Raw genomic sequence first — 139,449 nt, 5'->3', positions numbered from 1 at the left:
GTAAATGGGATAGTTTTCTTAATTGCTCTTTCTGCTGCTTTTCCTTATTAGTGCATAGAAATGCAACAGATTTCTGTATATTGATTTTTTATCCTGTGACTTGACTGAATTCTTTTATCTGTTTGTTATCAGTTTCAGCAGTTTTGGGGTGGCATCTTTGCAGTTTTGAGTTTTCTATATGTAGCATCATGCCATCTACGAATAGTGAATGTTTCGCTTTTTCCTTACCAATTCATATGGCTTTTCTTTTCTTTACTGTTATTGTTGTCTGATTGCTGTGGCTAAGACTTCCAGTACAAGAAAGTAGACATCCTTGTCTTGTTTCTGACCTTAGGGGAAAAGCTCTTAGTTTGTTGCCATTGACTATGATGTTTGCTGTGGGTTTCTTATATATGGCCTTTATTACGTTGAGGTACGTTATCTCTAAATCTACTTTGTCGAGTGTTTGGTTTTTTTTTTTTTTTTTTTTTTTTTTTTTTTTTACATTTTTAAAAATTTATTTATTTATTTTTTCAGCATAACAGTATTCATTGTTTTTGCACAACACCCAGTGCTCCATGCAACACGTGCCCTCCTTATTACCCACCACGTGGTTCCCCCAATCTCCCACCCCTGCCCCTTCAAAACCCCCAAGTTGTTTCTCAGAGTCCATAGTCTCTCATGGTTCCCTTTTGTCCATTTTTTTTTTTTTTTTTTTTTTACATTTTTTTTTTCTCATTTTATTTATTTTTTCAGCGTAACAGTATTCATTCTTTTTGCACAACACCCAGTGCTCCATGCAAAACGTGCCCTCCCCATTACCCACCACCTGTTCCCCCAACCTCCCACCCCTGACCCTTCAAAACCCTCAGGTTGCCCCAACCTCCCACCCCTGACCCTTCAAAACCCTCAGGTTGTTTTTCAGAGTCCATAGTCTCTTATGGTTCGCTTCCCCTCCCCAATGTCCATAGCCCGCTCCCCCTCCCCCAATCCCACCTCCCCGCAGCAACCCCCAGTTTGTTTTGTGAGATTAAGAGTCATTTATGGTTTGTCTCCCTCCCAATCCCATCTTGTTTCATTTATTCTTCTCCTATCTCCTACCCCCCCATGTTGCTTCTCCATGTCCTCATATCAGGGAGATCATATGATAGTTGTCTTTCTCCAATTGACTTATTTCACTAAGCATGATACGCTCTAGTTCCATCCACGTCGTCGCAAATGGCAAGATTTCATTTCTTTTGATGGCTGCATAGTATTCCATTGTGTATATATACCACATCTTCTTTATCCATTCATCTGTTGATGGACATCTAGGTTCTTTCCATAGTCTGGCTATTGTAGACATTGCTGCTATAAACATTCGGGTACACGTGCCCCTTCGGATCACTATGTTTGTATCTTTAGGGTAAATACCCAGTAGTGCAATTGCTGGGTCATAGGGTAGTTCTATTTTCAACATTTTGAGGAACCTCCATGCTGTTTTCCAGAGTGGTTGCACCAGCTTGCATTCCCACCAACAGTGGAGGAGGGTTCCCCTTTCTCCACATCCTCTCCAGCATCTGTCATTTCCTGACTTGTTAATTTTAGCCATTCTGACTGGTGTGAGGTGATATCTCATTGTGGTTTTGATTTGTATTTCCCTGATGCCGAGTGACGTGGAGCACTTTTTCATGTGTCTGTTGGCCATCTGGATGTCTTCTTTGCAGAAATGTCTGTTCAGGGCCAGACGGCTTCCCAGGGGAATTCTACCAAACATTTAAAGAAGAACTCATTCCTATTCTCCTGAAACTGTTCCAAAAAATAGAAATGGAAGGAAAACTTCCAAACTCATTTTATGAGGCCAGCATCACCTTGATCCCAAAACCAGACAAGGATCCCACCAAAAAAGAGAACTACAGACCAATATCCTTGATGAACACAGACGCAAAAATTCTCGCCAAAATACTAGCCAATAGGATTCAACAGTACATTAAAAGGATTATTCACCACGATCAAGTGGGATTTATTCCAGGGCTGCAGGGTTGGTTCAACATCCGCAAATCAATCAATGTGATAGAACACATTAATAAAAGAAAGAACAAGAACCATATGATACTCTCAATAGATGCTGAGTGTTTGTTTTTTTAATATTATTTATTTATTTCAGAGAAAGCTCCTGCATGCAAAAAGCAGGGGGAGTAGCAGAGGGAGAGAGAGAAGCATGATCCCTGCTGCTGACACTGATGCTGATGCAGGACTCGATCCCAGGACCCTGGAATCATGACCTGAGCTAAAGGCAGGTGCTTAACCAACTGAGCCACCCATGCACCCCTTGAGGGTTTTTGTAATGAATGGATTTTGTACTTTGTCAAATGTTTTTTCTGAGGCTATTGAAATGACCATAGAGTTCTTATCCTTTCCCTTATTGATGTGATGCATCATGTTGATTGATTTGCCCTATTGAGCCACCCTTGCAACCCAGGAATAAATCCCACTTGATTACGGTGAATATTGGTTTGCTAGTATTTTGCTGAGGATTTTTGAATCTGTGTTCATCAGGGATATTGACCTGTAGTTCTCTCTCTCTCTCTCTCTCATGTGTGTGCGTGTGTGTGTGTGTGTGTGTGTGTGTGTGTTATCTATACTGGTTTTGGTATCAGGGTATTATTGGCCTCATAGAATGAATTTGCAGTTTTCCTTCCTTTTCTATTTTTGGAATAGTTTGAGAAAAATGAGTATTAATTCTTCTTTAAACGTTTGGTAGAATCCACCTATGAAGCCATCTAGTCCTGGATTTTGTTTGTTAGAAGTTTTTTGATTATTGATTCAGTTTCTTTTTTGGATATTGGTCTGTTCAAATTTTCTCTCTATTCCTGCTTCTGTTTTGGTGGTTTGTATGTTTCTTGGAATTTATCCATTTCTTCTAGGTTGTCCACCTTGTTCGCATATAGTTATCATAATCTTCTTGTATAATTGCTTGTATTTCTGTGGTATTGGTTGTTGTTGCCCTTCTCTCATTTGTGATTTTATTTATTTGAAACTTTCCTCCTTTTTTCTTGATAATTCTGGCTAGAAGTTTATCAATTTTATTGATTTTTTTCAAAGAAGCAGCCCCTGGTTTCATTGACCCATTTTTTTTTTTCCTGGTTTCTCTATCTTTTTTTTTTCTTTCCCTCTAATCTTTATTCTTCCTTTCTCCTGCTGGTTTTAGGTTTTGTTTGTTTTTTTTTTTTCCTACCTCCTTTAGGTGTAAGATTAGGTTGTTTTTGAGATATTTCTTACTTCTTGTATAGGCCTGTGTTGCTATAAACTTTGCTTTTAGAACCACTTTTACAGTATTCCAAAGGTTTTGGACTGCTGTGTGTTCCTTGTCATTTGTTTCCCTGTACTTTTTAATTTCTTCTTTGATTTCCTGGTTGACCCATTCATTGTTCAGCAGTGTGTTATTTAACCTCCAGGCATCTGTGGTTTTTCTAGACTTTCTCTTGTGGTTGCTTTCTAGTTTCATAGCTTCATGGTCTGCAAAGATGCATAGTATGACTTCACTTTTTTTTTTTTAATTTGTTGAACCTTGCTTTGTGGTCTAACACGTGATCTATTCTGGAGAATATTGCACGTGCACTTGAGAAGAACGCCATTTTAGGATGGAATGTTCTGACTATATCTGTCAAGTCCATCTGGTTCAGTGTGGCATTCAAAACCATTGTTTCCTTGTTGATTTTCTGTTTAGACGATCTGTCCATTGATATAAGTTAGGTGTTATAGTCCCCACTATTATTGTATTATTATTGATTAGCTCTTTTATGTTTTTTATTAACCATTTTTCATATTTGGCTAATGACTTAAATATCTTACCCAATCTAAGTTTCTGCTGTTAGTACTGCCATAATGGAGAGAAAAGTTAGGAGCATTTATTGTGGTAAGTAGTATCATTTAGGCCAATGTTTGCTATTTTGCTATTGGCAAAAAAACTCTGCTATTGGCAGAGTTTTCTTTCTGTTCAAATTTTTAAACTTAGCTTTATTCAGGTGTAATTTGTAACCAATGACATTCACTCACCAGAACTGTCTAGTTCTATAGATTTCATTATACATGCACCATCCTTAAACCTGCACCATGATTGAGATATAGAACATTTCTCTCACCACAAAAGTGCCTCCTTCTTCCTTTGCAGTCAAGCTCTGATCCTATCCCAGGCCCAGCCCACCACTGACATGCCCTACATCATGATTTTGCCTTTTGTACGATTTCATATAAATGGCTCAAATGAGCAAGGGAAAGAGGCTGGCTCCGGGCTTTTATAGTGGTTGTTGGGTGGGGGGCTGTTGTGAGAATTCTTGCTGGAGGGCAGGGGTTTGTGTGGTTTAAATCTCATGCTGGATCCAAAGGAGGGAGCATCTGCTGTTACTGACCAGCTTGCCAGGATATGGCTCACAAAGGAAGGAAAGGTGAGGCCTAAAAGCTGTGGGCAAACATCAAAACTGGAGCCCATTATTAGAGTTACAAATTCAGTTTTAGAGGAGTAGGGCCTTTTAAGGGTTTGGAAGCTTTCCTATAAAAGGCAGTATCAGAGATAATATGATTATTAAGAAAGGAGAATTTCTTTTTCATTTAGTATTTATTGTTTGTGTCTGCTCACTGTAATTGTAAAAAATGGAAAAAATATAGGAAAGTATAAAACAGAAATTAAAGTTCACTTACAACTTCATCATCCTAAAATAGTCTCAGTTAATAGGTTAATGCTTTGGCTGTCTCTTCCTCTATGGATTACTTTGATAACTAGAAAAAAATAAATTATCAAATAAATGAAAACTTGAATTTTTTTCTGGTGTACCTTTCAGTACACTTACCTTTTCTCATCAAAGTCTTGGTATAGTCATTATTTTCAAACATTTTTTTTTAAGATTTTTAAAAAATTTATTTGACAGACAGATCACAAGTAGGCAGAGAGGCAGGTAGAGAGAGAGGAGGAAGCAGGCTTCCCAGGGAGCCCAATATGGGGCTCGATCCCATGACCCTGGGATCATGACCTGAGCCAAAGGCAGAGGCTTAACCCACTGAGCCACCCAGGTGTTTCTCAAACTTTTTAAGGAAAAGTTAACATTGTTTTCTTAAAGATTTATTTATTTATTTTAGAGGGAGAGAGTCTGCATCTGCATGTGAGCAGGGGGAGGGGCAGAGAGAGAAGAAGAGAGAGAGTGGGAGAGAAGCAGACTCCCCACTGAGCACAGAGCCTGGCACAGGACTCCATCTCATGACCCTGAGATCATGACCTGAGCTGAAGTCAAGAGTTGGTTTTTGAGCCACCCAGGTGCCTCAAAAAGTTAGCATTTCTATTCAATTTTGCTTACTGTCTCTGGTGATGCTTTTATCCTATTTTCTTGTTTTTATAAACATGGCAGATCTGAACCTACTATATTTTTTATAAGTTTACAAATTCAGAAGTTTGTTTCTTTGTTAGAAAAATGTTCATTTTACCACATCTCTTTTCATTTTGCTGTCAAGAAAATGCTGGGATTCCAATTTGACCTTTCCCATTTGGTACTCAGAATCAGCAAAGGACTGAAAAGTTCTACACAGTGCCCCAAGGAATACACTGTGCATTTGGATATCCACAGTCTCTCACCACTTTCATCTTTCAGGTGCATCAAGAACTTGTCAGATTTGAAGGGAAAACCACAAACTTTCATGTTTCAAAGATTTCAAACAGGCTTAGTGATGATGCTTCTAACGGCTGACAGAGTAGCCTCTATTTATCCCTGTTAATTCTATCCTTTTCAAATTCCTTCCCGGTGTACCTCAAAGTATTTTCATTGCCATCACTCAGGGGCAAATAGGAAAAAAGAATTCTATCACATCTTGTCTGTCACCTATCCTTCCTTCATACTATTTTGCTGTATTCTACTTAGTGAATATCAAGCCACACAGTTCAACTATAAAATGAAGGAAGTTAATTCTATCATAAGACAAAAGCAGGCATGGTTTTGGGTATAGCAAAGAGAAATGTCAAATATGCAAGGACTCTGGTTCTCAGGGTGATTCCCTGTAAATCCCCATGTGGCTTTTCAGATGCAGACTGATGGTGGTCATGGAAACTCTGTGACGTGTTGCCCCTTCATACACATTAGACACATCTGTCCCAAGTACACAGAATAAATGTATGCAGACTGATGGGTTTTTTTTAAAGGGGGAAATTATGGACTCTGTGGAATCATTGAGCTGAGTATTTTTGGATATTTATGTAGCACACAAAGCCTAAAACTTTTATTATTGGCCCTATACAGAAAAATTTGTTAATTCCTGCCCTAGTCATCCATGTTCACATAAAGAGAACTGTTGATGTCAATATTTGCTAAAAATTGGTGGTTAATATGACATTACAAGTAAATTTTTGATTTTTATGGACTCATAAAATAATAAGATTATACCTACTGCAAAAATGTCTAAGAACAGGGAATATCATTCCAGGACAGCATTGAAATTACATGGTACAAAAAAATGAAGCGGGTGACTTTGGAAGAAGGCATGTTAGCTTGATGTTTAACTTATTCTTAAGGCCTCCTGTACCTAGACTGTATTGTGAGAAAAATAAGCATAAATTCTATATACCATTGGGGTAATACACAAATAAGTTTAAAGTCATCACTAGATATTGAGTGACCTTGACTTTGTGCTCTGTATACAGAGATATGTATGAAATAATATTCACCAACATTTATGGAACTCTTATTATGTGCCGAATGTTATTCTAAGTACTTTATCTGATTTATCTAATTTAATTCCAGAGTAACCCTATGAAATAGGTACTATAAGCATTATCTCATTTTAAAAAGGAAACCCCATGTCTTCAAGAGGTTCAATAACTTGCCCAAGGCCATGCAACCATAGAGATATATGGAAACCAGGCAGTGTAACTAAAAGCTCAGAGCCTTAACCGAACTGTATACGACTTCCCCAGAGATTCCAGTCCTGTGGGATAAGGGCTCTGATCCAGGCCCCATAGTAAAACACCGTGGTATGGGCAAGGGTTTGCCAGAGAGCTGAGTCTGGAAAGACAAGATTTGATGGTAACGGAAAGATGCATTTCAACCTTCTCAAGTAATCCCCAGCTTCAGCCCTGAAGATTTTGGGGCCACAGACTTATCTTTACCAAGTCTCTGAACAAATCCTGTTCAAATTGGAAGGTACCTTGGGCTATAGTAGGCTCCCTCTCTCCACTCTCTCTGTCCTGAGCCTGTGTTAAAGATGCCTCTTCTCCCTCCCACTTCTCCAGTGCGCCTTCCATTCTGGAGAGCACTGCATCCCTACTTCCTCGCTTTGTGTCTCCATTATATGCTGTTGGACCCCACAACTTCTTATCTTCCTCCCCTCCCAATACGAATAACAGGTTGCTCCCAATGCCCTATCATCACAAATAACATTGCAAGGGACATCCTTACAGACCTCTGTGAAAGTTTTTTGAGGATACACACACTGGAGTAGAAATGCCGAATGTTTAAACCAATCTGTGCCCTGTCCCCCAGCAAGACATGAAGGCTTCTATATACTAATTAATAGCAATATATAGTATAGGTATCATACTTGACATTTTATTTACTTGGTGAGGTAATACTTGGCATTTTCCAGCTGATTCCTCGCTTTGTCTTCAATGTACCCAAGCCTCAAACCACGAGTCAGAGAGCTCATCCTCACCTATGGCTGCAGGCCCAGCTGCTCAGCTTGGAACCGGCTACGCCCCTGTAGCTCTTCATTCTTATAATCAGCTGAGCACTTATTTATTATATTCATGTCAGCATTTAAGCCTCTGTGCTCACCATAGTGCAACAAGGCCTCCAAGGTAGTGAGTGTCTTTCATGCCCCTAGGGCTTTTCATCACCCTTGGCACAGGGATACTTAGTACAAGGTTGTTGACTCAAATAACAGAAGAGAGGACAAAGAACTAACTTGCAGGGGTGCCTGGGTGGCTCCGTGTGTTAAGTCTCTGCCTTCGGCTCAGGTCATGATCTCAGGGTCCTGGGATTGAGCCCTGCATCAGGCTTTCTGCTCAGCAGGAGCCTGCTTCCCCCCATCCCCCTCTGCCTGCCTGTCTGCCTACTTGTGATCTCTCTCTGTGTCAAATAAATAAATAAAACCTTAAAAAAAAAGAAAAGAACTAACTTTCAAAGATGATTCTGTTTGTAGCAGATGGAATTCAAGATCAGTTTAATTGGTAGTGAGAGGTAGGTACTCTTGTCCTTCAGCGAATCTAGAACTTTGGATTTGAAGCAAAAGAGATAGGGACACTTGGGTGGCTCAGTCGGTTAAGTGTCTATCTTCAGCTCAGGTCATGATCTCAGGGTCCTGGGATTGAGCCCCGTGTGGTCCTCCCTCCCACTTGTGCTCTCTCTTGCTATCTCTAGCTCTCAAATAAGAAAATAAGATCTTAAGAAAAAAAATAAAACAAAAGAGATAGTTTGGGGATGGAGGTGAGGATCAGTGAATTGCATGGGATAGAAGTATATTGAGTGGGCGATGGAGCACCGGTTTATTTGGGAATCAGGGAAGGATGGTGGCTGCCAAACAGGGGCCAGAGGGGAGGCTCAGTGAGACAGGGCCACCAGTGGAAGGGAATCAGTGCAGTGTTATCAAAGCCACAGGAGGGATGGGCGAGAGGAGGGAGCAGTGTCCTATAGGGCAGGCAGTGGGCTCAAAATGAGACTAAGCAGGGGCTCCTGGGTCTAAAAATTCATATTTCACCAATATCTTTGATAAAGCCCATTAATTTGTACTAATATTAAGAAACACATGACATGTTCCCCTACTTATCTACAGAGAATATTCTGAACTTCCTTTTGTCTTAACTATAGTACAACACTTGAGATAGCTATATAAAGGGGAAATTTGGAATGCAATATTATTACAGGGAAAATGGAATTTTACTAAAAGCAGTCATGTTAAAATAATTGGCTTATAGATTACTCTATATTTTGTGAGACCCTTAAAAAAAAACCCATTAACTAGTTCCCTGTTTCACAATAGCACATAAGAGTTTCTTTGAAAATATAGGAGCTCTGTGTTTTTTTATTTAATTTAATTTTATTTTTTTCAGTGTTCCAGAATTCATTGTTTATGCACCACACCCAGGGTTTTAAAGAAAGGCACTGTGCCATCTTTCTAGCACAGGCTACTATTGGCACCACTGGCCTCACAGAAATCTGCCCTTACCTGAAATTCTAGGAAGTAGAAGATAATTTATTATTGTATACTTATCATCTAGTATTCTCCCCATAGACTTTCCAGGTTTTGATGGACATGCTGAGATTTTTGTCAAAAAAATTTAAACACTTTCTCCGTTAATCTCATAGAACTTGCTGGAGAACACAGTTTTTTCAAAGATCCTAAATTTCAGTGTCTTTGGAAAAAGCCTACTTTATAGCTTTTATATTTTATAAATCTTTCATGGTATTTTTTGTAAGTTATTCCCCTTCTACCTTTCAAAAGCATAGTCTTTCAGACTTTTCTGGAAAGAAAAAAATTGCCTTAAGTCATTTTCACTATTTCTAGGTATAGATTTAACTTAATGCAATAAAATTTAAAGAAGAAACTCTTCCTTTCATGTGGCTTTGGTGCTCACTTCTTTTATTTCCTTTGTGCCTGAAATTTATGTCTCTTTGTGCTCACAGTGACTTGTAAATCGTCTTTATTCATCTACCCCACGAATCTCAGGCCTTGGAAAAAGATTTTTGAGTCCTGTGATTTCCTTTCCTGCAATACTTTCAGGATGGGAGGTTATATTAAGGAATTTCAGTGAGAATGTGAGTTGGGTTATCTGGAATTCTATCAAGTATATCATCTTTTCCTCATCTCTCTAACATCAAGACTAATACTTCTTTTACTGATACAGTAACTGATGCTCATAGTTATAACCCAAGGTACCACATTGGCTTCTGAATCAGGAAGGTTGCCGGGATGGTAGTAGTAGGTATTTTATTTATAATAATCCACTAAGTGCTCGCATCGGCAGCACATATACTATAATAATCCACTAAAAATTTATAATCCTACACCACTAAGTTTTTTATTAGTCAGATCATTTGATTAACTAGATCAATTCTTTCTTGCTTTATACCAGATAACAGAAAGACGGTCAAACTCCTAAATTTGATTGTCCCAGTTTCTCTTTCTTGTATGTAAAGCTCGTCTTGCATTTTGTTCTGTGTTTTTCTCTAGGTCCGGGTTGGGGAAAGCAAACCCCCAGCAGTTCCGCGCCTGCACCTGAGCATCGCCATCCGTCTGGAGGAGAACGCGCAATCCTCCTGACTGGTCTCGTTACATTTATGACCATCGGGCTCCAATAGGACCCCAGAATGGCTGGCCCCCTGTGATATTTCTCTAGTCATTTCACGCTCCTGAGCTCTAGCGTGACTGAGTCTACAGCATTTCTTAGTTCCCGTGCCTTCCTCCTCTTTTTCATCAGATAACCTTGCTTTCTGTCATCAGAGAAGAAATTTCACCTCCCCTCATCACCAATTCTACTCCCCTCCCTGCCTCTGTTCCTACAGATGCTGCTTTCACACCTGTAACAAATAAAGTGAACCAGGTGGGCTCCCACCCAAGGTCAGACTTTTCGCTTGTGGATTCCTTCCCCTCCCCCTCAGCCACCCAAGGGCTCTGTTCCAGCATCACGTGCTTCCCCTCTTGCTGGACCATTTTCTCCATAGCCCTGCATGTAGCAATGTCTTCTGTCATGGAGGAAGACCATCCTTTACCAGGTATCCCGCTCTAGCCCTAGCCCCATTTGTCAGCTCCCTTACAGTTATACTCAAAGCCACTTCTTACCTTGCCACCTCCACTTTCTTCCCTCAGTCTCTCCAGAGCCCAGTCTGGCTGACACCGTTCCCAACAAGCCAGAAACCAGTCTCCCAGCCTGCAGTTGGTTTTGGTGCCCACCTCTCTGGATCCCTCAGCAGCAGAGGACACTGTCACTCAGTCTCTCCCAGAGCCCCACCTAATGCTTCTCTCCTGTGATTCCTCAGAGTCCCTTCCAGATTCTGCAGGTTGGCGTGCCCTCAATGTTCATCCTCGGCTTTCCTTAATCCAGTCTCATTTCGTCTTATGACTTTAAATACCTACTACATGCTGAAATATCTCCCTTAACTACAGACCCCCCTTGACAACTCCACTCAGATGTGTTAAGCCTCTGAAACTCCATGTGTCCAGATGAAGAGTCTTGCTTCCTCTTCACCACCATGCCCAGACTTAACGGCTCTCTCTGTCTTCTCCATTTCAGAATGTGGCAACTCGTTCTCTTAGTTGCTCATGTCAAAAATTTAGAAGTCAACCTTGTTTCCTCTCTTTTGTGTCCACATCCACCAAGTGCTACTAGTATATCACAGAGTTTAAACACTTCTGACCGTGTTTGCCCTGGTGGTAGCCGAGCCCAAGATCTTCCCGGACCCCTTGAAGTAGCTTTCTCCATGGCCTCACCTCCTCTCTCTTGGTCCCTGTGGTCTCTACTCCACGGAGCAGCCGGAGTGGTGTTATGAAACCACTAATCAGCTCAAGGTCCCTTGGTCAGAACCCTCCAGTGGCTCTCCATCACATTTGGAACAAGCTCCGATATCCTTATTGTGATTTGGTCCTATCTCCCTTTCTATTCCAATGGCCACCACTCTCTCCCACTTTCACTTTGCTCTAGTTTGCAGACCTTCTTAATTCTCCCCAAATGCAGTATGCTTGACTTCCTCAGTACCTTTGCATCTGTGGTGCTCTCTACCCTGAACGCTCATGCCTCCAGGTATTTCGAGGTATTTTTTTCTTCCTTTCTATGTTTTTCTTCTTATTATTTATCTTCATCTGAAATATAGAGCTACCGATTTAAGCTTCGTGAGGACGGACACTCTGTTTCTCTTGGGCACTGCTGTATCTCCAAGCTTAGAACAGTGCTTGATTAAGAAATATTAAACAACAAACAAAATAGTGTCATAAGGTATTTTTCTAATTTTTAAACTCTAGTTCTGCCCTGCTGGTACACCGAACATGGACTGTACATAAAACTCCTTTCAACAGTTCTGGTTGTGGCCATTGACACTTCTAACATCTACATAGTATCTCTGATCTCTGTCATTGTCATTATCAGCCTTACCCTCTGAGAGATGGTGAGTGTGTTTTAACTACGATAGCCATTTTTTATCTGTTTTCAGGGTTGCAGTTCTTCCCATAAGACAGTGTGGAGTTTGCATCACCCATGTGATTTTGTTTTTGTTTTTTGTTGAATTTGTTATTATGGACATTTGAAAAAATGTAAAATAGAAAAGAGAATAATATAATGAGCCAAATTTGCTATCAACCCAGCATCAACAATGAACTCAAGGCTGGTCTTGTTTCATGTATTATCACCTCTTACCTCTCCAGATTATTCCGAAGCCAGTGCCAGGCTTAATATCATTTCATCTCTAAAATTTTCATCTCTATAGGACGTCTACATTTAAAAACAAAAGGGAAACACACGTAACTACAACACTGCTTTCACACCTAAAATTATCAATAATTTCTTAATATCAACACATTCTTAGTTTGTGTTCACATTTTTCTCATTTTCATGTAACAATTCTTTTTTTAAAAATTTTTATTTATTTTTAATTTATTTATAAACATATAATGTATTTTTATCCTCAGGTCTGTGAATTGCCAGGTTTACACACTTCACAGCACTCACCATAGCACATACCTTCCCCAATGTCCATAACCCCACCACCCTCTCCTGAACCCCCTCCCCCCTCAGTTTGTTTTGTGAGATAAAGAGTCACTTATGGTTTTTCTCCCTCCCAATCCCATCTTGTTTCATTTATTCTTCTTCATGCTTAGTGAAATAAGTCAGTCGGAGAAAGACAACTATCATATGATCTCCCTGATATGAGGAAGTCGTGTAACAATTCTTAACTGTGTTTATTTGAATCAGGTTCCAGAAAAAAAAAATCCATATTTTAAAATTGGTTGGTCTGTTTCTTATTTCTCATGGCAAATCCTCTCTTTCTCGTTCTGTCTTTCTCTCTTAATTCTTCTCCCCGCCCCAACTCTACCCCACTATTTTTGTTCAAGGAAACTTGTCATTTTTTCCCTGTAGAGTCTCCCTCAGCCTGAATTTTCCTGATTGCATCTCCCACATTTTCATCTGGTACATTTCTGATAAATTGGTAGATGTAGAGGCTCTGATCAGAATCAGACTCCATATCACTTTTGGTAAGAATACTTTATAGATAGTGCCTACTTCCAATAAGAAGTAATAATAATGTCTGAATGTCACTCTTTCAGTGATGCTGTCAGCCATTGGCATTACAGAGCTTCTGTTTATGTGGATTTTACCTACTGATACTTCACATTAGAAATTAAAACTAAGAAAACTTTAAAACAGTTATTTGTTTAAAATAACAATAATAAACCTTTACATGCTAGCGCAAATAACATAATTTCAAGGGAAATAACTATATTTTCCAAAATAAAAATTTCATAAGAAAGAGAGCATTGTTTTACATTTTTGCAGATCTCTTTAATGTATAGTTTAATAAAATAGCAGACAATATTCTTCTATATGCTTCTGTATTCAATCTGTTGCAATATGTTCCTTTAGTTGAAGCACATAAAAAAACTAACATCACAAAGATGTGTTGTTGGAAATTGAAGGATTATTTCAATACCCTTTTCAGATAATTGTAGATATTCTTCTTGGATACTATACCAAAACTTGACAAATGGCCATTTCCCAAATGTTAGTTACTGTGTGAAATCCAAAATCATGTCAATGAGATTTTCATATTCTGTTATATTAAAATCCATTGGTTTTTCTTGTTCTTTTCATAGATCTCTTATCATGCATGATTTTGTGATAATTTTGGAAAATATTGAGTCACTGATATATGTAGATCTTCTAAATATGGACATATTTCATTATTCAATATAAAAAAATTCATTAATAACTATTGATGTTGATTTTTAAAAGCCTTTAAGTATTGGGAAGCTATCAAGCTTATGGTGGCCAACTCAAGTCTCCCAAATTTAAATTTTTATTGAAAAGCTTGAATCTTACCACTGGCAACAGAGTCATTGTCTTAACAACCACCTGTCTTTCCTTAAAGTGAAAATTGTATTCCATGAAGCAAGTGGCTAGTTCAGCTGGCAAGTCAAACTATCACACAAGTGGTTTTTAAGGCAATGACTGTCAGAGAAAGTATTGAGCCCAAGTGCTTTAAGTATATTTCCCATTTATTACATGGAATACTTCCTTTAAATACTCAAAGTCAAGATTTAACACAATTGATTTTTGTGCTTCATTAGGACATTCTGAAATGAAACTAGCTTATTTTCTTCTTGTAGTGTGTGGTTGTAGAGAATGCAATGATTATTAGTAGTAGAGTTGGTGCCACTTCCTTGATTAGTGGGTGCTGAGACTCCAATAGTTTTGTCCACTGCTACATTTGGTACCAGCCGTGTAAATATGAAGTTATTGAAAAAGGCCAATAATGTTTTTATATTACCATGAAAATAATTGTGAATTTTTGGTGCCCGTAAAAGAGTCTCAGGGAATCTTTGAGATTTATTGGTAAATATATTACTGTATTTGTAGTTACATTAGTGATATTCTAAATTTTCAAGCAGGACACTAGATTCATTCCCTTTTTGTACCAGTTTTTAAAATAATGACATGCTTTTCTAACATCCTCTAAAGGCTACCAATTAGGGTTTTATTCAAATATCATAGGAACTTATGAATTTAAACATATTTGATCAGTTTCAATTCATTACACTTATGATCATGATTGATAATGCTGAAAGTATCTGGTACGAGCTTACTGAGTTAGTTGCTGAGTCCTTTTGGCATGGCTAGCATTCTTTGATAGATACTTTGCCTTCTGATATGACAAAACTCTCCAGAATAATCTTGATCATTTCCTTCCCAAATCTGGAGTCAGGCTTTTGTTGTTGCTTTGTTTTATTTTAATTTTCAGGCATTTCTTTAAAGAACCATTGTTCTTTTTGGTGAGAAACAGTATTAGAAAATACAGCTTAGGTTTTAGAGGTCTCATTACTATAGGGTCAGGTTTTTTCTAAACCGTTTTATATACAGAGCTAAGATTTTTTTTTTTTTTAAGATAAAATACACCATGAGTTCATATTGACATTGTAGATTAAAATTTAGGACCACAGAGTTCTTTGTGTTTTTTTTTTTAAATTTATTGATCTTATAACTTATTCTCCTTTCAGTTGTGCCAAAAATATTGGATCTCAACACCAGAAATTACTCATTTGATTTATGCCACATTATATACATACCAATCGCTGCATAATAATTCAAATACTACCAACAACAGTCTCATAACAGAAAACTATTTACTATCTGTCGCTGTTCTTTTTTCCAGGGTAATCCCATCAGATGTGTATGGTCAAATTACTACTTTTAAAAGACTCCTGGATAGTTCCTATCTATGTAGTTGTGCCACTTTATATATAAAACCAACAATTTCATTTATTTTGTTTATTTCTAATATGGGGAAGTTACCTCTCAAAATTCAATTTTATGATTATGTTTCATGGTTTCACAGTCAAATCTGTGAAACAAAATTATTTACAGTCTAAGTCCTATCCCCATCCCTTCCACATTTTCTATCCATCCATCTCTAACTGGGTAACCATTTCTGAAATTATAGGGCATATATTCATACTGCCTCTTCCTTAAATAAAGAGTAGCATGCTATAAGTACTTTTATCCAACTTGCTTTTTTTTTTTTTCCCCAAATAGTGATATATCCTGGAGATCACTCCATGCTAATGCATGGAGATAAACTTCATTCCATTTCACAGTTGCTAATTATTTCATTGTGTTAGCTTATTCCATAGCTTATTCCGTCAGTCCCTTAGTGATGGACATTTGGGCTGGTTCTAATATTTAGCTAATAAAAGGAGTACAGGAATGAATAATCTTGTCTGTACTTAATTAAAAATATTTTTTCGCTAATATTATTTTTGGGACAGATTCATAAAAGTAGGATCGCTAAATTGAAGGGTAAAAAGAACATGAGATTTGCTGGATATTGCCAAATCCCCCTCTATCGTTTTTTGTTTTGTTTTGTTTTGTATTCTCATCTCTCCACTCAGCATTATATCCTGCACTTTGAGATGCTAACACTGGGACTCAGGTCACTACATTTCTGCTGTCCCAGTAAGCACCCTGTTCAGTTTTGGTAACAGTGTGGTAGAAACAGACTACATGGCAGGAAAAAGGAGATCCTCTTCCTGTCAGGTCACCCCCAAACAGTTTTTCTCCAGTAAGGGTAGGATACACCTTCTAACTTTCTATACTCCTAGAAACCTCTCTGAGTTTTCCACTCCAGCCAGTCTCCAACCAAACCTTGGCTTTGTGGGGCATCTTTGAACTGCTGCAGTTCCCACACCAACCAGAAAGTGCCCTTCCTCAAATGTCTGATCCTAGCTCACAGGGTCCTTTCTCCTAACAAATCAAGTATCACACTCTCACACCTTTCTTCTGACCAATCAGGCCGCATAACTTTCTCAGGATTCTGGGTCCCGGCTCAGCAAGGCTTCCCTTACAATTTTCTGCATTCTATCAACCCCAACCTGTTTCCTGGGTTCCTCAACTTTTAGGGATAATAGCTACTTCCCGGAATTACTACATTATGATAATGCAGGATATACTTTTTGTCTTTTAGATTCAATACTTGGTTAACAGTTCTCTTTTAATTAGATAATGTGAACTTTATTTTTCTGAGTCCGACTAGCATAGAAGTCTTGTCATCTTGCATGTTTATTCTCAACCCGTGAGAATGTTTCTTTCTCTACAGCTTGGCAACAGTGTGCTGCTAAACTTTCAGATTTCTGCTCATCTGTTAGGTAAGCCATGGTTTCTCAGTATAGTTTGAATGTGCTCTTCTTTTATTTGGGGAAGGTGGAGAATAGGTCAAATGGATATCCATCTGCATTATTACTCAGAACTGTCTGTCCCACTTTCTCATAGGTCTTCTGACTTTTTCCTTCTCTATTTTTAGATGCTTTTTTGATATTAACTCTATCAGTCCTTGATTGTCATATATGTTATAAATATTTCCCTACAGGGTGTCATTTGTCTTTTTACTTTGCTAATGGCAGTTGATTTTTAAATTTATATTTTATTTGTTTGCAATGCATTTTTTATAATTATGTAATCAAAGCTATCGATTTTTTCCCCTGTCACTTCTGGAAATTGAAGCAAAATTAAGAGTCTTTCCTATGCCTGGGTTATAGAGGAATATACTTATGTTTTCTTTTAATAAGTATATTGTTTCATTTTTAAGTTTCTGATCCACTTGGAATTTATCCTGGTGTACAATATAAAGAATGTTTCATTTATTTTTTTTTCTGGGCAGATCCCTGAAGATCCCCTTTCTTTGTCCATTATTCTAGCAAGTTCTTCGAGGTTGGAAGACCCTAAGAGCATGCTGCCAAGACCATGACCATCCAAGGGGGTCTAGGCTCACTCAGACAAGATAGCTGAACAAACCCAAGGGAGAGTCTGAAACTTGACTTTGGTGAAACTGATATAATTTAAAGTTTTAAACTTGTAGTCAGAACATGAACTATTACCGGATTTGTTAACCATCCTTTCAGGAATGGGGCTCTGTTATTCTAAGGATCTGATGTACCACTCAGCATTCATAAATAAAAGTCTAAGATTCCTCCATATATCACAAATGATCTCAAAAATCAGAATTTCAAAACTGCAATGCACACTACCTATCTCCAAATCTGGAAAAGTGACAAGAAGTTCTAACTGTGTGCCGATGTCTTCTAAGTAAAGGATTTAAGAGTTTTAAAGTATATATTCTAAAAGCAAAAATTTTTAAAAATATTTTATTTTTCAGTGATCTCTACACTCAAACTCACAACCCCAAGATCCAGAGTCACATGCTCTACCAACTGAGCCAGCTAGATGCCCCTGCATGGCAAATTTAAACAAAATAAGAAGGAATAACGATTTTTTAAAAACCACACGGTATTCTTTTGCCTCAGAAGAGATGAAATACAACCTCTCAGTCATCAGGAGCCAAGTAGATCTCAGGAAGTAGTCTCCGTCAAATTGTTTGCCCCAGCTCCTGAATGGAAGCCAACTGTTAGATGGGAACAACTAATATTTATTCAATTTGTACACCCGGTCATACATTCATTGTTGTGATTACATAAAGAAGTTGCATTTGTCTGAAATAGCTTTTATTAATATCATTTCACTTGTATGAGATTCTCCAACCTAACTTTAAAGTAATTTTGCTAACTTGGATTAAAAAAAAGAAGAAGAAAGAAAGCCGTAAGAGCTGTATATGGCTACTTAACAAAATACTCCACCTATCATTATTACCTCAGGAGACACTGGACTAATGCTTTCCCCCTCTTTGTGGGTGCATTAAAAAAAAAAAATAGACCATTTGGGGATTACCAGAGATTAGAGGATAAGAATTTTTAAAAATAAATCTCATTTTATTGTCTATCACTATTAGCTTCTTGCTTGGCTCTCTTTCGGTGAGTGACCTCCTGGTCTCTGACTTCTTGAACATTTTTTCTTTTTATCCTTTGTTCCTTCCTTAGAGAAAGAAAGGCCTGTTATAATAGAAATGAGTAATCCAGTGGTATCCCACTGCTACTCCCTATGGCTCCTTGTCTCTCCTTCTTGCATATACGTGTTGTCACACATAAGGATAATGTATACAGCTCAGACATTTTAACAGACGCCTCCGCCCAGCCTGCCCCTAATGTAGTCGCCAACCCAACGCCTCACTTCCAGCCGCTGGAGAACAGATTGCCCGTTACATCACTCAAGCATACTGTTCTCATTTCTCCCTATAGCATATGTTCCTTCTAGATGCTTTTTAGCTCATAGTTGGGGAGAGGCAAAACATATTCTGCATTTTAAGATTAATATTATATATCCTTGACTTTTACAAGGATAGACACCCTAGGAACTGACGTTTAATAGATGTTAATGGAATTTCATTTTTACACACCCTACGTAAGAACATCTGTCTTTGAAATAAAATGCTATGAAACCTTACGTGGTACCAAGAAAATTTCAAAACACATTATTTTTCACTCTATATCCTTAAATCAAGCTACAGAGTTTGAGCAAAGTGGAAAAGATGTTTCTTGATATTTAGAATTTAAAACATGAATATAATTATCATTAATTTATTACACTGAAGAGTATCAATTGGCATTTTGCCAGAGTTATTACCAGCACAAAACAATTCTAAAGTGGTGCCTAAAAAGAAACTTTTTTCACAACCTATTTTTCCATTGATTTTCATTAGGCAAGAAGTTCTTTCTGCAGTAAATAAATGAATAAATAAATAAATCTGGCTCCAAACATATTAAATAATAAACAGCATGATAAATGTTGCATAAATTTTTATGTAAGAAAAAAACTCTAATAAAGCAATACCACTCAGAAGTACTTGTAAAATTATAGGTACTTGACAGTGCGTGTTGAGTAAATTAATTTGTTCTAAGGCTATGCCTAGGAGCATAATAGCCACTTGTTTTTATAAGTACATTTTTGTCTGGATATGAAATATAGTTGAATTTTAGATTTTGGTTAATATTATGATTCATAGAATTTAGATAATTAAAGATATTAGAAAATATCACCTTTGTAATCGTCCTAATTCATGAATGAATATATAAAAAACTATCCATTTATCCTCTACATATTTAAAATGCTGAAACCTCCCCAGTTCCAATTAATGAAGAAACCCTTCTCTTTTTCCTTCAGTGACTGGCACTGGAATGCCAACCTAATAAACATTTGATGAGTAAATGAATGGTTTTGACAGAAGCCAGGCACTTACAGAAAAAAATGAGGTAATAGGGCAACCTTGCGAGGAACATACGAGGAAACAGATCCTGTTCTTGTCCTGGTTCTGTCATGGGCTAGCTGTGTGATCTTAGGTAAGCAGCTTGACCCTCTTGAGCTCTTCCGTGTAAATGTGGATGTCTGAGATAATCTTGAAGGGCCTCCTACTTTTCAAACCCTAGTTCGAAATCTTAAAATTAGCCAATCATTCTTGCCAGTTTGACTTTAGACTTTAGCCATAGGTAGAGACACATTTAGGCTATAAAACCTCAGCATTTGAAATCACATTAGTAGCCTCTAGAACTAACTCTGTTTAGGTTCACTGGGCTAAGGCAAGCAGTAGAAAGACAGGAGCATCCAGTCCCACACTGGGCTCTCTGCTCAGCAGGGAGTCTGCTTCTTTTCCCTCTGTGCTCTCCCTCTCTTTCTCAACAAATAGATACAGTCTTGGGGGAAAAAAAGAAGCCTGAAGGTTCACACATAAAAGATGTGAGCAAGTGTAGGAGACAATGGAAGTAGAAGGATATCTACAGAAAGCATCATAGTTCACAAGTCTCCAGATAGCAGGCTTTCTCTAGAGGTAACAGTAAGTTTTATTTATGTCTGATTAACAACTGATTAATTTATAAAAGGTTTCCCTTCTGAAGAAAGCACCAGAATGCTTTATTTCCTAATTGGATGGTGACTTTAGCCATAAATAAAAGAGGATCTCTGCTGCTTATTGGGGAGACAGTTTGACATGGCAGGTTTGTTCTTGTCTCCGTCCTGATTTACTGTATGACCTTGGGCCAGTCATTTATCTTTCCCCAAACCAGTTTCACTAATTATAAAATGGAAATAAAAATACTTGCTGCCTTCACAGAGGATTAATGAGACAAGGTGAATGTCTAAGCTCCCCGGGGGAAAGGCTGTATATAAGTAAGCAGATAACGGCTAAGCAGAAGTGCAGGGCTTTTCACAAAACTGGGGAAAGAAAAAATCCACAACGATAAAACGCCGGGCTTTAAGTTTCCTAATCTACAAGAAAGGGGGCTCTCCTCTTAGAAACGTTCCAATTTTTCCTCCAGCATACCCTGGAGCCTGGGAAGGTCAGTTGCCAGGAGACAGGCGCTGAATTTATTCCTCCAGAGTTCTAACCCTTGCTCCTTCGTGAACAGTGACATCCTGGGAGGCAAATTAGTGTTCTGTTTCCTCAATTTCTTCTTCTGTAAAATACCGGTTATAATACTTAGTCACGCAAGGAGACGCAAGCATGGATGCCTGACGTACAGTGAGTTCTAAATAATTCTCTCTTAGGTCTTCAGCAGCAGAATTCAAACTGCTGGAATATTTTCCTCCTAAAAATCAAAGGCTCTGATGAAAGAGAGTTGGGGAATAAAGGTAGACGTGATGTAACATTTGTGATTTGAAAGGGGCTCAGGGAACTAATATAAAGCTTTAATTCAGCTCACTTATGCTGAATACGTTTGGACAACGCCTTAAAAATTCGCGTGTGCGACCGCAAGGGGGCACTGTGAGTCTGCTTTGGCGTTGGAGAGGCAACGGCAGCGCGGGGCGGAAAGGGCTGGACGCTTCTAGCATCCCAGCACCCTGGAGAAACACACCACCCCCTCATTCGGGCTCGGGAAGGCGTGGCCTTGATGACCCAGCGGGGGGTGGGGGCCGACAGCTCTACGCTCAGGTTCCCCTCCGACTCCGCAACAGGTTTCTTCCTGGCAGGTTCTTGCTGGCGGTTAGCGTTCCTAATGTGGGCTCCGCTAGTGCCTGAGCTTGGGAACCCAGACACCCTTCCTCTACCACCCCCAAACTGTGGGGGACATTTGGGGTGTGCCTCTGCGTCGAGTGTAGGCAAAAGAGTCAAAGCTGTCTTTTGGTTCTTTAAGAGATCTGTGTCCCTAAAGGGGTTAAGCTCTTCTGATTCAGGAAAAGAGGACCTCTTCTCCCTAAAACAAAACAAACAAACAAACAAACAAAAAGCCAAAAGCGCGGTTTTGGAAAGGACTCCGAAATCACCAGTTGTCCGTCTCCAAGGTCCGGGCCCTCGGATGGCACTCTCCACCGGGATTCCTTCAGGGACAGCGCCCACTTTCGGTCCTGAAACACCTCAGGTGTGAAGTGGAATCGCCCTTCTGCGAAAAGAAGACAGTGAACTTGCCCCACCGAGTACCTGGACCAAAATGATCTTAGCCCAAGAGGTCAGATGATTAAGGAAATTTTGGCGATGCACTCTATCTGTTCCACCTGCCGCTCGGGTCCCCACGCCCAGGCGTTTGCCCAGACAGCAGCAAGACAGGCGAATTGGGTTGATTCTGTTCCCTAGAGAGAAAGTGCCGCGGGCGGAGATGTCCGAGCGTCTCTAAAGCGTTATCAATGTCCCCGCGATCCCCGGCGGGAGGAATGAGCTCTTTTCCCCAGGCTCCATGACGGAGCGCTTGGAAGCGACCCTGGGGACAGCTGCCCGGGAAGCCCGGGCAGACTTCACTGTGGGCGGACCGTAGTGGAAGCACAGTGGAGGCTAGAGTCAAAGAACCTGGCAGATAGTACGGGGGGGGGGGGTGCGGAATGCGCCTGCCAAGAGGAAAGTACGACCCATCCCAAACTTTAGCAGACTCGGGGGGCCGAGGAAGGGCGAGCCAGGTAGAAGCACCAGCTTCTTCCGCCGCCCCGCGTGCCCAGCTGCAGTGAGGAGGGGCGGCACGCAGCGCGGGCTGGACGCGGGCGGCCCTCTGGTCGCCCACCCGCCGGGCTAACGTGCAACCGCGCGGGGCTCTGGGCCGGCGTCCACGGAAGAAACCAGACCGCTCCCGCCTGCGCGCCAGCTCCGAGGAAGGGGGGTGTAGCTCGGCTTGGGCGAAGAGGAGGGAAACTTGGCCTCGCAGCCTCGCCCGACCAGGTTGGGCGGCGGGGACGTGCCCTTGGGCGGCGGGCGAGCCCTCCGGCTGAAGTCGGGGAGGCTCGGGAAGAAGTGAGCGCAGAGCCGTCCACGAGCTAGAGAAATCGGCTTAAAAAGAAATGTACAAAGCGATCCAAGGCCGCCGCGGGAGCCCGGCAGCTTAGAAGCCACCCCCCGCGCACCACTAGGACGGCAGCGACTCGCCCTCGCGAAGACGAGGCGCTCCTGGTCCGCCGCGGGTCTGCGCGGAGGAGCCGCCTCCCCAGCGTGGGGCGCGCATTCAGACGCCGGCGGCGGCCAGAAGCCGAGATGCGGCGCGCGGCTCCCGGCCGGTCCCGTGCCAGCAAACTCGCGGGCGGCCCGGCGCGCCGCTGACCCCGCGCGAGTCCGAGGGCTGTGCCGGCCCCGCCCGCCTCCGCCCCCTCCAGAGCCCGCCGCGCGCCCCTCCCCGCGGCGGCAGCGGCGGCGGCGGCGCATCCAGGGGCGGCGCGGAGCGGCTCGCACAGCCGCCAGTGCCTGCGAGCTCCAGGCTGCTTGGGGAATTCACTTTGCCGCTTGGACGCTTCTCCCACCTAGGGCTTCTCCTGGTGGCTCTCCGGCTTCGACCCTCCCCTTTTCCTTTAGACGGAAAACTTCGCTGCTGTTTCTTTTTCCCCTTGGAGGACAGGATTAAAAGTTCCCAGAACTGGTGCCGCCGTGCCGCTCGGGCGCTGGAACAGCTCTTGCCCGTGGGGTTCCGGTGCCACCATGTGCACCAACATAGTTTACGAGTGGCTGAAAGCGCTGCAGCTCCCGCAGTACGCCGAGTCCTTCGTGGATAACGGCTACGATGATCTGGAGGTGTGCAAGCAGATCGGGGACCCGGACCTGGACGCCATCGGGGTGCTGGCGCCCACGCACCGCCGCCGCATCCTGGAGGCCGTGCGCCGGCTGCGGGAGCAGGACGCAGCCGCCGCGGGCCTCTACTTCACGCTCGAGCCACAGCCGCCGCCCGCGCCGCCCGCCGTCGCCGTCCCCACCGGCCGCCGGGGGGAGCCGTGCGGCGGCTCGGCCCCGGGCCCCCGCGGGGACCCCCGCGGCCAGACGACCGCCCCCCGCGGCAGGGAGCTGGTGAGCTACCCCAAACTGAAGCTGAAGATCATGATCAGGGATAAGCTCGTCCGCGACGGCATCCACCTGAGCAAGCCCCCGTACTCCCGCAAGGTAAGGAGGCGCCGCCCGCACCGCGCGGGGCGCGCGGCGGGAGGGGACAGGGCCCAGCCGCTGCAGCCCATTCCAGGTGACGACGGGGAGGCAAGGATGCTTGGGGTACTTGGGATCTTGTCTCTTTCTGTGTTCGCTCTTCATGCTTTCTTTCCTGGTGTCGCCAGCGGCTGGTAAGGCAAGATCCCACACCCAGGAGTCAGTTCTAAAGTAGGACCAAGACTCCGCTTAATGTCTGGTGCTCTACAGTGGAGAACTGGACCAGCGGCCCTACTCCAGGAGCAAAGGAGATACCAGATACCACACCCCGCTCCGCGTCCCCCGTAGCAGTGCTTAGGTCTGAAGGGTATTGGAACGGTTAGTACTACAGGCGTTCCCTATCTTTTTGAGAAACTTCCAAAGGGAAATTGGCAAAGTCTTTGAAGAGTGGGAAATCAGACCCTGTTGCTCTCAGTTCCATACAGTCGAATGCCTTCACTGCTACAAATTTGAAAAGTGAACCACTGACATGGACATTCTGGGGGAAGAATTAAGTGTCAGTCCATTGGGGTAGTTTCTTCAACTTAAGTTCAGGGAGGGAATCCCTACTAAAGACATTGGACGTACTGGGACCAGCGAGGGGGTACTGCTGAGCTCTGCTGGGTCACCAGTTTAGTTGACTATTAATCCAGATGAGACGAAGGAGGCACAACTCACAAGTTCTAGAAAGTCTGAGTGAACTCCCCTTTGGGAGGAGAGAGCACAGCCCAAGGAAGTGAGATTTTCTGTGGCCAGTGAGGAATCCCTGGGGAGGAATCACAGGGAACGAGCTGGGAGTTTATGGAAACTACTGAAATATGGACTTGGGTGTAGAATAATTAAGTAACAGAAAGTCTTGTTTTCATACAAGAGCTGTTCCTCCAGATAAGTGTGTAGGTTTCTGGAGTCATCCAAGTAGAGGGTCCTGCCTCGAAAGGGAGAACTAGGCAGCACAGGTCCTGCTTGGAGTTTCCCAGGAAAAGGAGCCCCTCCGCTGGAAATCATATAGAGAAGCCCAGAGGGAAAAGGTGGTGAAGAAGCTCCAGCTGGGAGTGGGGATGGGGAAGAACAGCTGTGAACACAGCACCTGCTCAGGGAAATGCGGACTATTGAAATGTTTTGTGCTCATCTTAGTCACCTGAGTTGCTTTATATTCTTAATTACTGATCAGAATGTCTAGATTTAAGGAAGGGCAAGTGAAAACTTTCTAAAAAGTGGTTAGGGGAGATACGAATGAAGGGTTTAATAATGTCCATACGTTATCTTGCAAGAAAGGTAAGCAATTCAGGTATTGTGCTTGGGAGTATAAATTTGTTTTATAAAAATAAATAGGGCAGGTCTGAAGGACAGTTTGCCTCAAGTTAAACACATATTTCAGTTACCCACTCTGTGTTACTGATGTGTGGCCCAAATGGGAAGAGAGAGGAAAGCACACTTTTCCCAAGCAGGCAGCGTTAGTTATGTCTGGTGTGGATAGGCGGGCTGGATTATTAGTGTAAGGCTCATTCCTGGAGATAGCAGGTCAGAGCGGTTCAGCCTGGTCACACTCTTGTGATTTGCTTCCCAGGAAGTGAATTGGGTGTGAGCTGAGAAAATGTGCGCATGTGGACACATGGTAAGGGCGCAGGTCAAGGTCTGGCCAGAAAGGGCTATAGAGAATAAGGTGTGTCCCTAGGGCTTGCTTATTTTTCAGGACCAGAGCTGTGACCAGGCAAGAGGGCAGAGGAGAGGTTGGGCTGGAGCGGAGAGTGGTGTTCAGGAAGTATCACATTTTGGTTCTGACCCTTAAAAACACAGGCATAGATAGCAAACTTTAGAAGCTGAGAAAGATTCTTGTATGGACATGAAATGTGAGGGTGTAGGCTTTGGACTGTACCCGCCTGCCTAGATCAGCGTGTGATATGGTAGTGCGTTTGAACAAGTGTGATTTACACAAGAAGATCTCACCTTGTGTCGTAATACTGTTTTCTCTCTGTGTAAATGATTACTTCAGTCAATTTCTATATAAATCCTATAACAATGTTTGATAATAAAGATACACCTCATTCACTTCTCGTACACATTTAATTCTGGGTCTTGAACAGATGAAAGAATAGAGTGGGGGCAGAAGTGGCTTCGTACCTCCATTGGTATTCCACCTGTGAATCCAAAAAAAAAAAAAAAAAAAACTAGAGATGGCAAATTAAATTGTAAAAAAAAAGAAAAAAAACTTCTATTCCTGTAGTTTTCTATATCTGCTATAAGAAAAACCCAATTTGTTTCAAGAAAAACACAGAATAGGAACTAAAATATAATTACTGTATCCCAAACTGAGCATTCAGGTGTACAGTGCCAGATCACGTTGGTCATTCTGAATTTGTTGCTTATGTGTGCATTGCCTCTAAAGTTTCGGGTTTTAAATTATTTGAGAATTGTCTTCTGATGCAGCTTGTTTCTGTGTAGATAGTGCCAGGACTTTTCTTTAAAATGTGATCCACATTATATATCTCTGGGTTCCTTGACTCTGTCATGATCAGAATGTGTAGCTGTTCATTACATGCCTTTGGGATTCTGCTTACTTGAGTGAGCCTCACATTGCCTTTATAGTCATTTGCATCATCAGTCCCTGTGATTGTGTGTGTGTGTGTGTGTGTGTGTGTGTGTGTGTGTTTGAGACTATTGGATGGCTTGAAAGTAGGTTTATACCCTGGATGGTCAAGGCAGGAATAGCAAATCTTTATAGAGGAAAGTCAATTGAGGAGTTTTCCTAAGAATGACCAGAAAGGGCTTTAGGACTATAGAATTTGCTTCAGGAAGAGTTAAGGTTTGGGGTGTTGTGCTGCTGGCCTGGCCTCATCTTACCAGGTTCTGCCACTCTTCCCTCTTAGGTGAGTTGCAGTGTAAGTAAAAGGTAAGTTTCTTTGTTTTCCAAAGACAGTAATTAAAATCTAAGTTCAAAGTAAGTTCTCCTTTGTTTTTCCAAAGAAAGTAATTAAAATGTAAGTTCAAAGCAAGTTCCCCTTTGTTTTCCAAAGCAAGTCTGCAGCTTTGGAAAAGCAGGAGCCTGGAAAGAACTCTGCTTGAAATCAAAAAGCAGTAGACAGGTCCCTTTCTTTTTCCTGTGTATAACTTCTGTGACTGCTGTGATTGCTGCCTTAGTGGGATGGGGATATGTTTTCATAGGGTAAGAATTAGATAGAGCTCTGTGCATATGATCTCGGTTCTTCACCAGGCTTCCCTACAAGCCTCAAGGCTCTAGGTTGCTGTGCTTGGCAGGATGCAGAAGCCACGCCTTCACGGAACTTGGGGTGAAGCAGGGAAGACCTACAGTGGCATGAACGGTCACGCTAACGTGTGATGATCGCTTGGGTGGGGAGTGCATGATGCCGTGGGCAGGTGCATCTAACTGCATTTACAGGGAGGTGGGTCGGAGCAGGCTTTCCAGAACTGGCATTTAGTCAGAGAACCGAAGGTTAGGAATGTTAGAAAGAGCAGGGTTCTAAGATAGAACAGTATGTGCAAAGGCCAGGAAGGCAGGGAGTTGAGCGGGCAACAGGAATTGAAGGGAACTCAGTCTGTCTGGAGCACAGAATGCTTGGAGGAAAAGGCAAGAGTTGGAAAGACAGGCAGTGCCTGGTCCTGGATGGCCTTGACCTTCTGTTTAGGAATTTGGAGCGTATCTTGAGAGGGAGCTGTTGGTGGATCCTGAGCAGAGGCAGGGCAAACAATTAGGTTGATGCAGAGTCCGGGGAGATTTGCAGGTGGCCTGGACTGGGGGAGTGAGTCGGGGAGGAGCAGTGGAGGTAATTGGGAGGTGGAATGGACAGAACTTGATGATGGTTTGGATGCCAGCGGTGTGAGGGGAAAGCTCGGGGTGACATGCAGATTTCTGGTTTAGGATTGCAATGCTATTCCCTGACGAGGTAGAGGACCCGAAAGAAGAGGACATTTGAGGAGAAAGATGTTGCCTCCGGAGTATGTTCACTCCCTTAAAAATCCACTTACGTTCCTCCTGTTCGTCCTCCTCAGAACCCCAGCAACCACTGATCTTTCTCCTGTTTCGACAGTTTAGTCTTCCCTGGAACATCCACGGTTGGAAGCATACAGTATGCAGTTCTTTCCCTTGGTAATGTGCACTTACTGGTCCTGCGTGTCTCCTTCTGGCTCAACAGCTCGTTTCTCTGAGTCTGAATAGCATCCCATTCTCTGGATGTACCATGACAACCTTCTAATGAAGTCTGGCTGAGAACACGGACCTAAGGCTAAGGCTGGAGAAGAAGGGAGACTACGTCAAGGGAAGGGTTTTGTGGAGTTACTTTTTTGAAGGATGAGAGGAGCTCAACACTCCTGTCTGAGTGTTGGTGGCGGAGAGCCAGAGAGAGGGAGATTTCCCACAGGCCAAGTTCTTGGAGGAGGTGGGAGGGAATCGTGCCCAAAGCACTAGAAGGAGGTGGATTTGCTTCTGGGGGGGGAGGGGTGCCTCTCGGAGCAGAGGCAGGATGGCTGAGGTGGGGGTGACATTGAGGAGCCCTCGTGTGTCTCTTTGACCCTCTGATACCAGTGAGGGGGAAGGTGGAGGGATTAGAGGTGTATGGAGAAGGTTGTGTTCATATACAAATATTGGGTGCTACGATCTGATGCATATGGCTATGCCTAAGCATAAACATTAAGCAGTAGTGCTTCTAGGATATACGTAAGCCCACGTATATAGACGGTGTCCTCGCGGTTCTCATGTATGGGGTGCAGGAGGCAGGCTACGCGTGAGGCTGTATCAAGCCCTGGGCTGTGTGGCAGTGCCAGGCAACGCGGTGGGGTAGGTGGGACTACTGCGGGGCTCTAGAGGCGTTCTGTTTACTAGCAGACTTGGAAAAGCAGAAAACAGGTCTTCGGGTGGATAGCGGATGGGGCAGGCTTCTCCACTTCTTCACATGAAACTTATCTCCTTGGCATGCATTACCCGTTAACACTGTTTGAGTTAGTATAACCTTATTTAATAATGCCATAAGAGCGTTAGGCTTCACTCCCACTTCCGCGTGACTCTAATTACATAACAGGACTCCCGTGGTAATAGGTCTGTGAATGGGTACTTGGGGAACAGGGCCCAGGATGAAGGAATCTGGAGACAGAGGTGGCACGAGGGCTTCTGTGTCTGTGCCAAGGTGAGGATGTAGAAGTGTGTAGAAAGACAGCAGCTGGGGAAGAAAACTTTGGAGTTTCGCTTTGGTCCTGGCAGAGCTGAAATGACAATAAATATTCCTCCCCCAGAATTCCTCTGCTTTCATGGAGTTGTCAGGACAGATGGGAAGCTGGCAAAGTTCTGTTCTCCCAACTCAAATCAATATCCTCAAGTATCCTCAGCCTGGGCAAGTGAAGATCCTTCTAGGCTTTTGTGGTTCTTAGTCCCTCATTGGAACATGGTGAAAAGGAAGGGCCCGGAAGGAGGCGGCTTTCCTCATGCTGTTTGTGGTTGACTTTTTGGAGAGTTTCTAACATTCAGACTCTTAGCCAGCCAACCATCCGTCTGCCTGTCCACCACCTTCAGGAACTCCAAGCACCCTGTTCCCATGTTGGTTCACGGCCTCCAGAGTCCCCAGGTGAAATTGGAAACCAGCCCCTATCCACAGAGGGCAGAGAGAGACCAGAGAGAAAGGCAGACCAGGCCGGGTTGGCAGCTGGCAGGTTTGATAAGCAAGGAACTGATGTCGGAGGCTTCTTTGGGGCAGCCTCTCTGGAGCTCCTGGACCTGCCTGCCAGAATCTTTTTTTTTTTTTTTTTTCTGATCTTGCTGATCTTTTTTTTTGTTTATTGTGTTATGTTACTCACTGTACAGTACATCATTAGTTTTTGATGTAGTGTTTCACAATTCAGTGTTTGCCTGTAACACCCAGTGCTCCGTGCAATCCATGCCCTCCATAATACCCATCACTGGGCTCATCCATCTCCCCACACTCCTCCCCTCTAAAACCCTCAATTTGTTTCCTGGAGTCCACAGTCTCTCATGGTTGGTCTCCCACTCTGATTCCCACACCCCCCCACTTCATTTTTCCCTTCCTTCTACTAATGTCCTCCATGCTATTCCTTATGTTCCACAAATAAATGAAACCATATGGTAATTGACTTTCTCTGCTTGACTTACTTCACTCAGCATAATCTCCTCCAGTCCCACCCATGCTGATGTAAAAGTTGGGTATTCATCCTTTTTGATGGCTGAGTAAGATTCCATTATGTATAGGGACCATATCTTCTTTATCCATTCTTCTATTGAAGGGCATCTCAGCTTTTCCCACAGTTTGGCCATTGTGGACATTGCGGCTATGAACATTGGGGTACAGATGGCCCTTCTTTTCTTTGGGGTAATACCCAGTAGTGCAATTACCAGCTCATAAGGTAGCTCTATTTTTAATTATTAGAGGAGCCTCCACACTGTTTTCCCAAGTGACTGCACCAACTTGCATTCCCACCAACAGTGTAAGAGGGTTTCCCCCCTTTTTTAAAAATATTTTTTACTTATTTGAGAGAGAGAGAGATCACAAGTAGGCAGAGAGGCAGGCAGAGAGAGAGAGGGAAGCAGGCTCCCTGCCGAGCAGAGAGCCCGATGTGGGGCTCGATCCCAGAACCCTGGGATCATGACCTGAACCAAAGGCAGAGGCTTAACTCACTGAGCAACCCAGGTGCCCCAAGGGTTCCCCTTTCTCTACAACTTCTCCAACATTTATTGTTTCTTGCCTTGTCAATTTTTGCCATTCTAACTGGTGAAAGTGGTATTTCAGTGTGGTTTTGATTTGTATTTCCCTGATGACTGGTGAAGTTGAACATTTTTTCGTATTAGCTATTTGTATGTCTTCTTTGGACAAGTGTCTGTTCATGTCTTCTGCCCATTTTTTGACATGATTATCTTTTTTGTGTGTGTTGGGTTTGAGGAGTCTTTTATAGACCTTGGATATCAGCCCTTTGTCTGTAGTGTCACTTTTGAATATCTTCTCCCATTCTGTGGGTTGCCTCTTTGTTTGGTTGACTGTTTCCTTTGCTGTGCAGAAGCTTTTGATCTTAATGAAGTCCCAAAAGTTCATTTTCACTTATGTTTCCCCTGCCCTTGGAGCAGTGTCTTGAAAGAAGTTGCTGTGACCGCCAGAATCTTAAAGGTTTCTAGAGAGATTTTAACGGGGTATAGTCCCGTACGTCATTCAGATGATCTCAGTACCACATTACGCTCTCAAGGCTGTGTTCTTGAAGTGCCTCCCAGCATGGGAACAGTGGGAGTAATATTCATTCTAAAGATGGGGAGGAGGTGAGGAGACTCCGATGGCTGGGGTCCAGCTCTTGGGTCATCTCGTGGTCATGTTACCTCACTGACCTTCTTCAACACCTAGGCCCTAGGTTATCTCGGTGAACCAGGCAGACAAATGAGATGGACGAACTGGACAGGCGTGGTTCATTCTTATAGCTAATGGATGTGCATGTGGGGGGCCTAACCCAGTATCTGATGTGTGTGAGGAGTGCCGTATAAAAGTTGAATGTAGGGGGCACCTGAGTGGCTCAGTGGGTTAAAGCCTCTGCCTTCGGCTCAGGTCATGATCTCAGGGCCTGGGATCGAGCCCCGCATCGGGCTCTCTGCTCAGCGGGGAGCCTGCTTCCTCCTCTCTCTCTGCCTGCCTCTCTGCCTGCTTGTGATTTCTCTCTGCCAAATAAATAAAATATTTAAAAAAAAAAAAAAGTTGAATGTAGGACCTGAAGGTGATCTGGCTGCAACATTTCACCCCATTGATCGCCGGGGTTGGTTCGACTGCTGTGGATGGCTAGGTGGGTGTCCCCTCCCCACTCACTGCTCCGCAGGCCTCCCTCCCAAAGCCGCCAGTACTTGGCCAAAAGAACTATCTTCCCTGATAGAGAGGGACTGTTCTTTGATCAAGGGTATATAAAATGTGTTCCCCTGCTGCAACCTCCAAACAAGCTCTCAAGGTCCATTTGTAGGAGAACATAGGGGAGGTCAAGCTTCTAAGATGCCAAACGCATCCAAATGAGGCCCTGCACAAGGCAGACTGCCCTTGGAAACAAACAAAATGGTTGAACGTTGTTTCTATAAATGCCGAGGGTTGGTGAATTTTCCATTTGTGTTTGTTTCAAGTGTTAAAAAAAAGATCAACTTCCATCAAAACTTGAAGATTATCAGTGATGAAATTTAAAATCAAAGTATGTTTATTCATTAAGTATTTTTGAATAACTGGGAATGAAAACGCTAGTTGGGCAGGTTATTTAAAAAGCAAACCTCTGAGGGCACATGGATGGCTCAATCAGTTAAGCGGCTGATTTCAGTCCAGGTCATGGTCCCACCGTCCTGGGATGGAGGCCTGCATAGGGTTCTCTGCTCAGCAGGGAATCTGTTCCTCCCTCCTGCTCAAGTTTGCTCTCTCTCCCTCCCCTTCCTCTCTCAAATAAATAAATAAGTAAAATCTTAAAGGGGTGGGGGGGAAAGCAGACCTCTGAAGCAGGGCCATGACTGCAGAATTTAAGAAGGTGCTAATCACTGGTTTCGTGCAAGTCTGGGCCCTGCTTGTGGGCCTGCTGCCCTTAAGGAAATAAATCTGTCATCCTGAAATACCAGGTATTTGTGGGCATTGCCGGCAACCCTCCAATCACACGCGAGCAGTCACTTCCCACGCTTCAGACCAGTCTGTAGCAGCAGTGGGCTGTGGGCCCAAACGTGCCAAGCTCCCCCACGGGCCCGCATGCTTTCTGTGCATTATGGCAGCTCAGGGAGCTCCTCCAGGTGGGAGAGCTCTGTACATTGGACAAGTCCTCTCTGTTGACGCTGTGCCACGGCGGTGAAGAGCCCGGGCTCCAAACCAGACTGCGGGGTCCGGTCCCAGCTCTGCTCCGTGCTCAGGCACCTCAGCCCCTCTGCAGAAAGTGGACAAGGCTAGTGACTGCTTTAGGAGGGCCTTATGGAAGTGAGATAAACTGAGGACTTACTAGGCTATAATTTGTATCAGATCCCGGGGGCTGCTGTCATCAAGTACCACAAAGTAGGTCTATAGAACCACAGAAATGTATTCTCTCACAGTTCTGGAGCCTACAAATTCAAGATCAAGGTGTTGGTAGGGTCTTGCTCCAAAATCCCAAGGGTCTGCGCTGCGATTTACTTATAGGGGCCACCAAAACCTGCAAAGGCCATCCCTATAACTGCAGCTGCCACTTCAAGCACCCTGGGGTCTGCTGGGGCAGATGGCCCAGGACGTGGCAACACGGCTGTTACTAGAGCCTTCTCTGGTTCCAGCCGCACTCAAAACCAGCAGCTTTCCTAGTGTCTTGGTCAGTGGGCTGGGGTAGTGCATCCCAATGAGGGATGGGGTGCCTCCAAAGTCCAAAGAGGCCCGTTTAGGCCTTGTGCCTCTTTTTTGGTTTGGGGGGGTGGGGCAGATGCAACAACTTATCCTCATTTAAGAAAGGATATCTCGGGCGCCTGGGTGGCTCAGTGGGTTAAAGCCTCTGCCTTCAGCTCAGGTCATGATCCCAGGGTCCTGGGATCGAGTACTGGATCGGGCTCTCTGCTTAGCAGGGAGCCTGCTTCCTCCTCCCTCTCTCTCTGCCTGCCTCTCTGCCTGCTTGTGATCTGTCAAATAAATAAATCTTTAAAAAAAATTTTAAATAAAAAAAAGAAAGGATATCTCAATATGCTTTCATCTGAAAATTTCATCTGGGTAGGAGGACCTTCAGTTTGTGTCAGACGTCTCACGTTCTGACATGCGAATTTCTTACGATTAAGTCTAGAGTCGTCACTACTTCTTGTTCCCCAGGTCCAGGCAGCATACTATTGTCAATGTAATGGACCAGTGGAAGGGAAAGGTGACTAAGAACCTGGCATAGGCTGGCATAGGCTGGAGACTTCATACATCCACTGGGGGTAGGACAGAGATGGTAGACTGCTGGCCTTGCTTGGTACATACTGAGATACTGAGAAAGTAGCACTGGCCGGATGCATAACATGGCTCATGGTTAAGTGTTCACCTGCATTAGCTCCTGTTACGCCAGATCTAACCTTGCTCAGATGGTTTAGCTTCCATCCTAGTGGTCTTTCGTCAGCTGTGTATAGAAAATCCATTGGCTCAGGTTTCATTCCTGATAATAGGCATGTTTGATAATTAATCATGACAGATTTTTTAAAAGATTTTATTTATTTATTTGACAGAGAGAGAGAGAGCACACAAGCAGGGGGAGTGGCAGAGGAAGAGGAAGAAGCAGGCCCGCTCCTGAGCAGGGAACCCGATGTGGAGCTCAGTCCCAGGGTCCCGGCATCATGACCTGAGCCAAAAGCAGATGCTTAACCGACTGAGTCTGAGCCCAGGTGCCTAGTCAGTGGTAGATTTTTTTTTCCCCAGTGGCAGATTTTTATTACAAATGATGCCTAGTCATTTATTGCCTGAGGATACAATAATGAAAATAATTTTTTAGCAATAAAAAAATAAATAAAAATATACACACTTCAGAATTTAGACATTCAAAATTAAATTGTAATCTTCAAAACAGTCACCTGTTAGAGCACAGGATTTCCATTACTCAAAACATTTCTGAAGGTCTAGTTCCTGTAGAGCACTTTTTAGAACATAGTCGGTGGGGGCAAGCCTTCATTCTTCTGAGGAGGATCTGGTTTGGGGTACACACCTAAAGTGATTTGGAATCAAATCTGAGAATGGGGGCGCCTGGGTGGCTCAGCGGGTTAAAGCCTCTGCCTTCAGCTCAGGTCGTGATCCCAGGGTCCTGGGATCAAGCCCCGCATCGGGCTCTCTGCGTGGCTGGGAGCCTGCTTCCTCCTCTCTCTCTCTCTGCCTGCCTCTCTGCCTACTTGTAATCTCTATCTGTCAAATAAATAAATCTTAAAAAAAAAAAAATCTGAGAATGGTGAGTCATGACAGTCAATAAAATATGGAATGGAAGACAGAATCTGAAAAAATGAATTTTTTTGGTATGACTTCTAAAGTGATTTTAAATTTTGTGATATTTATAATTCTTTCCCTACTTTTGAATTCTTAAAAATACGCTCTTACTGTGTATCCATCTCGTAAGTACGGAATACCTCAACAAAACACAAGTCAATTCCCTACATACCTGCAAAGAGCAAGGCATTAGTTATGGACTCTCCCAACAGATAATTAGTGTAAAGGTGCTTATGGGCCTATAGGGGAGACGTTAAGTAAACTGTGCATAGACATGAGTAAACTGCAGCACTCTCTCAGTTAATCTCGATTTGGGTCGTCTTCTGGTGTTCTTATAGCTTTTCCTTTGCTTGTCCTGCTGTTTTTAGAAAGCTTTGCTATACCCTGTCATCTCAAGTCTTAGCAGAAGTCAGAGTTCTCATTTCCCCTCTCACTCTTGAGTGCAAAAAAAGATGCTTAAGGGGGCACCTGGGTGGCTCAGTGGGTTAAGCCTCTGCATTTGGCTCAGGTCATGATCTCAGGGTCCTGGGATCGAGCCCCACATCGGGCTCTCTGCTCAGCAGGAAGCCTGCTTCTCCCTTTTTCTCTCTGCCTGACTCTCTGCCTACTTGTGATCTCTCTCTCTGTCAAATAAATAAATTTAAAAAATCTAAAAAAAAAAAAAGATGCTTAAGGCAGGGATACCAGTGTTAAGAATGTCCTCATGGGCACGCCTGGGTGGCTCAGTTGGTTAAGCATCTGCTTTTGGCTCAGGTCATGATCCTGGGTCCTGGAATGGAGTCCCACATCGGGTTCCAAGCTCAGGAGGAGTTTGCCTGTCCTTCTGCCTTCCATTCCCCCTGCTTGTGCTCTCTCTCTCTCTCTCTGACAAATAAATAAAATCATTAAAAAAAAAAAAAGAAGGCCCCCATGAACCTTGTATGTGATCTTAGGTTGTCGCTTAAGGTATACTATGACAAAGAAAGAAGAGTTAAATTTTTAAAATACCATTCTTTTTAGATTTTTTAGAATGCTCAGATTTCAGTTCACTGGAAGTATGTTCTGAAATGAATTTTCTTAAAGTAAGGTAAGTCAGATGACGTAGACTTGACCAGGGCCGGTCATTGAAATAGAGAAGGATATCCCAAGGTATTTGGAAGAACATTGCCTATAGTGAGGGAAAATTCCCCAGGAACCATGATAGTCCTAGTCTCTCAAGGTTATAGCCTGTTTAGAGTCAGAAGCAGCATTGAGTTCTTGGCTTATTATTGCTACTGTCTGAGTTTGAGTTGATGATTTTTTAACAGTTATTTTCTAAGTTTTATGAAAAAAATGTTATTTCAGATCAACTGCCGATTCAGACTTGGGAGGCCTAAGAAGGGTAAGGAGGAAATTCTCCTTTTCAGTCAATGCAAAAACTATTAAGGTAAATAATTGTGGATCATGCCAAAAGGCATTAAGGATACATCTGTCTTACATAGAGACTAAGTGACATCTAATAATTTAAAGAGATTTCATTACTGCTGCTAATTGAAATAAATGGTCTGATGAGTTCCAAAAACCTTACTGTTAGGTTTCCATAAAGTTATAAATACAAACAGAATAAGACTACTTCATTTGGAATATGTCTGAAAAATAAGGAAAACAATTGTTACGCATTTTTTGTTTACCCAAATCATAACAAACAGCAATTCCAAGTTTTAAGATGTTTTCCCTAGAACTCAGAACTCTATAATAAGACTAGAGGGATACCTACTGTATTTAACACAGAGTGTATAATTTTAATACCCATCCCTAGAGACAAAATTATTTTAAGTAGTGGCCATGAGATAAAATAAAACAAATACTTTCTTTATTTCTTCTTTAGTTTTAAAGCAATTGACAATTAAAATAAGGAGTACATTTTAATTTTAAAGTATTCCAGCCTTACAGTAAATGTATTATCTATGACATAAAATTTGCACTTAACCAAACTAAAGTATTATACGTTACAGTTTGTGCTGTCTCACTGTTTTTGAATTTTCAACACAAATAAAAACTCAAAGTGATCGCAAAAGAATAATAAAATTGAAGTACTTCAAATTTTGTTTCCTTGTTTTTTGCAAGTCATGATTCTTTTCATTGTTGATTTCAAACTTACTGTTTACTTTGGGGATATATAATTGTACTATAAGAAAGATTTGACAATTTTCACAAACTTATTCTAGGAAAGGACTCTTGTAAACCAAGTCTGTGGGTTGGTGCCAACTGTGTAACCAAGAGTTCTCTGAACTAATTCTTATGCAGAACATAATGCTTGTTAAAAGGACAGGTAAGGGGCGCCTGGGTGGCTCAGTGGGTTAAGCCTCTGCCTTTGGCTCAGGTCATGATCTCAGGGTCCTGGGGTTGAGCCCCACATCAAGCTCTCTGCTCAGCGGGGAGCCTGCTCCCCACCCCCCGCCCCACGCCTGCCTCTCTGCCTACTTGTGATCTCTGTCAAATAAATAAATAAAATCCTTAAAAAAATAAAAATAAAAGGACAGGTAATAACAAGATGCTAATTAGAAGTGAATGCACATACCATTAAAACTCAGCAGTAAGGCACTGCAGCATTTACAAGTTTGGCCAAAGATTTTTTTAGGGAGCAGTGTTTTACCACTCATATTGTTTAGAATTGTCTGGAGGGCATGTTTATAATTAAAAGGTTTATTTTGTTTTGGGGGACCTCCTTACTGTCTACAACTGGGGTGAGCTCTTTCCTCTGCCCTGCCCTGGAAGACGTAAGGAAATGTGATCATTTTAGTTTAAGAGAAGCTATTTCTTCTGTAAAGTGGTGCTGGTGTCTCTCTCACAGGGTTGTAGAATGAATGAAATGGGATAATTTCTATCAAGTTATTTTGTAAGTTGTAAAACAACTTTATAGATTTAGGGTGTTCTTATTGATAGGGGATACGTCTTTATGTTTACCAAAACTTTGAAAACATTTCTTTTTTTTTAAGATTTTATTTATTTATTTGACAGACAGAGATCACAAGTAGGCAGAGAGGCAGGCAGAGAGAGAGGAAGCAGGCTCCCCACTGAGCAGAGAGTCTGATGTGGGGCTAGATCCCAGGACCCTGGGATCATGACCTGGGCCAAAGGCAGAGGCTTTAACCCACTGAGCCACCCAGGTGCCCCTTGAAAACATTTCTGACTGAAAATCAATCATACTGAATTGAGACTACTTGGAGAACACTGAAGCAGATCTAGAAGAAATTGAAAATGGTCTACATTACGATGTCTAATGCTACAATGTATTTTTTTAAATAATTTAGATATAAGAATATTTGTTTTGTACACAGGCACAGATCTCATAGTACACTGTTAGTGAATGAGGGGAAGGCTGTTCCTATGTTTCAGATATCATTTGAAAAATGGTTTTAATACAAGACATAGTCGGTCTTAGTTTAGCACCATAATTTAACTTCTAATCATTTCTTATTGGGTTGAAACCTTACCCATATTATTATTGATGATTATAATTTTTTACCATTGAAAATGTCATGTTTGAGAAATAATATTTCATCATTCTTTGAATTAGATTTCTTAGATTACCAGGTTACATAATTTCATATTTGTGGCTTTTAATATTTATAATTATGTGTTGCCTGTTCATGGTGCTTACCTGTTTTCTTCTGTGGTCTCAGACTACTCCAAGTTGCTTTGCAAGAGCTCTTTACAAAAGAAAATAATCATGATTACATAGAGGTTGCAGAGATTTTTCCCAGAATGTGGTTTACCTTACTATTTTATGGGTTTTTTTTGGTATGCACCAAATTTAAAAACTCATATATAGTCTACCTTATCAATAATTTTAGCAATTTCTTTCAGACTGGAGGAATAAAAAAGTACGAACTCATATAGAATTGATTTTGAATTATTTTTTACCATTTACTTAGATAACTTAATCTTTCTAAACCTGAGTTGTCTCATCTATAAAATGAGTATAGTATTACCTACTTCTTAATCTTATGATTATTATGTTCTTCTCAGGATGAAGACCTTATCTTAAATTGTTAGTTCACATCCTTACCAATCTGATGAGGCTAAATATTCTTTTTTAATGTCAAAAAGCTCTTTAAATCCCCACAACAGATGTAACTTGTTTGCCTGCTATCACCATCAAGAATATTTGGTCCATTTATCATTAGCTTTTTAGATTTCCCTTTTTTAAATAGAGAAATATAGTTAATTCTATTTTTATGATCATTTTTATCCTTATAAATCCCTTTCTTGAGTATAAAATTAGTTCATAATTGCCTATTTCTCCCATTATTCTTTTGTTGTTTGTTTCATTTCTGCACTGTGCTCTCTCACCCACCTGAAATTTATTTTGGCACATGGCATAGGGCAGAGAGCTCTAATGCTCTACATAATCATACATAGATGACAGTTATATCATGTGCTTTTCAGGAATTCCAGCTTTCTGCATTCTCGTCATACTCCAAAATTTAATGGAAATGCTGCAAGTATTTTGCTGTTACTCTGCCCCAGGTTATCAGTCTAAGATAATCCTTATGGTGTTAAAAATTCATCTTCGTTTTTTCTAATTGGGTGGAAATTTTTACTGGGAGTGGATATCTGATTCTACTAAATATCTTTTCAACAACTTAAAGTAATGGAGAGCGCTTTTCTTACTGGGCTTAATGTCACGAGGCAGTATTGCCTTAAGAGATTTCCTGTTGGGGCGCCTGGGTGGCTCAGTGGGTTGAACCTCTGCCTTAGGCTCAGGTCATGATCTCAGGGTCCTGGGATCAAGTCCCGCATCGGGCTCTCTGCTCAGCAGGAAGACTGCTTACCCCTCTCTCTGCCTGCCTCTCTGCCTACTTGTGATCTCTCTCTTTGTCAGTTAAATAAATAAATAAGTAAATCTTAAAAAACAACAACAAAAACAAACAACAAAAAAAACAAAAGAGAGAGTGATTTCTTAAGAGTATACCATCCTTCCATTGCTAGAAAGATGAAGCAAATCAGGAAGCGATGTCTCCTGTAGCATCCAGAGTTTGAGAGGAGGGATATATCCTCTTATCCCAGCTTATTCTGACATTGTTTTACATTCTATATCTTTTCTCTCATGCACAATGGTTGACATTTACTTTCAGTTTGGTAACCCCTCCGACGGTAATTGTCATGACATTATTACAGTTGACTCTGTGCCCGGAGCTTTGTGGACGCTGTGGTCCCCAGCTACATAAGCACAGGAGGCGGCTGCAGCCGGGAGACGTGGGACGAGCACTACAGCCTTGTGGCTCAGAAGGTCACGGCCCCGTAGTTGTGTGTAGCTGCTTCCGTCTTCTGGTTTGGGCAGACATTTTGTATTTGAACCACAGCGTAGAGACTTTAAAGAGGGTGGGGATTGGGGTTTAACTCAAGTCCCTATTGATTTTACTGTTTTTGAAGAGTTCTCCCCCTAGTCTACTCACTGGCGCCCTCACCCTGTCCCAAGGCACCTGCTCCCTTCCCACCCGCCTCCCCACCCCCACCCCACCAGGCCTTTTAGTGGAAAATACAAAGGAAGGCTGCTTGCCAGATGCCATGTGAAATTGAAAACCTTATAAAAGAAATTGATGTGGCATTCATTTTAATTTGAGTCTTTGACTTTGCATAGGAACAACAGCTCCGTGTGGAAAAAAGATACAATGGAAAGATGCAGTAGAAAATACTGTTCTTGATTTCATTTAAATATTCCTTGACAGGTCAAATAGAAAGATTTTTTTAAAAGGTCATTGAAGCAAGAATTTACAGTGGGGGTACAGGAAGGTTACGTTCCTGGAGACAGTACCTTTATCAGGTGCTGAATTCAGCTGGGTTTGCAGAAATGGCTGCACCCCGTGCTTCCCAGACTAGCCATCAATCTCGAAATAAAGATAGAGCCACTTTAAAGTCACCATGTATCAACGCAGAATGGAACACTTCCATGTTATGAACCGCTCCTCTGGGAAATTCTTGATTGACAAAAGTAGCGCTGCATTAAGCAGTAGCAATATTTTCATGGCCAGAAAGTAATAAAGCTATAGATAATCTTTATGAAGAGAAAATATTTTCCGTAAAGAACTGCCACACAATCTCAAGACTTGCTTCCTGAGGTACCCTGCTCAGGTGAAAAGTAGCTCTACCTAAATGTGAAAAAAAAAAAAAAAAAACCTGATAATTTGAGAAGTTGTTAATTGCATCCAAGGTTGGTGTTCTAGTCAGTGTCATTTATAAGGCAGCTCAAGAAAAGATATTAGGTGCTATCTGGGATCACACAAATCCACTGTCTCTCTGGCTTGATTAGGCTTATATAGTGGGAGAAAATTCAAGATTCTTGCTGTTGGTAACTTTTTCAGATAGAACATAAGGAAACAGCTTTGAAATACGCAGATAATAATAATAACTGATCATGGTCAGTACTTATGATTTGTTGAGTGCTTTACCATAGCATTTCATTCAGTCCTCATTACAGCCCCCTGTGGTCATGTTTTCATCATCCCTGATTTATAGGTGGGAAAATGAGGCCTAAAGAGCTTCTGTAACTTGTCCAAACTCACGCGGTTAGCGCATCTTATCTGGGAACCAGGTGTACTGACTCCAGAGCCCATGCTCATTATCACTGTGCCATTCTGACTCCAACCTTGCTTTAGGGATTTGGCAGCTGTTTTTCAGTTGCTGAAAAACAGCTGTGGGGTAGGGAGTGGGTATGTCTTGAGATTTTTTTAATTACTTTTTATTTTTTGTAAAGATTTTATTTATGTACTTAGAGAGAGAGAGAGAGAGTGAGAGGAAGAGCATGAGAGGGGAGAAGGTCACAGGGAGAAACAGTCTCCCCACTGAACAGGAAGCCCGATGTGGGACTCGATCCTGGGACTCCAGGATCGTGACCCGAGGCGAAGGCAGTAGTTTAACCAACTGAGCCACCCAGGCGTCCAAGATTTTTAATTTTTTTTTAAACTTAATAACACTGTATTTAGTGTAGATTTCAAAGACATTATGCTAGAATGAATTCACGTTTTATATACGACTTAAGTCAAAGAGAATTCCTTCTTCTTTCAACATGTATTACAAATAATCATCAACAGAAGGAGACTGGAAAGGTCATATGTAGATGAAATCACACCAGTTTGGGAGAAAAAAGGTCCCCTTAAGCTTGAGCATCCGGTGTCTTGTCCCGTCTTCTGTTACACGATGACAGAGTGATCAGCAACCATCAGCTGTGTGTGATTGCTGCTGTGTGTGAACAAATATTGGTTCTCTTTGGTTCAGCTCTTCAGGAGTTTTTGCCATTTTAATGTCTCTGTTAAAACCGTACCTTGGAATTTTAGTTTAAATAACTTCTTAATATCTAAGGCTTGCTTTCTTTTAGATAGAGGGGAGAATAATATAGAAATCAGGCATTTAACTGAGCGGTTCTTTTCTTACACAGAATACTTCTAGGAGCTAATTGGAGTTGCTTCCTTAGCCTCCAGCAGTTTTTCAGTACCCATAATGGCATATTTGCTGTTTGAGGTAAAATTTAGAAACAGTTGAAAGTCATTTTGGTAGATGAGATAGCTCGTGTGTAGTCCTGTTTTTAGTACCACATTGCAAACAATCAAATAAAAATAAAACAAAAACGTGGTTACAAAGTGATAAGGCTGGTTTTCTTAGAAATGGGCATTTCCAGGGGGAAATGGTTTATTAATATTTTGATCATGTAGGTGGTTTCACTGTTGTAATAAGCATAGTCTCCCAAAAAAAGTACTTTCAGAGATACTTTTTTGGTAAATAAGTCTCGATTTGTTTGCTTAAAAAAAATACTTAATCCTCTGTAATAAATATCCCCTTTGAATAATGGTCTTATTTCGCTATTAAAATTAAGAATAAATATTTGAAATTCAGTGGCTAGCAGTTATAAACCCAGGAAACACGTTCCCTTCTAGGCCTTCATTGTGAAAGGGGAAGTAAGCCTGTTCTGAAGAATTAATTGCCATGTTGTACAGTTCTAGTAAAGCGGAGGCCCATGTTACATCTATGAGCATACTGTGGGTTTTAGTGGATATCTTCAGATCATCTGAGAAAAGTCACATGCTGAATAGCGGCTTCATTGTGTTGGGAAGAAAGGAAAGGGGAGTTTCAACATACTGAGAAAGTATTTGGTTATCCTGTTATATTCTATAGAATCAGTAATTACTACAGGATCATTGTTTTAAATGATCTTGAACGCTATAATTCTCCTTTCACACAGGGTGTAGAAAGCCGTAAGAAGACATTTCTCCCACTTTAACCTTGAGAAAAGGATGGATGACCTATAATATCTTGCGTTTTTTCATCCCATCAAAGACCTGAGGTCTAAAAGGAGGCAGGTGATCTAAATTCCAAGGAGAGAAGCGACACATCATTGTTTTGTCTTTGGCAGAGCCCAGGAGAGGGAGGGTTAGCAGCCATTAAAGCAAAAATAAGGAAAACAATTAAAATTTTTGTGAATTTTTAAAGGCCAAGTATGGGCTGGCATGATCATTTCAAATTTTCAGGAACTCCAGACATAGAGGGTCTGTATCCACTTGTTGGCTCTTGACCACAGGCCTCCATTAGATGCTTATGAGAGAGATTAGAAGTGCAGTTGGAAACCAGAGAGAGCCCCTCAGTGGCACAGACTGACTCATGATGACAACTACCTTTGGGAGGTAGGCAGAGTCTGCTAGTGTCCTGGAACATTTATCATAGGACATAGAGGCCGTCACAGATGGGGCAGGCAAGAAACCTGCCCAAACACCTGGACTGAGGCAAAGATCGACAGTTACTGGGATAGCCGTAGAAAAACATGCTCTTGCTCCCTGCATTGACACTAGATAGATCCCATCTGTACCAGGGGACAGGTGGGAAATTACTCATGCCTGAGATCCAAACTGATATACACAGTGATCTCCCGTAAAGGGGCGGGTTGGGAGGTGTGTTTGAACCCAACACCCACCAACAATGCTGGGTAGAGACTGGCTGTCATTCATGCTTGAATGAGGTAAGAATGCCGAGGTAATCTTACTGCTGAAGCTCAGGTCCATGGGGTCTATCAAAGACAAGCTGCAGGCTGACAGGACTATGAGACTTCCATGGTGTAACAATCCAAAGCTGGGGGAAGGACAAGGCCCCCTGGGAGAGACCCCCTCTGTGCAATAAGCATGGAGGGGGAACACTAAAGAAAAACTGTCTGTCACTCCAGGCTTCACACAAAACACAAGGTGGCTGGTATCCCCTGCTTGAGGAATTCATGGCCTTTGCTGAACTGAAGGTTACTATAGCAACTGCAAAATCCAAAGCTACCTCAACTACTTTTATTTTGACACAACCACTCACAAAGACAGCCTGACAGCACAAGAGATATGTCCATTCCAGAAGTAAATTCAGTTTACCTCAGTCTTGGCTGTTCATTGACCATTATGGTCTTTTGCATTTAATAAAAAAATTACAAGACATGCAAAAGAAAAAGGAAAAAAAAAAGACCTACCAAGAGAAAAAGCAGCCCATAGAACGAGACCCAGAAATGGCTAGGATATTGAAACTACCAGATAGAAACTTAAACAATGGCTATGAATTATAAAGTAAGTTTGCTAATGTGAGATGTTAATAGTAGGGGAACTGGGTGAGGGATTATAAGGGAATCCTCTGTACTGTTTTGGAAAATAAAGTCAATTTAAAAATTATATTGTTAAAGGATACATTAAAAATATATTGTTAAAGAAATAAAAGGTCAAGCCAGAGACAGGGAGAAAGACTTTGCTAAAGCACATATCTGATAAAAGACTGATAAATAAAATATATAAATAACTTTTACAATTTAATAGTAAGAAAAAAACCAGGTCCACAGGAAAATGGACAAACATTTGGACCTTCAAAGAAGATTCATGGATTTCAGTTGTGCACATGACACCCACTATCATTAGTCATTAGAGAAAGTAAATTAAAAGCACAGTGAGATATCATTAGAATCACTAGAATTAAAAAGCCTGTTAAAACCAAGTACTGTTAAGAATGTAAAGCAAGTGGAACTCTCACACATTTCTGGTGTGGTTGCAGATGATCCAACCACTTTGGAAAACAGTTTGGGACCTTCTCATAAAAGTGAACATAAATTTACCAGGCAATTGCTCATAGCCGTCTACCCAAGAGATACTAAAATAGATGTCGCTACAAAGACTTGATGTGTATATACATAGCAGTTTTGCTTAAAACAGTCCCAAACTAGAAACAACTCAAACCTCCACCTACTTGTGAATGGAAAAACATTGTCATATATCCCTCCTCTGAAACACTATTGAGCAAAGAAAAAAGGAACAAATTACTGCTACTTACCTAATGTGGATAAACCTCAAAAGCATTTTGCAAAATGAATGAAGCCAAACACAAAAGAATACATGGGGTATGAGTCCAGTTATATGATATTCTAGACTGCAGAATGCGACTGCAGAGGGGCAGGTAGAAAATTTTTGAGATGAAAATGTTATATATCTTACTGTGGTTATGGTTACATGAATCTATACATTTGTCAAAACTCATTGAGCTATATAGATAAAACCAGCAAATTATCATGTACAAATTGTATCAACAAACCCATTCAAAATATGGTTTGAAACTCTGGAAGAACATATAATAGGCTTTCAGAAAATGATTGAAATGGAATTTTAAAAACTTTGACCATCTTGGATAATGCTGTCATCTTTGAGTGATCTCGAATAAGTTACTTCACGTATTAGTGCTTTATTTTCCTTATCTATAAAATGAGATACCAGTCCCACATCTTGGTTTAATTATTGCGAGAAAATGAATTAAACACGACACATAAAGGGCTTCGAAAAATTTCCAGAATTTGAAAAGTACTCAAATGATGCCCTCCGTGATGATGTTGATGTTACTTTAGCTTCTGTGTGTCTGAGCAGGCTGAGATGCCTGAGCTCTGTGAGTTGCAGAAGAACTGAACTGAAAACTTCGATGACTGTTAGTATTTTACTTTAAAATTGATGTTTGCTTGTACCATTGCTTAGAATCACTTTTGCAATCATTCTCAGTTCAAATTTTAAAAAAGTGTTTTGTTTTTAATTTTTTATTGAGCACTCTCTGTATGTCAGACAGTGTGTTAGGTGGTGAAATTACCTTAAATAAGACTCAGTCTGGGCCCTCAGGAACTTTTTGTGAGAACAGACCAATCAGTAGGGGATTACAATGCATTGACTGTGATAAGCTCCATGAGGAGGTGTGGGAGCCTGTTCTGGGTCTGTGGCATGGGCATCTAATCTGGAAGGGGGAAAGATTTTATGGGGGAGGTGATGATGTGGCTGAACCCTAAAGGAGTGTGTGTTGGAGGCAAGTTGGCTATCACTTTGGCCTGTGTGGGAGTGGGAATACATTTTTTAAAGTCCATGGAACACTAAAACAGATGGAAATAAAAAAACAACCCTCAAGAAGCCTGCTGACTCTATGTAAATAGTATTTGATCTCTTAACAATTGATAGACAAAGTACAGGTAGCTAGAGGTTCCAAGGGATATGACTCTAACTTTTTCTCATTTATGACTTGGCCTTGTTGTTAGTCACAATGGAAAGGTCAAACTTAAACCAAGGCCATCAACCTCCTACAGAGAGCTGTTAAGATTTTAATTGAGGTGTGAACCATGGTGGTTGGTTCCTATGGAGGCAAAATCAGCCAATGTGTGTGTCAGTCTGATGAAGACAGAAACATCCGCCAGCCTATAAGCGAGAGAAGCACTGGTGATTCTCAGAATGTGTGCTCCACGAATTGTGCTTCTTGGCAGGATCTGTCTTGATATGCTTATCTACAGGCGGAAGAAGACAGGATGGAGAAAGCCAGCATGCCTTCTGGAAAGCTGGGTGGTTTTACGATGGCGATAAGGCATCAGTTTCTAAACCAATCTTCTAAGTTCCCAACAAGCAGATGCAGGTCCAGCCTTCTGGCTGTTATCCTTGGATATGCCACAGAGACTGCACCCGGCTGCTTTTTGACATTTCCTTGTGTCACACCATGCTCTTCCAGGTGGCCTGCTAGAAATGAATTCCTGGGGCAGAGTTCAAGCGTGACGATATAGGCTTGTTGCAATTCAGCTGAAAAGCATGAACACTTGCAGAGGGAATGGGGGACAGTGTTTTGCAGAGAAAACATTGTAAACTTAGAAATGCGTAGGCTCAGGGACACCTGGGTGGCTGGCTCAGTCAGTTAAGCATCTACCTTCAGCTCTGGTCATGATTCTGGGGTCCTGGGATCAAGCCCCAAGGCTGACTCCCTGCTCAGTGTGGAGCCTGCTTCTTCCTGTCCCTCTGCCCCTACCTTCCACTTGTGTTCTCTTTCTCTTTCTCTCAAATAAATAAAAATCTTTAAATATATATTTAGGCTTAGATTTGGAGAGTTTCATATTTTTGTTTATTTCTACACCTTAGCATATTACTGCTTATTCTTAATATTACTAATCACATTCAGCAAATACTTATTAACCACAAATGTTAGGTTTTACATAGGGAATTCAAAGATAACTGAAGTTTAATTGTGTCCTGATGGAATTTATAATCTGGAGGGAGATCTTTATCAGTTTCAGTATCTGTATCTAGCCGCATGGGTGCACAAACACATACGTTCAGAGATCCATACATAATAAATATGTAATTAACTAAGTATACAGAACACTTCAATATGATTTGAATGCCAGAGTGAGATATAGACAGAATTCTATGGGAACACCAATGAGAAAACTGCTCGTTTTGACTGAGGGTTTTGAGGAACTTTGGAGAACAGCTGGAATTAGAGGGATCAGTAGGGTTTCACTAGCCACAGTGTGGACTGGGAACTGGAAGCTGAGGGAACTGGATTGAGTTCTATAAGGATCTTGTCTTTTTTTTTTTTTTTTTTATCTTGTCTGTTTTTATAAACTTTCATATATTCAGTACCTTGCTACAAGAATTTGTTGATCGAATGAATGCAGGACGCAGCATAAGCAAGTCTCAGAGTCAAGAAAGTATGTGCTATAGATTGGTGAGTGGCCCATCGTGGGTGGTGGTAGGTTGGGGGCCAGAGGTTATATGGTATAGGGTGAAGCATTGGGTGGGTCTGAACTGTTGAGAAAAGTCCCTGTAGTGCTAGGGGTTTAGAATTTTACTCCACTCCCTAGGACCTGTCAGATATACTTGACCTGGAGAGTTACTTAAGCCTACTCACTTTACCAAGCTCCTTCTTACTTTTACTCTTCTTTGAATTCTTTCTGGTTCTCTCCTCATGAGTTCCTAATCTCTTTTTCCATAGATAACCCCACTGATTGTATCCTACCCAACTCACCATCTTCTGGCTTTGGTTTATAAAACTTTGGCGTGTGGCTCCAGTGGTTATCAATTTTCCTGATCAAGAGCATGTACTCAGGAACGGGGCATCCTGCAAAAGGGTGAAAGTGGATTTACTTGCTGACCATATTAGTTTGCTAGGGTGGCCGTAACAAAATTCCATAGTCTAGGTGGAGTAAGCAACAGAAATTTATTTTCTCACAGTTCTGGAGGCTGGAAGTCTGAGATCAAGCTATCAGCAGATTTGGTTTCTTGAGGTCCCTCTTCTCGGTTATGGATGACCATTTTCTTGCTGTGTACTCACATGGTTGCCCCTCAGTCTGTGCAGTGTGTGTCCTAATCTCCTAATTTCTTCTGATAAAGATGCTAGACCTATTGTATTTATACCTACCCATATGACTTTATTTTACCATAAGTACATTTAAAGGGCTTATCTGAAATATAGTCCTGTTCTGAGGCACTGGGTCTTAGGATCTCAACCTTTTAATTTTGGAGGGGACACAATTCAGCCCATTACGGTGACCTTAGGAGTTAGTTTCATGATATATCACCTGGCAGGAAGTCATGATGTTGGGTTTTAGCCAATGGGGATTACACATGGTTGGAATCTGAGCTTGAATCTAAGACATAAGGAGGCTAATTGCTCCGAAGTTGATGAAACTAGATTGTTGCCTAGTGAAGGTGGTCCCTTCTGAAGACCCCAGCCCCTACCAAATCCAGAAGCAGTCTATGTTACACTAGTATGAAATAAGTTTGGAAATGATGAACACAAAGCCATAGCATAGTTGCATGACATCTGCTAGAGAAAAACTAACTAAACAAGTATGGTTGATGGGATCTCCTGCTCTCCAGTCAGATGCCCCCGGCTCTGTCACTTTCGGTGTGTATGACCTCAGGCAGGTGTCTTAACCTTCTCTGCCACTCTCTGCTCACCTATAAATCAAAGATAATAATGTGTTCTACCTCATGGATTGTTCTGAGGATTAAGGAAGAAAATCCACAATACACAATATATAGTAAATGCTCAGTAAGTTAATGAATCTAATATGTATTCAGTGTTGTCTATTAAAGACAAAATGGTAGATCAGCTCACAGTCATGTTAGCTATAGAACTGTAGCGAAGTTTTAGTCTTTGGCAGTTATGTTGATACAAATTTCCTCAAGTTGTCAATCCTATATTTCAGGTGTTTTAAAAATGTCATAACGATTCTTATAGTTTATTTGATAAGCTGTTCTATAGCCTTGTCAAATCAAGTGTACTTTTTATTCTTGCTAATACCCCAGTAATATTCAAGAATACTTTCCTCAGCCTTAACCCAACGATTTGGTGAATACCAATTTAATTTCATAATTAGCAGAACAACCAGTGAGATGTAGACCTTGCAGACAAGGGCCTTGCTGTGAATGCTGAGAGTGACCAAGGAGAGGCAGACAGTAGGCGAACCAAGCGTTTGGGTGGAGGTGAGGTCTTAGTGAGGTGCAGGCCAGCCCAGTGGCTCCCAAAAACAGAGAAGTGACACGTTCTGGGTTTGGAGCCTGGGAGTTTTGCATAATCAGCCTTCTTTGCAGTTTCTGCTATGTGATGTCTTAATCTGTTATTCTGAGAACTACAAAGTCATGGTGCACAGATCCAAGTTAATCCAAGTTAACCTCTGAACTTGGCCTACTTTCATCCAGAATTAGTCTTATTTAAAATCGTAAACTGTCTTGACTACAGCACATTAAATAGTGCTCTGTTTATAAAACACGGGCCGTTTTTCTTTTCCTGCTGTAGATCATTTCTGGCTTGAGAAGTATATACAAGAAAACCAGAATATATATTTCAATTATCCCAGACATTTAAACTTTGGAGGATTTAAAAATAATTTTCTTTCTTTCTTTCTTTCCTTCTTTCCTTTGCTTTTCTTTTTCTTCTCTTCCTCCCTCCTTCCCTCCCTTTCTTTCTTCTTTCTTTCTTCCTCTCTCTTTTTTCTTTCTTTCTTTCCTTCCTTCCTTCCTTCCTTCAATTGTAGAGCTCAAAGAGGATCTTGAGGCTCTAAAATGCTCAATTCATTTTGTTCTAATGTCTTAGAAAAACACTTTAATACTTGCTTATATGAATAAAGTTCAGTCCACATGTGAGATCCACACTAAAGTCATGATAGTACAATATAATTTATATAGGTCATATAAATTACAAAATATATAAGGATCATATAAATTATAGAAGTGAATTTGGCCAAGGATTTATAATATTCTGTCTGAAATTGCAGGTCATTATAATCTTGAACTATTAGCAGGATAATTGCTGTTTTAAGTCTTCTTTGTTCCTTAAGAGGTGAGGGCAGGCCCATGTCTTCTTCATCTCTTCAGTTCCAAGGCCAGACACCATGCCTGATACTTGACAGACACCCCGTGAATGTCGCACTGAGTAGAATGTATACTAAGAGGACACTCGTGTCCATTTTCATCTTGCTCATTAGTGTGAACGAACGTATTAACCAACATTCATGTCACAACTGTTCTCATTGTCATAGAGGTTGGCTTCTAACACCAGAGTTCAGCCCAAATCAATAAAAGCACTCTGTGGGAATCAGGTGGAGATACGGAATTCACAATAAGGGGTATTCTATAGTTTATTATATATTTTTTGTCAATTGTGTGTTACACACCCTTTATATCAGTAAAATTTATAAATATAGGAACATGTATATGTGCATATACCACCCTCCCCCCACTGCAGTGAGTCAGCTTTCAAATATTTAGCACTGCCCCACTTATTATTATAGTTACTTCTAGGATTTTGGGTCATAAAGGTTACCTTTCATTCTTCTGAGCTGAAATTCCAGGGAGTGGTCTTATTTTACTCTCCTTGTTGTATGCATCTGCAGTAGAGCCTGGCCCCAGGACTGGTCAGGCCTTGGAAAGGGAAGGAGTCTAGCAGCCCTACCAGAGGCAAGTTGGTCACATTCCTGGCTCAGATGCCAGTGTGGGAGCCCACATCAAGCCGTGGAGTCCAGCAGTGGAGCCAGGTCTTCTGGAGATGAGGTTTATAAAATTGAGGGAGCCCTGTTTAAGGAACAGAGTATGCAGTGAGGTGAAAGGCCTGGGAAAAGCCCAGGTAAGACCTGAGGCTTCAAATTCATGGCAGACCTGCCTTTGATCAAGGAAACAGAGCATTTAAGAGATCAAACAAGCCTGCAGACTGCGATGGGAAGACAGACCAGCAGGATTCTCAAGAAGGATGGAGCTTGAAGGAGTCACAGGGAACCCAGCAGGAAGAAGGGCCCTGTATTACAGAAACAGAACCAGTAGGGTGGGGGTGGCGGCGAGTGGAGTGTGCCTGGAAAGAGAAAGGAAGAAGGAGAGAATTGGTTGATTTTCAGAAATAGTTTTACACAACTTTGGGGCTGGCAAGTCTGAAATCGGCAGGGCAGGCCAGTAGGCTGGAGGCCCAGGGGAGAAGCGATATTGAAATTTTGACTCTGAAGGCTGTCCAGAGGTGGAATCCCTCCCTTCTTCCCTCTTCAATCTATGCTCTTCAGGCCTTCAACTGATTGGATAAGGCCCACCCACAGGATGCAGGGTAATCTGCTTTATTGAAAATCTGATTTAAATGTTAATCACATGTAAAAAAGTACTTTCACAGCAACATCTCCACTGTTTTTGACCAACAACCTGGCACTATAGTCAAGCCAAGCTGATACATAGAATGAACCATCAGAAGCCCAAGGACAAGTTCTTGGCCTAGCCCAGGACAAAGGGTGCTCCCAGAATGGAGGAAAAGGATGGCAGTCAGGTCCCTGCTCTGCTATTGGTACTTTAATTTTGGGTCCTGAGGGAGATGAGCCCCTTTAGTTTTACAGCCTGTGTTTTCTGTTGTGCAAAATGAGAGCCTTTGCAGAGACATGCATATCAGAGGTAAAAAGACTGGAGTCTTCAGTTGTTCTTTTCTGTAGATATGTTTTTTGAGGCAGAATCTCACAAGGAATCTCAAACTTGAAAACAAAGTTAGAAAGAGCTTGTCTGAGTGACTGGTGAGGATAAGTGACAGGAACCACCCTCTCCCCCTACACCACTCCCAGCAGGTGTGCGAATCTCTGATTTTGATTCTAACCCTGTTCTCTCATCTGGGTTTTCTTTAAGCCCATGAACCAGTGTCCCAAGATCATAGGATGACAAAAGCAAGATTTGAAGTCACATTCCTTCTGGCTGAAAATTCTTTGTATCTATTGAAAGGTATAGCTTGCCCTTGTTTGCATTACTTTGCTTCAACACATGCATTTTAACATCTAGAAACATTTTAACATCTAGTTTCCAATGAGAGCTCATGGCAGACAAGCCTGCTCTGGAGAAAGTACTCATGCAGTAAAATTTGAATTAAAGACATTAATTAAACTGATATGGAAGTGAGAAAATTTTAATTTTTAAAAGTTACTCTTTGAATCTTTGTATTAGTGTTTGTGCGTTTGATTTCTTTGGAGCCAAATTGGGTCTAACTACCAGAATACACAATAGTTAGGTCTGCGTAACTTCAGAAAGCACACTTAGTTCTGAAATTATGCCAAGTGTTCAGTAGTTAGAATTCTGGACAGATATTTTTTTTTTTTTATACTTTGACACAAAGGTATGGTCTCTGTTGATGAACTTATAATTGACAAGGAAAGACAGAAATTTTTGAAATATTAAATGCGTAAATTAAAAGAGAGCTTAAGGCAGCAAAGATGAGAGATTGGATGGTTGTTAAATGAACTAAGTTTAGAGTAAGGAGAATGGGGAGCGTCTGACTGTTAATTGGTAGAGTCATGAGTTCAAGCCCCATGTTGGGTGTGGAGATAACTTAAAAAATAAAATAAAATAAATCTGTAGAATAAGGAGAATGAGTTCTTTAGGAGGGGGTGATTTGGGTATTTCTAACAGAAAGGTTGGAGTCAGGTGTAGATATGAGTGGGGAGGAGCAGCAGAGACAGCCTGCAGAGTATAAAATATAAGCACACATGCAGAGTGGGATAGGACTGTTCAAAGGAGCAAAATCCTCTCTTTTTAAAAGGAATAGAAAAAGTATTTAAAATTCAGATGCTTAAAGGAGATTAAGGTCCTTAAGATGCCAGCGTACTGTGAATAGAAAATTATAAGACATATCATTTACAGAAAGACTCCCTATGGTGGTACAGCCTTATTGAAAGAAAATTGTTGGTTTTGCAAGGCTGTAAGATCTATGGTGGACATCAGGCAAATTAGTAAGAGGCAAAATATAGAAAATTTGCTTTTAATAGGATGATTACATTGCGCGCTTAGCCAGGTGATATAGACAGTAAATACCTACATACCTACATTCACGTGAATATGAGTACATAGGGAATATAGAAGAAGCAGTTATTACATCGTTAGCCATTAACCTTACAAGGTAAGTTATGTGCATAATATTTTCACCCTTCACAATGGCTCCTGGTCCATCCTGTGTTCATTTCTCATAGGCACACAGATAATGTTGCCATTATTACCCTGACATACCTTCGTCATTTCTAGTAAGGAGATTAATGCTGGGGTCTGTAATAGTCCCTGTTGTCCCATCGGGGGAGACTTTCATTGGCTGGAGGTGGATGTGGCACGAATTAATATTTTTTGTGGAAGGTATATTTTATTTTCCTTTTTTATTTTTTTGTTTTGCAAATTACGGTTTGCTTGAGAAATGTAAAATCCTGAATGAATAAGAAACCATCACAGGAATTTTGCTTCAGAACCAACTTCCCAGATTTGGCAGGATAAAATGTTCTTACTTATTGCTCTAGATAAAGCAAATGCTTTCAAAGTTAATTCTGAATAGCTGAAATTCTTTGGCAACAAAATAATTCTGAATAGTAGTAGAAAATTTATGGATTTCAATTAGAGTTTGTAGGGTATCATAATTCCAGTTTTATATTCCATGCAGTTCAGTGTTGTGGATTTTTAATGGGGCCAGTGCAGTAATAATAAAAGTGATTCAAAATGCACCCAGTAATTACAGAGATTTGCCGTTGCCTTTGCATTAGAAATGATGATGATTTATGCTCAGTGAAATTGTGGTCTGTGGTTCTGTTTAGGATATTCTTGCTATTAAGCCGCTTATTAGTTATGGTCAGTGATTTAAAGCTTCAGAACTATATTAGAGGGTTGTAAAATTATTTATTCTTTAATAGATTATAGTAAATTTGAAACAGACGTTAGGTTAATTATAATCTTGTACATTAAAGAATATGTATTAGCCCTTTGTCACTTTCTAGGTCTTTGGAAAATTCATTTCAAGTAAGTGGAGAAATGGGTGATTGGGTTGGACAGCCTGGCATATTCACTTCTGCTCCCTGGTTTATAAATAGTTAATACTTTCCTGAGTGTTTGGGAAGATAATTTTTACTTCTCATTGTGTTGCTTTTGTTCATTTTAAACTCATCCTTGCTCCTGTTCACATTGCAGAAATCAGGCTAAAAAGATGAAAGAGGTAGACCCCCTCTCCTGATTGGAGGGTGGAAGCCATGGGAGACCAGGAGGAAGTTGAGGAGCTCACTTTTACTTGGCATCGCAAGGAATTCCTCATTGTTTCTATTGCTACTCCGTTATTCCTGTCCTTAATACTAATTCTATATGTGTACATTTACATATGGATATACACGCATGTCTATACACACACACACACATATACATATATACAAAAGATCAGGATTTATATGCTTCACATTATAGTTTTCTGTAAGACAGAAATCATCCAGTGTAAATATCAGATGTATCAGAATTTCTTGTTACAGCGATTAAATATGATATTCAAATTCCTGTGTTAACATTCTTGTTTGTAATGCTTGAGTGTTATAGCAACTCAGGAAAAAGTGTAAGATAGAGAGACTCCGTCTAGACCTGTTAAATCGAATCAAATGAGAAAATACACGTGTACTCTTCAGGCTAAGTTAAGACAGTAGGCCTCTCCTTATCCGTGGCTTTGCTCTCTGCGGCTTCGGTTGGCCACGCTTAACCGCGGTCTGGGGGTGGGTGATCCGCTTTCTGTGATATCTTTAGGAGGTTAGTAGCAACTTAACGCCTCCCTTGGCCTCATCACGCTTTAGCCTCTCACTTCATCACAAGAAGGGTGAGCACAGCAGAATAAGGTACTAAGGTGGGTGGGGGGAGACCATGTTCACATAATGGATAGAGGGATTGGGGTATTATGAAGCTATGGTGTGATAAGAAAATACCCTCCACTCCAAATCTCAAAACCTGAATAGAACTAATACTTACTCCTGGCTCCTGCGAAGTCCAGTGTATGTTGGTGGAGGCTTTTCTCCATCCGGTGATTCCAAGACCCAGGCTCCCTCCATCTACTGACCTGTCACCTCAACAGAGGGCCTCTTCAGGGACAAGAGAACTGGATGTTGACTCACGATATTTTTTTTTTTTAACGTGTGGCCTGGAGATGACTTCTGTCATCTCTACTGCCATCCCACTGTCAGCAATGCCATCAAATGCCCCCGCTTATTTGTAGGGGAGGCTGAGCACCATGGAAAAATAAGAGGGTATTAAATGAACACTCAGCATTTCCCTGGCTGCAGCGTGTAAATGCTTTTGAACTGTTTGCATGTGATCATGTGAATTTATAATTGGAAGAATGCCATAAAGTCATGGCAAGGATGTCATGGTAAACAATGTCAGGATCTCCCCTCTCTTTCCCCCTCCCCGCCACGTGCTGAGAATTAGAAAGAAGGTCAGTTGGTTGTATCCAGATCCCTGTCACCTGTGGCTTGGTGCTTTGTCGTTTATCCTAGGTGCTCTACCCCTTTCCATCCTTGAGAGTAGTTGGTGGCCCAGCACTAACATGGCAACTGGGCAGGTAAATGATACAGTGTTTCCCATTGGTCTGCCCTGCTTTAGGTCCTGGTTTTACATCACTGACCCTTCTCTCTTCTCCCAGAGAATCCCCTTCCTTTCAGTAGAATGAACTGCACCCATCCCGAAGGCTAGGCAGGTCACGCATCTGTTCATCAGTAGAACACTTCAGCTGATAAATCTGGAAATTACTGTCCTATTGCTGTGTGACAAATTACCACAAACTTAAAGGCTAAAAATAACACTCCTCTATTATCCCAGAGTTCTGTATGGTGGCCTTCTGGGCAAGCTGCACTGGGTTCTCTGCTGAGGTTGTTGTAATGCTGGTCAAAGTAGCAGCAAGTCTGGGTTCTTCTCTGGAACATTTGGGGAAGAATCTAAGTTTAATTAAGTTGTTGAGAGAATTCAGTTCCTTGCAGTGGTAGATCCAAGGTCCCCAGTTTTTTGCTGTCTGTGAAGCGTGGACCACTTGGCATCGAGAGGCTAAGTGATTTACTCTCAGGTCGCCTCTCCATCTTCCAAGCCAGCGGTGGTGGCTTGGGGCCTTCTTGTGCTCTCAATCTCTCTGACTTCCTGTCTTCCAGCCAGAAAAACACTATGCTTTGGTGAAAACAGTAGGATTAGATTAGGCCAACCAGAAGAATCTGCCTCTTGTCTTGCAATGTAACCTAATCATGGGAGTGACCTCTCATGTTTGCACAGGGGCCACCCATACTTGGAGGGGAGAGCCTGGGACAAAGGCAAGAGCCATGGAAGTCATGCTTAGAATTCTGTGTCCTCTATGCGTTTAGGCCAGGGGAGGTTAGAAAGGACGTTTTGGTTTAGCAGAACCTATTTTTGCCCAACTGCTGTTTTGAAAGGTAAGAAATCTTTCTACAACAAAAGCTAGCTGTGGGTAGGGGAAGGAGTGACTGGGATTTGTGAGAAGAGTGGGTGAATTTTCTTTCAAAGGCTTTGCCATATACAGAAAATACTTAAAAAGAAACTTAATTTAGATAATGGGCATATAAAAAGGGCACTTGGTTGATTTTTAAATTAAGAACTATAATCGTAAAATTGCATTTAATAAATACAACAAGAAGAAAATAGAGTAATGGCCAATTAAGTGAGAGCTTTGGTGGGAAATGGGAAGTGGAGAGAAAGCACAGAAGGTAAAATTCATTCAAGGATCTTAATAGGGTAACAATAGCCCTTATGGGATAATGCTGCTAAGCACTTCTGAAAACCACGTTGCGATTTGCCGTAAATGATTTCATAATTTTCTTACATACTGCCTGCTCCAAGAGAACATCATTTAAGAGCTTGGCACCCCACCTCTCGCTACTATGTCACTGCTTTACTCTGTTTACAGACATGTAACAATTTGTAATTATTTTGGTTATTTGCATGTCTGATTGTCTATCCCCTGCACTCCCTACCACCTCCCTAAAGGGCACACTCCACGAGGGTTGGGGGCGGGGACGTTGGCTGCTTCAGATTTCCCAGCCCAGTGGCTAGAACTGTGCCAGTCCCGTGGTGGGCACTCAGTGAGCGTGGACTGAATAAATACAGGAATGCAATGGTTTGCCTCCCTTTCCTGATTGGTCTGTGAGGCGGATCGAGTTCGGGGAAGGCCTGGAGGGTTACATTTTTCATTCCCAAATACGGGCTCCCTTTACTTCAGTGAGGCCTGTCTAAACTTCTCTTTGGTCATTTCATCTGACACAGTTCTGATGCTTCCTAAGTGTCTGCCAAGAACTTGATGTCTCTGGTCAGCAGGCTGGTAGAAAAGCAGTCTGTAGGATGGGTAGGCCGGTAATACTTTTCCATAAAGTAAGCTGGACTTTGTCTTGTCAGTGTAGTGCTAACCTAGCTATTTAAAATTGTCTCATTGTTCAGGCTAGGTTGTTTAATTTGGGGAAAAAAAGAAGTAGTCTGTGAAATACATATACTCTTCAGGTAACTTGAATATAAAGTTATAACCGTAATGTTTTCTACCAACTTTGCCCTGAAAAGGGAATATAGAGAATCGAAGCCTCATCTCAGCTCTGTTATTAACCTGCTTGGAAGTCACTTCACTGGTGATTTCTGAGAGCTGACTCATCTCGGCATCTATAACATGAAAAATAAAATACGGCATAAGAAGTCGAGGATTTCTAATGTTTCCCTGTGAGGAATCACCCATCCTCTTTTTTCCCTCTCTCTCTCTCATTGTAAAAGATCTGCTTTATTTGATTGGGACTTAGTATTTCTAAATACTGGCTGGCCAAACGCTCAAAGGAAAGACGGTCCTGTAAGAGAATGTGCACAGGGTTCCCTGAAGTGATTTCCTCTTCCTGCCCCTGGCTTTTCTCCCTGAAAATGAAGGCAGGATATAAGAGATTGTATCACTCTACGCTAAATCATCCCTCTGCCATCACTCCCCTCCACCCGCTGCTGCCCAGGAGTATCCTGTTTTCCGCCCTCTGAATGAGCACAGGTACATGGCCTGTTTGGGTCAATGATGGGTGAGTAGAAGTTCTCTTCCAGGCAGAACTTTACAGAAATGTGCATGGTTCACACATTTAATCTTCCCTCCCAAGTTACAGTGACTGGCCGTGTTCCTGATGGAGACTGGTGGGTCGGCTCTGGTCCTGGCGTGAAGAACATGGCACAGAACCATAGCAACCCCACACTGGATTTGTGGCATGACTGAAAAACAAACGTTTGTTGTTGTAAGCCATTGACATTGTGGGGTCATTTGTTACAGTAGGCACAGTGGGCCCCACCGGACTGGTGCACATGCCTGATACTTGTGTATAGCCGGTTCCCACGATCTCCACCTGAGTTCATGTTCCAGCCACTGCCAAGCAAGCAGTTCTGCCCAGGTTTCCACTAGCAGCACATAGGGGAAGCCTGAGTATCTTTCCTTATGTCCAGGGCCTCCTCTGGTTTTGTCATGTTCTGCTGTGGGAGCGGACTTAGGACTCACGTGTGGAAACAGGAATTGCAGGGTATTGAACACCTACGAGGCAAACCTTGACAGAGGGCCAATAAAGTCTGAAGAATGAATGTTTCCCTTTCTTCTCAATATGCATGACTCTGGGATGCATTTCCATTGCCAGCTCCATGGTGAATCCTCCTGTCGGCTTTCCTCCCTTTATTTCCCTTTCCCTGGCCCTTACTTCGACTCTCCGGAATCACATTCCCAAATAAACTGCCTGCTCACAAGCCTTGGTCTCAGGCTCTGTTTGGTGGGGGAAGAGGGCTTCTTACCCATCAACCTTCATTTAATCGAACCAATCAGAACACTCTCCACCACTGAAGTGAATTATTTAAGTAATTCAGCAGTATGAAGGATTATACTGTGTATTTCTAGAAACTTACAAGGCACAAACACTTTGTTACCCAGCCTGGAAGTAATTATTAGATTTGCTGACCCAAAAATAAGACCTTCCCCTCCAAGATTAACCTCTTTTTATTAGTTCTCAGTCTGTCCCAGTGCCCTAACAGACAGGTCTTGGCTGGGAAGAGTCCGTGGTTTTTGAGGTTCCTTGATTTTGTGGAATAGCGTGTTGTGAGGCAAATGTTTAAGTGTTAAAGCAGAACTAAGATTTGGGTTTCTCTGTTGTTCTCTGGTACCTTGTTGACATTCAGCCTGGATTCAGTCCCCTGACAGTGCTCTGTGGGGCATTTGTCTGGCATCATGGGAAATATCACCTAGTTTAGGAATCAGACCAGCCAGGTTCCCATAGCACATAGGCTCTGTTCCTCCTTTGCCTCCTCATCAGTCTCTTCCTGAGAAATCTTAAAATCACAGCATGATAGAAACAGAGGCTATCTTAAGATCATCTAACCAAATACCTATTTCATAGGTCAGAAAGCAAGTCCATAGAAGTTAAGGGATGATCCATTTTGGTGGGGCGGGGGGTGGAGGGAGGATATAATCTTGCCTGCTAAGAAGATACCATTCTTTTTTTGACATAATTAAATTCTTGATTGCGTTGCTCTTAAATGAACCATGAAAATCCAAGCACTTACAATGCAAGTGTGATTTTTAACTAAGGCTTTTTTTCCCCTCCGATCTGAATGTCAAGGTGGCAGATGCATAACTAATCTTAGCTGAATCTATATTAAGGAATCAGCAAGGTGTCTTTATTTAATGTTCATGATCTGTGAATATAATGTAGTGTTAAATAGCATGATTTTGCACATTACGTCCTAAAATAAAAACAATTCCTCCTTTAAAGTGATAGTAAAGTACAGCAATGTGAAAGGTTATTTTCCATTTGGCCTCAAAGAGAATGAGTGGTACACAAGAAAAGAAAAGTGCTCCTAAACATGATTTCAGCAGATGTGTATGTCTATTTTAAAAACTCTTTTATCTAGGGGACAAAATTCAGCACTTGGACTTGCTTTCTGGGTCATGCAGGGGAAACTCCTATCAGCAGAAGGGGAGGGGGAGTACTAAAATCCCTTGTTATCCTGGTTTGAATTTTCTGAGAAATATCCAATGCATTGAGCCTCTGTGTTTTTTTGCTTGGGGATGTTTCCATGGAACTGTATTAGTTCCAGGAAATTTGGGTCCTTTCTATTATCTCTGGAAACAGACGCGGTTCCTGCAGAAACTACATGGGATTATCTGTTTCTCTGTTGAACGTCTTTGCTGCAGTGGGTTGGATTCCTAAAGGAGTAAACAGTGAAAAATTCTAAGGCCCAACTGCGGAAGGTTGTGTGGAGAGTAAATCAAGCTATTCTGATTTCAGACATTAAAAATGTTGCCCTTTTCCCTTCTTGAAATACTGCTCTATAGTCTTGCTTGGCATATGATAACCAAGACAAGAAATTTGCAACCACCAGTGTTACGCTAAAGTTGGGTTTCTGGGGTTTGACTTTTTTTTGGTTAACCAGTTTTCATTCTAATATATCTGAATGTTTTCAAGAATGCAATTTTAGTTTCTGATGATTCTAAATGGGGCGTGATCCAAAGAACGCAGACCCGTGAGGAATTAATACAAGAGTCTTGGGACCTCTTTGGGTACCAGACATTCTCAGGGGATCTCTACATAAATAGTATGTTCTGTTTAAATGTGTTTGAAGGTGTTGTTAATTTCTTGGTCACTTTTAAAGCAATGTTTTTTCTCAATCAAAGGGCAGTAGGAAAGGAAGAAAAGTGTAACAGTAAGATTATTTATTTTTTATTCACATGCCGTATGTGTGTGGGGGATTATGTTTTTAAAATAATTAAAGATGTCTTTATGCTTGAACAAGCCAAGAACTACTACTCTGGTAGTTATGTTCTATAGGGCATGCTTCACAAAGCTAAATGAAATATTTAAAAGTTAATGGCTAGACAGTGCTTAAAGCATACACATTATTCATGATTTATTCTAATAACGTTTGTGGATGACTAACTTAATGCTGCCACACATCCATTTTGGTTTTTTCCCTGAAGATGTGCCTCAGTATCTGCGCCTCCTTGGGGGTGGGTTTATAGAACTCAGTGATTGAAAGGAGAAATCGAGTTCCATGCCTTCTATGGGGTGGATGTTAGAAAAAACACCCAGACACTTATATGGGCTTACAGCGTGCCAGATACTGTTCTGAAATCATCTTAAAATATTAGTTTGCGTATAAGCTTACTCTGAGATGGCGGGGCTACTGTTGTTCCCATTTTATAGATGGGAAACTGAAGGACAGAGTGGTTAGGTTCTGTACCCCAGGCCACCCATACAGGAAGTAGTTAACCTGGGGTTTCATTTCAGGTTCAGACTCTGGTCCTGCACTATTTCCCACCCCTCCCCCACCCACTACCTCAGAGGATGTCCCTTCTTTCCTGGAAGAAAGGGATAGGTGGTTCCTGAGGAATAGCTGAAGGGCAGGCTGGTTTGGTTGTTGTCCATTCCCTATCCCTAACACTCAGCATCACACACGTGCACACACACACAAACACACACGCACAGCCACCTGGGCTTTCTGGACAGAGTGATCTTAGGGCTACCTTGTACTGTAACTGTGAGGTCCTTTGATCTGGGCTTTGTTCCCAAACCTTCTGGAACCATCACTTCAAACAGCAAGTATGTTGTGGTAAAAGATCTCCAGCATAGATGGAACTCAGTCCTGTTGCTGTATTTGGCTGCGTCAGCGAACCCATGGATATGTGTCTTCAGAGTTCATCGGGACAAGGCCGGCATCTTGAGGATTATTCCAATGACGTTCTAAGTCCTGGTCCTTTAAAGTGATCAGTGGAGGGTCAGAGACTCTGCCTGATGGCATCAGCGCGTGTGGCCTTTGTGAGACATTTGAAAGCGCCCCTCCTTTCCCTTGCCCAAACCAGAGGGGAGGTGGAACCGTAGCAGACAGCACAGATGCCTCGGACAGCCCTTCGTCCTGGAGGCCACTGAACATGCAAATATGCTTTGCGAGGAATTGCTAAAGAGGATGATGGCTGTTGCCTTGCTTCCAGGCCCATTCCAATTTGGCAGGTGAGGCCAAGGCCGAGTGGAGCTTGCTTCAGTGTTCGGGAAGCCGGGATGGGGTGCCAGGAGACCACAGTTATTTCGATGCAGCAGGCTGGCTGTGTTCACAATTGCCCGAGTCACTTCAAAAGCTCTTGTGGTGAAAGCTGGCGGGTGCAGTCCCTTAGAGATGCCCCCCCGACCCTGCACGGCCTCGGACCAGCTATCTTGGCAATCTCTCTCACCAGACAGGAGAGGAAAGTCAACTTGCTTTCATGGCAGGAAGGCTCCAGTCTTTCCAGTTTCATGGGGCCAAGGCTGATGCAGAGCCAGGAGGGTAAATACAGCTCAATTATTAGGAAGGAGCTTTTATTTCAAAGGGTGGAATTCTGTTCTGGACTGCTGAGCTGGTCAGAGATTTGCCGGTTCTGATTTTGTGACATCTACCTTGCCTCTTGCATCTGCAAGTGGTATGGAGCATTGGTTCCCAAAGTGTGCCCCACAGGCCCCAGAGGTTCTCAGAGATCCTTTTAGGGGTCTGAGAGGTCATAATTATCTCATAGCAACACTGTGACCATCTTTGTCCTTTTTCACCTTGTACCAGGAGCACGAAAGCAAGAGTGAATAAAAATGCTGGCTCATTAGTGCCAATCAAGGCAGGGACACCAAACCATGTTATTAGGGTTTATTGTGTTCCTTGCCTATACATGCCCAGAAAAGCCCTTTTCCTTCAAATATCTTTGATGAAGCCATAGAAATTAGCAAGTTTATTAAATCACAATCTCTGGGTACAGTTTTTGAAAAAATATTCTGTGTAACAAAAGGAGAATTGTTTGATGGCAGGGTGCCCCAAAACAGCAGTGTGTTGGCATATTGATTACTTTGAATTAAAGTTCCATAAGAAACAGCTGATACAAGAAGGATGCTCTCCGAGTGTCCTTTGTCTCTCTGAAAGCAGAAAATAAATCTCCTTGTGAATGGTCCCCTCTGTGTGCCAAGAGGAAAGGAGCCCTCTGTATCACCAGAGATTGGGAGTTCAAGGCCAGGAGGCTCTATAAACAAACCTTGTTAGTTCTGTCCTAAGTTTCTACCCTAAGCCTGAACTTCTCTGCCTCGTCAGTTCTTTACACATTTATTGTTTCTTTGTCTAAAAGCTATAAAAGCTGCCTGCTTTTGTCACTTATTTGGGTCTTATATTTTTGGGGCCTTCATTCAAAATTAAGTTAAATTAGTTTTTCTCTTGTTAGTCTCATCTTTTATTACAGGGGTTTTCTTAGCCAAGAAGCTAGAGGGTAGGAGGAAATTTATTTTCTTTCTCCTCCATACCCGTAAAGGCTTCTTCTGCAAACGGAAGTCTGTGTGAACCTTGTCTCTTTGCAGACCACGTCTGCGGTTGTGGGAGTTGTTAGCCTAACCTGCTGCTTTATTCATCGGACAGCATTTTCAGTTGAAAGAGTAACCGAGAAACAAACCGTGGTTATTTAGACTTTGGTAAATAGCAGATACATTGACACAGTGAGGGAAGAGTATTTGTTGTTAATGATAAAATTTGAATATTCAAGTAAGAGTTCTATTTCGGAAAACCCGTTTCTGTCGCTGTGAGATTGACAGTTTTCCAATACTTGAAAGCTTTTTTGATGAAATGGGCAATGACATTAGCAAATTTACTTTTTTGATATCAAATAATGCTATATGTTAAGGTTTAGAAGATCTGCATAATCCAGGAACCCACCATTTTCCAAGTGACCAGTACATGATGTGGGAAAATCATGTATGGGAAGAGGTCCATTAACAATAAATAGACCAGGGATGTTAACGTAGTAGGCGGAGTATGAAAAATTCCTTGATGTGGTTTCCGGTTTCACAATGCAACCGACTTTTAAGAAGTTGCTTGACAACTATCTGTTGGCGAGTTTTGGCATGTTATCAAAAATAATACCTACAATTATCCATCTAAAACTATGAAAATAATCTTCCCTTTTCTGATGACACATCTGTGTGGGGCTAGATTTTGTTCAGATACTTCACCTATAAAAACATTGCCGCAGATCAAATGTGGAAGATGTGAGAATCCAGTCGTTTGTTCCACCAGCTATTAAAGAAATACGCCAGAATGCAAAATAATGCCATGCTTCTTATTAATTTGGAGGGAGGGGAATGTATTTTTCGTAAAAATCTCACTTAGGTTAACATGTGATGCATTTTCTATTTTTATTTTTAAATGAATTAAATATTTTAAACATGTCTCAGTTGTTATCTCAAATACAATAAACATCAATAGTTATAACCCACAGAAATGAAAGCTCTTTGGAATCCTCAGTGGTTTTTAAAAATGCAAATGGATCCCAGAACCAAATGTTTTGAGAACTGCTAATATAGAGTATTGTAGGGTTTTCCAGCTAGAAAGATCCTGTCAGACGAGTCAAAAAAAGTCTTCTGGGTTAGGAATAGTGATTGTTTCATTATATATCTTTAAATGTATTGATGAAAATTATTTACATATTTTCCTCTTTAAAATGAAAACTTCATAGAGATCAAATATGCTTACTTGCACATTAAACTCTCATTCGTCAATGACATATCAAAACAGAAAAATATGGACAATTATATTCAATTTGAACTTATTAGAAATACAAATATCCACATACATAGTGTGTTATTAGTAGAGAAATGGTTGCAAATAGCCACCGAAACCTTCTCTTGTCCTGTAATTTAAAACAAATCATAAATATTCAAATAAATAATAAATAAGCCTTGGACATTAAGCAAAAGAAAAGCAAGCATTTCAGATTCTGATTATTTTCTATTTTTGATGCTGTAGCAAATCATGGTTAAATCTGTCTGATTTTTTTATGTACACAGAGTCCATGTATAAACATAGTGTATAGTTTTTAATGTATTTTTTATAAGTCCTGTTTTCTTACATAATTAATTTAAATACTTTGCATCATTTATTTAATATGAAGAGGCAAAATTTTCCTTATATATTATGAATGACATTAAATATAATATCTAAGTAAGCATTCTGCACAGATTTTAATGTTCTGAATAAAAATACCTTTTGCCTAAAGTTAATTTGCATGTAATGCCAAAAACAATGAAGTGATTAAAAATATTCCTGAGAGCATTTGAGAAATTATATATTTCTGTGAAAGGGTTCTCTATTAGTTTCTGAGGGCTCTGTGACCAAGTGCCACCGATGGAGTGGCTAAAATCAGCAGAAGTTTATTCTCACCTTGTTCGGGAGTCCAGAAGTCTGCCATCAAGGTCTTGCTGGAGCCATGCTCCCCACAGAACCTCCACAGAGGAGAGAATCCTTCCTGGTCCCTTCCAGCTTTGGGTGGCTCAAGGCTTTTCGTGACTTGGTTTATGGCTGCGTGTATCTCTGTTCTCTGCCTGTCTTTACACGAGCTTCTCCTCTGTGATGTCTCTCTGCTTACTGTCCTCATCTTATAAGGACACAGTGACCGGATGTAGGGCCCCCCTTAAATCCAGGATGATTTTATCTTGAGAGCCTGAACATCCTATAGAAGCCCTATTTCTCAGTTCACATTCTGAGTGATGTGAACTTTGGGGAACACTATTCATTTATTACACATTCCCAATCAAAAGTGCTGGGGAGTTCAGACATACTTTGATAAGGGTAGGCTTTGCTGCTGGACAGACCCTGTCTGCCCCCGATGAGCCCTTTGACCCCATCAGGTTATCTACACTGTGGAGCCTCAGATCCCTCTTCTGTAAAGCTGGGTCCGTGTCAGGCATCACACGGGCTAATGGTGAGAAGTAATGGAGATCACGCATAGATACACGGTATTCTCAGCACAGTGCCTGGCACAGAGGAAGGTCACTAAATAAATAGAAGTATTTGCTCACTATTGTTAGGCCAGGAAGGTAATAATAATAATCATAGTATTTACTATAAACTTACTGTTAAGGGCAACTGTATTGGTGATAATTATAATAAGGTTAGCGGCTTAGTGCTAATGGTGTCTTCAAAGACCATCAGTTGGTTGATTTTACTGTCATCAGACAGTATCATCAGATGGATGATTTTACTGTGACACCATAGATGAGAAAGAGAGATGGAGAGATGAAGACCCTTAAAGTGAGCAGCCGGTGAGTTTGGTTAGAAACAGACATTACTGTAGAACAAACGTGTTCCAAAATTGCTATTGCTATGTTGAAATCTAATACCCAGTATGATGGTATTTGGAGGTGGAGCTTTTGGAAGGTGGTTGGGTGATGAGGGTAAAGCACCAAGATGGGATGGGTGCCTTTATAAAAGGTCCCCCAGAAAGCTCCCTCACCCCTTCTGTCATGTGAGGCCATGGCAAGAAGATGGTGTCTCTGAACCAAGAAGACGGCCTTCACTAGACACTGAATCTGTGGGTGCCTTGACCTTGGACTTCCCAGGCTCCAGAAATGTGAGAAATTTCTTTTGTTTATGAACCAGCCAGTCTCTGGTATTCTGTTCTATCAGTCCACATGGACTGAGACAGTCATCAACGGGACTTTCATCAAGAGATGCACCAAAGGGGCGCCTGGGTGGCTTAGTCGGTTAAGCCTCTGCCTTCAGCTCAGGTCATGATCCCAGGGTCCTGGGTTCCAGCCCCACATCCAGCTCTCTGCTCAGCGGGGAGTCTGCTTCTCCCTTTACCTCTGCTTGCAGCTCCCCCTGTTTGTGCTTCCCCCGCCCCCATCAGATGAATAAATAAATCTGAAATAAAACAAAAGAAAAAAACCACCAAATGTGTTAGGAAGGCCTGCATTAGAGGACAGAACATTGACACGCAGCACATTCTAGCATTTATCCTTATTTCTCTTCTGGATTTGTATCAGTCATTTCTAGGCCTGTGTCCTGATCACTATTTGGGGTGGTATTTGGAGACTTTGAAGAGTAAACAGAACTCTAAAAGCCCATTTTACTCTAATTCCATGTATAGTCAAATGCAGTGCAGCTGTCATGGTGACCTCGTGTCACAGTCCCCCGGTGGCTGTCTCAGACTTCTTCCCTCTCCTTAAAGCCCTACCCTGCCCCTCTCACCCCTCACTGTGCAGATAGCCTCCGCTTGGTGCTTGCTGAGAACCTAGCAGTTCCTTGCACATGAGCTCCTTCCCTTTCTGTCCTTCCCATCAGAATGTCCTGGCATCTTTGCCCATCTGTTCTTTCCCTCGATTTCTGATGAAAAATGACCCCTCTCCCCTCTAAGAATAATCCCTCCCCTGGGTAGCTACTCTTATCTCAAGTAATAATTTTGATCCCATAATTACCCTTTTGTTTTCCAGCATTTGGTCTCTCTCCGTGGAATCCTTGCACTCACTCTGTAAATATACCTTAGTGCCCTCTTTGTTCTTAAAAACACTGTCCCCTCCAGCTACCATTTCTCCTTCTTTAACTGTACTGTTCAGCTTCTTCAGAGTTCAGTGACCTAGCCTCAGCTGCGTGTTGTGACAGCTGTTAATTATTATAAAATTATTGAAAGAACAATACAGAACTCCCAATCGTTAAATCTTGATAATTTCTTCCTGGTAGAGATAAAATGTTGTTCTAAGTCTAGGCAGTGAGGAGGTCTAAGGCCTCTGAGCCTTGTCTCCTGGAGCTTGCTACCACTCAGACCACAACCCTGTGCGGTGTTCTCGGTGTGGGGGAATTTCGCATATTCAGAATGTTCAATGATGAGTCTCACGGAGTGATTTTTAGAAATCGGGAATTTGCGTAGCTATTCTGTTGGGAAGATTATAAAATCAGTTAATGCCCTGTGGCTAGTATAAACAAAGACACTTTTATGTTTTAACCTCTGAATTTGTTCCTGAGAGTTTGCTGAATAATAAGCGGGTAGGAAAATTTCCAGCCTCCCGGTATACTTTCCATTTGCTGAAAACCTGCAGATAAGTCCTGAGTGAAGTTTAGAACCCATGTGGGTCGAGAGGAGGGAGTGAGAAGCGTGCGTGTGCAGTTTATTTTAGCCTACTGGATTTTTTTTCAGGAACTGGGTAGTAAATTGGTACTTTGCAGGGACACACCACAGATGAAGACAGATAGGAGAACTGAACAGAAGAGTTTATATAGCATCTGGGGGTTTGTGTTAAAAGTAAAAAAACAAACAAACAAAACAAAAACAAACAAAAAACCCCCCCAATATACGTAGATCATTCTGGATTAGGTCAAACATTTTTTAGTCTTGGACAAAAAGTCCCTGGGAAATCTGCCCTGTACGATTCCTCTAGCAGAAGAAGGACATGGAAGCCAGCTAATTTTATAACAGAGAGGGCATCCTCCAGCTTAGTGGGGTCTGGGAGGTGGCTTTGGCCTTCCCTACGGGACCCCCGGAAGCCTTTTGAGGAACGGAAAGGTGACCATTACTGGTGGAGTGGATATATATCGAAAAGTTTTTCTCTGTTGTATACACAAAGGAAAATATGCTCCCAGCTGACTTGCTAGACTAGTCTTTTCCGTAGGAACTTAGTTTACTGAGAAATTGTACATAAAAATTATACTGTGGATGATTCAGTCAATCAGCAGTAGTGTATATATTCCCACTGGAGATACAAAGAAGTATGCAGTGCGTTTCTGCGCTTGGAGAAGTTTAGAGTTAAAATGAAGCTGGATTGAAGCCCCTCTCTTCTAAGCCAATTCTAACCATCCTGGGTTCCATAATGAGAGGCAATGTGTTGTGGCCGCGTGTTGGTAAACTTAGCTTGAGAAAGTCATGACATAAAAAAAACCTTTCTGTCTTGTCACTGGACCACCCACAGATTCAGCTTTGTCCCCCTTGTGTCATCCAGAAGGAGAGAAGGTAATATTTGTACCATGAATCTTAATTTTTCCTTATGAGATGGTCGTCCCCCGCCCTTGTAAGGAATTATATGGGATATTAATGTACACTCACTAGTTGTGTGTGTTTATCCCAGCAACCAAATGCAGAGATTTTCTGTCTCTTGATTCTACATCTACTATGGAGCTCTATCCTTTAGAATAATAACACAACAGAGAAATAATTTTTATACAGGGTAGCCTTCATATAACTCTGATTGTCTTTAGTTAGTGGGGAAAAATCCCAAGCTAAAAAGAGTAACAGACTTGAAATCAGTTAAAATTCAGAATAATCACCTGAGGAAAAAAATGTAATCTCATAAATCTTCATTTTTAACCACAGGACAATAGCCTCTTTATTCATTCAGTAAATTTTGCTGCCCCTCTCTGTTTCTCAGATTGGAAGTCTAACATAGATTAGAATTGGCAAATATCTGTGAAATGAAAGAATTTCCCCACTTCCCCTCCCCTTTTCCATAATAGGACGAATATAACTGAGAAAGTCAGAGTTCAGTTCAAGAATTAGGTTTGTGTAGCCCTAATATAAGAACTCTGCTTGACACTGTTTTTATTTTATTTTATTTTATTTCTTTTCAGTCTTCCAAAATTCATTGTTTATACACAACACCCAGTACTTGATCAAAGACAGGTAGGGGGAGAATGAGGCCACTGAGCTAAGAAACCTTTTTTTTTTTTCAATTTTTTTTTTTAACAGTGTTTCCCTAGAAATAGGGAGATACAAGTTGGCACATTACCCCCCCCCCCCAAAAAAAAACCAAAACAAAAAAAAACAAAATAAAACAAAACAAAACTACTGGCTTTCATTATTCACAAGAGCAAGACTCCAGGAGCACTGATAGAACCAAAAATATAACCTGCTGTTTATTGTACCTGAGGTTGGCTTTCATGATTTTGAGAAAGGACCAGAGTTGAGATAATGCCATGCATGATTTTTTTGTCAACCTAGTACTGTATCCAAAGAAGCCTTTTGATAGATACATATAAGCAGATTATTAGAGAGCTTCTCTCTTGGTAGGCATATCCCAGATAATTTAGAGGGGGAAAGGAAGTATGAAAAAAGCATGGTGAGGTGAGAGCAGCTCTGTGGAATGAGGCCAGCCTGGCGGTGCCTGTCTGCCCCTAAGACTTAAACTTACAGCTGTTTTCTCCCTAAAGCCAGCTAGAACTTTAAAAACCTGTTCATTTCTATTCCGCACAAAGAGTGGGATCTATCAGGCGACGTTTCCTTGCGATCATGTGGCCGCGTGCACTCGGCTCATTACTGTTCTGCGAGACTGTTCTTGCATCGTGAAAACTCTCCCTGACCCAACTGTGGAGAGCCTGTTTGTCTGCCTCCCACCTTCTCCCCAAAGAACGGAAAATAGCCAAATGCAAGGCTGGGCTTGTTTAATGAACGTGATTTGTTTTTGTTGAACCAAAGGTGCAGGAGGTTTCGCAGGCCGTCAGCTTGATGCTAGATTTGTGAATGATTCTGCGGTCCACATCTTTAGAGGGGTTTAATACGGAGGTGTCTGTGCTTACTGGTGATAACCTGTCCAAAGGCATTTTCTTTACTTTCAGAGATTCCTAGAATAAAAATGACCTTTTAAAGGTAGATGAGACCATCTTTCTGACATCCAGAGCTCTATCTAGCATGGGCAGGCATCTGAGAATCTTCCATTTAATAAGATTGTCTTTACCATGTGGCCTCTTCCTTCCCTCTGTGACTCTTCCTTGATCCTGGCTGTGGTCCTCCTGCCACCTCAGAGACCCGTAATTCTGTGACCTGAGGAGCTTTCTGTTTTTTCTCTCTCTCTCTCTCTCTCTCTTTTTTTTTCAGTGCCTTCTCTTGCACTGTATTGACTAATACAGTTTTTGGTGGAATGCCTTTTCATTCATTCACCTGTTTCAGCATTAGAAACTGAACCTCCTTGAGGTGCCTGGATGGCTCAGTCGGTGAGGCATCTGACTCTTGATTTTGGCTCAGGTCATGAGCTCAGGGTCATGGGATGGAGCCCTGAGGCAGGCTTTGTGCTCAGCATAGAGTCTGCTTGGGATTCTCTCTCTCTCTCTCTCCCCTCTGCCCCTCCCCCTGCTCGTATGCCCTTTCTGTTTCTCTCAAATAAATAAATTAATTTTTTTTTTTAAAAGGAGTCTTGCCTTCTTTATATTAGGGTGACTTCCCTCCTCTACAAACTTCCCCTTGTTCCCCGCTGAAAAGTTAGTCAAAACAGATTGAACATTACTTTTCCACAGTTTGTAACTGAAGGTGATTTTAATAGAGGCACTGGCTTAGATATGAGTTTGTTTGAGTGACTTTTTGAATTTAGTAATTAGTGGTACAATATTATTACTTAGTAATATAGAAAAAAAAGACTCATAAAGATCTTGATTCCCTGGAGAATAGATAGTAACACTTTTTCCTGAGCATGGATATTAACACTTTTTCTCCATTTAGATATAATTGCTGGATGATACTACCCAAACTAATTAATAATGACATATTAGCTAACATATTGCCATCAGCAGGTGGCTATTTGAACAGGGGTGAAAATGGCATGTGCTAAAACAAATTGTTGTACCCTAGAGAAATGTGCAGAATTATTTTTTAAAAAGATTGTCTTTTAATGGTGTCTGCAATGTGGTTCTCCCCCCCCCCCGCCCCCCACTTAACACAGCTTTAAGAGATGAAACTGGGGTAAGACTGGAGAGATAGCAACTAGAAACACAAAACAAAAGACCGCAAAATTGATTCAACCTTTATCAAAAGCTTTTCGAATTGGAAAACAAAATGAAACAAGCCAACAGTGGAGTCCAAGTGACACAGTCCGCCTGTCAGATCAGAAATCACACAGAAGACTCAGGACCCCTCCTCCTACCATCGCGCTCTCTTGCTTGCTTCCTCCCCTCTCTCTGTTCTCGATCTGTCAGGGGATTTGGGGCAAACGGCAACATATGGGCAGGAAACTGTAATCTGTGGGCTGGCTTTCAGTTTCTGAGGCATCACCGTGACAGCGAAGGGGTTAAAACTGTCAACACCTATCAGAGCTTGGCGATAATTAGTGTAATAGCAAGCCCAGAACATTGGCACAGATGACCACACCACAACAAATGAATTCTACCAGGGTCCTGCTTCGTGGGGAGTCATTCTTCCTTTCTTCCAGCTCACGCGCAACTCTGCTTTTTAAATGCCTATGTGAAGAAAGTTGCTGTTTATGCGTACAAATGATTCTGGTTAAAGATGATTGTTAATCTTTTTTATTTCAGAAAGTGCTCTTTGAATTAGTGCTTGCAGATAGATCTGTACCCTCTGAGCACAAGACAGGTGGCCTGTAAAATGTCTCCAAGTGTGTCGATGCTTGCTTGCTCTGTTAACCAAGGATGCTCGGATGTCATAGGGAGGGGTGTGATTTAGGGAGACAAACTGTTGCACGATATACTTTTCACTAATATATATTTTTTACTTTCTTGTTCTTACAAGAACCATAAAAGGAAAAACAGAACCTTTTTAAACAAGACAGGTTGGAAAAGAATAAAATACATTTTTCATTTAGTAACTTCAAGGAGAAAATGGATAGATAAAAAACAGAGACTTAAAGCGGTTTTTTTCAGGGATGCCTGGGTGGCTCAGTTGGTTAAGCGTCTGCCTTCATCTAAGAACATGATCCCAGGGTCCTGGGATCGAGTCCTGCACTGGCCTCCTTCCTCAGCAGGAGCTTGCTTCTCCTTCTGTCTGCCACTCCTCCTGCTTGTGCTTGCACTCTCTGTCTCTCTCTCTCTCTGACAAATAAAGTCTTTAAAAATGCTGTTTTTTCAGAAGTCCGTGTGGTAACCAGAAAGGGACAATTGTGACTTAAAAATAGGAGCAGCAGTTGGTAGAGCATGTGACTCTTGATCTCGGGGTCGTGAGTTCGAGCCCCACACTGGGGGGTCAAGTTTACTTAAAAAAAAAAAAAATAGGAGCAGGAACCCATGATGGACTAGGGGAAGAATGGGTAAAGGAGAAACCTCAATAACCCCGATATGTTCAAATCCACAGGTCCCAATGGCTGGCATCCTAGAGTACTTAATGAATTGGCCGAAGTCATCACAGAACCGCTAGATATCATTTTTGAGAACTCGTGGAGGACTCATGAGGTGCCTGAAGACTGGAAATGGGCATATTTAGAAACTTCTTTCAAAAAGGGAAATGGATGATGACCCTGGAAATACTCTACAGCTTAACTTTTTGCTTGGAAAAATTCTGGAATAATCAACTTAGTACACTAGGTAACTAACTTATAATAGCTAGAAACAAGGTAGTAAAAACATCATACATGAAGAGCTACCGAGTTTGGTTTTGAGATCAGGTCTTGTGCCTGTTTGGGGGATCCTTCCCTCCATTCTCTGAATTCTTGATGAAAATAAATGAGGTTGGCTGAGGCGTTTGGGTGATAACTAATTTTAAGTGTAATTCAAGACAAAAAGCAGGTTTCTGGCATTGGCCCATCATTGCATCATTTCCATATGAGCCTTTAACTTGAGAATTAGGGCCTTTACTTTTATATTTTAGCATACATCCTTTTTTTTTTTTTTCGCTCCATATAGGACCGTACTTTCATGGGTTGAGATATTTTATATGATTCTCTATAGAATAGTTTGGTGACAGAACTCTTATTTTAAAGGTGTTTTTCATAGTTATTCATGTATAGGTAGGATCATAGAGCTGATGAATTGAGGAACATCGGCAAGGGGAAAGAGTTTGTTCTGACTTTCTAGTGTTTAATCTGAAGTGTAGTGTTAGGACCAGGAATGGTATCTTGCTCTCACAGACAGCTGAGCAAGATCAGCTGTGTAACTTGATCTCAGGTTTTCCTCACTCCTTGGGGACTGTCATGGCCATTGCTGTGCTCCATCCTCCTCCCCCCACCCCAATCAGGTTTCTGATGTCAGGCCCAAGAGGGCAGGGAGGTCGCAGGGAGGTCAGCAGTGGCAGCCATTAGGAACCCTGCATAACCATAGCCCCAAAAGAGAGTAGAATAGAGTTGGGGAAGGACATCAAGACATATTTGGAGTCTTTCTAATTCTTACTGTGCCTGCCTTTGGCTGTGGGTAGTTTTATTTCCCGCTTAGAAAATGCAGCCATGTTGATGGGACCAAAAAAAGTAATTGAAAGGAAATTATCAAAGAAGGTCCACGTATGCCACAGGCTCAGGGGGTAGGGGTGGGGGCATGGCTAGGCAGCTTCAGACAGCCCATGAGCCATTAGTCTGTTATAGAATCTTTCCTGCGCTACTTGGAAGTGCACACGATCTGCTAAAGTTTACCTCAGTATTGTGAAGCTCAAGAGTAGGAAACTCCCAAAGGAGAAGCATCTTATGTTCATTTTCTTCCTGGTGCGTGCTAGTCTCTAGGTGAGCAGTTTAGGTCTCCAAGGTCTTTAAAAATGTAAGGTTTACATAGTTTATCTACTTCTAGAGATTAATTTTGATGCCGTAAAATCAGTCTCATTCTTAAATGCAAATGCAAGGAAATGAAGCTTGCAAGCATGTATAAATGGTCCTTTAAACTGGAGGTAGCTTGCAGATAAGTAAGGATTAGACTCCAATCAACCTTTCATTTTTTTTTTTTAATTTTTAAATTTTTTTCAAGTGAACCAGAGTCTTTCAGATTTCCAGGCTGGATTTTTTCTTTCTTTATTTCCTTTTTTTTTTTTTTTCAAGATTTTATTTATGTATTTGACAGAGATCACAAGTAGGCAGAGAGGCAGGCAGAGAGAGAAGAGGAAGCAGGCTCCCCACTGAGCAGAGAGCCCAACGTGGGGCTCGATCCCAGGACTCTGGGATCATGACCTGAGCCAAAGGCAGAGGCTTTAACCCACTGAGCCACCCAGGAGTCTCTGGGCTGGACTTTTCTTAAGGAGTGGGGGGTCTGGATAGATTAGAGATATAATTTATTGTGATAATAAATGGCTTTCTGTTCAAGACCCCATTTCCAGGTGCAGCGTCTGTGGCAGATTTATTTCACAGATGTGCATTTATATGCATTTGTTGAACTGTTGCTAGAAAGAACCCAATATCTGAAAAATCTATTATTTTCACCATTGGCATTATAATGCAATCCACTGCAACCAAGAAAAGGGACTCTGGTCATTTCAAGTTTTATTTTCTATTTGTGTAATATCTAAGTGCAGTTAGCTTGCTGAATTTTGGATCTTTTGGTGTCTGCTATTGGAATTTGAAAATAATGACCTTTTAACTAAATTAAGAGTCACAATCTAGAATGCTGAGTCAGCCAATGGACTTGAAAGACTTCTTACCTAAAGCCAGAGAGAGAAAGCTTTAAGCAGAGAAGTATTAAAGGAACCCCTCAGTTCCTTTTGCATCAAATCAAGGTCAGGCTTGAAAGGTTAGAAGATTAGAGAAAGGAAGTAGTCTTACCATGGATTGTATCTGAAGACAATTACTGTTAGGATGAGTAATTTTTTAATAGCATTTTAAATTTTATCTAACATTCATGATATCCTTAATAGGGAAAGGTAAATGAAGTTTCTGAGGGACACATACGTTATCAGAACTAGAGGAGCATCTTGATTTGTATTTCCTAGAACATCAAGAGACATTAAGTAGAGACTTTTACTTCATAACACTGAGGAATTTGGAGGAGTATAGTAAAATTTTTGTTCAGTTTATCTTTTAACAAAATTTTGGGGGTGAGGAAAGAAAGATTTTATTTATATAAGATATCTCTTGGTTCAGGGGCACCTGGATGGCTCAGTGGTTAAGCGTCTGCCTTAGGCTTGGGCCATGGTCTCAGGGTCCTGGGATTGAGCCCCGCATTGGAATCTCTGCTCAGCAGGGAACCTGCTTCCCTCTCTCTCTGCCTGCCTCTGCCTACTTGTGATCTCTCTCTCTGTCAAATAAATAAATAAAATCTTTAAAAAAAAAAAAGAAAAAAAAAGATATTTCTTGGTTCAGGATATGCAAGGTCTCCTTCCCACCAAAGGAACTGAAGCAAATTAGAATAGCTGTACTCAAGTGGTTTCTTTGTCCTGAGAAACTTACAGCATCTTGGTGGTGTAAAATCAACAAAAACAGTAAGCCTTGAGTTTTTACTTTGGAGCTTCTCGGTTCTTAGTTCAGATTTTGGAATCATGTTGATTGCCTCCTCAGGTGGTGAATCTGACTACAGATTATATAGAATATATAATATTCTATAGTCTATTCTATAGAATATAGACTACAGTGTAGCAACTCGTCAAAAGCTTTTTATCCTTGTCCATAAAACAGGGAAAATAAATACCTCCTATAGTTCTATATCAAGCCACATCAAACAGCTGCAGAGTTCTTGGCCTGGTGCTTGACACTTAGTAGGTGCTGAGCACCTTTCTCCCTTCCCTTCTTTACCGTGACCTTCCTTCTTTCCTCCTATATGAAAGAGATTACCTTAAAACTGACATCAAAACTCAAGCATAAATTGATGTGTCCTTATTGCTACCTTCAACCCACTAAATAAAGCCCCATTGCTTTCTTTTAGAAAGGAGAGAAAGGTTACAGTGGCCACTCACAGCAGGAGTTCACTGAATGTTTATTGACTGAATGAAAAGAATGTGATTTTTTAAAAACAATGAGCAAATGTGTAAGGCCAGCACTTTTCAAGGCTGGGGAAATAATCACATAGACATATATGAAGGTATTTCTTCAACTTTCTTCTTTTTTACAGCTTTGGGTTTATAAAGTTGGTGTACTGATAGTGAGGAGCATTTGTGTATTTTCATCTGATTTTATGACTGTGATTTACAAATTCGGAGTGCAAGTCGGCATTCCCCCGTAGGTTCTTCTGGGAAAAATCTAGCCAAGATACCAAGCAGATGCTGCACAGTCTTCTATGTGAAGAGAAACCAGATGTACCAGGGGCTAGGAAGCACCTGCCAGAAAACTGAGATGAGCGTATCTGGATTGTTCTCTGTGAAGAGTCTAAGCACCATAAACAGGTTCCTTGCATGGGCATTGATGAATAACAAAAAGAGAAGTTAAAGAAAATGACATTTTTAGACAAAATATTAGATTTATGTAACTTTTTACATGTAATATTAAATTAGGTATCAAAACATCATGTTCAGGCAGATAGGAGATTTCTGAATCTCAAAAGTAAATAAAGGATGAAGAGTAAAATAATATGTCCAGAGACATATATACAAGACATGAGCCAGAGTCAACCTGAAATTGTCAGTTCTCTATTCAGACCAAGGGCCAAGTACGGGGAGGGCTTAGAATTCAGTCAGCTCACAACTGTGCTTTGAGTAGTTATAATAGATGCTGTATTAAACATAGTAAGTTGTGTAGAGCAGAGCAAATCAGCAAGGTTTACTGGTTTAGAATTTTCTCATTTTGCTCTTAGCAATCTCAGTGGTTGTTGGTTAGATATTCCTACCTCAGATATTTTATACTACCAGATTCTTTGGAAAATACTCTTTAGCTTCATATTATTATCTCTAAGGATATAAAATCAAATTTCTACTCCATGATCATTGTTTTAGATATGTCTGTGAAAGGCAAAACAAACAAACAAACAAAAACACACAAATACCCAAAAATGACACAGTAGTTCAGAAAAATGAATAACTTTTCTTTTTCCTACCAACATAGATATTCTCCTTTAAATTGTTTAAATGCCTGGCAATGAAGTTTTGTTTTCTTATTACTGCTGTTAAAAGATAAATTTTAGAAGAAAATGGGAGGTTAAATTCCACATTAAGAGCTGGGTGGTGGTGTTTTTTTTGTTTGTTTGTTTTTGACAATTTGGCCAACATTTCTTCCATTGGAACAAAGAAAGTAAGTCAGCTTTTCAGCATTAAGATGAAAAGTGTCTTTTATAGATGCATTCTGCGTCATGCCCTTTGTCAGATGAATTTTCCTTTATTACTCCAAAAATAAAATGCTGAATTGAGTATCTTGAGGGCAAAGTGGTGTAGTAATTGGGGCAAATGGTATAAATTCTATTGCAGTTGTTGCCTGTTCTCTAAGCTTAACAATTTTCTGAGATACTCTTTGGGTTTCTAGAGCTATTATTCATGGAAAAGTTCCGCCTTACAGAAATGTGTGCATAGGTCCAAATAATCATGTGTACATCCAAGTAGCCGAGCACAGATTCATTCTAAATAAAAGCTACACTTTGGTTTTTGTAAATGTAATTGCAACTGACACTTTTTTCTCCCCCTTTTGTTAATTGTTTTTAAAAGGGACTATATGAGAAGGCTCTATTAAAAGCTTACTTGGAACACCATTCTGAACCACGGATTGTATGCCCATGCAGCGCCGTGATTTGCAAACATATGTCCACCCTTCAATAAATGTTATGGTTTTCACAGCGGTTCCGCCTTGGCCTCTTTTGTGATTGTTTTCCATTCTGATGAATGGCATAGAGTATGTGTGTTGTTGAAATTGACGATGTATAAATGTTTGCAGTAAAGGAGCATTATGGTTAGCATGGGAAATCAGAGTTCCAACTTGAAAGAAAGGAAAAAGCAAGCCTCCTCACACTCCGTGCAAAATGCAAATAAATCATTATGATGTGTGCTTGGATGCTTTTGTGTGATTGTTACATGTGTCTGTGCTGTGGCTTTCTCCCCCGCTCCCCACTTCTGACTAAAAAGTACCCCCGAGGGTGATTGGCTGTAATTTTGTGCCAGTAATTTCTGCTCACCAGAACGGAAGGTGGGGTGGCGGGACATATTCGCTGGTAGGCGGGGTCACATGTGGAGTTTTTGCCGTGGCTCCTGCAGCCTTTAATATCTATCACCCAAACATGGTTGTGATTTGTCCACAGATAAGTGACATCTCGGGGGGTCACTAGATCTGGAGGCTATTAGACTCGAATCCCGGCCTCGCCGCTTGCTGGCTTCAGGAATTTGAGCAAATGGAATAAATAAACAGAGACCTTAGCACAATCATTAGCCCAGACTAAGCAACCCCCAAACCTTAATTCAAAAAAGTTTTGTAGTCATGTTACGGGTTCTGCGTGCATGACATCACATATGACCTGTTTGGTGATGATGAGCGGCTGTTTTTATTCCCACCAAATGCAAGGGGAGCAGAAAGTAAATTTAAAGCAAGAGAGACGTGGAGTAAATATTAGGAAGAAATATGTCAACATGAGGATTTTAGAAGTGAAAAGTTACCCAGGGAGAGCATAATCTGATTCGGAAATTGTGTAGTGAAGACACAGAGCAGGCAAGAGTTTGTGCCGTGCCCACAGTCACACGCTGGCTTCTGACTGACCCTCTAAGTCCCGGCTTTTTGTCTCAGATTCCAGGAAGTATACCTAATGGGATCTGTGGCATCTTCAAAAGAGACCTGTCTTTCTAGTCTGGACTTAATTTCAACTTAGATCCATGGCTTTTGAGTCACAGCCTCAGAACGCTGATTCACACCCTTAAACTCCGCACAGCCCAGGGGGCTCTGCGCGAGCCCCCAGTGTGGTATGAAAACCTCATCCTTCAGCTCGGAAATCTGATGCTTCAAGTCTTCCTTCATCTATCAGGCGTATTTAGAAAATTCAAAGATATTGGTAGGAAGCACCAATTTTTTTTTTTTTAAATGGAAAGTTGCATGCATGAAGTAGAAATCTCAAGAAAGGAGTGTTTGATAAGGAATGGGATGGTTTATATCATTAATAAAATCACTTCACATAAGGCAGCTTTGAAAGTCTTTCATCTGAATCTGGAAAATGAATACCTTCTAGTCTCATTCCAGGCCATATGCTGCTCCACTGAGGATTCTGTAATTTAAAAGAGGACTCTTGAACAATTTTAAATGAAAAACTAACCTTTTTCCCCTCTTCGAGTTACCCCGAGGACAGAGTGTATTCGTGTAATTATTGGCCAAGCTCCTCCACTTTAAAATATATCCATGTACCATTAACAGGATGTCTGTGCAATGTCATCTGTTTCTCGGTTGAATAACGAGCGCCAGTTGCCAGCTGTATATACTCAGGGCACATTCTTTTATGTCTGTTGAGCTCCATCAATTGAACTTCAACTTCATTTTGTAAATTAATCAATGCACATAACCACATTGACAAAAATAGGCATTTTTAAAAAGATTTTATTTATTTATTTGAAAGAGAGAAACAGAGTGAGAGAGAGCATGAGAGGGAAGGTCAGAGGGAGAAGCAGACTCCCCATGGAGCTGGGAGCCTGATGTGGGACTCGATCCCAGCACTCTGGGATTATGACCTGAGCTGAAGACAGTCGCTTAACCAACTGAGCCACCCAGGTGTCCCAAAAAATAACCATTTTGAGTGAAGAATACACACTGAGTTTTTTCTAATTTTTACTACACCTCAGAAGCCCTCACGGCAGGGTTGGCTTTCCTGGTGAGCGGCTGTCCAGTCATGCACTTCCACACCTTTGCTGCTGTCCTGTCTGTGACAGTGGCCAGTGAGCATCACTGCCTAGACACACCTGCGAAGGGCTCAGGCAACCGTATCTGAGTAATAGCACCTTCTCCGGAAGAAAGTTCCAGAATGCCGTGGTCTGGTTTTTACTGTGACTCGCACAAGGCTGTGAGCCCATGTGGTCTGCCCCAACTCAGGGCGCAACGATTGTCCTTCCCTAGTCGCTGGTGCATTTTCTGGCATTCCATGGTTGCAGGCATTCTGTAATATATTTGAATGAATGAAGGACTAAATGAACTTTCTCGCAAACCTGCGGAAACCGAACCCTGAAGTTGTGTGAGTTGGCCGTAGCAGGGTATTTCCTGGTTTTAGAGAACCCCAAGGAACACTGTGGTCTTTGTGTGGGGAGGCAAGCATGCCTTTCACCTCAAAGCCCTGCCAACCAGGTTTCTTTTGATCAGAAGTTCACCTTGGACATGGTTGTGTTGTGAGTCAGGTCCTATGACCTTCCTGTAGTCTTTCGTGTAAAATGATAAATGCAAATATTTTTTAAAAAATAAAAGTATACATATTCATGTAGGTTTTCCAGGAATATATTGAATGTTGTCATTTGTGAAGGCACATGAAAATACTAAAATGACACACTTATTTGAATTATAGTTTTCTTTTGGCCATATTTTCCTCATCTGAATTGTGAGAGAGGGATATCATCTATTCCTGCAATTAAGGCTAATAAAATAACAACCAATTCCTGCAATTAAAACTAATCAAACAATGATTAATGTATTTATGGCATACATGCTAGCGGATGGTAATGCTGCCAGAAAAGAGACAAACATATTTGGATACCCTCCCTACGCAAACATTAACTTATCTCTTAGGTAGCACTTTAGACCCACTCCCTTTTAGATATTTTTAATATAAATATGTGATCCCATGATTTCGTCCCTGGAAATACTTATACTTTCTAATCAATGCAATGACAAAAAAAAAAAGCGGAGAAATGAAGAAGTATCTGTCCAAGGCATTCAGACCTGGGTTGGAATCCCACAGGGCTGCCGACTGTTGCCATGAAGTCTTGACCTAAGAGGAGACTGGCAAGCATGCGATGATTACATGCCTTGTCTTTCTTTAGTTCTGCTGATATGCATGCCTTATGTGGAAGGGAGGGAAGAACATGAATGGTCTGGACTCACTCCCAAAATCCAGGATGTAAATCCCAAGCCCCAGCAGCTGGCTGAGTGACCTTAGACAGTTTACTAAATCCTTTCCAGTCTGTTTCACCACCAGAATATCACTTTTCAGAATATCACTATTGCCCCCTCAAAGAAGTCTTATGGAACTTGAACGTGCTAACAAGTAAGATAACCCACAGAGGGTCTCGTGTTGGAGCAACGGGAATTCTTCCCACATATCAGCTAGGCAGTGTGGGCCGGGTAGAAGAGGAGAGATAGGACAGAGGGACAGGTTAGGACTCATGAGCTTGAATTGTTTTCAAGATATGTTAGGAAAAAAGCCAACACTCCTGAATGGATTACAAAACAACAATGTTAAAAAGTAGAGTTTCCAGCACTTAAAAGGATATTTAATGTGTGCCCAGGACAGTTCAAGGCACTTTACATGTATTTTTCTCATTGAATCTTCAAAATAACTCTGCAAGGAAGAGGCCATCATTCTTCCCATTCTACAGATGAAGAAGCTGAGGCGAAGATAGGTTTTGTTGATTGACCCAAGGCCACGCAGCCATTAAGTTGGAATTTGAATTTCAGCAGTGTAACTTTAGGCCTGTCCCCTTTCTTTTTTTTAAGATTTTATTTATTTGAGAGAGAAAGAGCAGGAGGTGGTGGGTAGGAGGGTGGGTAGTGAGAGAAGCAGACTGTCCGCTGAGCAGGAGCCTGTTTCAGGTTCCCTCCCGGAACCGTAAGGTCACGACCTGAGCTAAAGGCAGAAGCTTCACCTACTGAGGCACCCCAGTGCCTCAGGCCTGTACTCTTAACTTGTATTTATGTTTTATGAGGCCAAATTCAATAAGGGACCAAACATAAGGACCACAAATTAAGAAGTAGGAGAGGGCATATTGATAAGAGTAGCATTTGTCCTAAAACAGGGTGTTTGAGAGGTCAGCAGACCAGGTGAAGAAAGTCTGAAATACATTGCCTTCCATCAAGTCTAAGAGACCCTAGAGGGCAAGCCCACCAGTGAGCAAGAATTCTTCCAGTTCAGCTCTTATGCAATATGCTTTTCAATTAGGATTCTTGTTTTCAACATCTCAAAAGAATGATCTTAGACATATTTATACACAGACGTTCATGATTTATCACTCAGACATACATAAAAGTAAAAGAACACTAAGTAAACATGAGGTAATCAATCCTATGACTTGTTTCAGGCAGAGCCTTCTGGATCACTTTCCACTCAGGTCCCTCCCATCCCTGCTTCTGTGGTCCCCAAGAAGTCACCCTCTGGCCAGCAGAAGTCCTGCAGTCCCAGAGCGCCTTGTCATCTCTGCATGTCATCCAGACCATTCTCTGAGTTTGGATGCTCGCATTATCTGAGTCTTACCTGAAGTCGTCTGCAGGTTTTCAGGCAGGAACTCATTCTTTTTCCAAACGGTCGTGATGTGGTTTGTTCGTTGTGAAGCTGTGGGCCCACGGCTCAGCCGTCCTGACACCAGGAATGGCAACCGTATGGGCACCCGTGCACACGTGGCAGCCATATTGCTAGCTGTCAGTCAAAATCAACTATAGTTCTCCACCCTGGTTTCACGTGTGTTTAAATGTAAAAGTGTGTGCATTCAAGTCCATGAGATACACTTGCCTATCCAGTTACAAGGGAGTTGGGAACCCCATCTCATCTTACCTTCTGTTCTTTACGTTGTTGGTAATTTTGTGGTGGTGCTTTTGTCTCTAACAACCTTGGACTCAGAATAAGAATTTCTTTTGTTTCTTTTTGTGAGTGAGTCTGTGCTAGCACTTTTCTCCAGTGGGTCTCTGACATGATTTATTCTTTAGACACATATTACATATTAGTAGTACTTGGCTCACTGTATTTTGTACTTCATGGAGGTCCCTGGCTTGTGGATAGTCTTTAAACAATGATTTAAATATTATTTTATAGAATTTAGCACCTTGCCCCAGAAAACAATTATAATTTATTTTGGTATTTTAGTTAAAAAAATTTATATTGGAGTATAGTTGACTCACAGTGTTATATTAGTTTCAGGTGATTCAACATAGTGATTCACTTTTTCTATATGTGTGCAATGCTCACCACAAATGTAGCTACCATCTGTCACCATATAATGGTATTATAATATCATTAACTATATTCCTTATTCTGTGCCTTTATTCCTGTGACTTATTCATATCTCTCACTCTTCTCCAACCGTTTTTCTCATTCCCCTCCCCCCTTCCTTCTGACAGTCATCAGTTTGTTCTCTGTATTCATAGGCCTGATTCTGCTTTTTATTTGTTTATTCATTTGTTTTGTTGTTTAGATTCTACATATGGCTGAAATCATATGGTATTTGTCTTTCTTAGTATGACTTATTTCATTTAGCATAATACCCTCTAAGTCTGTCCATATTGTTGTGAATGTCAAGATCTCATTTCTATTCCTGTGTAATATTCCTGTGTGTGTATGTGTGTGTGCACATGCGCTTGCACAGGTGTGCACGTCTTAGGTATTTTAGTTTTTAATAATGATGCCTGACCGCAGAGCACTGGTATACCTGCCCGCTGTTGGAGGCAAGAGGTAATTGTCACCAGTGCTTTAGGGTAATAGAAACTCTGTATTATAATTATAATTCCAAGTGGCAGTTCAAAATTTATTATTTGGCCTCTAAGCATTGGAATTCTTGTTCAGATATTTGAAGTTTCTAAATGTCTTCAGGAGTTGAGGTTCCCATTCCTTGTGCTTAGAGTATGTGTGGGATAGCAGAGAAAGTGTGGGGCCTTCAGACCAGGAAGAGGGAAGCTCTTAACTCCTCACTGCTAGATGGCCTTGGTAAAAACAAATAAACAAACCAAAAACAAACAAACAAACAAACCAAAAAACAAAAACAAAAACCCTACATTCACAAGTTAGAGGAAGTTTTTTTTTTTAATTTCTGAATTTATTTATTTTTTTTTCAGCGTAACAGTATTCATTGTTTTTGCACATAGAGCAAGTTTTATACATATTTCTTGTAAGCTTCATAACAACCCAGTGAAGTAATTATTGTTACTACTGCATTTTATAAGTAAGGAACTAGGGCTTAAAGTATAAAGACCTTATAAGTTCACTTCACCTCTGTTATCCTAGGGGTCTTTATAATTTTAAGAGGTAGATTTGCTCTGGGTATCAGTGATATCCTAGATATAGCATATTGGATAGATCAGGTGCTGGAAATGGAAACTAATTTTTATTAGTTTCAAGATCTTAAATTGCTTTCTCCTTCCATTCTCTAAAGAATATTAAATTGCTGGTTGAAATTGCCTTATAAATTCCAAGAAGAAAACAACATTTTGGAATTTTTGAAGCCCTCCCACCTGCAATCAATATCTGTTACACAAATTGATTCTCCCTGTTTTGTCTTAAGCAATTGATAATGTTTAAAAGTTTTTTTTTTTTATTAGAAAAACCAGTAGACAACTTTATACCAATACCTAATATCTCCTACCCCAGGAATATTCTCCATGAGGACTAAACTGAAGGAATTTAGTGGCCAAATATTTTTTTAGTGGGCCTCTGGGTGAAACAACCTAATATCATCTGTACTTTTAAGAATCATAACCATCCAGCTGGATGCATACCAAACCATAACTTCTAATAGTCTGATATGAATAAAATCGTGGTGTCCAAATTAGAAATATATCCTTTGGAAGAGTATTTCATTGCTTTTACCAAATACAAAAAAAAAAGGGTAATACTTATATACATGTTAAGACAACAAAGTTCATTCAATAACTTGATGGCTATAATTGATTATGGTATCATTTTGAGACACATTAGAATTGCTGTCTCAAATTGTGGAGTCCTTCCTCACTCCCTCCGTCCTTTCCTTCCTTCATTCCTTTTTTCCCTCTTTCTTTCTTGGAAATGACAACAGAATGAATTGACTATATCTCTTTTAGCCCACAAGTCCTATTCATCTGCTTTTATTTTTCCATGCTTTAATCTCCTTCCAAGTACATTCCATGAATAAGCAAATATATTTTCTGAAAATCTTGGCAAATTCCTGGATTCGGGAGGTGTGAGGAAAGGGTTGGCACAAAAGTGACTTTTGAGTGAAAAATCCATACTTACACTTAAAATCCCCAGAGACATCATTGATATAAACTAAAGTAGCTATTTTCAGTAAAGAAAATAGCCAGGTCGTATGTAATTTTGATGCATGAGTTAAAAAACAAGCATGTAATAACTGAATATATATATAAAAATCTAGTAGTGAGTGTTTTTATATCATAAACCATAGTGTAACCTCAGCAAATAATTAGAAAAAAATAAACCAATGGAGGCTATATTCTAGCATTAAGCACACTATTACAGAAATCCAATTGACCAGAATAATAGCTCTGTTAAGTGCAGTGTTAGGAATAAGGCAAAGCCTTTAACTGTGTCATACAATTGGGAGAAGTGGAAACACTTGTACAAAGCCTGCTCCATGTAGTAAATTTATGTACAAACAAGAGAATAAGACAAGAAAGAGCTGTGTAATGTCAGATGTTTATTACCCCATTGCTTTATAAGATTTTATTTTTAAGTAATCTTTATATCCAGTGTGGGGTTCGAACTTACAACCCTGAGATCGAAAGTTTCATGCTCTACTGACAGCCAGTCGGGCACCCCAAGTTTTTAAAATCTTTTCTTTGGATCTTTCAAGATTTTATTTATTTATTTTACAGAGAGGGAGAGAGAGAGAGAATGACAAGGGGAGGGGCAGACTCCCCCACTGAGCAGGGAGTTTGATGTGGGGTTCAATCCCAGGATCCCGAGACCTTTGGATCTTTTGACTCTAGTTAATAGTTGCTTAAGGTTTAATTTTTTTTTCTTTTTAAGAGAGAAAGAGAGTGTGAGTGGGGTGGGGGAGGGATAGAGAGAGACAGAGACTCCCAAGCAGCCTTCACACTCATATGGAATCAGACACGGGGCTTGATCCCAGCACCTTGAGATCATTACCTGAGTGGAAATCAATAGACGCTTAATCAGCAGAGCCACCCAGGTACCCCAGTTTAATTATTTTGATACTATGCTGCTTAGTTGTGCTGTTAGCATAATGTTTTGGGTGTTTTTATACATAATTCATGTAGCTTCATAAATAGGAAATAATACTGAATGATAACTATACTGTACACATTTCCATTCTCAGTTTCCCAAAGAATGCTTTTAGATTAGGAGGGTAACTTGCTCTGGGCAATATTCCTCTTTACTCACCTTGGAGATGCTGAGGAATCTTTTAAAGCATATCAGTTATAAAAAATTATATGAGAATAAATGTATAATAAAGAATGAGTTTATTCTTTACATGATTCAAAAATAATTCTGAGGAATTATCTAGTTATAAAAGGATATCTAGTCTAATCTTTCCCTTGATGGTGAAGTTGGTTATAGTACACATGGCAAATGATAGAATATTAATGGTTTGTAGCCTACATTTTGTAGTAAAAATGCTACCAAAAGTTGGGGAGTTAATAATCATAGGAAAACATATAGCAGAGATTAAAAATTATTTGTGGGTAATAATCATTCATATCTTATGTAGAGCATCAAGAATAATGTTTGCAAAATGAAAACAAACCAGTCCATACTTACAACAGATGATAGCACAGTGCATCACTGGAAAGGAAGGAGTTGGATATGGGTTTGAATTGCTTTCTAGCACCTAAATCATGTGGTCTTGGGCAATTTACCTCACCTATCTGAGGCTTACATGAACTATTTGTGTAGTGGTTTGCGTACTGTAACTGCCCAATAAAGGGCTGCGTTTGTCATCAATTCATCTTCATGTTTCATGCTATTAAGACTGTGATGGGCCAAGGCCCAATGAACTTCTAAATGATCCAGTTTGAGAAGAAATTATTGGGCAGTGTGCCTTGCAGGTACTGTACTGGGCTCCAAGGGCACCCAAGGAGGAGTGAACAAAAAAACAAAAGATTTACCATGTGTAGGAGGAAAAGGATGTGCAGAGAACCCAAGCTCTATCAAAACACAGTGACACCACTGCCAACCAAATCCCTAGTACTCACGGCAGAAGTACGGAGAAGATGCATAGAATGTTGGTGAACGGTCTTCCAAGATGGGTGGATTGTGATTATGGGGTGCTGGGAGTGGACTGAAGGAGGGAGGGATTCCCAGATAGGGGATCCACATGAACAGAGGCCTCAAGGGATAGAATTGCATGATGTTTTGTGGCAGAAGGACATTGACCAATGACTTCGGAATCTAGGATGAGTAGGTGGGTGAGAGGGAAGATACATCTCTTATAGCCTGGAAACAGACCTCTGATTCTTAAATTATACTAAGAGGACATACTTAATTTTCTAGGCTAGGCATTATTAAACGTTTCCTTTTCTCGTGGTATGTGAGTAATGGCATTCTCATGCCCAAAGTATTTTCAGGTGACAGATGCATATAGAATCCTTACTTGTGCCCGATACTGTTCTAAGTGCTGGGAAAAACTAGACCTCAATCCTGCCATTGTGGGGATGGCATTTCTAATGAAATATAGATGTGGGCCGCTTAGTTCTGGCTGCTACTTTCTCTTTCGTTCAAGAAGACCCATCAAGACGTGAATCCATGATAGTCTGGTTACGATAGAAGAGCCGAATGCATAAAATTGCCAGTCACACACACACTGCCTCCTTAGGTACACTTGTCAGCAGATGATCTGTACACTCAAAATCACTATGTATGTGACTACTGAGCATTTGGAATGTGGCTAGTGCAACTGAAGAATGCAATTTTAAATTGCATTTAATTAAATTAACTTTAAATAGATTTAAATAGACAGACATAAATAGATTTAAATAATTTAAATAGAGATAGTGACAGAACATGAGTGGAGAGGAGACAGAGAAGCACACTTGCTATTGAGTAGGGATCCCGCACGGGGCTCGATCCTAGGACCCTGGGATCATGACCTGAGCCGAAGGGAGATGCTTAACCAACTGAGCCACCCAGGTACCACAATTTAAATAGATTTTTTAGCTAGTGTTAATATATTAGCACAAATTTAGATGTTCACAAAAATATCCAATTTTGTATTCTTTTTTCTTCACAACATATATCTGGCAAATTCTTACATTCAATTTTTCTACTTTTTTTTTTTAGATTTTTTTTTTTTAATTTATTTTGACAGAGAGAGAGATCACAAGTAGACAGAGAGGCAGGCAGAGAGAGAGGAGGAAGCAGGCTCCCTGCGGAGCAGAGAGCCCGATGCGGGGCTCGATCCCAGGACCCTGAGATCATGACCTGAGCCGAAGGCAGCGGCTTAATCCACTGAGCCACCCAGGCGCCCCTCAATTTTTCTACTTTTTAAAGTATCTTTCTTTGGGCAGCAAATCTATGTTTTTTATTTTTTGTTTTTTGTTTTTTTTTGTTATTTTGTTTTTTGTTTTTTTTTTTGTTTTGATTCTCACCTAAATCTAGGAGCAAGAAAGTGGCAAACTGATCATGCTTGGTCTCCATATGGCTTTCTAGTTATAGCAGGTGGGCAGGAAAGATGCCATCTCGGGGGTAAAGCTCCCCTCTGGCTTTTTATTTAATGTACCTCTTGCCATTGCCTGGTCAAGGAAAAGAACAGTTTCTTCTCCCTCTCTCTCTAAACAGGCTGCCTGAGGATAAGAACTGCAAAACAGAAGAGGTAGCTCTGTTTAGACAGAAGTATACTCTGAAAAGTAATACGGCTCCCCATCACCAAATCCAGGTTGTTCATGGATGTGGGGTAAAGGAAGGGAGGGGGTCATGTATGACCTGGCAGTCAGTCCCAGGAATGGTGCGCTCATTCATGAGTGGTGCACAAGAGAAGGGATCTGTTTGCTGGGAAAGGGAGGAGATAAGCTCCATTTTGGCCACTTTGAGTGTGAGGTCTTCTTGGTGAATGTGTGGTTAGAAGTGGGCTATGTGTCTGCACCCTTGGAGAACGATCTGTTCCAGAGATAAATATTTGGGGGTAATTGGCATGTGCATCTTAGAGTCACAGGAATGGATAAGATGGTTCAGGGATAGCAGAAAGAGAGAAAAGAGGAAAAGATGAGTAATAGAACAGAACCATCACATCCACATTTATGTGATGGGTGAGGAATAGGAGCTTTGAGGAAGGTAGGAGGAAAAATCCAAGAGAAGACATTCACCAAAAACAGAAGAGATGATTCTAGGAAAAAGAATATTTGATAGTGTCCTGTGCTGCAGAAAGGTGAAGGGAAGGGGAGGAATGAAGACTATCCAGTGGATTAAGCCCCGTGACATGGAAGGCACAGACTCTGGGGAGAAGAGGTGACATGACTTTGACGGCTGGGTGGAAGGTAAGGAAAAGAGTCCGGTGAGGAAAAGAGTCCGTGAGTAGCATCAACCTCTTAGAAGAGGGTGGCCGTGGAGGGGAGGGAGCTGGAGTAGCTACAGCTGGAGAAGGCGAGAGACGGGTGGAGAGGTTTGTGGATTTTGTTTTGAAGGTTAGGTTGGATTTGGATCAAGCTGGGGAGTCCACAGAGAATACTGGAAGACCGGATGCAAGAAACAGAGTGAGGAGATCATCCAGAGATGGCGCTCCTGAGACGGTGTGGTGGGGGTCCAAAACAGGTGGAGGGGAGACATTGACCTTGGGCAGAGAGAGGGATGCCTTTCAGTTTAAGATGGAATGGACTAGTGTGCCCAAAGTTTAAGTTAATGGACTCAGCAGATGGTGGCTGGGACAGGTCCTCATTGCTGGCTTTGCCAAACCTACTTTTATCTCAAAAGTTCTATATTTTTCTCAAGTGACCTTTATGTGAGGATAGAGCTGATATAAATATGCTCCTAAAAAGAGTCACAGTGCAAATCAGCTGTGCTTCCGAAATTGACACCACGCTTTGGGAAAGTTGCCCTGTCCCTGGCTCCTGGCAAGACTTCCAGCGGCAAAGCAGCTTTGAAGCCCTTGAACAGAGAGGAACTTGAGGTGTTCCTCTTGGTGAAATTAAAAGCAGGAAGCAAGCGCAGTCATAGTCATAGTTTTGGTCTTTCCTTTCTGCAGTTTGCATTGCAAATGTGTGGTTTTAATTTTTTTTTTTTTATTATTTATTTGACAGACAGAGATCACAAGCAGGCAGAGAGGCAGGCAGAGAGAGAGGAGGAAAAAGGCTCCCTGCGGAGCAGAGAGCCCGACGCGGGGCTCGATACCAGGACCCTGAGATCATGACCCAAGCCTAAGGCAGCAGCTTAATCCACTGAGCCACCCAGGCGCCCCGTGTGGTTTTAATTTTTAAAAATCTACGAAAACACCTCCTTGCATTTCTAAGGTGCAGAAGCCCTACCCTGGGAGTGAGGCTGCAGGCTGAGTCAGCATTGCGTCCAGAGGCGAAGTGTTAGGAACACCTGTTTGGGGTTAAAAGGGTCCAGAGAGCTTACCTGCCTGCCTTGGTTTACAACTGAAACCCAGTCTTTGCAGGTGCTGAAAAACACACTTCTTCAAGTCTTTGAGGCTTGTTGGGATCTGGGTGGCATCGGCCTCTGAGAAGATCTTGTTATGTAAAAGGAACATAGGACTAAACAATGAAATACCTAATGATTTTCATAGGTATTTTCATAGCCTTTCATTAAATAGGAACAGGATGTATAAAATCCATATCTAGTTTTAAACATAAACATTTCATTTCATGGCTGTTCCCCCAATATGAAACTGAGCAGCTGTTTCTCCAGATGCCACATCAGGGCTCTGAGGGAATAGTTGCTAAATCCAATACCATAGTTAGCTAGATATTGAAAGAAATACTACAAGATGTCTCTAGTCTAATCAGCAAGGCTCAGTGAACTAAAATCTAAACACACGGCACGGAATTAATGTGAGAATTTGGATTATAATCTCAACAAGGGAAATGTAATTGCTATGATTTTGAGCTTACCGCATTCTAATTTTTATTATTTAAAACCTATTAAGGATCCAGGATAAGAAACTCTCTTTGTTTTTCCTACAATCAGTTGTCATCGTGACAGCCAATTGTTTTGAGAGGGAAAGTACAACATTATTATTTATGAGAAAGAGCTGACACACGCAATCCATATATTTAGATGACTCTAATATGCCTGGGCCAGCATATTAAATCATATGCATAACTACTTGAAAGATAGATCCAGAAGGTTATAGGTAATTTTATGCAGGAACCATCAGCCCTATACTGAAATGAAAAAGTGCTCAAAAGCTAGTTCATAACCTATTGCTATTCTGCACCATAGAGTGGTGAAATGAAGAGCAAGAGAAATTTATGGAAGGTTCTCCTGCTCTTGAATGAATTCCCTGATAATTGTGTTAAAAAATGGAATTAAAACAGACACACACACACGCGCGCACACACACATGCAAATAGCCATTTACCTGGAAAAAATATATTTGGGGAGAATAAGTCTCTGGAATATTCTAAAAGTCTTTAAAATACTTCAGAGAGTACGTAAAAATATATATGTAGTCTGTACATGTAGGAACATACTGGAAGGTCAGATGGCCGTATGTTAGCATTTCGAATCTCTGATTGGTATGGTTATGGGCATTTTTATTATTTTTCTTTTATTGATGACTATCAGCACTTAAGATGTATTGCTTCCATGATCACTAAAACACAACCCACCAAAAAAACCCCTAAGTGTTTCACGCTCATTTATGGAGTGTTCAAAACCATCATTCAGACTTTTGTAAGGAAGGATTTCCTTTTGTTTCTCAAAGAACTGTCATTTGGCTTTACCTTATATTGATAAAGGAATTATTTAATCTCTCTAATTGGATCCTCTGTCTCTTTCATTCTCATGTTCCTTGTGTTAGGATGCCCAAGACCTTAGTGCTAGTCCTGAATAGTGCTCACTTAGACTGAACTGCCCTGAGCCCATGTCCTCCACCTGCATTTCCAGCAGCCAAGGCTGCTCCTCACAGTGGCGGCTCTGGGCACTCCTGGCCAAATCCTTTCTCCTTATTGTTGGATAATGAGACATAGTGATCAGGCCAGGCAGTGTAAGAACATGGTTTGGGTGCCATTCATCCCCCTGATTCTACATAACATCTTATCATTGATGAATTAATATATGCGTTACAGTTATATACATATTCTGTGAGTGTAAAATATACCCTCTTGGAACAAGTGAAAGATTTGCTTTAAAGTGTTTCATGCCGTAATTAGATTAGCTCTGCGAGTGCCTAGCAAAGTGTAACTTGTTTATTTTCCTTTCCTTATGGCAGACTTGAAATCAGCTACAAAACCTTTATTAGAAAATGTGACCCAGGGACACCTGGGTGGTTCAGTCGGTTAAGTGACCGACTGTGGGTTTCAGCTCAGGTCATGATCTCAGGGTCGTGGGATCAGGCCAGCATGGGCTCTACATCAGCGGTAAGTCTGAGACTACCTCTCTTCCTCTCCCTCTGCCGTTCCCACCCCCTCGTGCTCTCTCTGTCTCTTGCTCTCTAAAATAAATAAATCTTTAAAAAACGAAAAGAATGAAAACGTGACGGAAAGCAGGAGCTTGAGACAAAATTGTTGTTGATTTCATAAAAGTGGCTGTTGGTAGAGGTAAATATAACTAATGAGTGGTTTTTAATATATCAAAGTTCCATAAATGTAGGGTTCTGTTACAAGTATTTGGGGCTTCTCAAAATTGCTCCCATCTGTGTTTGCTCTACATGGTTTGTCCCCAGCCTCTGATGCCCCAGTCACTTGAAAGAGCCACGTTTATTTATGGAAGGTGTAGGAAAGGTCGAGGACCATTGATGGTGATATAAGAATCTGGAGAATGTCATGGCAACTAGATGGAGGACCTATTAATGGAGAGGGATGGAGGCCAGTAGAGGCTTTTTAACCATTGATGGTTTCAAATGAAAAGCTATAGAGATAACTCCAAAGGCCACTGTAAATATTATCAGAGGGAATGGAGGTGGGAGGGATAGGGCTGATGGAGTTATAGCATGAACATTTTCCCAGTGATTGTGAAGTCAGAAAACAGGCTGCCAAAGTCAATAATTAATCTCACCAAAGAGAATAAGATTTTGCTCTTAAGGGCTGTGATGGGCTCACTACTGCCTCTTAGAAACTTTCTGTAACAGGCAAGAACTCCTACTAATGAGGGGGCAATGAGGTACTCCTGTTTAGTGGGAGCATTAAGTCTCTCAGGCCACTAGGAATTCATTTAATAAATTACTACTCTAGTGTAAGAAATCGCTCTCTAATGGCCTGAAAAAAATGATCCAGAAGAGTAGCAATTTACTCTCGTCTTTGCAGGGAGAACCGGCCCCATATATAGGCTTAAGAATGTGCCATTTCTTTGTCATATAAAGGATTCTTATTTTGGGGCTTTATGATTTTCTAAAGAGCTTTGATTTTGTTAAGTCCTAGTGCCATCTCAGGTTGAGAGAGAAAATATATACATATGTTCACACCATGAGGGCTAAAAACAGCTAGGGAAAAAGTAAAAATTCAGTGTCGACATAAATCCTGTTGGAAAGATGGCAAAAAGATAAGGGTTGTAATTTAAATCAAATTTTCTTGGTGTCTCAGTTCAGAACGATGTGATCATGACAAAAAGGAATGGGTCACATCAAAGAATGGGGTAGCTCGGAGCTGAAATGGCAGTCGTCCTTATGGATGGCCATCACATGGTGCCATGATTAATTAGGTATCTGCCAGTCATATGGGCTTGAGTCATTGCTTCAGAAAGGGCAGAAAGCCTCTATATTTACATAGGGATCATCCGCTCATATTCAGAGTACTGTCACTGCTTCTCTTGGCAGCCTCTGACTTGTTGGCAAAATGTCTTCAATTATGGGCAAACTGCCTAGTCTCATATCATCACAAACCAATTTGTCAGGATGTGTGTATTTGGAAGCCTTTTGAAACAAATATTTTACTTATTTTTAAAAGGGTGGGGGGGAACCCTGTGTACATACATTCAAAAACACCAAATTTTATGAAATTTTACTCTTAGATATTTAGTAAAAATGCTTATGCCTTCCACAAGACAAACAAACTAGAGAAGAAATATCTGTGTTAATGTTGATGTTAAATAGCTCTGTGGATGTTTACAGAGGGATTGTAGAATAGGGAGACTAAAATATTTCTGCCTGAACCCCACATTGAAACTCATCTGCATTACCAGGGTCTTTCTTTAAGCATTGCCTCAGTGTCTTTTTAAAAAATCATTGTTTCCTCTCTACGTGTGATAATAAGGGGGGGTTAAAGGGTTAGCTATGATAATTTCTATTACTAATATAGAGGTATAAATGATGTAAAGATAAATATAACCATACAGGGAGTATGGAAAAGATCCTACGGCAGCAAAAATAAAACAAAGGCCAATGAATGAAATAAAAGCTGAAATGAAGAAATACATTAACATTCTTCCGTTTTTCTTGCTCCTTGCCTTTCTCTTTCCCTCATGTGCTGTAGGAAAAATTCTAGAATTATGAGGAAAAATTCCAGTAAACAATTATTAGTACATAAATTATGTTGACGTTAATTCCGTTGCTCCTCATCTATGATTTTATATTTTATTTTAAGCTTTGAAGAAACAGCTGCTTTCCTGTAAAGCTGATTGTGAAGTGAATGCCAGTAAAACAAATGTGATTTTCATATTAGATTTGCTTACAGAGTTTTAGAGTATTTGTTTATTTGTGTGTTTACTTGTTTAATCCTTGTCTTCCCTGCTAGATTGTGAACTTCAGAAGGATAAGGCCCATGACTTTTTCACCACTATATTCCCAGCACTTGCAACAGCAGTAGAATTTTTTTTTTTTTTTAAGATTTATTTATTTGAGAGAGAGAGAGCACGCAGGAAGAGGGAATCTCAAGCAGACTCTGTGCTGAGTGGAGCCCAAAACAGGGCTTGGTCCCATGACCCTGAGACCATGACTTGTGCGGAAACCGAGAGTCAGCTGCTTACTGATTGAGCCCACTGAGGCACCCCAACAACTGTAAAATTCTTTAAATATTCTAAAAGTATTTTCTCAGTGATTCTATAAGACCTGCTGTTCAGAAAAAGTATTGTCTAGTATAATACATCTAATGGTTCATAAAATAATTATTTCTATAAGAGATCTATACTCACGTCCCAGTGAATGTATTAGCATACCAACAGGGATGCACCTGCAGACCACTGAATTTGCCATCAAATTATATTTTTCCTTTTGCAGCATTTCAGGAGTTGGTAGGACTTCCCTTCCACTGTCTGACAGTTTGCCCTTCCCAGTCTGCTAGAGGGATTACTTTCTATGTTCTTTAAGCTCCTAGAACTTATCCCCCCTCCTCCATTTCATCTCTAAGTTTTTAATAACAAATAGAGCTGGACTGTGAGGATTCATTTCCTTGAAGGATGCTCTACAATCTGGAAACGTCCCATGTTTGAAGCTTTTCATTTTTCTAAGTGAATGTGGATCTGCTGTTCCTACTCTTTGAATTTAAACCTCCTAAATAGACTTCTTAAATGAGAGATACTTACTTTTAAACGAGTTTACAAAAAGGAAGCAAAGAAATTAAGATGAAATAAGCAGTAGTGTGGGGCATTACAGGTAGAATGATGAGAAGCAAAGACCAGGATAGAATTGCTTTAAATTTCCCTCATTTTTTATTCTTTTTTTTTTTAATTATGTTCAGTTAGCCAATATATAGTACATCATTAGTTTTTGAAAAGGAATCACTGTATACTAATTAACAAATCTTGGTAAGAGCCCAAAACATAGACATGTCTCAATTTGTTTTCCAGCATTTTAGATAAATGTACAATATTCATAATATTGGCTGGTTTCACACAATCATTTCCGTTCCCTGAAAAAAAAAAAGTTTCTTGCTCTATAATGTGAATTTGAGTAGATTTTGGAGGATTCCTAAAACCTAGTTTTTTCAAGATAATATTATATTTCCATTACTTGTAAGGATCACTTGACTTAAAGAAAATGGTGTATATTTTACCCCATGTGTCTTTTTATTCATTTCAACTATTTAGTCAATGCGCGGAAATGTAGGCATGATTTTATCAGAGCCCTATTGCATGACGGTACCTTCCATGCTGTGCCTGCTATCCTAGCATTAATGGCACCCATTTCACTTTCAAAAGTTTGGACAGTAACTTACATGGTGAGTTGATCTAGAAGGACTTTCAGAACACCCGCCTCATACTTTGTACACTTCCCACTTTTCCCTGCCTCGGCTTCTCAAACAACAAGCTTTCCTTCCTCATATATGCCACAGACACCAATATAGCATGGCCATTATATCGTGAGACATAAAGGATTGGGAGCTGGAGCCAGGTGTCCTGGGTCCAAATCCACTTTGGCTACTTGCTGGCTCTGTGAGCCTCTCTGCTGACTATGTCAGTGTCCCCATCTCTACATGGGCTATCAATGTCTCTTCTTAAAAAGGCAGTAAAGTGGGGCACCTGGGTGGCTCAGTGGATTAAGTCTCTGCCTTCAGCTCAGGTCATGATCTTGGGGTCCTGGGATCGAGCCCCACATCGGGCTCCCTGCCCAGTGGGGGGCCTGCTTTCCCCCTCTCTCTGCCTGCCTCTGCCTAATTGTGATCTCACTCTCTGTCAAATAAATAAATATATATATTTAAAAAAAAAAAGGGCAGTAAAGTGTAGCAGTTGCAAGTCTGGACTTCGATGCCCAGCTGTCTGGGAGTGAGTTCCAGCTCTGTGACAACTTAGGGCCGTCGGCACTTTAAACAAGCTGATGCATGAAAAAGTTCTTCAAATAAAAGTCTGGCACATGGAGAACGGGAAAGGAATTTTGGAGGTGATCATAATGTATGTCTTTCTAATAATGTTTATTATGGAAGTGCAGTTGACATGCGATGTTGTATTAGTTTCAGACACACAACATAGTGACTCAACAATCCCATACAAAATAAACAAATAAAAGCCTGGTGCATGGAAATTGCTCAGTACGTGTTAGTAACTGTTTATTGGCACTCTGGAAATTAAACATGGTATCAGTGCAAGCATCTGACTTAACACACAGTCGGTGCTCAATAAATGAGATCTCGTAATATTACTTGATACTGGTCTGGCACATCTCTGGTTTCTGTCCGTGCCTAATGCCAGCACTAATATATGCATCCTAGATATTTTGAATATGTGCATACATATGTATGTGTATATGGGCCCAGAATTAGACACTCTGAGCAGATATTGCTTATATCTGCAAATAGATGGTTCAGAGCTGCCAAACTGCAGTTAAAACATCTAGCAAAATGCCAGCACATTTCGAATAAGATGCAAATATGAAATTCACTGTCTCTTAGGGGTGTATAAAGGCTTTGCTAAATTAGAAATGCAGAGAAGGGAGGGTTTATTTATCCTGTTTATTTGAAGTCAGAGCCAGAATCATGATGGTTTAATGTCCTACATATTTTGCTGGGTTTTTCCAGGAGAGAGCAATTGTATTTATCTCTTAAACGGTCTATAGCTGTTTCCACATATGAACTGGGAGAAATGTTATTTCCTTAGCATTCCTTGAAATGGTGTAACTCCAGTGGAATATAAGCTTCTTTGGGGAATGACGCACCCGACTGTCTTGTGACCCTCCCATGCCGGGTGTGGGCCTTGCACCTGTCAGCACTAGTGAGTGTTTGCTGAATTGAGGGGGGTCACATCCTGCCGGAGGGGGTCATTCACTGGTGGATTTCGGTTCCCTCTCTTTCTTTCCACTTCTTGTTAACTAGGGACAAAGATTATTAATAAGTTTTCTTGGGGCACCTAGGTGGCTCAGCTAGTTGAACAGCAAACTCATGGTTTTGGCTCAGGTCATGATCTCAGAGTCCTGGGATCTAGCCCTATGTCAGGCTCCGTGCTCAGTGGGGTGTCTGCTTGGGATTTTCTCTCTTCTCTCCCTCTGCCCCCACTTCAAATAAATTAAAAAAAAAATCTTTTAAAAATATGATATTTTCTTGGGGCGCCTGGGTGGCTCAGTGGGTTAAAGCCTCTGCCTTCGGCTCAGGTCATGGTCCCAGGGTCCTGGGATCGAGTCCCACATCGGGCTCTCTGCTTAGTGGGGAGCCTGCTTCCCTCTCTCTCTGTCTGCCTCTCTGCCTACTTGTGATCTCTGTCAAATAAATAAAAAAAATCTTAAAAAAAAATGACGTTTTCTTGACCTCACTAAGTGACACTTTAAGCAACATGTTCAACTTTTCTTTGTGCCAGCTTACATTTTATGGCTTGCAACATAAGGATCAACATTCTAGCACACATTAACTTCAGTCATATGCCATGTGTGGCTCAGTTTTCCTTTGAAATGGGGATTTTTATTAACTTAGAAATAGGAGATTCTCACTAATTTGGCTTACTGTATTTAGAATAAAGATAGAAAGATTACTGTGACATTTTTGGAAAATGACAAGCTGTGGCAAGCATTAGCACCCACATTTATAGGTTCCCTCTTCTTCCTGAGGCAACACATGCTCCAGACCTCAGAGAAGGGGTCTTCTGTCTAAAAAATCTCTTTGAGGGGTGCCTGGGTGGCTCAGTGGGTTAAGCCTCTGCCTTTGGCTCAGGTCATGATCTCAGGGACCTGGGATCGGGCCCCACATTGGGCTCTCTGCTCAGCGGGGAGCCTGCTTCTTCCTCTCTCTTTGCCTGCCTCTCTGTCTACTTGTGATCTCTCACTCTCTCTGTGTCAAATAAATAAATAAATAAATAAATAAATAAGATCTTTAAAAAGTCTCTTTGATTTCTTCCTGTCCTATGGCGGTCAGCCATAGGGCCATTTGGAAAAGCAGGTCGTCATAGAACCGGAAAGTAGTAGAGGTTTCCTTTCTCTTTAGGTCCCAGAGAGCCTTGCCTGTTTATTCAAGGAGATGTCCAAGATGTCCAGATATTTCTCAAACAAAGACCAACCTTGGCTGACAAATATGTCCTCTCCTCCAGTTGCTTGTATCACTCTCGTTTAAAGGGAGAATACTCCCTCCACCCCTTCCCCATACAAATGCAGAGGCATCGACAATAGGGTAGGGGAGGGATAGGAAGGAGTGGACCCAGGCTGCATGGGAAATGGAAGAGAGGCACCTGACATGCTCTCATGCATTCAAGGAAGACTCCTAGAGGAGGCAGCATGCTGGTTAAATTACCAGCCCTTCCAGAATCAGGAGATTGGTTCCTGATGATTTAAAGAATGGAGTTCAGATACTTTAAGCTATGCTCAATCATTCCCCATCCATATTTCTAGACCTTTTTCTTACTCTGCCCCTACCCAACCTTCCGTGCCTATCACCATTCCCCTTGGTCTCCAAACACTTGGGGTCCCATCGACGTCTGCCTTCCTCTTCTCTGACTCCTAAAGTCCTCGCCATCTCTCAGGTCTAAGATTGCCCATCTATAATGTGTAGAGCAAACAAGGTTAACACTCCCATTTTCTTTTCTCAGATAGACTGGAAGCTCCTAGAAGACTGGATACATGTGTTAATAATACCTAGTACTATGGGCACGAAGTGACATTGATGATGATGAACTTGAGTTAGTTGCAAAGCCCTGAGCAAAATGCTTAACTTTTCTGCACATCGGCATGCTCATCTGGAAAGCAGAGAGAATAATGTCCATACTGGAAGGTTCCTTGAGGAACAAGAGAGAGAGAACGTGTGGCAAATATCCACTGGTGTCTGCCATCGAGTGGGCACTCAGGGGTGGCTGTGATAGTTGTTGGCAGGATTTGTTGTTTCACCTACTGTATTCAGGATCTGTGACTCTGAGCCAATGCGGACATCTTTGAACCTCCTTCAGGCAGAGGTAGAAACAAAGCCTCCTGAAGTCAGATGAGACCTTCAATATCATGTGGTCTGGACAGTTGATTTTTTAAAAAAATTACATAGTGGAGTCTTGGGATTCTATCTGGAGAGTAAGGGTCCAGGGTGTTTTGTGTTGGTGTCCACATGCCAGGTCGAGGAGAGAGACTTTGCTGGGTCATACCAGACATTAGTGGCCAGGACTGAATTTAGCTGGACTGAACCTCCTTTCTATTGAAGGAACAAAAAAGGCCTTGTATACAAAAAAATAATTATTTAATGGTGCCTATATTGGTACTATAAAATGTATGGTCAGTTCCTGTGTTATATTCTTCATAGTTAATATGTTTGACATTAGCTAATAGCTAATTCCCAGCTTTGCACAGAGGTGCTGGGTACTGGGTGTTTGCAGTGGGCTAAATGCAGCCCTTTTCAGGCCACTTGTATCTGAAGGTTTTTCACAGACACTGACATGACTTGAACAGGGATTTCAAAATAATTGCAAAATCACGATAGACATTGGACCCCACTGTTCTCTCTTCTCTGTAAGCATCTCTCACATTTACTTTCCTTCTCCAAGTCTCAAGGCCAAGAGAACGCATCCATTGTAGGTGGTCTACTTAGTCCTTATGCACACTGGTTCCCAGGAAAGGACAGTAAAAAACAACAGGAGCAGAAGAATAAAGTGCAAACATGAGCGCTTCCTTTCCGATCCTTAATTAGTCCGTTCGTGCGTTGTCTCAGCACTTTGATCTTTTTTTCTTCCCTTTCTTGCTCATTTTTGCTCATTTCTTTACTTGTTAAGACTCCATCGGAGGTTAGGCAAGAGCAGAAAGAGGGGAATGCAATAGTTGCTTTTCCTCTTTATTAACAGCTCCTATAAAAATTTTGGTGGCTGAGAAGATTGAAGGTAAAATGAGATTATAATGCCACTTATAGCTAATGCCACTGACTTTAATTATGCCACGTTCTGAGCAGCAGAGATCATGAGACTGAGTTTATTTGATAAGTTTTCATCTAATCTAGTATGTTACAAAAGCAGGTATTGACAAATAGCCATTTCCCTTCTAAGGTATATAATTAAATACATTTTGTAACGTTATGATGATGACCAGTTCATTTTTAATAGTGAAAGCAGAAAGATACTAGGTGGGAGGATGGGGCAGGGGGTAATTCTGAGCCCATCCAAACTACAGCCTTATCTCCGGACACGTTACTGTCCACGAACAACTGGTGAACTGGAGGTGGTCACCACCTGATGCGTCTCCCAACGTTGGCCACACAAGGGGTTCAGTCCGATGGTGTTCAGGTAATTCACAAGCTTGAAACACCGTCTGAAGCCTCAAAGGAAAATGGAAGTAACTTCAGTGTTCTTTTGTCAAGTATCAGGCTATGCTTTCCTTAGGAGTTGGTGATGTGTGCTCCTTAAATGTGACAATTCCGTTTACCAGAATATCTACTCAGCTGGTGCATCCATCCTCCACCCCCAGTGGGGAAACAGAACTTATTCTGCTGGCCAAAAGCTCCAGAAGAAAAGCTTAGTGAAGCTATTAATTTTATATGGTAGAGGGGCGCCTGGGTGGCTCAGTGGGTTAAAGACTCTGCCTTTGGCTCAGGTCATGATCCCAGGGTTCTGGGATCAAGCCCTGCATTGGGCTCTCTGCTCAGCAGGGAACCTGCTTCCCTTCCCCTCTCTCTCTCTGCCTGCCTCTCTGCCTGCTTGTGATCTCTTTCTATCAAATAAATTTTAAAAAAGTCTTAAAAAAATTTTTTATATGGTAGAATAATTTCCATTAACCGCCTCAGAACTTGCTCCACCTGGGAAGACCACTGTGTAATGTCATCTTGAGAATCAGTCTAGCTCTAAGACTGACTCCATCTTGAGCAGCCCCTTAAAATATTCCCAATATATCTGGAATGCTTACACTGTGCTTTTACACTGTGGAATGCTTTACACTGTGAAACCTACTTTTCATACTACGACAATAATAAGCATTACAATTATTAGCAAACAAAAAACTTTATGGGCAAGAAATAACTTAATGTTCACATGAGGTGGGTACTATTATTTCCCCCATTTAACTGTTTGCAGCTTGGAATAACTGCTGAGAGTCGGCGAGTGGGGTCCAGACTCCAAAGCAGGTCTCCAGCATAGCCTTTATCCCCTTGCTGTTCTGCTTCCTGGACGAGGTGCCCCCCCACTTCCCACCCGTCTTTAGTAGCGGGGGACTTCACTACTGAGTCTTATTTTATAAGCAATTCATCCATACTCTCCATGCCCCTGTTTTCTTACCCGGAAAGTGACAACCGCCTTTCAGATAGTTCGGTATTATTCTTATTTTTTTTTATCATCATGACACGGATGAACGTGACATAGACTTCTGGCTGTATGGCTTTTGCTGGCCAGGGATACTGAATGCAAGTGTATCTGGACTCTATCTGGTTTACACTGTGTGTGCCGCTGTGACCCCTTCCTTCTTTGTTTGCCAGATTCCCAGTTACATAAGATACTCGAGGCCAAGTAAAAATAACTCAAAGTTAATCTAAAAAACCAGATTACTTTAGTATATCTTATATCTTCATTAACCTTTTCCTTCTTGTTAGGATCATGTATTTGATTTTTTTCTCGGTATGTTTTTTTGTTTTGTTTTGTTTTTTGTTTTTTTAATATTTTATTTATTTGACAGAGAGAAATCACAAGTAGGCAGAGAGGCAGGCAGAGAGATTGGAGGAAGCAGGCTCCTTGCGGAGCAGAGACCCCAATGCAGGGCTCGATCCCAGGACCCTGAGATCATGACCTGAGCCGAAGGCAGAGGCTTTAACCCACTGAGCCACCCAGGCGCCCCTCTCGGTATGGTTTTTTTGAAGCGGCCCCTCCGCTTTGTCAAACAACATATCATCACGTGGTTGGATTTTATTGGTTAATGACTGTGTCAGTACGTTTAGTACTATATACTTTCTTCTAAAACATTTTCAAGTTTTTAAACCTAATATGCTTTGAAAAAAGTGATTGAAAGGCGTATTTTCTGGTTGGCTGTTATTTTAAACTATTGACATTTATTGTGGCAATAATGGCGACACTGGCAACATTTTGGCTTGTGTGTGTTTTCAAATGGTAATTGGAGACTAATGTCCATTTTCTAAATGCAAATTTTCCAGAAAAATGGAATTATTATTTGCTGCTAAGAATGTCATCTAAAAATTCTATTTGAATAATGAGTTATCAAACACTCCAATGTTTCTCTTTCCCCAATTGTTAATGAGCTGCTACTCAAAACTCCTTAAATTTACAAGAATGATTTATAAACATCATTTAGATTTACTATGGTCACTTATATTTCATTAAAATAATATTTCTTTACAAGTATGATTTTTTTTTGTTTGTTTACTTGCCAGACATGCCATTTACTAATATTGGTACATTTCTGTTTTATCTGTTAGGTCCGATGGCAGAAAGACCATGCCTGTATTTCATTTTGAAAAATGTCATGTGGACCAATCATATCAGCTGGTGGTGATCTTTCTTTAATTTATTAAGAGCCTTATTTCTGGGAAATAACTTACTTTTTGTTTCCATATCCTTCAAGTTTCAAATAAATACCATGTGAAGACTTTCCTCTTCATGCCATAAGGGCTGGTGGGGCTGGTTTTTGATGGTGGTGGTGAGGGGTGGAGGTGAGGGGGTGACAGGGTGACCCAACCAAAAAAAATCACCTGGATTCCTGATGTCACTTAGCGTCCTGGGTGCCACTGTCTAGTTAGCTGGTAAGTATTGGACAAGGATATTGTCATACAGATGGTTCTTTACAAAATCAGCATTCTCTCAACTGTAAGGTTGTTGATTTTTAGGATTAATTAGTAGGGTTATTAATCCAAACAATTAAATTCTCTCTTAAGAGTACAGCCATCTGATTAATTAATCTATTAATTAATCAGTGGCTTCTCCAGATGTCTGTTGAGATACTGTCCCTTGAGCACTGCTGAGATGTGTTTTCAGACCATGAATTAATCCCTTTCACTTATTCAACTTTACAGTAAAAGGAGACTATTTATTAAGAGAGCTTGTTATGGGTTTGCTGTGAGCAAAAATCTATTTGTAATTATTTCAGGTTATCCTTCTCACTCACGTATGTGACACACTTCTGTGTCATGAATTGATAACGTTTGATAAAATCTTAATAGCTTCTCAGATGCATTTCCTCTCACCGTTCTGGAAAGTGTACTTACAAAATTAAACATTTCAGCTCAAAAGAGAAGAGTCATCACATTCTAAAACATGATTTATTTATTTCAATAAAGCAAGAAAATTATACCAGTATTTCTAGTCATATAAATTTCATGACCTGTTCAAGAGCCACTGTTTTCAAAAGGCAAAACTTTGTGTGGCAAACTCTTTCTTCCTGCATCTTGCTTCAGACTCGTAATCTAGGTCCCCTGGACAAGCCCTTCGGTGGTGATATTTGGGAACCCTCAGGAAGTCATTGTCTAGTAGGTTAAGAAGTGATTTCCCCCTCTGGGCATGGCTGAATTATTCCGTCATCTGGTCACCTAAATACTGCCGACATCGAAGCACCTTCTCTGTCCCCTACAGGCCACCCAGCACCTCAGCCCTACTTAGTCTGTCCTTCTTTTGGTAACTCTCTCCTTCCTGGAGCCATATTACTTTGGCTGGATTATGCCTAGCTCTTCAACACAGCTTCTCCACTCCACTAATACAATAGAGTCCTTGAGGCGATGAAGCTGCAGGGTATTCTTTTGAAAAGTGAGAAGAATGATTCTCTCTCTGCACTCTTGTGTGTGTGTGTGTGTGTGCCAACATAATATAGTGGAACACAACATCAGTTGTGTTTTATAATCAGAAAGACCTGAATTTGAATCATTCATCAAGAGGATGATGATGATGATACTGACTTCACAGAGTAGTTCTGAGCTACTGCATTTGAAAGACTGAATGTAATCCGGGCTTCTCCTTCAGAAACCCAGCCCTTGGATCTCCTAGCAGAATTAAGAACACTTCTGTACATCAGATGTATACATCCATTCATTCAGTCTTCAGTTGGTACTTAATATGCATTCATTATGTGTCCAACACCTGTGCTTACTTACGTCTCGAAGGTACATTCCAGGCACAATAGGATGGAGAAGAAAATGGGTGAGAAGAAAAAGCTCATAGCAACAGTTGAGGCTGTGGACCCATTTGAACTCACCAACATGATTGTCTACAAATTAAAAAGAGTTGAGAATGAATCTCTGGGGAAGAGAGGCCATTAAAGGGAGAGCAGAAGGATAGTTGTCAGTACTGAACATGGAGGAGGTGTGATCAGTGGAGTGGGAGGAGAATCAGGAGAGGAAGAAGAGCCACAGTGGGTGGTGTCATAGAAGGCAATGGAGGAGTTCCAAGGAGGACATGGACAATGTGACAAATGGGTCTAAGTATCTCTTGGCTTGGGCAAGGCTAAGACATCGGTGACCTTGATGGAGTCATGACACAAAGAATGCCGAATTGCCATTGCTGGAGAGTCAAGAGGAAGGAGAAAAAGTAGATTTCTTGAAAGAAGCATGGATTTGAAGGGAATAAGGCAGTAAATGAGGCAAGAAGGGTTAGGACAAGTTCATTTTTTAAAATAGAGGAGACTGAACATGTTGTGATACGTTCCAGATAGTTTTACTTGCCAAAACAATTTAAAATTTGCAATGAAATGAGGTTTCAAAAACTATAAAAATGGAAGTTAATCTGTCACTTCAATTTTAATTATTAAAGTAAGGCATAAATTCTAGTCTAATATAGCTCTAGTATTTGTCAGAATTGGAGGAGAGATGCATCATTTTGATTTTTTTAAAATTCTCTTTTTCCAGATTAAACCTGACATTTTGACTAGTGAAATACTTTGGGGGAAAAAGAACCAATCCAGACACTTTCTTGTGAACATCTTTGATGCCTCAACATTCAGTTCAGTGGTTTCCTTCCTGAGCAAGCTTTCGAAGCAATGAGAACCAGACCCACTGTCAGATCACATTTCAGTCAGTTTCTCTCGTCACAGGAAATTTGTAAAAATGAGCACATCTTTGCCTGACTGCTTGGTAAAACTAAAAATCCCACCACATACATCAAGCTGGGCCTGGGCTATTTCTTTCAGTCATTTGTTTAAAGGCCTTATTTCCATGTATTTTTACTGGACTGGCCTGACCTGGGAGGCAACAGTAGATGCCAAACAATCCTTCCCCCTTTTGGGTTTTTTTGAAGTCTTCTATTCTTCAGAGGGAGAGCCACTCCTACTAGCAGAGAGTGGAGGTAAACTGACAAGGGGTTATGGACTCTTTCTCTTCACAGTGTGGCCATAAGTGGTGCTACAGAGTCACCTCTGGGGTTCTTGAGCCCCTCCCTTATGGTGGGGAGAGCCCAGGGGAATGGTCCCTCTTGGACACTCCATCTAGCAGAAGACTATAATGAGTTTTGCAGTGATTCTCCATGATCCTTCCTTTCTAGCTCTCTCTCTTTTCCTTCCAGCCCTGCTTTGCAGAGTTGATGTATGAGTCAGTGTCCTCCTGCATGGGAATGAACCAAGAGTCTATAGTTGGCGATGCCAAACTTTTTCTTTCTTTCTTTCTTTCTTTCTTTCTTTCTTTCTTTCTTTCTTTCTTTCTTTCTTTCTTTCTTTCTTTCTTTTTTGGATTCAGACAAATTCTCTATTCCTTGATAAAGGAAGTAGCTGAACAGAACTGAGAGATGATTAGCTTCCCATTTCCTTCTTTTGAGGGCATTTCAATTGGAATTCCTCCACCACCCCATCCCTTCCTCCCCCCACACCCCCCATCCAGCTCAAAACACTCCCTGCCCTCAGGTTTGTCTCTCTTTCTCTTTAATTTCAACATTAGGTGAATAAACACATCTATTCTCGGAGTACATTACATTCCCCCACTTCCCCTCTCCTCACTTAGAATCTTATGTTTTGACATGATTTATCATGAGTTGTCACCCCTGATGATTAGAAAAGGCACTAATGAGATGGAGCTTGTCAAGAGTTGATCACAGGGTCTCTACGTTCTGTGAGATGGTAATAGGATACCTTAGAGAGACTTGGAGAAAGCAGAAAGTGTGAGAACAAATTATGGATTCTTATGGATGAGGGCAGAGGTGAAGTGAGGTTCCTCCAAATCAAAACTCCTTAAGGAAATCAAATGCTACCATAGCAACTCTCTTGTTGACTATGTAAGCAGTGCACCAAGTGATAAAGGTGAAATGTTAAAACTTTGAAGATGCTATTCACAAGACCAGAATTTTCAATAATAGAGGTGGGTGTTTCTTGCTGTAAAGATGGTTTTACTTGTGTGACAAATGTAATGTGAAAAACCAACAGATCGCTTAGCTTTCCATGGGTTTTGTGTGGAATGCTCGAGCTGACCCTACGACAGACAAGTTTGAATTTACCAGCTCCTCCGACAGGATGTCTTGTTTGAGATCCAGCTCTTATTCTGGATCATTGTAGTGTAGCTAGCAAATTGGCAGCAGTTCATTAGGAAATGAATATCCAAAAATAAACACATCGGGAAATCCATCAGGTTTCTGCCATATGAATTTACGGACTATAGATTTACAATATCATACATACACTGAATGCCATAAATTAGAAATCTTCTGTTGGTCTGCAATGCAACTATTTCATTCAGATGTTTAGATAATCAGGTTCTTTTTATATCCAGAACAACTTCTCTAACTCAGGTAGGAACTTACTTTAATGTAAGGTTTGTATTCAACCATAACTTGTAATTTATTATTAAAAAAAGCCCCAACAAACCATTGGACACATGTCTGTTTAATACTGTTTTTAGAGAGTTAGAACTTCAGTACATCCAAGGACACACTCCAAACCTTCACAATTGAACACATGTCCACATTTTATGGACACAAACATACCTTGGATTATAATCCTCAATCCTTGTCATGAATCGGAAAACTCATTAGGAAGGTATACAGTTTTTTTTTAATTAAATAATTAAGCCAAAGCATTAGTTTTGTCTTGCATTACTGTTATCCTGGGCTCATATGGTACTAAAGGATTAATCATGGTCTGCTGCTGGTCGACTGGTAGATTTGACACAGCTAACTCCACCGTGAATGCGATTATGCATTTCAGAATTTTCATGAAGAAGCAGCTGCCAGAAGGAACATGTGCTGGGGAGTGTTCATGTTTTATGAAAACTATCTTGGTCCATTGCCTCCTTCCCTTGAATTAGCACTCAATTATCCTAAAGGAAGAGGCTGAAGACTCAGCAGAACTGGAAGATAACCTCCAATCTCGTTAGCCCAGCAGCAGCTGCCCAAATTTGCTCGCACCAATTTGCATCACCTTGTTTCATTTCATTTGTGCTGTCTTACTTTGTAAAAGACACACATGTATTTTACATTTTTAAAATGATTCACAGACCTGTACCCCTGGGGATAAAAATACATTATATGTTTATAAAAAATAAGAAATAAATTAAAAATTAAAAAAAATGTCTTAGCACAGATTGAGTGCTACATAACAGCTTGAAAACTGGTAAAAATCTCTCACTTAGGAAACATCTTTCCTACCCATTTGAGATTGGACAGGCTAAAGGCTACATGCTGTCTCTGTCTTTTTGTCCCTTAACTTCTGGACTGAAAAGGATGACAGGGTTGAGTCAGTACCATTAATTCTGTAGTTTTGTTGTTGTTGTTGTTGTTGTTGTTGTTTAATTATAGTAACCTAGGATACTAACCTAGGGTGGCTCAGTGGTTTAAGCCTCTGCCTTCAGCTCGGGTCATGGTCTCAGGGTCCTGGGATTGAGCTCCGCATCAGGCTCTCTGCTCAGCGGGGAGCCTGCTTCTCCCTCTCTCTCTGCCTGCCTCTCTGTCTACTTGTGATTCCTGTCAAATAAATAAATAAAATCTTTAAAAAATAATAATAAATTATACTAACCTATTTCTTTAAAAAAAAAACTATGGAGATAGTCAATTGGTCATATTCAGGAGGTGTGTCTACTATGTTTGAAGGGATTCTTGTGGATACAAGCGTAATCACAAAAAATTGTCATCCAATAGAATAAGAGTAGTTCCAGAATAAGGTACGTTATTAGATAATTTAAAACAGAGAAAGAGAAGAGAAATAATGGCCATGGATACTGAAACAAAATGGCGTGGCTGGGGCCGTGGGGGGCGGGGGGGGCTCTGAAATCACGTGATTGAGCAGAACTACTGGAAAAAAAGGCTGCATTATCTGAGGCTGATAAGCATCAACCAGGATGAATGTAATGGAAATACATTTTCTAAGTATGAAACAAGTTACGGTGCTATAATTTTAAAGTCACATAAAGGTAAAGATGAAATTGAAAGATAATACTGCTTAAGTTCAAGATTCACATTCTTTAAAAAAGAAACTGATCTTATGTTTCTTCCTGGGGATTACATCAGATATGTTAACTGAAGTGATTTCTAGGTGATTACAACAGAAATTAAATTGAGTTTTAGGGAGGAAAAAATCGCAGGTTATTAATAAAACAGAGTCTCTTGTCAGCGTAATTTTAGGCCCACTAGCACATGATCCAGGCAAGTGTGATATTTTTAGTGCCCTATACATTCTTTTGTGCATGGAGGTCTATATATAGATGTTAATATAAGTTAGTATTGACAAACAGAGAGATATTGTTCATTTGATTTCTGGTTTTAGCTTGTCTTTTTTTAATTAGAGTCACAAATTCCCCGAAGGCAATCCTGACTTTAAAGCTACAGTAATCGAGGGGTGCCTGGATGGTTCAGTCAGTTCAGTGTCTGCCTTCAGCTCAGGTCATGATCTCCGGGTCCTGGAATTGAGCTCCCCATCAGGCTCCCTATTCAGTGGGGAGTCTGCTCTGTCCCTCTGCCTCTCCCCAGGCTTCTGTTCTCGATCTCTCTCTCAAATAAATAAATAAAATCTTAAAAAAAAATTAAAACCCTACAGTAATCCAAATCAAGACCCCAAAGATCTGCACTCCCATGTTCATTGCCACATTATTCACAATAGCCAAGATATGGAAACAACCTCACTGTCCGTCAGTGGACGAAGAGATAAAATGTGGTAGATACACCAATGGAATATTATTTAGTCTTTAAAAGGGGGTCAATCCTACAGTATGTGACAAAATGGATGAAGCTGGAGGACATCATTCTAGGTGAACTGGGTTGATCCCCGAAGGTCAAACACTGCACGATTCCACTCATGTGTGGTATCTAAGAGAGTTTTGTACCCATGGAAGCAGAGATTAGAGCAGTGGTTGCTGGAGTTGGACAGAGGGGGAAGTGGTAGCTGCTAATCCATGGGTATAAAATTTCAGTCGTGCAAAATGAAGTTCTAGAGATCTGTTGTTCAACATCATAACTATAGTTAAGAATAGTGTGTTGTAAACTTAAAACTTTGTTAAAAGGATAGGACTCAGATTCAATGTTCTTACTACAATAAAAAAAAAAAAAATCCTGCCGGAGTCAGTGTTTCAGATTTGCTCTATTTAGAAACTGACAATAATATGTAGATGGAGTTGAGGGAAATGAACGCTCTCATACCTGCATGACTGGGTGCCTCCATTGCTGTCCTCTTCAGCGCTTTGGAGACCTAGCAAGAATATGTGACTTGCTGTGTCACAAAACTAGTTATGTGGAAAGCCAGGTCTGAGATACAGGTTTCCCAATTCCCTGGCCAATATCTTTGTACTAAGCTGTTGTACCAAGATTTCTGGTAAATTGACACTTAGCATATTTATGAATGGAGCAAACCCATTTGATATGATAAACCACTTTGCTGGGAGGTGAAGGTTTCGATTTTTCTATGTTTATGAAGGACTGGAAAGCTGAGTAGTAACTAATGATATATACATACATATATATTTAAGGCCTAATGATATATACATACATATATATGTATATATGTATATGTATATGTATGTATATGTATATGTATATGTATGTATATGTCATTAGGCCTTAATTTTCCATAGTAGCTGGATTAAAATGCACAGGTTTAAATTTAATAAATTTGGTTCTTGATCTGGGGTATATGCTTAATATTAGAAAATAATTTTTGTTTCTAATGAAGATGGACAACTGGAGAAATTTTGGTGCTTAATGAAACCACCAAAGTGACTTATGCCAGACTGGCAAAATTGCTTTTTACATAATATGGACTCAGGATGCCTGGGTGGCTCAGTTGGTTGGGCACCTGCCTTCAGCTTGGGTCATGAGCGCACCATCCTGGGATCGAGTCCTGTGACAGGCTCCTTGCTTGGCGGGGAACCTGCTTCTCCCTCTGCCTCTGCCTACCACTCTGTCTACCTGTGCTCTCTCTCTCTCTCTCTGACAAATAAATAAATTTAAAAAAATAAATAAAAAAAATTAAAAATAATAATAACTCATTTTTTTTTTTACTACATGATGTTTCAATCTCTGCATCTCAATTTAGGGCTTGTGGTAGTGCTTAGATCATTTTAAATATTGTCTTTAATTCTTCCCACATAAAGACCTGGCAGTTTCTGGTGAATATAGTTTAAAAAGATGGGGCACCTGGGTGGCTCAGTGGGTTAAAGCCTCTGCCTTCAGCTCTGGTCATGATCCCGGGGTCCTGGGATCAAGCCTCTCATCGGGCTCTCTGCTCAGCGGGGAGCCTCCTTCCCCCGCCCCCTCCCCCCCCCGCCTGCCTCTCTGCCTGCTGTGGTTTCTGTCTGTCAAATAAATAAATAAAATCTTGAAGAAAAAAAAAAAAAGACAGCTGAAGAGTTCAGCAGTTGGTATGAGATTGTGAGGAAATTGTGCCTTCCCCCCACCAAGTAAATCTGAGCCAGGAGATAGTTTCCCTGTTAGGTTAAGTGTTATGTAATTACAAAATTATTTTCAAGAAGAGGGGAGAGACAGTTGGCAGATTTGGCGAGTTTGGAAACACAGGAGTCTGTGCCAGCAGTATTAGATGGGGACCCAATTTCAATTCTGGTTTTCAAGAAGGGAACTAGTTTTGACTCATCTTGCCTTGAAGTGCCAAGGATCCTTTACTCAGCTTGTTTGGAAGAATTCTTTTGATCCTCTGACATGTTGACTTAATTAAGCCTCAGCATCATGGAATTTGTGAACCAAGGTTGCCAAATTAACCGAATGAATTCACCTACTATGTAATTGGCTTAAGGATAGCTTCCCATGTAGGTCTAGAATAACTTTTGTCCACATCAGGCTATACCTTATTGGAAGACTAGAACATGGAGAGTAGAATAGTTATTTAAATAAGTAAACAAACAAAGAAATAAATAATGGAGAACTTAACATGTTTTACTGGAAGACCTTCTGAAGCTCTAAAGTGTAGTCCATGATTTATATCTTAGTGTGGGAAAAAATCAGAGCCGTGACTGCCAAACTGTAGTCTGGTTGTGTTTCTGCATCTAAGATTTCTCTGACACTATCTTGCTGTCACTCTCAGTACTAGGTCAATGTCCTGCTCTTATTGCTGTTTTTAGCACCATTTTTTAATTTTATAAAATGTATTGGTAAGAATGGATGGTGAAGAATCTGTAAGTAATCCTTCTGCTTTTAATCCTACTCTGGAAACCAAAGAATCATGTAAGGTACTTGAACTAGAAACATTGTCAGATTTTTTTCTTTTTAAAAAAATTTTTTAAAATTGACATATAATGTTTGTTTCAGGGGTACAGGTCTGTGATTCATCAGTCTTACACAATTCACAGTGCTCACCATAGCACATACCCTCCCCAGTGTCCATCACCCAGATACACCATCCCTGTTTCTTGAGATTAAGTCTCTTATGGTTTGTCTCCCTCTCTGGTTTTGTCTTGTTTCATTTTTTACTCCCTTCCCCAATAATCCTCTGTATTGCTTCTCAAATTCCTCCTATCAGTGAGATCATATTATAATTATCTTTGTCTGATTGACTTATTTCACTCAGCATAATACCCTCTAGTTCCATCCACATTGTTGCAAAGAGCAAGATTTTATTTTTTTTGATGGCTGCATAATATTCCATTATATATATACACACACACACACACACCACATCTTCCTTATCCATTCATCTGTTGATGGACATCTAGGCTCTTGCCATAGTTTGGCTATTGTGGACATTGCTGCTATAAACATTAGGGTGCATATACCTCTTCAGATAATTACATTCGTATCTTTAGGATAAATATCCACTACTATGATTGTTGGGTCATCGGGTATCTCTATTTTCAACTTTTTGAGGAGCCTCCATATTGTTTTCCAGAGTGGCTGCACCAGCTTGCATTCCCACCAACAGTGTAGGAAAGTTTCCTTTTCTCCACATCCTCGCCATCACCTGTCATTTCCTGACTTGGTAATTTTAGCCATTCTGACTGGTGTGTGGTGGTATCTCACTGTGGTTTTGACTTGTATTTCCCTGATGCTGAGTGATGTTGAGAGCTTTTTCATGTGTCTGTTGACCATTTGGATGTCTTCTTTGAAGAACTATCTGTTCATGTCCTCTGCCCATTTCTTGATTGGATTATTTGTTCTTTGGGTGTTGAATTTGGTAACTTCTCTATAGATTTTGGATACTAGTCCTTTATCTGATATATCATTTGCAAGTATCTTCTCCCATTCTGTCAGTTGTCTTGGTTTTGTTGACTCATCAGATTTTTTTCTTAACAAAGCAACTTATAGAAAGCAGGGTGAACATGAAGGATGTTTTATAAAATATTAACTCATTTTTAAAAAATCTGTTAAAATTTCATTAAAATCAACCAGGTGCCCCTTTATGTTTTCTTAAATTGAAGAGAATTTATAGTAATTAGATTGCAACATTTTGCAAATTTATCAAGCAATAATCTAAGATGGAATGATGAGTTGAACCCCCAAAGTAAAAAAAGTAATCATTAAGATTGTATCTGGTTCTGGGCAAACATACTTTAAAAGGGGGAAAAAAAATTTCTCTTTTGAACAGAGAAACCAAAATGGTAAAGGGAAGAAAAGTTTTTTATCATAAGAAATGTTTGAGGCACGAGAATGTTTATCATAGAGAAGCCTCGAGTCTAAGGCTCGAGGCTGTGTCTTACACATAGTACATACACAGCTCATACTTGTTGAATGTCTGAATGAATCACAGGTCTCAAATACTAGGGGTATTTTTCTGTGAAAGAGAAATTAGATTCTGCTTGGTCTCACAGATGGAATTATGACCCACTTTGCTGAATATAAGAAAGAACTTTCTATCTCCCAGCTATTTAAAGGAGGATGGACATCCTCTAGGATGGGTCTACTGCCTGGCACAAACTGGATGAGTCTTTGGTGTGGGTGCTTTGGGGGGACTCAAGAAGTGTATGGAAGGTTGAGTCAGGTGACTTCAGTGGCTCCTTTTGGTTCTGACATGCTGTAAAGTAATATTTTTTGTTTTTTGTTTTTTGTTTTTTTTTCTTGGATTTCTACTCTATTTTCTCATTCTGTTACGGCAAATGTTGAGGATTTAATAATGCCCCTGCACTTATTAAATCAAGACCAAAGCCATGAGTCAGGTTTGAGGTCCAAGGTGGGTCTTTCATCACAAAACTCTGTGTATTTGTGGCATGAGGGGAATATGTTGACACTGCGGTAGTTTTTAGAATTATTAGCTCTGATGGAATTTTGAAATTCCTTTTGAAAATAGAAAGCAATTACTTCTTAAAGAAAGCTTGTTTTCCTTTATCAAATGGGTGAGAGCTATCTTTAACAGCTATTGATTTTTAAACCTCTCATATGGGTTTCACAATGTTTCCTCAAAATTCTTATGCTGAAGTCCTAATCCACTCTAACTCTGAATGTGACCTTATTTGGAAATAGGGGTTTACAGAATGAGGGGTCTTTTGGGTAGGTTCAATCCAATATGACTGGCATCCTTATAAAAAGGGGAAATTTGGAGACAGACACACATTCAGGGGGAATGTTGCGTGAACATGAAGATGGCCATCTACAAGCCAAGGAGAGAGGTGGGAAACAGATCCCTCCCTCACAGATTGCAGAGGGAACCTATGATGTCAACACCTTGATCTTGACTTTCTAGCCTCCAGAACTGTGAGACAATAAATCTCAGGCCACTCAGTTTGTGTTACTTTGTTATGGCAGCCCTAGCAAATCAATACACTCTTTAAAAGACTTTACATATCTACCAGGTTTGCTGAAAGGAGAACATATTTAGTAGATCAGAGAAAACATTTACCTCACATAAAACATTTATTTTCTGTTGTGCACCTGGGCTTAATTTTCCTAACAGTCCAGTTCAAGTCCACATACCTTGTGACTTTTGTCGCTTTCATTAAACTGTTGGGAGATGAGCCATCAACAAAGCATAAAGATCCCACGTTATGCTGTCTGCTGTGCTCTGTAAACGGTGAAGATAATTTTCTCACTTATGAGATACTTTCCATGCTGGGCACATACCTCTTGTTACACATTTTACATTGCACGTGTTCCGGATTTCCATTTCCATTTATATGTGAAAAATATTTGGGCTGGCTGATAAACACACAGGGAATGGAAGGAAACGGATAATTTACCTGAAGCATTTAGCCCGTCTCAACTTTTATTATTCTGAGCTACCTCATTGGAGTAAAAAGAGGAGAAAAAAATCCTCTTTAAACAGAGACTTTATTCAAGACATGACTGGCTTTGATGCAATGACTACACTCCTGGGAGCAGTTGGCGGGCCGGGCAATGTTGTGTGTAAGCAGACCTCCAGGGATATGATTCCTACCCATCTCTCTCCCTGCCACCATCTGTTGTGTAATATATTTCCTGCAAAATCGTATTCAAGCGTGGAATTGAAATTTGTATCATTACCAGTAGTTTACTATGAGTAAGACACTTGCTGGACATGGAAAGAATATCAGAATAGCTATGAAATTCAAATCACCTGCTAGTCCTTTTGATCAGACCTATACATACTTTCTTAGGGAATCAGGGTCAGCCTCTATCTTAAAAGACTGACCAGTGTTCTTGAATCAGTGATCCCAGTGAGGGGTTGGCCTTCATTTCCCTCATTGTTCCAGAAGGTTTGACCAGAGTTTTGGGTTGGACCCAAAAGGGTGGTCTGGGATGGGTGACCAACTGGAGAGGGACTGAGTTAGGGAGAGCAAGTGGTGGTCAATAAAAGCCAGAGTTCTTTGTAAGAAGGCAAGCCTAGTTCTGGGAGGGGCTGGATACATTCTCCTTGATGGGAAGTGAGAGAAGAGGGAGAGAATGGATTCAAGTGGAAGCTGGTCAGAAATAACCAGGGTGAGGGTGGGGCAACTGTTGTGACCTCCAGTGGGGTTTTCTGTAATGCAAAATAGGAAGGGTGCTTTGGACAACTCTGAAGATTTGGAATTGAGCCAGATAGTCCTTGGTTTTTCTGCTGGTTGAAATCTTCAGTTAAGAGGAACAGACTCCCTGAAGTCACCTGAAGCTTAGTACAGTCTGATTATAAGGACTCATAGCAGGAATCTCACCTGGGTCACCTAGAACTCTGGAAGAGTCAGACTCGGGAAGAGTCAAACAGTTGAGCTCCATGGAGCTGAAAATGTCACCTGGGGAAGAGATACTTATCATTTATCTTCCCACAGCCTCAGCACAACAGGTACCTCTGATCCCGTTTTCCTATGTCTACCTTTTGGCTTTTACTCCCACCACCAATTCCTTATCTATCACTGTTTGTCCCAAGTTCAAACTCTCACAATGCAAGGGTAGTATTGGTTTAGCTGGTTGGACAATGGCCTAAGTGCTATAGGGCCGAGCCAGTGACAGGACTCAGCGCTATTTCCTCTTTTCCAAAGACATTGTGTTTCAAGTCTCAGCTTTTCTTGAAAGTTCACTGTGTCCTGTAATCTTCTCCCCACCTCCCTGCATGCCCTAAAGTGGCCAGAAAGTGCGCAGGGAGGGTGTCTATTTAATGGTTTCTGTTCTGTGAATCTACCTCTTTCCTTCCTTATTGAGCTCTTTATATACCTTCTTATAAGGCATATGTGGGGAGAACAGTGTGACTCCTGGTCAAGCCCTTGGGCATTTACCTTGTTTCCCACCAGCAATTATTCTTGACCCCTAACAGCTCTCTTGGACTGACACACTTGAGTCACTGATCTTCTCTTCCTAATTCCCTATTCAAAACCCCCATCAGCCATTGTCTTGGCAGAAGAATAATGAAATTTATGGGAACTCAGTAGCCTGATACTCCATTAAATGTGTTTCACGTGGATTAATTTACATAAGAAAAGAACAACTGAACATACAAGGTCCGGAAAGCTGGGAGAAGGAGATTAAGAGAAACAGTGGGGCAGGGGGGAGCTGGAAGGAATAAGGAAGCAGGAAGAAGAAGAGCTAGAGGAGGGGAAAGGATGGAGATGGCAGAGGAAAAAGAGGGGGCAGAAGAGGAAAAAGGGAAAGAACATCTTGAGAACAGGTCTTTGCCAAATAAACATTTTCTCAATCAGCCATCCCTGGTTACACCCATTTACACTCATCCACTGAGTGACCATCCATCTTGTCTCCTTTCCTTCTCCTGGCAATCGCTCTGTGGAATGGGGGCACCATGCCATAGGAAGCAGACTGGGACATGCTCGAAGGAAATCACGAACAGGAGAGGGACTGCTGGGAAGATCAAGAAATGGGAGCTGGAGAAGATGGCATTGACCAAGCTCCACTGGGATGGGAGCGTCAGCTAAGCAAATGGGGGGCGTCTGAGACTAACAAGACAGCCTGTAAAATGATATGCAGATCAAATAAGAAACTATTGATTCAGGCAACAATGCAGAAGAATTATAGCAACATTGTGCTGAGTTCAAGAAGCCAGACAGGAGGAGCAGGAGACATTCTTATGACCCTGTTTCTAGGGAGATGAAGAGGATGTAAAAAAGAATCTATGGTTTTAGAAGCCGGAAAGTGATCACCTAGGATTAGAAGGTAGTTTTGTGTGGGAAGGGGCATGAGAGAATTTTCTAGAATTGTGTGTTTGTTCTGTGCCAGTTTGGAGAGTGAGTAAATGAGAGTGTACACAAGTCAAGATTCATCAAGGTGCACACTCCTGATTATAAAAAATATACTGCAATTGAAAAAAAAAAAAAGCTCAGGTGCTTGGGTGTCTCAGTTAGCTAAGCAGCTGACTCTTGATTTCAACTCAGGTCTTGATCTCAGTGTCCTGGGACCAAGCACCCCCCCCCCCCCCAGTCAGGCTCCACGCTCAGTGGGGAGTCTGCTTGAGGATTTCTCCCTCTCTCTCCTTTTGCTCCTCCCCCAATTCCTGCTTAAATAAATAAATGAATAAAAGCTATATATATTTAAAAAAAGTAAAAAGCTAAGCAGAAAAAAGTATACATGCAGAACAGTATATTTAAAATACCAACACAGGCAAACAAAGCCTCCTAGACACTAACCGTGATTTTACAATTTATATTTCTGTTTTTTTAAAGCTTGTTGAAATTTAAAATCAGGTTCTATTAACACCATGTGAATACATTATAGGTCTGATTTTAAGATGAGATTTAATAAATGTGTATCTTTAAATATGTATTAACTTAAAAATAGATCACAGGTACTGCTTGTTTCATGCCTTTTTGGCATCTATTTTCTATGACAGGAAAAAGCATTGATTTTTATTTATATTAAAAATTAGTAAAATTAAGAAAAGCTGAGATTTTATTTATTTGAGGGGAAAAGTACCCACTATTTTATTCATGACTGTGAACTTGTTTCTAAAAGCCCTCAAGAAATAGCTGAAGAATTTGCTCTGCGTACTCTACTAGCAAAATAAATGTTTAGATCTTTGAAATATGCTTGAAGTGAATGTTCATATAAACATACCTTCCTTAACTGAGTGATATGAAAATATTGGCTGAAACGATTCATATTTTTTTGTGAGCCAGAATGCATGCATGAGTATTGTTTGGGTAAGTAAATTATGTTAACTACCATTTGAAATATACCAAAAGACATCAACAGTTTCTTTACAGTAACTTTCCTATTCTGGACCAGAGGTCAGGACTTTCATCTTGGCTTTTATGTTGTTAAGAGAAAATGCTGCAGGGGGCCCAGGAAGTTGGTCACAAGGTGGAGTTAAGTTCAGACACTACAGCCTGGGAGGCTGGATGGCCTCAGGCTTTTGCAGATCCTTTCTGGGGCTTAGTATCCTCATCTGTAGAAGCCTATCTAGTCTCATCTTCTTCGATGTGTAGCCGTGTGAAGAGTGAATGATCGGACACTGAAAGCCCAAGGTCTGGCATATAATAGTTGCTCAGTTAATGCTTTCCTCCTCCTCCCTCCTCTCCTGGGGATTCTCTGGTCACTGTGATCCTTCTGTTAGGTGGTATCACCTTTACATAGTTCTGTTCAGTTGCTAGATGGTAATTTCACAAGAAGGAGAGAGGGAGTGATCTTTAGTTCAGATCCTTTCCCTCTTGTTCTCGGTCTTAAGAAATACATTCTAGTTGGACAGAGCAGGTTGAAATTAGGGGCTAAAAGTGACTGGCTTGTGAATTTGAACTATTGGGATCTGCTGGGTTGAGGCTCTTTTCTACGCGTGGATCTCTCTGTTTCCGCATAGTCCTTCTCTAGGTGAATCTTAAACCTGCTGCAAAAAGATGCGATTCTCAGGATGGGAGATTCGCACAGGCTTATGGAAACCTGAAGGAGTATTAAGAAAAATTAGTTGTGTGTCTTGAGGAGCACGTGGGAAATAGGAGTTCAGGAAGAGCAGGGTCTCTTGGGAAAGTTGTGTGCTCTGCTCCGGTCGCCGTGCCACCGGACCCCACGGGACTGCAGAGATGCCTGGGAGAAGCAATTTTTCTGATTCATTGGCCTTTGGAATTGGTTTGTGGCTTATCAACTCAACTTAGAACATAATTATGTCATTTTCCTCTTCGCAAATGTGGCATCCTCTCGAATCTAAGCTGCAGGGATAGCTTTATGAAATGAAATTGCTCCATAGTGCTTTAAATGGAAATTGCCACATCAGCTACATGGCCGTGTCTATTCTGGAAGCTAATTGAAATTGCTTTGGCAGATGCCGGAAACAAATGCTGGGTTACATTAGCTTATGGGGGTCACTTTCTCCATTGTGTCACATGTTAAACTGGTCACACGGGCCTGGATTCTAAGAAAGAGCACAGGGCTAAGAGAAAGGGGATTTGGCCACTGCCTTCCATCCGGTCCACACTTCCGGGGGGCGTTCCAGTTCTGTGATGGGCATGTGTCCGTTACATAACAATACAGTACCCATGACCCCTCACCCACCACCCAGGTTTGTTGACATAAGTTCAATGAGAGAGTATTTAAAAGACAAAACTTACTGGACACGTGAGTCATTCAACTTTGAATATTGATTTTGTCATTATATCCATATTTATTTAGTCTTTTACTCAACAAACGTGTAGCGAGTGCCTGATAATGGTTAAATTTTATTGAATGCTTAGAATAGGCCAGAACTCTCTTTTTATGTTTTAACTGCTTTAATCCTCATGGTAGCCCTATAATCTCTGTTTTATGGGTAAGAAGATGGATATAACAGACACATCTGAGCGCTCTGAATATGCTGGGCACATGGCTGGACGTCAGGAGCACACAGATCGATAAGATACAGCGGAAATGCAATGACTTCAAAGTCCAATTGAAGGGGGAATGAGAACAGAGAACAGAGACACTGGCCTCTGTTTAAGCCTGAAGGTGGACAAATGGCTGAGTGCTGGGGAAGCCCTGTGGAGGGATGCTTGGTAGCACTTCAGACTGTGTGGTGGGAGGTGGGACAGATTCCAAGATGATGGGAAGGGGGTGGGATTAACTGGACCCTGGGGCATAGACTGGGAAGCTGGCTTGGAAGCAAGTTGGACCTACAAGAGTTTCGGTTAAGATATCAGAAGTCAATGTAAAGCAAATTATCAGGAACTGAACACACAGAGAAAGGTGAGGTCAGAGACTTGGGGAGACAGTCCACCCAAAAACAGCCAGCTGTGAGGAGACAAAGAGCACTACCGCTCAATCCTCAATAGAAGCCCACGATCTAGTCATCTTTAGGTTTTGCAGAAGCTCGGAATCAATTACCCACCTGGCCAGTGTAGGGCGTCTCCTGAGTACAGAAAGGATATTTAAAGAGACCATCCAAGCTTGTTCTTGGGAGCATTGAATTTTTCACTAGGTCCTTTGAACAATATTCGTCTACCTATGGGATTCATGTCTATGTAGGATTGTTCCTTTGGTACATTCGGATGGTTCACTGATGTTTTTAAGTCACTTCATCTTTTGGGGAGAGTGTGTTTCTACCTAGGAAGTTGAAACTCCTAGCAAAACAAACAAAAACCCCCCAACACCCCCCCCCCCCAAAGCAGTAAAATGAGAGAAAGGCTTTCAAACCATTCAGAAATAATATTGTCTCCATCTTTATTCAAAAGAAATAGGAAACAGCAACTCTAAAGTGAAAAAAATAATAGAAAAACACCATGTACTTGAAGTACTTAAGTGGAACACTGAGTTTATAGTGAATTTCCTAATGGCCAAGCTAAAGAAGGAGTTGCATCAGGTTATTTAGTTCGGATATCCTGACAGAAAGAAGCACACACTTTGATCTGGAGAGAAAATTTCCTGACCTCTATACATGACAGATGTGCTACTCCTAAGGAAATAGTTAAGATGTTCCTTGCTACTCCTAAAGTCACAAATTAATACAAGAAGAGATCCTTCACTTGTCTCTAAAGAAATGCATTGGAGGGGGAATTTGAACCATTTATGCTTAACTGTGATTTCTAAGAGTGAGAAGAAGTGCCCCTTCCGAAGTTCTTGAGAAACACAGCCAACAGTTGGGAGAAACCTGTCGGCAGCATCAGGAGGTAGAGTTGGTCTCAAAAGTGTTTGGAACAGACATTATGATCCAGTGATCATAGAGGCCTGCCTCCTGCAGCGGAATGAGGCTGCCTGGCAATGGAAGGTGCCATCTAGTGGTGAGTACCCCTAAATGATTGACACCCAGGATGCCACAAACCCTTGCAGCTGTGCCCGATGGCTCTATTACAAAAGTTCTCGTCGAGTCTGAGTAGGCTGAGGGAAGCTTCAGCTGGGTTCTTTGCTGGTTAATGGTCTAGTGATACATTAGTACCATTTGAGTTGTTATGGATTCTATGTGAAGTATAAGGTATGTAATCAAAATCAGAGGAATCTTGGTGTTTCGTACTTGGAACCACGTATAATCCTTACCTCGAAGAGCGAAGATCTTAAAAAAAAAAAAAAAAGAACGAGGACCCTGGTCTTCCCCTTTCCCAGGCAGCCCTGTGGATCTCATTCCTTCCTTCTTCGACTTCAGCAACTCAGAGCACTATCCTGCATAGTTCACTTGTTCCTTTCCTTCTCTGTACCTTTTATGGTCCTTCTCTTGCCTGTAATGCCCACAAATTCTAGCCTGAGCCCTACCCCTGGAGCACACCTTCATGGCCAACTTTGATCATATCTCTACTTAGCTCTGCTCTCAGAATGAAGATCACAGTTCACAGTATTTACTATGCACCAATTATGGGCAGAGCCTGGGCAGGAATTCCACCTGCAAGGAATTCACAGGATGGGGGAAATGAGACACAGATATAATTAATTTAGCTTCAAGACAGAAGTATTTTTTTTTTTAAGATTTTATTTGTCAGAGAGAGAGAGTACATACAAGCAGGCAGAGAGGCAGGCAGAGAGGAGGAAGCAGGCTCCCCGCTGTGCAAGGAGCCCGATGCGGGACTCGATCCTAGGACCCCAGGATCATGACCTGAGCCGAAGGCAGCGGCTTAACCCACTGAGCCACCCAGGCGTCCCAAGACAGAAGTATTAAGCGTTGTAAGAGCCATAAGATCCTTCCAGCCAGACCCAGGGAGACTCCATGAAGGAGACTGTGTTCCTGCAGTGGGGCTTACGGTGTGCTGAGGATAGGAGGCTGCTGAACTAAGCCACTATCCCTTTAGCAATCAGTCAGCTAGAGGATTTGGCCAGCCAGAGGTCACCAGCAGCTCTGTTCACCTCGTAGGCCATGCAAATAGCATCGTTTCCCATGTGTGTCCTGATGTGAAGACGGTGAGTACACTTTCTTAAAGAGGGTTCGATTTGGACGCTGGGATTGTCTGTGTGGGGGAGAGAATTCAAGGGGAGACAAGGTTGGAAGAAGGAACCGTGTATATTTCTGTGTTTGTATGTGTTTGTGGGTGTGTGTGTATTGGGGATAGCCCTTTGGCAATAAGGCTGAAAAGATGGATCGGAGAACCATCACACAAGGTCTTATATGCCTAGCTACTGAGTTTGAATTTTATTCTGGAATCTGGGTGGTTGGTGAAGGTTTATGTAGCAGAGTAATACAATGTGAATGAGGTTCTTATGTACTTATCTTTACTTCTTGGGTTAAAAAAGGGTAGGGACGCTGGAGATAAAAAGTCCTAGGGAAAGATCTAGAATTGTTAAACTATGAATTGTTAAATTGTGAATTGTTAAAGACACCTGGAAGGTTTTTCTGTCTCTCCTCCTGGTGTAGGCTGGCTTTCTTCACTTCATAGGCCACATGGCAGGAGGGTGACCCAGCAACACTTCTTGTTTGAGAGACCAACCCGAAATGAAAAGAGTCACTTGGTCACAATCTCACATTTTTGGATGGATGGTCTACCCTGGTTTATTGAGCTTCCCAGGATTGTGAGATTGTGGCTTACAATCATGGCAGCTGTGTGCGTGTGGGTGTGGGGAAAAGGGCAGGGGGAGATCAAGAGGGGTCCCAAAGAACTGCATAGAGTCCTCAGAACATGCCTACTACTCTTATTGCTTATTTAGCTATTATTTTCAGTAAGTCTCACACGCAATAGGATTAATGACTAGTTAGCCACATAGGACAAATGTCAAAAATCATTTGCATACTGAAGGACTTTGACACAAAAATTGTACATTTATATCTGAGGACCTATGCTATTGAACTGAAGCAAATATTAAATTAGCCTTGTAAGAGGTAGAATAGGGAAAATGGAGTCATCTGAGATTATCTTTGCCATTTCCATGATCTATTTTCCTGTTAGAACATTTTCATTGAAGAAAATAATATAACTCAGCAGCTACTTGCAACAGTTCTTCCTCAAAACCGAGTATATTGTGAAAAAATAAGCTTTTGCTCATCATAACTCTGTGTTATGCCTAGTGTATCTGAAAACTTAAGATCTCAAAGGACCATTAAATTTAAGTAAGATTGAACGCATTAGAGAAATGAAGAATTGGCAAATGGTGGATGCCAGTTAAGATGTTTCAATTAGACTGAAATTTAACCAAGGCCATATGCATTTGTTTTTTATTGTATTTATTTCCTGGGTACATTTATTTTGCATTCCAAATTTCTGTAATTCTAAAATCAAAAGGAGAAAATCTAAACCCCTCCAGCGAAGCTCATAAGGAGTCTAAAAGTGAAGCTTGGCCAGCAGGCCTAGCCGTGGGTCCCGGCCAGACCAGGCACACTGCCCCAGCCTCCAGGACCTGTGGGGGTTCCGCAGGAACACAGGATATGGGAACCACAGCTCATACTCCTGGAGCATCAGTTTTGCTTAATGTGAAGTAATTAAAAACATTATTTTCATGTTAAAGCAAACAGAGGAAGATTATGGAAAGCGTTCAAGAAGAGCTTGATTTCTTTAATTAGTTTTTTGGTTTTTTGTTGTTTTTAAATTAAAAACTGCCTGTTTAGGGCAGTTCTCCTCCAACTGTGCATTTAGTCATTGTGGGGAGGAGGCAGGGTGTTGTTGGAGGACAGTTAGAGTGGAGATTGAGTACGGAGACGAAGAGAAGTGGGTAACTTCTTTCTAGACCAGTTGTTCCACTGGCAAGGGTTTTAGGTGGGGGCTGGGGAGGTCCATGTGACTGTCAGTGACTATCCCTTGCCTGCCAATGGCTCGGGGTCTCCTGGGACTATAGGCTCATTCACTAATATTCTGTGGGTAATAGGGATGCAGTGTGCCCACTGTTTAGGCTTTTAGTCATTGTGAGAAATGCTATTGTTTTCCTGTTTTATGTTTTCCTGATGTTCAAATCACTCAGTATTAGAGCTGGAAGGGGCTTGTGGCTCTGCAAATCGACCTTTCTTTCACTCTGTAGAATTCAGCCTGGCTGAAAGAACTAAATTGAATAGAGGAGTTACTGAAATGACTTGCCTCGGTTATTAATTGACACATTTATTTATTATTTATTAGGCTAGGAATCTGGTTTTCTGAACTCCCATTCTTAATTCTTTTGAGAAAATAAAACTATAGATAGAGGGAAATGTTAAGGCTTAGAGTGGCCTTAGCTACTTAGAGTTCCTTCGTATCTGAAGCCTTATCCCAAACCTCTGGTAAACTACAGCCCTGCTCACAGCTGATTTTTAGAATGCTCAGGAGCTAAGAATTTTTTAAAGGTCATTAAAACAAAACAAAAGAAAAGATGAATAAGTGGCAAAGATTATATGTGGCCTTCAAAGTCTGAAATGTTTACTCTTTTGTTCTTTACTGAAAAAGTTTGCAGATCCCTAAGGAACAGTGGCCAACCAAATGAACTCCAAATCCAGTCCCAGCTTGCTCATGGAACCCCATTTCAGTTCCAGGCAGCAGGGTGCTTAGTTCCAGATGGTCACAAATGGTCAAACCAGTTACCACAATCTTGTTTGTATTTCTTAGCTTATTTTGCAATTAAAAGTAGCCCTTTAACTTAGTTCGGACCTAGGAGAGCTGGAAGTCTTTTAATTGGTAGTGGTTTTGGGAAATCTTTTGCTTTTTTGACATATTTGACAGCATCTATTTCACTTCTTTGACTGTGATGTGATGGCTGGAGTTGCAGCAGCTCTCTTGTTACCCCAAGGAGATGGCCAAGAGTACTGCAGTGTCACTGGCCTAAACATTGAACCTAAACATTGAATACCAGCAACGAGCTATCTCAAGATGTCTTGCTGCATATAAGAAAATTAAACCCATGTTTACTGAAGCCACTGCAATTGTTTTGTTACTGCAATCAATTATCTTTTTGCAATTACTTGCAATCAATTATTGATATAGTTGCTATCCAGCCTAAAAACATCAATTGCTTCCAATTTTTTATTCTAGGAAGTATTTTCTAGTCAGCCAAGAGTTACTAGAGGTCTTCTGATCTATATTTTCATTCATAATTGTTCCACCTCCTTGTTACTTACTCTAATAAAGATTTAACTTTTGTAATTAGTGTTATTTTTATGCATTTTAGATAAGCTATATGACCTTGGAAAATTGTCCTTTCAGTTTCCAGATTTTTAGAATGGAAATAATAATAGTATATACCTCATAAAGTGTTTTTGGGGGAAAAAATAATCATGCATTTAAAACACTTAGCAGAGGGCTTGGTACATAATTGGTGCTAAAAAATGTGAGCTGGTGTTGCTGTTGTTTTATTGTAATTCTATTTGTCTTCCTTTTCCTCTTTCTCTTTCTTCTGGGTTTCTGGTAAAGGTTATATATGGGACTCCATCCCTTTACTAATGGCACAAAAGCAATGGCTTTGGAACTACCGGGAAATATTTACCTAAGAGGATAGACTTTCACACTTGAAATTCAGTGTTGGAAATAATCTGAAGATTTCTCATTCCTGGATGTAATTTTAATTTGAATATCAATATTAGACCGACTTGGAGTACAAAAGATAGCAGAAGCATTTTCTTTGAGCTTTCCAAAGTTACCTGGATAAACTGGGTAACGATGTTTAGAAACGCACCTCCTGACCGACCAGAGGCTCTTGCTTATGTTTAACACAGTTTGATGATTTCAAAGGATCAGTGTAGTATGGCACCTGAGCCATATACATTTTATGTAGGAATTTTTTATTATACCAATTTATATTTCTCATAAAGAATCCTTGGGGTTTTGACAGGGAAGAGAATCTATTTAGTAAAATTAGGGACAGGGAAAAAAAGTGCCTCTTTTTTAAATGATGCTTCAAAAGGAGGAATATTTCTATTGCAATAAATTATTTTTTGATTGCCTCTATACCTCTTCCTGCTCCATATCCCCATTCTGAATGGCATCATTAAACAGTGCCCGATGTGAATATTAATGTGAGTCAGGAGAAGGCTGCCAGCCACACACAATGCATTCAAATGTTGGCTTTACATAATTATCCTTCCCTTTTCCTGTGCTCTTTATGATGCCCAGTCTCGAATTTGCAGTGCTATCTAGTAAATCTGTGTGAAAATTTCTTTATATTTGGATGACAGCCTAAAGTATTGCCAGCCTTGTACCTAAATGAAATTTGGCTCAAACGAAAGCAAGCTACTGGCAAAAATGAAATTTTACTAGAGTTTTAAAGTCACTATTCACATTCATCTGTTTTTACATTTTTTTCCTGTACAGATGTCTCCTGGCACTAAGTCATTGTTCTACATCTTTGATAAGTACAGAAGGGTTAATAATTGTGGCCACCCTAGCCTAATGTCTAGGATTTTGTTCAAAATAGTTACTGAATACTAAATGAGAAGCCTAGAAAAAAATATCCTTAGTCTGAGAAAACATACAGTTCTTCACAAAGGAAAATATTATTATTAAGGGCAGTAGATATTGCTGATAGATTTGCTTATTGTTTGTTCCCTGGATGTTGACGAAGTTTCTTGAATCTACTCATAAGCTTTAGGTAAGGGAGAATAAGGTCCCAAGTAGAAACTTAGAAGATAGCTTTTGGCTTCCTTAAATGACTCTAACCCCTTAGTATAAATTACACTCTAATATACAGAACAAATGTAAATCCTATTCATGGACCAAAATTGATCATTTGTAAGGATTTGTGGGGGAAAAATGACAATTTCTAAAATTCTGTCATTTGGTAAGTGTGGCCCCAATTTTCAAAACCAATAAAATTAGTCCTCATTCCATCCCAGTATAATTTCTTAAAAAAACATATTTTGAGAATTAAAAAAAAAATTAAAAAGCAGGGGAAGACTCGGAGCCAGCATGGATTTGCTAAGATTGTTTGCTCTTATGGTAGGATTACAGGAGTGCTAGTGAGGGAAGGTCAGTACAATCTCACCGAATTTCAAAAGATGTTTGTCATAGGATCTCATGATGTACTCATAGGAAATAGAGAATTTTGGTCTCAATCACCAGTTTTCAAAAGTTCATTTGAACACAGAATTTTTTTTTTTTTTAACAGAAGATCATGAGAAAAGCACTATGCAAGAAAGAAGGAGAAAGAAAGAGGAAAAGAGTTAGCTTAGGGAGAGGGGAGAGCACCTTCTCTTTGCTCTCTTCTTTACCCCTGCAGCCCCTAAAACTCACAACCCTTTGGAGAAGAGGTGGGAAACTACTGCCTCTCTTGATAATGTCTTTGTTTGGATTCATTGATTCATTGAATGATCGTCCTCAACAGTGCTCCTTATTCTATTGATGGCATTCTAGAATGCATTCTTCAGTGGACTGTCACAGAGCTTCCTCTTCTGTTTCTTATGTTTTTCATTTTCTAAATTTCTTAGGTGAAGATAAAGATATTGGTGCTGATCATATTCCTGAATATGAAACTAGGGAAAATATTAATGTGATGGAAGGCAAAATCAGTCTCTAATTGGGTCTCCAAGGGGTAGAATGACAAGGAAGTCCAATAGGATGAAATTTAATGGGAATAGATGAAAAGCCTTGCATTTAGGTTATTCAAACCAGTCATATATGTATAAGACAGAGGATATAGTTCAGCATCAAGTATGAGAAAGGCTTGAGGGTGCCAGTTGGTTTTAAAGTGGATAGTAAGGAAGAGAAGTAAAAGGATATCTAGGACAGGGCAACATATGATCTCACATTTTTGGACGGTCAGAGCCAGCCTGAGCTGTGATATGCGTCATGGTAAAAACACTAGCCACTCGTGCTGGGTCACAGAGTTATCCACTTTTACTTTGTGTGTGGATTGTTATCCCTGTTTCTGACTACACGGTTTCTTCTCATGGGGGTGCATCAAGAATCTCCTCCCTGGGCCACGTCTCCTCCATTTTAACGATGGAGTGATGAGCCAGAGTGATGAGCTCTGAAATAGCTTAAGTCCAACTTCTATCCACTGAAGAGGGTTTTGTGTGTTTTTTTTTAAGGTTATTTATTTGTTTATTTGACGGACAGAGATCACAAGTAGGCAGAGAGGCAGGCAGAGAGAGAGAGAGGGAAGCAGGCTCCCTCCGGATCAGAGAGCCTGACTTGGGGCTCGATCCCAGGACCCTGGGATCATGACCTCAGCCGAAGGCAGAGGCTTTAACCCACTGAGCCACCCAGGCGCCCCCACTGAAGAGTTTTTAATGAGTCACGATCCTTGGGTTTTCATAAGACCAAACTGCCCGGTTTTTCACCTACTCCTTACACAAGAGGAATCCAAGGATCAGGAAGATTCAGACCACAAGCTTGATGAGTGTCCAGTGACAACACTTGGTCTTGGGCTATTTGTTCACTTCCAACCTAGTACTGAGTAATAAAATTCGCAAGTGTGTGTAAATGGCTAATGTGCTTTTAAAAAGAATAGACCTGGGGGCGCCTGGGTGGCTCAGTGGATTAGGCCACTGCCTTCGGCTCGGGTCGTGATCTCAGGGTCCTGGGATCGAGCCCCGCATTCGGCTCTCTGCCCCGCAGGGAACCTGCTTCCTCCTCTCTCTCTGCCTGCCTCTCTGCCTACTTGTGATCTCTCTCTCTCTGTTAAATAAATAAAATCTTAAAAAAAAAAAAAAAGAATAGACCTGGAAATAATATTCTTTGCAAATTGATGCTATGACAGGTATTAGATTAGTTCCCCTATTTGAGCATCATGATTTAAAATTTTAACAGTGTGTTTAATACTAATTAAAGTGTCCTACAGTTCATATAAGTTCTTCCTCCCTCCCTTCCACATTCTTTCTCTTCCACCATCTTCGCATTCCTCCTCCTTCCTTCTCTATTAAGAAGGAAGTACCATTAAGTACTTTCTATGCCACAGGTACTGTGGAAGGAAAAGAATAAAAACACAGTGTCCTCCTGTAACCCTTGGATGAAGGGGGAAGTTGAATGAAGTGACAGGAGGACCGGCATTCCTGTTTTCTGGATGCTCTTTTGAAAGCGACCATCTTGGGGTCCCCCGGGTCCCCGGATGGCTCCATTGGTGAGCATCAGACTCTTGGCTTCAGTTGGGGTCATCTTGGGGTGGTGGGCAAGCTCTAAGATGGGCTTCATGCTCAGCGCGGAGTCTGCTTGAGATTCTCTCCCTCTCCATTTGCCCTTCCCCCCACTCATGCTCTTTCACTCTCTCTCTCTAAACAAATAATCTTAAAAAAAAAATAAGAGACCATCTCATTCAACACCTAAGGCTTCATGAAGTTTCTTCCAAAATGTACCAAACATAGCATTTTTGAGGCAAAGTATCCAATTTCTTACTTTAAAATTGTAGTAATTATTATAGATAAACTTTCACCAGGGTTACATGTTACTTGGTTTGAAAAGATGAGAAATTCCAGCTGGCACCTTCTGCTGTCACTACTCCGTAAGGTTTCCTGACCCGAGGCCTACAGTTTCTTATTCCTTGTCACTGGGAGCAAAATATCCAGTGACATTATTAGCTTTGCTGGTTGCTGCATGGAGTGGGAGTGACTGGGGACACCTTCTGCTTGCACAGTGCAATCTGGCATTTTGTGGAGATAGCCTTAGGGAAGAAGCCTATACCCCCAAAGGCTGACAACTGCTCTTTTTCCAAGGAAAGTGCTGGTATTGGTGTGGAAATGATTTCCTCTGGGGGCCAACATACACTGCCTCTGTGCAAAGCACTGAACTTGATCTGGCAATCCAAATATAATTTAAAAATTTCAGATAATGAGTTTTTATAACATTACAAGAAGATCTGCTAATTCCTCCTTTCTTTCATGAATTCACTTTTTTGTATGTGCAAAAAACTGCATCCATTTTCCTCTTTAAGAAAATAGTTTGAGTTGTTCTCCATACCTTACAAATCACAAAGTATACAGTTCAGTGATTTTTAGTATGTTCAGAATTATGTAACCACCATCACAATCAATTTTAACACATTTTCATCACCTCGTAAGTAAACCCTGTATCCCTTAGCAGTCACCCCCCGCCATTTCTCTCCAACTTCCATCCCTGCCAGCACTTGGCAACTAGTAATTTACTGTCTCTCTTTTTAAGATTTGCCTATTCTGGACATTTACTGTAAAGGGAATCATACATATGGTCTTTTAGATCAATATATGGTCTTTTTTGATGGGTTTCTTTCATTGGACATAATGTTATCAAGGTCTATCCATGTTGTAGCTTCAATCAGTATTTCATTCTTTTGTATAGCTGAATAATACTCCATTGTGTGGGTGTATCTTTTTTCTCTTCTTTCATTTTTTGGAGGCATTGAAGTTTTATCTCATCTGTTGGATTATAAGTTGTTTTTTTGTTTGTTTGTTTGTTTGTTTTTTGGAGAGAGAGACAGGGAGAGGAGAGAGAAAAAGAATCTCAATCTGAGCCCAAATCATGAGTCAGACGTTTAACCCAGGATTAAATGTATTTTAAGGAGATGGATTTCTTTCCTCACTAGACTTAGGTCTTCTGCAACATAATACAAATATGATATAATTGAATTGATGCTAAATAGATGTAAATGTAGAAAAAAGTTTGGCATCTTTTTAGCTTAGCCAGAGGGGAGCTTATTGAGGGAAGTTATGAAAGGGAAAGTGAGAGAGATGGTTTGGCATAGTAAGTTGAATGAGTATGAAATAGAAAAGGATAAAATAAAGGAGAAGAGCTAAACCCCACAGTGGGATGCAGAGGACCTTGGAAAGAAGAAGGCTCAGAGATAGAGTGGGAGTAGCAAATGGATATACCCAGAGATACACAGAACCATTTTAGGAGCCAACATTTTATAGTACTCACCACGTATTACACTGAGAATTTTGGCAAAGCCAACCATGTACATAGTTATGTTTGGTTGGTTTGTATAATATCCTGAAATTGTTTCAATTTAAGTTAAAAACAGTTCATTAGTGAATAACTGAATTTTTTTGTAGCTTATCACCATCCTCCTCCTTCTCATTCCTACTACCACCACCACTACCATCATCATCACCTGGACATTTACTGAATACATGTTAAAATGGACCAAAATGAGTCTTTTATGATATTCATGACACAATTCCAAAACAATTTACATGGATTATTTTATTAGTCTTCCTAACAATTTTATGCGGTAGGACCTATTCATATCCTCAGTGTTACGTATGAGAAAAGTAGGGTATGAGGTTGGAATTTGGACTAGGATTGATCTACTCTGATATCCTCATATTCTTCTAAAGTCCTTTCTAATTGCAGCTCCCAAACATTTAGTTCTTAATTCGGCTTCAGTCCATTTTGACTTTGAGATGATTTTATAGTTGTGGTGGTTTAGATTATTAGCAAATAAACCCACGAACCCCTTCTACCCCCACCCCAGCTGCTCTCCCTGTGGGTGGCATGTGCTTCCCACCTCATTAATTTGGGTTGATGTGACTGGCTTTAGTCAGTGGAATATTAAGAGATGTAAAGCAAGTAGAGGCCTTAAAATGTGCTAGCACTCTTTGACTTGCCTTTCATGCACCAATGATCTGCCATGAAAAGAGGATGCCCGCATAGACACTGTCCCTTCAGTCTGGGACCTAGAATGAATACATATGGAGCAGGCCAGAGCCAACCTGCCTGGGGCCAAGCCCAGCTGATCCGCAACCTTGAAGCCCACTAGATCTGCTCAACTGTGCAAATCTATGAGCACAAGAATAAATGTTTGACCTTGCAAGTCACTGGGTTGGGGTCCTTTGTGATACAAACTTATTTTTGACGATATTATTACAGTAGAATCTGTGTGGGCTTTCACTCAGTTAGTAATTAATTCAACCAAGAGTAACTTGATTGTCTACCATGTATTGGCCACTGTAGTAGGTGCTGGGCATACAGAGATGCATTGAGTAAAGTCTTTGGTGTCTTAAGTTTGGTGTTTAGTCAGGAAAAATGATATGTTCCTATATTATTAGAAGGCAGGATGAAATCTGGCAAGGTGCCCAGCAGGTGGCTACATCTGTGCTCTGGGAGTTCTGAGAAGAGGACAGCACGAAATGACTGGTGTATCTAGAAAGGTCGAGGGGCTATGAGAATGCAAGAAAATTTATGTAATATATAGGAGGACTTATCTCCTCTGAACACCAAGAAATGTCCCTTTTCAGGAGGTTTTCAGTCATGTTTCAAGCAAATAGAGATGACAGCCTTATTGAGAGTTGAGAAATTAGACATCCATCACCAAAAATTGAGAAATTAGAATCTCTCCTGAGTAATTCATTGTTATGAGCATGTGGTCAAGATACTTGCATAAAACCATAGGAATGAAATGACAAAATCACCTCATTTTCATTTTTTTTGTCAGCTGGCCTGGATTATCAAAAATAAGATACCTTGTCATGATATTCCTGTGTCTGCCACTTTTTATCAGTTTTATTTACTTCTGTGGCTAAGGTAGCTGGGGGTGCTGCTGCCCAATGGTTAAGTGTTTGGACTCTGGGGTCAGGTAGACCTGGGTAAAGATCTAGCTTCTCAAGTTATTTAACTTTTCTGCACTTAATAATCCTTCTAAAGGGTCAGTCATGTGGCCGACCACTACCCAGTGTTAAATCTTACTGTTCATGGTGTGAGCTAAACTCTAACCCCCTGGGACCCATGGTCTCCTGCTGCTACCTCATGTTAAGAGATGGTCAGGAGATTAATTTTAAATATACTTATAATTCAGACCAGTTAATAGACTTAGTGAAGAATATGCATACATACATACATACACACGCACACACACACACACACACACACCCCAACAATAGCAACAACACTGTCTTGGATAAAAAGAGGGATATATCTTAGAATTACTCATCCCAGGCAGTAATCTTCCAGCCACATGGAGACAACAAAGAGAGAAGTGGTTGAGGATCAGGTTGAAAGTGGGTGCTAGAAGCCCGTGGAGAATTGTTCATTTGGCACAGAGCAGCCCAAGCCTGGACAGCCATCATTTTCTGGGGCCAGTAAGACACTCCAGGCAGCAGGGCTCCATCTGCCAGACCCTCCTCATCTTAAACAGAGGGGAAATCCCATAGCCACAAAGAAGGGAGTCCAGGAAGGGCAAGGGGTGTCCCTCTATATTCAGCTCAGTGCCAAAGAGTTGGGGACATAAAGGGCTCTTCATAAACCTTACGTGGAACAGAGTAAACTAATTTCATATGCCTATTGAACCTGTGTCATCATGGGCAGGTTATGACTTTATGTCTCTGAACCACAGTTTTCCTATCTATTCAGTGGATAATACCTACTTATCTCCCTTGGGGCCATTTCACGGATAGAATGAAATGCTCCAGGGGCACCCGGGGGGCTCAGTCAGTTAAGCATCTGCCTTCAGCTCACATCCTGATCCCTGGGTCCTGGGATCTGGCCCCATATCAGGCTCCCTGCTCAGCCAGGAGTCTGCTTCTCCCTCTCCCTCTGCCTGCCATTCCCCTTGCTTGTGTGCACATTCTTACTCTCTGTCAAATAAATAAAATCTTAAAAAAGGAAAGAAATAAAGGAAGAAACACTGCCTGCAAGCATACTTAAATCCTAATGTGCTTGTTAGATATAAGGGATGAAGGACCAGAAGGTGGCTGCCAACTTGAAACTCCCCACAGTGCCCAGGTATTAACGTCTTAGCAGAACTGATTTTTTCCATTGACTGTCTTCTCAAACAGAAATGTAGTCTAACTGAAAACCACTAAGCTTTGTACACCTTTTCATTTTGGGGAAAAAAAGAGAGAGAGAGAGAGAGAGAAACCCTTAATCTCATCAGTGTTTTTAGCTCCCCTATATCTACACTAGTGGGGGGCAGAAAAGGATGTTCACCATGATGGGGACTTGAAGCCTTCTTTGTTATCACTCTTCGGCAGAGCAGCTGTTTCAGAAAAATGAATGGTGGTCCGTCATCAGAAGGCTTTCCTGTGCATGATTTAAGTGTCTTCCTTTTCATAGGCAAGTTCTGCATTTTTTTTTCTTTCTTAAGCCAGTCTAATACTTTTGTTCAGTACCAACCATTATTAATTTCTCTCATGCACATATTTTAAATTCCTCACATGACAGTTTTGAGAAACTAATGAAAATTAGAGTGTGTTAGCATATCACATTCCTACAGAGACCTGCTAATACATTCAATTACATTTAGTAATGGTAATGGGGACTACAGAGAAAAGCATTACCATTTATACCTGCTTGCTCATGTGCTGTCTCTCTCTCTTTCCACTAAATATTTGGGGGAAGGGGGAATATCGTGTAAAGCAAAGAAAAGAATCACATTTGATGCTATTTTAAAAAATGACTCTCTGAAAATGCTTTGCCTCTTGATAAGAAACAGGATGCTTATGGCACATGTAACTTACTTATTATATGTCAGTTAGGAACATTAGTCCAATTATCTATACTACTGAAATTTTTCCATTTGTTCACCAAAGGCTTCAAAGGAATTACATCAAGATATTTTTCTGCCTAGACCCATACTTTGGCAATTTGCTTTTGTTTTAAAGTAGCATAATTACATTTTCTTCATCCATTCTATGAATCACAGCCAAAGGGAACTGCTTTGAAAAACTTGATTAGGAATGTAAGACGTGAGTGTCTGGTATGTGCTGGTGTTGAATGTTCACCTGTCTCCCAAGCTTGCTTTAAAATTCAGCTGGGCCCAGCAGGGCTTACCTGAGGCTGTGTGGCACTATTTTGTGACATGTGGGCCCAGGTGACTATTTGTGTCGTGACACACATGACTTGGTTGGCCAAGTCATCCTTGGGCAAATAAATGTGGGGTGTTTCAGTCCTTGATGCCAGACATTTTTATAGCCCTGTTACGAACTCAATTATGTGCACAGTTATTCTTCCAGAGTCTGTCAACTTGAGTATGTTCTTTTGTAGATGGTGACCTTCTAGAATTCAGGGATGGTGCTGTTAAATTTATTTTGTGTTACTTGTATATGCATCTTGATAGAAAACAAATATATTAATTCAATTTTTATCTGATGAGTTGATAGGCCAATGTGTTGAAATATGTTTATTAATTTGTGTCACACCAAATGCTGACTGATTTTTCCCAGTAGGATAGTGTCATTAGCACAAATATGTAAACATCGGTTGACCTGGACAAGTTCTGTGCAGGCAGGGTGCTATGTGTTCTGGTTGTAAAGATAGATGAGACAAAGTTAATTACTTAAGCTGTAAATTGCAAGTACTTGGCAAATGAAAGTTACTCAGTTTCTAACCTCTTTTGGATTTTTATAGTCTTGGAATCCATGCCAGGAAGCCAGAATCGCTAACTAGAAGGTAGTTACCATTCTAAGTATCATACTGTAGTTATATGAATTATTAACAGAATACAAGAGTGCAATTAATGAAGCTTCTGATTTTAAAAATGCTGAACATTATCCAGTATTTGGGTCTATGAAAACGCATGTATTTTCAATATGAGAATATTAGTTTTATTCCATATAGCCAATGTATATATTCATGAGTGTGAATGGCATTTTCAATAAGACCTGTCTTTCCCTAAGCTTCCTGTACAGTTCAAAGCTAGGCCCACAGTGGTCACGAAGAATGGAGCATCTGTCTGAGGACCCTGGAGAAGTTATCCATGACTCATCTTCACCGTTTGTGGGCTCCTTGAGCAAAGTGGGGGCGTGGGCGCTATCTCTTCCAGATTCTGTTAGCCAGAGGCCTATAGGTATAGTAGAGGCTAGCATAAGACGTGCATTCCCTCACAGCTGCCTTCTTTCTGACTAAGAAGGGTTGAAAATGTGCTTGTGAATGTTTTCTTTGCATCTTTATTTGGAAGGATTTACATATATTCACTCTTGGAACATCACGAGGTAACAGTTACTCAAGTTTATCAATTTGAACATCCATTCTATTTGGGTTGGCAGCCTATATCCTAGAACCTCAAGTATTGGTCATCTTTTTTTCCCCTAACTATAAAAAGTAAATTTTGAGACAAAAATATTTGAATTATAGTTTTGATACATTGTAATTGCAAAGGAATTATTAAATTTTTGTGAGTCTATAAGAAAGTGTTCACACTGTTCATTAAGGTGTGCTAAAGTATACAGAGATAAAAAAAAAAAATACATACAATGTTAGGAGTTTGCTTTAAGATACTTCAGGAGGGAAGAAATAAGTGAAGCCAGTATGTTAACATCTCCAAAGTTGTTGATTCTGAGTGATGAGCGTATGTTATTCATTATAATACTCTATTTTGTGTATGTGAATAGTTTTACAATAAGAAATGTTTGAAGAGGCACGTGAATGTCTTCATCCCCTTTTCACTAGTGGAAGAAAGTGAAATGACTTGCCCACAGTCATAAAGCTGGAAAATGGTAGGGTCAGAATTAAATCTCATCCTCTTTTCTCTCCTTCCATGTATACTGTGTCTTCAGAACTGAATGCACTTATTTGTTTATACATTTTATCTTCCAATCTTGGGTCCCCGTGCTTTTTTCTTTCTTTCTTTTTTTTTTTTTTTTGTATGATTGCTTCTTGACACAATCTCATTGTTCCACTTATTGCTCTTTCTTGTTTTATTGTGGTATTAGGTAGTCTTTAATAACCGTTTAGAAGGAGAGACAACTTCTAATTGACATAGTCATTTATTGATTTATTTTTATTAGACAAGGTTGCTGCTGGCAGTAAAGGCCAAGAATACTGTAGGTTCTTTTGTAAGGGTAGAGAAGGAACAAAGAAGAGCTTATGATCTAGATCATTCAGTGGAAACCGCATATATTACAACTAAAAAGGCTTAATGGTAAGAGATGATAAACATAAAATGAAGCAGAGCTCTGCAACATCTAACCAGTTCTCATGGAGGAACCCTGGGAGGTGTTTAAAATGCTAAAATCTTCCTCACAAATTAAAGAAACACACGTTGTAACTTAAACATTTACCCAAAGAAACCAGTATCCTTGTGTTCTTTCCATTTAAGACAGGTTCAATGGGAAGTATTATTAAAAGAAATACATTTTTAGGATGTCATTTCCTTAATACTGAAATGGAAGAACACCTAGAAAAGTTGTCAAGAAAATGGCCACTGGGGCGCCTGGGTGGCTCAGTGGGTTAAGCCGCTGCCTACGGCTCAGGTCATGATCTCAGGGTCCTGGGATCGAGTCCCGCATCGGGCTCTCTGCTCGGCAGGGAGCCTGCTTTCCCCTCTCTCTCTGCCTGCCTCTCTGTCTACTTGTGATCTTTTTCTGTCAAATAAATAAATAAAATCTTTAAAAAAAAAAAAAAAGAAAAGAAAATGGCCACTGGCTTTGCAAGATTTTGTATCAAAGCCATGACCTCCAAAGTTAGACCTGGGGACTTTGTCTTTAAAAAGATCACTCAGATGCTTATCTTGTAGCTTAGCAATCAAGTATTTTTCAATTTAATGTTGACTTCTCTTGTTCTGCCTCCTCAACTCCTCAAATAGTCCTTTGAAGATTCACTAAAGTCTTGTTGAAATTTAAAAATTGAGTAAGAGGGGGCACCTGGGTGGCTCAGTGGGTTGGGCGGCTGCCTTCGGCTCAGGTCATGATCTCAGGGTCCTGGGATCGAGTACCGCATCGGGCTCTCTGCTCAGCGGAGAGCCTGCTTCCCTTCCTCTCTCTCTGCCTGCCTCTCTGTGATTTCTCTCTGTCAAATAAATAAAATCTTTAAAAAAAAAAAATTGAGTAAGAGGTGTGCCTGATTGGCTCAGTGGGTTAAAGCCTCTGCCTTTGGCTCAGGTCATGATCCCAGGATCAAGCCCCACATTGGGCTCTGTGCTTTAGTGGGGAGCCTGCTTCCCCCTCTCTCTCTGCCTGCCTCTCTGCCTACTTGTGATCTCTGTCTGTCAAATAAATAAAATCTTTTTTAAAAAGTTGAGTAAGAGTAGGTTTGGGCTCCTTAATCCTCTGTAAGCCTGTTTTCACTTCCAATAGACATTAATAATAGC

The 139,449-nt window shown here is 40.9% G+C and overlaps 1 protein-coding gene across 2 annotated transcripts; it reads left to right on the top strand.

The window, feature by feature from the left end:
* The first annotated feature begins 22,675 nt into the window (after nt 1–22,675).
* Nucleotides 22,676–78,552, top strand: SAMD5 (sterile alpha motif domain containing 5). 2 transcript variants are annotated; one of them, XR_006818464.1, is made up of 3 exons: nt 22,676–23,924; nt 73,241–73,470; nt 76,717–78,552. XR_006818464.1 is itself a non-coding variant. In XM_046006843.1 (2 exons), exons 1-2 carry the CDS (start codon nt 23,469–23,471, stop codon nt 73,301–73,303), a joined length of 519 nt encoding a protein of 172 aa, XP_045862799.1. In that variant the 5' UTR covers nt 22,676–23,468; the 3' UTR covers nt 73,304–74,857. The 2 variants fall into 2 exon arrangements, 1 of the variants encoding a protein (XP_045862799.1); XM_046006843.1 differs by lacking the exon at nt 76,717–78,552 and having other exon boundaries at nt 73,241–74,857.
* The last annotated feature ends 60,897 nt before the right edge of the window (nt 78,553–139,449 follow it).

This window comes from Meles meles, chromosome 5 (assembly GCF_922984935.1).
Source record: "Meles meles chromosome 5, mMelMel3.1 paternal haplotype, whole genome shotgun sequence".
In the NCBI taxonomy this organism is placed as follows: Eukaryota; Metazoa; Chordata; class Mammalia; order Carnivora; family Mustelidae; genus Meles; species Meles meles.
This window is presented reverse-complemented; position numbering and strand designations above follow the sequence as displayed.

Excerpts from the sequence above, each read along its gene's own strand:
- SAMD5 (XM_046006843.1), top strand. The coding sequence starts at position 23,469 with ATGTGCACCAACATAGTTTACGAGTGGCTGAAAGCGCTGCAGCTCCCG. Across the intron at positions 23,925-73,240 it reads AGCCCCCGTACTCCCGCAAG|GTCCCAATGGCTGGCATCCT; the intron begins GTAAGGAGGCGC and ends TCAAATCCACAG.